At 47.5% G+C, this 143,373-nt stretch overlaps 5 protein-coding genes across 7 annotated transcripts; 1 reads left to right on the forward strand and 4 right to left on the reverse strand.

Moving 5' to 3' along the window:
• Window positions 1–19,495: 19,495 nt before the first annotated feature.
• On the reverse strand, window positions 19,496–36,047 carry LOC149352337 (uncharacterized). Of its 2 annotated transcripts, XM_089581503.1 has the most exons (5): window positions 35,899–36,047; window positions 27,484–27,545; window positions 27,243–27,320; window positions 23,939–23,971; window positions 19,496–19,650 (listed from the first exon to the last, which is right to left on the reverse strand). In XM_089581503.1, the coding sequence occupies exons 1-5, from the start codon at window positions 35,984–35,986 to the stop codon at window positions 19,552–19,554; spliced, it is 360 nt and encodes a 119-aa protein (XP_089437629.1). In that variant the 5' UTR covers window positions 35,987–36,047; the 3' UTR covers window positions 19,496–19,551. The 2 variants fall into 2 exon arrangements, with proteins under 2 accessions (XP_089437629.1, XP_089437630.1); XM_089581504.1 differs by lacking the exon at window positions 23,939–23,971.
• Window positions 32,910–95,172, forward strand: LOC149352338 (scoloptoxin SSD976-like). 2 transcript variants are annotated; one of them, XM_089581499.1, is made up of 8 exons: window positions 32,910–33,036; window positions 72,990–73,158; window positions 77,646–77,841; window positions 80,633–80,948; window positions 90,012–90,102; window positions 92,735–92,913; window positions 93,537–93,649; window positions 94,892–95,172. In XM_089581499.1, the coding sequence occupies exons 4-8, from the start codon at window positions 80,673–80,675 to the stop codon at window positions 95,136–95,138; spliced, it is 906 nt and encodes a 301-aa protein (XP_089437625.1). In that variant the 5' UTR covers window positions 32,910–33,036; window positions 72,990–73,158; window positions 77,646–77,841; window positions 80,633–80,672; the 3' UTR covers window positions 95,139–95,172. The 2 variants fall into 2 exon arrangements, with proteins under 2 accessions (XP_089437625.1, XP_089437626.1); XM_089581500.1 differs by lacking the exon at window positions 77,646–77,841.
• LOC149352339 (uncharacterized) lies at window positions 51,233–69,644 on the reverse strand. Its single transcript, XM_089577141.1, has 5 exons — window positions 69,405–69,644; window positions 66,067–66,128; window positions 63,488–63,565; window positions 53,128–53,160; window positions 51,233–51,455 (listed from the first exon to the last, which is right to left on the reverse strand). The coding sequence occupies exons 1-5, from the start codon at window positions 69,493–69,495 to the stop codon at window positions 51,354–51,356; spliced, it is 366 nt and encodes a 121-aa protein (XP_089433267.1). The 5' UTR covers window positions 69,496–69,644; the 3' UTR covers window positions 51,233–51,353.
• Window positions 95,173–96,797: 1,625 nt separating the features above from the next.
• Window positions 96,798–106,800, reverse strand: LOC149352340 (uncharacterized). Its single transcript, XM_089577142.1, has 5 exons — window positions 106,709–106,800; window positions 104,570–104,667; window positions 100,512–100,564; window positions 98,606–98,742; window positions 96,798–97,437 (listed from the first exon to the last, which is right to left on the reverse strand). The coding sequence occupies exons 4-5, from the start codon at window positions 98,740–98,742 to the stop codon at window positions 97,176–97,178; spliced, it is 399 nt and encodes a 132-aa protein (XP_089433268.1). The 5' UTR covers window positions 100,512–100,564; window positions 104,570–104,667; window positions 106,709–106,800; the 3' UTR covers window positions 96,798–97,175.
• An 8,685-nt stretch (window positions 106,801–115,485) lies between these two features.
• LOC149352341 (uncharacterized) lies at window positions 115,486–119,171 on the reverse strand. Its single transcript, XM_089577143.1, has 3 exons — window positions 119,067–119,171; window positions 118,083–118,396; window positions 115,486–115,893 (listed from the first exon to the last, which is right to left on the reverse strand). The coding sequence occupies exons 2-3, from the start codon at window positions 118,367–118,369 to the stop codon at window positions 115,512–115,514; spliced, it is 669 nt and encodes a 222-aa protein (XP_089433269.1). The 5' UTR covers window positions 118,370–118,396; window positions 119,067–119,171; the 3' UTR covers window positions 115,486–115,511.
• Between the last annotated feature and the right edge of the window lie 24,202 nt (window positions 119,172–143,373).

Genomic DNA, 143,373 nt, shown 5'->3' on the forward strand with positions numbered 1-143,373 from the left:
TAATCACTAGTGACGAGTCTTGGGTGTACAGGTGCGACCCGGAAACCAGATCCCAGTCGTCAGAGTGGAATCATTCCACGTCACCAAGACTTAAGAAGGCCCGCCAATTGCGCAGCAATGTGAAAGTGATGCTGACTGCTTTCTTTGACACCCTCTGTGTGGCAGACCACGAGTACGCACTCTACAGGGTCAAACAATGACCAAAGAGTACTACAGGGATGTCCTCCGTTGCCTACGTGATGCTGTGCGGCGCAAGAACCCGGAGCTGAGGTCAACAGGAAATTGGCGTACCCATCGCGCCAATGCTCCTGCACATTCCTCGCACTCGAATCAGATTTTTTGCTGAAAAACCAGACTCCTGTAGTTCAACAGACTCCTTACTGTCCTGATATGGCCCCTGCGATTTCTGGCTGGTTCCCAAAATCAAAAGGCCATTGAAAGGAGCGCGATTTCAGACAAGGAAGAACATTATGGCTGCAACGACAGCTGAGCTAAACTCCATTCCGAAAAAGGCCTTTTCGGAATACTTCCCACAATGGCAGCACCGCTGGGAGAAGTGTGTGGAGTCCCAAGTAGACTACTTTAAAGATGACTAGGTTTGCAACGCTCCAGTTATGCAAGTTTTTTTTGAACGGCCATAGGTCGGATACTTTTCTAACAGACCTCGTACTTCACTTGCTAAAGCCGTTATAGGCGTGCTCTGCTTCGTTTACAACGTGAAACGCAGCGAGTGCAATTTAAACTTAGCAAAAAAAAATAATGGAAGAGTGTTCACCTTCTACCTACTGATGCTTGCGATTTTTACGGGTGAGCAGCGTTGCTCCATAAATATGCAACGCTCCTCACCGTGCGCTACATAGAACAGCAGGCTTTGCTGTTTGCTAGTTGTTAATTGGGGTATGCCTATGTGATTTATACCACGTGTTTGGTTCTGCATGTCATGCACTGTGTGGCGGCATGTTGTACTTTGATGTCGTTTCTCATTGCTATCTTAAATAGCGTCCATTTTTGCAAAGTATATGGGTATGATTTTGATTTCAGGGATTTTAGATTTCACTATACGACGCCTGCGTGTGATCCTGCCAATGCTGCTTGACGCTGAGCTATGACTTAGAAAGTCAGTACCATTGCACCAAAAAAATTCAATTGTTAGCAATACCTTTGATGACAGAGGCCTCTTTCCGCTCTACAAAGTTCAGTTTCCTCGCTTCTTTTCGTTTTTTTGTTTAAATTAATTTTCTCGTCTGATCGCGCTCTCAGAAAAAAAGGGCGCCCCCGGGGGTCTGTGAACAACAGTGAAGCCTGCAGCCAGCGTTTTGTTGATTGGAAGAAGTTCAACCTCGAGAGCCAATCGGATTTTCCGAGCAAACTTCCAACCGCGCACAAGTGACTGGTGGCTGGTGTCAAACGGATAGCAAGCATTCTGTAGCTTGGCCGTTTTGTTTTCATCCGAGGATGGAAACTGAGCGAAAATTGAACGATGGTAGGCAAGCGCATTATTACGTGAATAGTAGTTTGGAATGTTGCATTCTTAAACCGCAGATTCTTAATGCTTAGTTGTTTGCTTGCACTTTCTCTTGTGAAATATTTTGTCCTATAGTGTGGCACTGAAGTGAAAAGAAACGTCTGCTTCTTACGAAGTGCTGCGCGGTGATGCAGCGAGTACCTGAGGCTTAGCTCGGCACCATACACAGCGCTTTTGAAACTAACGGCTTTGGGGCTTCCACTGCTGGACGTCAAAAGGCTGCTCTGATGAAGGTTATTTCCCGTACCTTTGTTCTTCTGCTACTGAAGCGCCTGTGACACACCATGTAAAAGAGACACTGCCACAAAATATTTTGTCGTGCAGCCGATAATTTTCGTAACACTTTTGAAGGACTGTGGCGCTCCATAGTACGATTTCAACGCTTTCGCTGCCGTTTAATTTTCGCTTGGTATCAGTTGGACGACATTCGTGTATGCTTAGGCAGTGCACTGCGAGTTATGGCTGCTGGGTGTAGGCGACGGTCGGGCATAACACTTCGGCACTGCTTTAGCACGTCGAGGCTTCACAACAGATGCAGTGCACGGGCGCTGCAGGCGAATTCGAAATCGGGCAATTAAAACCAGCCGTCCTTCAACGCGGGCTTCGTTGAGTTTGTCTGCCTCACTCAGTTAGCCCGTGCGCGCACTGGGACTGCATGGGTTGCCCCACACTGCAGTGACATCGAAGATTCACCCACTCCCGTCAAGCGATAGTCAATCCCGGACACTGCAGCTGCAGAAATATTCGTAGCCGACACCTACAAGAGCAAACTGCAGCCGCGAACTTAAGCCGCCCTCATGGCGACTAGGGGCTAACGAGAATTTCAACAACGCTGAGCGTCGGGCAGCGTTGACAGGTGAATTTCGATGTTTTTTTTTTTAACCTACCGCAAGAGGGCTGTCAGGTCCACCCCTGCAGAGAGGCATGCTGATGCTTTCATGCATATGCATAAGGCCGATGCTTCGTGAAAAAGTTGCTTACGTGTTAGCGTATGCAAGAAACTGCTGCTATGTCTGTAGTTCCAAGCAGTAGCAACTGTTTCATGATTCGCTGCATGACCGCCTCAAGAAACTGCTCAATTGTACCACAGCACTGGAGCAGCGAATGTCAGCGGAGTATGTAACAGCATTAGTTACCAGCTGACGCCAGTCACAGACTCTTTTCTTTTCCTTTATCTGAGCTACTGTACTTAAAAATTGGAGGACGCTGAAGCTTCGCCTATAAGAGTGGAACGCGACAGCGTGTTGCAGGTGGGGATGTAAATGAACGCATTTTTATTTTTTTAATTGTTTAAATTAATTAATTGATCAATTACACATTTAAATTTTCTTAATTAGTATCACGAAGCACTGGCTTTTCGTTCTGAGCATTTTGACACGTTTGAACCCCCTTTTTACGATTTTTTTCATATTTTCATTTCGTTAATTAATCAGTTAATCAATTATTACAATTATTTCATTAACTAGTCATCGCCTATCACACATCAAGCAATCATATCAATCACCAGGACCACAAATTACCATGATACGATTGTTTTACGCAGCCTCCGATTATTTCCGACACGCGGTACCGGCTACTACTGCGCCGGCGGCTTTTCGACCGAACGAGCTGTACACGCTGTCGCGTAATACTACTGCTGCCACGTTCACCGATTTTCGGAAGAAAAGGAGGTACGAAGAAACGGAAGACGGGTGGACACCTGGAACTTCAAGCCATTTAGAATGTCATTGCTTCCCTTCCGCTCGTTCCCACATTCAATGCAGTTCATCTTTATACTGACTCCCTCGCTGCCCTTAAAGAGCTTAAGGCTGTTCGACGCACATTTCAGATTGCACAATCAATTCATCTACTCTGCGCGAAGTACGCATGTCCTGTACGCATACACTGGATTCGCGGCCATGCTCACGATCCACATAACATTCAAGCTGATGCTATGGCACACTTTAGAATGACGGACTGTTGGGCGAGTTGGTGCATGACTGAAAAAACTGCGGCGCAACGACAACACAAGAAAAAAAAAAGAACAACACATGCGCACGCTACCAAATATTTATTGGAAGAAAAGGGGCGTATTTATAACCCTCACTCACCATGTAGCAACGGCCTATCGTTCTCAACCCAGGCAGTAACATAAATTTGCAAATGACAAGACTAAACACAAATCGCAAAACGCTTCTTCTACCCTGCGCTTAAAGCACTAGCTTATAACGAAGATTAGGAAAATAAACCAAGCAATTGTTAGCATTAGCAGTGTCAGTCAAGCGAAGGAAAAACAGTGTCATGCATTCGAAGCAAAAACAGTCAATACCTTAAATGTAAAAGCTAAACGAAGACAAAGAAGAGTAACAAAAAAAAACAACAAAGGAAAATAACAATAAGAGCACCACAACAACACTACCCAGGTTCGAGCGTCGGACGTCAGAAAAAGAGAATACTTGGCTGTGCAGACCTTCATAAAAACGTTTCCAGACAGCAAAGTTCATTTCTTCGAAAAGCTACACAGCTATATCACTAATACAGTGCTCATATTCTTTTCAATCATAAAGGCTTCAAGAATTTCAGGAGCCATCTGATCGCAGCTTCTGTCTAGAATCTATATAACACTGCTGAGCACTGGCTCACCCTCGCATTCTTTACAGTGAGGAGGCAAATTCGACCCCCCTTCGTTCTCTAGCGATTTTTCATGCTCCCGCGCCCTGTCATTGATGTAACGTCCCGTCCGGCCTATGCAGACTCTTCCACATGTCAATGAGATTTCATGCACCACGCCGACGGCGCAGGATACAAAAGGCTTGCCATGCCTTTTATCGCACTGGGGTTTCTTCTTTTGCCCTCTCTGTGAGCACAACCCGCTCAGCTTTCTGGGTGCGTAAAATACGCGGAGGACTTCTACGGGACTGCAGCTCAGATGCCAGTGTTTATAGATTGTGCGGCAAGATCGACTTCATGGTGGGGTATGGTATGGTATGGTATGGTGTGGTATGGTATGGTATAGTATTTGGAGCTTAACTTCACGCAGCATCACATCGGCTATGAGAGACGCCGTGGTGGAGGGTTCCTATGTAATGTCGACTAACTAGGCATTTTATCAGTGTGCTTGCATCGAAATGCAGCCACAATGGCTGGGATTCGATTCTGCGGACCTTGGGCTCAGCAGCCGAACGCCATAGACTATAAGCCACCGCGGCGGATCAAGATCAACTCCAGTAACTATGCCTTACCTAGCGCCCCGACACAAGCAGTACCAGCAAAAATGGTCATGCTGAGGCAGAAGCGGATGAGGCTACCGCAACTCTTAGAGCGGCTGCGTGCCTTATGGTACGCAACTGTTGCATAATGCATACTGTTCCAAGAGAGGCATAGTATAATGCCTTGACATGATACCCATGAATGTTGTGCTAGGACAACGCAGAGCGCAGCATGAAGGGAGTAGTTGGCGTGAAGACCTGCGATGCATGATCGTATTAGTCCATGGCAATCAATAGACACGCCGCCGGGCCACTTGAGGCTTGGCGTCAGAGCTTGTGAACTGGTTAACACTATCTTGAAGCAGCAAAGGAAACTGAGAAGAAGAAAACGGCTGTTAGAGCTAGTCGCACAATAGCCGAGATCCGTCTGGCCTACGCAGAGAACGCGCGTACACGCAGCACAACGAAGCGCCGAAGAATTGTTTGTGTTTTCAAGTTAGATTTTAAACGGCGGGCATGCTTCAGGTTTTTGAACGCGACCCGCACCTGCGCACTTCTGTTGATCTAGTGAGAAAAAAACATCAAAAGTGAGCGAAACTATAGCGCTAAACGCGCTGCGAATGTTTAGTTCCAACCTTCGAAGGAGGATGGTGAAGAAGAGGTTATGAAGACAGAAAATGCGTGGGAACGCTATACTCCACTTGGAAACCTGAACCGCCGCGTGAAGGAAGGGATTAAAAAGGGGGGGGGGGAGACAACATTGTGCGGCGTGACGTTAAAGCACACCAGGTGGTCGAAATTAGCCCGGATGCCTCTACTACAGCTCCTGTTTCTCTCTTCCGTCTTTCATTCCCTCAAGCGCGGTTGAGGTGCCCAGCCAGGGTGAGACAGCTCCCGAGCCTTTCCAACCAATTTTCTTCGGCATGTTTGGGAGTGTCCAACCCGTTTGTGCTCGGTGCCGTGGTTTAGCAACCGATACGGCAGCAACATGGAAAGCTGAGCGATTTGGTATAAAGCAGCGCCAAACACTGCGGACCAGAAAGAAGACAGCGCTCGTCCCGTCTTCTTTCTTTTCCGCTTTGTTTCGAGCTGTTTCCACATAATGATACGGCAGCACACTGCAGGAGCCCCTACTGGTACGCGTCAGTCGACGATCGGACTCCCGATTGCTGGGCTTAGGCCAATACGCGCCTCGTTCAGCGCAAAGTGTGGTGAATGATCTTTACTATGAAAGTCTACAGTTTTGGATTTTAGCGTTGGGCAGGTCGATGGATGGGTTCAGAAGCATCTCTTTAAGACGGGATCGCGACGGTTGCATCCCGGCGCGCTATTTTTTATAATTTTTGTTTCAGCATATTTTTTTCCAAAAATTAAGAAATGCTTTCTTGGAATTCATTTTTTCTCAGATACACATTCGAATAAACTTTATGCTATATTGCGCTTGACTCAAGAAATCTTATCTTTAGGGTTAGTTTCCCGCTTTTGGGCCACCAACCTACCACATTTTGCTGACCATTACCGCGGACACATTCACGTTACTTTCATTATCCCTGAGCCCTAGCACTTCATGTGCGCTGATCATGCCGGTATACAGGGTCTGTTCTGAAAGTAGTAGGACTGGATTTTTCCTGGGCGAACGGGCGGACGAGAGGCGGTCTGCGCGTGCAGGATCGGTGAAGGGGGATATTGGGAATGCTGGGGAAAATCGCCAGTCGGCTCTCGGCCGTTAAAGAGAGCAGGTCGCTTGTACTCTGAACCCCTGTCGAAACGTCTCGTCACGCAGAACCATGAAGCGTTTACCGGATCAGTGATACGCGATCAAATTTGGTGTAAATCTTGGTAAAACGGGCAAAGAGGCTCACGACATGATTTAGGAGGCCTACGGTGACGCTGTCATGGGTAGACCAGGTGTTTTTTGAGTGGCGCAAGCTGCTCCGAGAAGGTAAGGAAAGAGTGGAAGACGACGACCGCTCCGGACGCCTTTAAACCAGCAGGACGAACGAAAATGTGTAACAAGTGAAACATTTACTGAACAGTGATTCCAGGATGAGTATCAGAATGATTGCTGACGACTTGAGCATTCCTGAAGCCCAAGTTCTTGAGATCGTGACAGAAAACTTAGCCATGAGGAAAGTGTGCGCGAAGTTGGTGCCGGGAGTGTTGTCAGAGGAGCAAAAGGGCAACCGGAAAGAGATCTGCCAGGATCTTCTTCATCATGAGAATGAGGGCCCCGATTTTTGGCCCAGTACAAGTCGGCAACGCTGTCTCAGGCCCCCTGCAGCCCATACTTGGCCCCGCCAGACTTTTTTCTGTTCCCGAGAATAAAATCGACGCTCAAGGGGAAACATCACGGATCGGTAGAGGCGGTTCAACAGGCCGTGACGAGGGAGCTAAACAGCATTCCAGTCCAGGCGTTCCTGGAGGCGCACGAAAACTGGAAAACTCATTAGCAGCAGCGTGTAGGTGCGGAAGGGTGCTACTTTGAAAAATTCTAATCGTTTTTACTTCTCTCATGAATAAATTTTATTAAAAAAATCAGTCCTACTACTTTCAGAACAGACCCTGTATATCGAGAGCTAGATGTATACGGCAGGATTTTAAAATACATGTAGATCCCCTAGGCTTATCAAAGGATAGATATGAGCCAGCATCTTGCGTGTATTTCCTGTTAAATCCGCGTTCTATAAGGCACCATGAACTTGCTTCACACAATAATGCACTAACTCTTGAATTATGATGACATCATTTTTGTCTTATTTCGCCCTTTCCTCTTCTGTGCTGGCTGACAGTCGGCCTTCCAATCTAATTTATTCAAGCCACACCCTCTACCTTTATTATGATTTCCTGCATCCAGTGGCGTAGCCAGAAATTTTGTTCGGGGGGGGGGGGGGGGGGGGCTCATGTTGCAGCGCGGCCTCCTCATAGAATTTGTGGAGAGATCAAACGCAACAATAATAACTGCATTGCCATTGACAATGCCATTGTGTATTAGTTAACGCTACACACTGTCTAGACAAGTGAAATATGTATTTTTTTAAATAAAAGAATGTATTCGTATATTTAAAAATCGTGGCAGACATAACTGATACCTATGCTTCCATGTTTTTGCGTATTTAATAAGTAGAGCAAATATCACACGAAGTCTAGAGCTATATCCGTCCGAAATGAGCAAAACAGTGCATGCCGCTGATATGAAAAATGTAAAGGCCATGAAATGAGCAAGTAGAGGACAAATATTTTAATGAATCTTTGTTGTTCAAGAACCGTTACATTTTTGCACATATGCAACGGCCAGGGAAAAATCTCAATGACGCTGTCCTTCGTTCCAGTGTACTGCGTAGCAGCAGCTGTCACCGGTCATGTATAGCGAGTAATTGCACCGAAATTTTAGTCGCAACAGCAAGCACATGTATAAACGAGGAGTTCTGCAAAATATGCAAAAATATGTAAAATATAAGAATAATAAACTAATTGAAGTTCCCGATTTGAAAATCTCAGTGCAGCTTTCGCGTCAAAAGTTTAGGGATGCGTGGCTCCGTAGACTCCGCGGCCGCCGCCGGATGCCGGGGCGAGCCCGCTTGTCATCGATAGGCTCTTGAAAGCTTGTGCTAGGATGCGGCTCCTTGCGTTGCGTGACTCCAGGTGCATGGGCGTTGCCACGAAATCCAACCCGAGTTAGCAAGGTTTGCGCCGAAATGTCTTTTCTAGTCTGAAAGAGACATTGTAGGTGACAAAGTCCAGAATGACTTCCGGCGCCGGTGGTTGTTTTGGTCAGCGGTGCGTGACAGTTCGAAAAAATTTCGGGTGGGTGGGTGGCGGGGGCTGAAGCTTCCTAAGCACCCCCCCCCCCCCCCCCCCCCCCTCCCTGGCTACGCCCCTGCCTGCATCCTTACTGGTCAGTTGTAGTTGTGTTCCTCCACGTTGAGTCAAGGATCTATCTGTACGAATATTTAAACATCTTATGTGCCCATCGGTTTTCGTCCCTCTTGCTTCGAGATTTTACTCTGCGCTTTAAACAATTCCCAGCCAATGTCACCCTGAACAACCCCTTGACAACGGACGACCGAACACGCGGGCGCGGGGGGTGTTCGCATGCCATCTGCTTCGCGCGCGGACTATTCTAAAATCGGGCCGGCTTGGGAAGTGGGCGGATGAATCGTTGTCTGCCTGCTGTGGGCCGCGCACTTGTGTTTACATAAACCCTTTCTTTGCTGTTGTGGCATGTTAAAATTGGTTGCGCTGTTGGTCATCAATGATAACCGCAGCGCTGGGCATATATGTAGGGAGAACAGAGAACATATTTTGCATGTTTTTATTGACGCACCTTTCGCGTTACTTTCTAGTTTGGTTTGATTTATGGGGGTTTAACGTCCCAAAGCGACTCAGGCTATGAGGGACGCCGTAGTGAAGGGCTCCGGAAATTTAGACCAGCCGGGGTTCTTTAACGTGCACTGACTGACATCGCACAGTAGACGGGCCTCTAGAATTTGGTGGTGGTGGTAGTGGTTTACTTTTAAAAATAAAAATAAAAAAAGTGAAGCAAAAGAGTCTCCATCGAAATTCAGCCGCCGCGGCCGGGATCGAACCCGCGTCTTTCGGGCCAGCAGCCGAGCGCCCGTTACTTTCTAAAAGAAATATTAGTTCTCAAAATACACAGTATACCTGTTACAGCATTCCGTACAATACAGAAAGTTAGTGTTGACGCACCTTAGGTGTTCAGTTTATCTCAAACGGCGAAGCTGACATTTTCGGTACATAATTCCGTGCGTAATTCACGCAAAACATGTACGATCATTCTGTACATACTGATTTCACGCAGTAAAGAAGGATCATTCCGTGCACAGTGAGGACACGCAATTTATAGCGTGCACGGTGTGGCTGACATTCATAAATATCTGCAAAAAAAAGAAACGTATATTGTTTATGAAAACGCATGAAAACAAAGCATTACACGCAATGGCCTTCACTATAAACGCGACACCAGCAGAACTCAGTTAACGTACAGTTGCATAACCGGCTCCTATGTGCGCCGATTCTTCTGCGACCAAACACGATGACTCCTTCGTCAACAGCGGTGATTAAATCATAGTTCATGATCCACGACGCCGAAATGAGCGATGGCTCCAGAGAAAGCGTACGCACGCCATGTCGTATTCGCGTGTGTCTCGCTGCAGTCATTACAGTTTCGAAGGTCACGAGCACAAAACCAAGCATCGCCGTAGTTGTCGCTGCACCGACATCGCTAACACGTGAAGGAACACGACGCCAAAGTGACTGTGACCGGCGCCGCAAAGTAGGTGAAATCGCCCAAGATAACGCGACTGACGCAATTCAAGAAACACGCAAAGGATGCGCGGCGGTTGCAACGGTCGCGCGAGTCATAAATTCAAAAGGTAGAGACAGAGAGAGAGAGAGAGCTAGAGAGATAGAGAACTTTTCTTCTTTCAGAACCTTCTCATGCTTATACCGGTTCTTTATTACAGACGCTAGCGCCAATTTCTCCTTCAGTTACGTTCCTATCAGGCAGAGGCGGAATAACGGCGTCAGTGGAGGTATTTCATTTTAGCGAGGACGAAAGTGGCTCGCGCTTTCCTCCCCGAGGTCTCGCTGTATTCGTGGAAATCAGAGAAACAGCCGCTGTTACGTCGGTGCAGGAGTCGAAAGGTGAGAACACGCTACTATTTTTACGTCGACAGCCGTTTTACAACTATTTTTACGACGAGAGCCATTTTTACCGCCGAGTTCAGTTCTTTCAGAGTTCGTTTCAGTGACACCTCAGTCTGCTTGTCTGTTCTGACCAGCGCTGGCATCACCACAGTGCATCTGGTGGAGGTGTCTGTTTCGCACCCAACCCTTGCTTCAACAGCCGCAACAGAAGACATCGAGACCGCCTAGATCAGTGACGAAACTCGAAGCAGCTGCAGTCTCTAAGGGCTGCCACCTGAGCTAGGAACCCTACCGGAACGCACGCGACAGCGGAAGGGAGCTTCGGCGTCCACCATGGGTTCACCATCAGCGTCGACCCCTGCCCTTCTACAGCAGTCACGGGTACCTCCAGCCTTCAACGGCTCCCCTCGTGAAGACTTGGAGGAATGGCTCGAACAATTCAAGCGGGCAACATTCAACAGGTGGCAGGATGATATGAAGCTTCGATATGTTTTCTTGCCCCTCGACGACCCTGTTAAAACATGGTACAAAAACCACGAGATCGCCTTGACAACTCAGTATCTTTTCAAGAGTGAGGCCCTGAAGAGCTTTACCAGCATTCCTCGTAAAGAAAGGGCTGAGATGCTACTGCAGTTAAGGGTACAACAGCCAAGCGATACTGTGGTCATGTCTGTAGAACAAATGCAGCTTATTTTCCGGCGAGCCTATCCGAACATGACCGAAGAAAAGAAAATCCGATTCCTGATGCCGGGCGTGAAGGAGTCACTTTTCTCGGCGTCGTAAGAAACCCGCCCAAAACCGTCGCCGAATTCGCCCAAGAAGCGCCCACCATTGAAAGGACCCTCGACACCCGGACTCGGCAGTACAACCGTCCGGTACAAGTCTGCGCAAGTTACCCAGACACGACGATCACCACCAACGACTCGCAAGAAGTTATCCGTGAAGTAGTCCGGGAGAAACTGCGTCGACTGCTGCCGTATTCTTCACAGGCTCAAACAGCGTCGCTCCTGAATGTCGTACGCGGAGAAGTGCAGCAGGAGCTGTACACCCAGACCCCCAAGTCAATAGGACAAGAACCACAGGCCAAGAGCTATTCTGCCACGTTACGCACCTTGGCTTCTCGACAAGACGCACCAAGGCCTCTTCGATATCAGCCTGCTGTGCCAGAGCGCCGCCCGTTTGCACCCGCCCGCCTTTGATATTGGCTACCCGAGGGAGGTCCCCCAGCCCCCGCAATCTCCCCAGTCGCCGCAAGAGAGCAATCTTTGGAGGTGAGGTTGCTTCGCGACGAAACGACGATTCTCCAACGACGAAGACGCGCGACCACGCCGCATCCACTACGATGATCTTAAGGACGCCGCGACGTAACTTCGAGATCATCACGCCTGCAAGCGAAATGAAAGCGATGAGCTGCAGCCGCAGTCACATTACCAGACGGATCCGGGGCCTTGAGGTGACTATCGATGGCCGCGCGGTTACTGCCTTAGTGGACACATGTGCAGATTACTCTGTCATCAGTGGACAGCTCGCCGCTCAGCTGAAGAAAGTGACGACCACTGGGACGGACCACACATCCGCACCGCGGGAGGTCACCTTATTCACTGGCCGAAACATGGTAACTAGCACTAAAAAAGACAAGGAACAGCGAACAGATACCGGCGGGCCACACGTTTTCGCTGTCCCTTGTATGTTTTAGAGCTAGTTACCATGTTTCAGCCAATGAATCAAAAGTACCAACCAGCCCGTCTTTCTTCTTGAAAAGGCAAATGCACCACTGTTCGAGAATTGCGCGATATTGTAGGATTCAAATCTATAGATGCCGTGCAAAGCATGCAAAACATGCAAAGTGTTTTTGCGCTCGCGTTTAAAATAATGACGTAATCGACGATTGAATTTTAGGCTTCTTCTCAACGCATCAGAGAAATGCGGGGCAGCTCGGTGGGACGTTACGGAAGGTGAGATATCAAATTACAGCTGCCGTCAACCATACTCTGCATGCTTCGTTTCGTTGGATGCTGCCAAACAACGCTCGGTGGGCTTTGCTTTCGGTGACGTTGTTTTTTTGTCCTTCAAAGCAAGAGTTTATGCGTTGGGAATGTAGAGGTGCCTGCGATGACGTCATCACGCCCCTCACTCCCTCACTTGGCTCTGTGCACTGCGGAGAAGCTTGAAAAGAACTTCGCATGCTTTATCTGCAAGTTTCACACATTCGACCCCTTTAAGCTCGTCGATTTCTAAAACCTATGCAGTTTTCCTTTAATCATGCCACCTTATTACGCCATGAGGATGATACACCGCAACAGTTGCGGTCAACGGATATACTTATCCTGCCAGTTTCGTAGTTCTCTCGTAATGTTCCTGCGGCGTAATCTTGGGCGTGGACTTCCTGACCGAGCATCAAGCGATCATCAACCTTCGATCTAAGCTCATCACGCTTTCGTCGGATGAAGTCATACCGCCCAAGACAACTCTGGAAGGTCACGCAGTCCTGAGTGTCCTCGATGACGAAGTGAGCGTTCCACCAAGGTCAAGCGTCATTGTCCCCGTGGCTAAACAGAAGGCTAGGCTCATGTGCCACGGTTGCTATGTGTTTCAGAGGACATTCTCCACATGCACTCGCTGCTCTGACAGCGAAGAAAATTCATACGCCTCTAATTTTTCTTTTCTAGCCGAACTGCGTCTCAAACCGTGTGATAATTTCTCATTGTTGACCGTGTACACTGCAGCACGTTTCGTTCTTGGTGTAAGTGGGCGGTCTTTGCATTTGCCGTCTTGCCTAGGCGTAACGGTGGGAGAATGGGAGTTCTAGTCGGACTGTTTATTGGGGGACGTTAGTCTACTCCCACTAGCATGTTCTTAGGGTCATCTTTAATATACCACTCTATGATGATTGGCTTAAGACGCGAACAAAATTATAGAGCGAGTTTCTCAACCGCAACGAGAAAAACTGCCTACAGCTAGCAACAACACGTCGGAACGCGTTTTCCCAGCACAATGCCGCTTAAAGGGGTGGAGACACCAAATTTGTGGTTGGTGCGTTATTTGTTTCAAACGTTTCTTCTTGCTCTGGGAAGCATGATACACACTCGAAGATTCATATATTCACAGTGCATAATTTAATATTGCATTTTTAGGTGAACGATTTTCGGTTTCGGAACGCCGAGTTGGACAGTGACGTCACTTTTTAGGATGCTGAACTACTTTGCCTGGTCACGTGGGCCCACAAAGTTGTGGGCCTCGCGTGGGTTCGCGTGAGGATGCGAAACACTCTGCATAATTCTAGTAAGCATGGCTAGTTCGGCAATACGTCCACAAAAACTAACCGAGCGAGTGGTGGTTCGCAGCAAATGAAGCTCGCTGGTGCGTCAACTGCGCTCACGTGGCTCGCCACTCGTGCCTCATGGCCGTGGCTGTGCCTCGCTCATCATACGTCACTGTATTTTGGTATGGCGTCACTAAAACTTTGGTTACTCTACCGTTGTAGTGACGTCAGCGCTGAGTGCGCTAGCGATGGGTCTAGATCGTGAGAGTGAGCATTTAGGTAATCTTTGGAACCAAATTAAAATATTTTTTAAACGTTTGTTGTGTCCAACACCTGGCTGTGAGTGCCCTTGCGTACAGAGGAATCCCATAGCAGGCTTTTTATAGCCTCAAAATTTGGTGTCTCCACCCCTTTAAGGAAAGGCGTGGTCTTCGCTGACATTGCACTGAAAACGTTTCTTGCATAGCGTGTCTCTTTCGCATCACTGCTTTGTGCGCTTGCTCCGCCAGAGAAATGCATACGTCGCGCTGAGCAACGGAAGCTTGCAGTTGGGACACTCGACGATTTGAGTCGTATTGCTGAAAACTGAGTCAAGGCGGGGCTTGCTGAAGGGCAGTAACGCGTTCTGCTGGGCGAGTTGGTTCATCTTAGTAATGCAAAAGCTTTTAGCGCAAAACGACTAAGAAAGGACGGGGATAGAACACAGACACAAAGGAGCGCTACTCTCAACTAAATTTATTGCCAGATGAAACAGTCATTTTATGACTGGCGCTCGTGTTGCTGAAGGGCACGCAACACGAGCGCTTGCTTTGCGTCCTCTCTTCTCATGCCCTGACTTGGCGCTCTGGGCAGAATGTCGCACCGGAGGACCGCTAAAGTCTTGCAAAAAGATAACCTCAAAATCTTGGTAAACGGTCATCCACTATATCGCTTTCACATATTACAGGCCACATATATGGCCCCACGTATAAGGGTGCTTCGCATGCAGCATGAAGCGTGACAGGCATGCAGACTGAGGAAACAAGCACAGCACGAAACGACAAAAAAACCCCCCCAAAAAACCTGAGCACACACCGTATGAACCGCTTTTTACAAACATCAGCATATATTGGGCAACCTCTGGGGTTTGGAGGGGATGTTCTACGTTAAGAGAACTCCTTGGGCGAATTGGTAGCGTTTGCTTGTGTCTTTCGTACTTGTTTAGTGCATTTCTGTCCGTAGACGGGGCAGCATCACGCATGGAGAACGTTTCGTTGGGGAAAAAAACTGGATGTCTGTCTATCCGTTTTGCGAGATAAGCTATACTCGCATGGAGGCCATAGCCTCCATCCCTACTGAAGTCATCGACCTTACAATACCTAACTGAATAACTCAAAAAGAAGACAGCTTCATTTCCCTCCTGCAGCTGCTCCTTCCATACTGTGTAGGAGCAAAAACATTTAGATTACATTCTTCTAGTCTCATCATGTTGCAGCAAAGGCGAAATTATAGGAAAACTGCGGTTCTACTGCTTTAAGTATAGCAGAGATGCGTTCTGCATTACTGTAAGCCAGCGAAAATAAATGGTAGTGTGCCCTGATTTCGCTCGGAAGTATGCCTGGAGCTTCTGTAAAATGTTCAAGTGAAGAAATGTGTGTTTCAATGATTACTTTAGCTACTTCGGAGCATGTTCAGGCGTGGTCGGGCTCGAAGGGCGAGCGCGCGGTTCCTCCTGCCGCTGCTTCTAGACCAGCCATGCTTCAGGTCTTATCAATTAGCGGCCCTAAGTTGTATTTAAACTATGCAAAGGCATAGGCAATGCTTGGCAAGAGTAGGCAAACAAAGTAAACGGCAAAAGGCTAGCTAAATGCTCTCTTGAACAAGGCGAGGGACGTATATTATTTTCAGTTTTCTTTTTTTTTTGAAGATTTTGCAAACCTTTCTAATAATCGATTATCAACGGTGGGGTTCGATTACGCAGTGAAACTATGAACAGGTTATGCTCTGTGTCCTGAGTTGAAATAATGCATGGAGACTGTTAAGGTAGAAGCCTACGGCGCCAGTGGCTCCTTTCTCCCTCTCGCCGGTAACTGCCGTGTCCGTCGGAAAGTCTGGAGGGGTTAGGAATGGTGACAGCGGGTCGCGCGCTTCGGACGCTGTCCAAGGCCGCGGGGATTGGGGAGCAAGACTGCGAACAGCCTTTTAAGGGTCGCAAGTGGCCGACGACCGCTTCCCATTGAAAAGAGATTAGCTCTCAAGTGGGTGGGGGTCAGTAAGGTCGCGACTTCTTAAACCCCCGGCTGTCTAGCTAAGCAGTGGACTTTACTGGCGCCTCTAGAGTCGGGTTCTGGCGAGCACTGGGCTCCGCCTACTTGTATCTACAGTGCCATTGCAGCGGTATTGGTCGAAATTGGGCGAGAGCAGATTTACTAGAGCTCCGCCCAATTATCGAAGGGATTAAAAGCCCGCAGCAAACAAAGAGCAGAGGAGCGCGCCGAGACTCCGTCTCGGCCGCTTTTCTACAGCCCTTCTTTTAACCGCCTTTTCCTCCTGTTGCTTTTATTTTTGGTCTCGTCTTCAATAAACTAGTTTTGTTGCCAAGAAGTTGGAACTGCTGCCCCAACCGGCAACGTGTCGCCGGACGAGTGGACCAAGGCGAGAAATTCCCAGCATTCGATCAGACCAACCGGCCATTCCGACACTTTACGAAGGAAAAACTTAACTGAGACTGTTACAGCTTCTTCGACCAAATAAAGCACATATATTAAGCGTTTCTGCCGGGAATACTCGGGACACATCGGTGAGATTTTTGCTCGAGTTATACTGAGAGCTGCCTTCTAAGGTTTTTACGACAGACTGTGCCTTCGTTCTCAGACGCATGCAAAACCAATATCCTCTTGCTCTTCAAGGTATACTGGAAGAATACACGACCTTTGCATATACGCACGGGTCTTTCTTGGAGTGAGTCAACAACTGCAACAAACGTTATTTTTTATAGACCTCTCGCTTCAGACGCCCATGTACGAACAATACAAAAGGGAACACTTCGTTCGCTCTAAAGAAACGAACGTATTTTCACTTCTTTACTTAACTATAAGAGGCATGAAATTTACGATGCATCGAGAGGTTAATTATCCAGTAAAAAAAAACAAAAACAAAGTATGCGGGTCACTCACTCTTGGGAAGACATTGTTGTCGCCATGCTAATAAAGCTTTTCTTTTCCTACTGCATGCTTCGACCTTCACATGGCTGCCGACTTGCGGGCAGTGCATATTCGGCCTTTTCCCCTCTTAACTCACCGCCACTTACTTAGTTGTTGGTGCGAAAGCCAAATGCCGCTTTTACAAAAATTGCATCTGTCCGGCAATTCCCTATTTTAAACAGATAACCGTTGGCGGCTAGGTTACCTTGGTGTACGTGTCTGTGCCATCTTAATGTTCGGCTGTCCATACCGGGATAGTGGAAAACTGAAATCGCATTTGCGTTCAGCCAGAAGACACCATGATCTGAACACAAGGAGTAGGTATGTCGAATTTACGTATACACGAACCACACTCGGACCTGCGCTCGAGCTCCTTAGGCGCCGCAGCCATCCAGGAAAGACTATAGCTGTGGTCAAACCGGCAGTTCTTCACGTAACGACTTTGAAGTAATCTGAACTTGCCGTTCTTCGTACGGCCGTTGATTATGCTAGTTAGCAATCACATCACATCAAACATCCAGACTGCCTTTCTGTGCCTGCAAACAGACTGACGCCCCGTGGGTGTCAAAAAGGTCTGACACCGGAAGTTAGAAAAATTTACAATCTCACATCTTGTATCCTTGAAACAGTCTGCTTGCTGCCTGTGTGAGGAGACTGAAAACGCAGTGTATAAAATAATTTCATGCTAGCAGTGGCATGACATCAAAAATGTTGCAATATCACTTTTAAGTGGTTGCTGGCTCATAGCGGCACGTTTAGCTGCGACTTCACCGACACTTTCACCGCAGACTTTCACCGCAGACTTTCTGCGTTTCATTGCCAAGAGGTGACGCTGCTAGGGAGTTCGCGGTACAGTCAATGGAAAATTTTCAGAGTACCGGTTTCCTTTTCCCGACACCGCTGGGCTTGGAAGTATCATGGCCGCCATGGCGCAATGTTGCCAGAGGAGAGAGCACACAAATTTGCAGGGAACTGCATAGAGCGATGGCCTTTCGTAGTCTTTGGGCACTTCTCTACGAGGTGTATACGTGCTCAAGGTGCTGCTTTAATGAGTTACAGAAATAATTGTTTCCAATTTCCTCTGAGTGCAAGTTCACAATATTACTGAAGCTGGCTCCGCCAACTACGCAGAAGTTTATTTTGTCGTCTATAATAACAATGTTGCCGAGGCAGATGCACAGGACACCACATACATGATTGCTATTCTCGGAGCTGCACGCAACGGCAGCCATACACCTTCCCAATCCGTTGGCGCGGGGAGGGAGATTGCGGTACTTTGAAAACTTGACCAGTGACTCTAGTTCGCGGTAGGAAGCGTGGCGGGAAGCTCGGCCGTCGCCTTGATGCTTCCCCTTGCCGGTGATTGTGGCTACTTACCACATTTTCCCGCTTCGATCCAAAATTGTTGTTTTGCTTAAAGTTGAGAAGCCCCCCCCCCCCCCCCCCCTCACCCTCTTCCCGGGGACCGTGTCGATGTGTATTTTTTTCCTGATTTGAATATGGCTGACTTCTCAACGTGCAATCACCGCTGATGCAAAAAAAAGGCACCGAGCACCTCCTTTGCTACTGTCCTCGCTTCCACACCCAGCGGGTGTCCTCCAAGGCGGCTGGACCTTCATGGAGTCAGTAGCTTAGGACAGCGGCCGCACCTCTGCCCGGCTGAGAATGTCGTCGAAGCAAATCAATATTTGAAAGCTACAGACTTGAATGGCCGCTTGTAGACGCACTCTGGATTAGTTCTTTTTTTCGAGTCGCAGGGGTGGTCGTGCGGTTTGAGCATCCACCTGCTATGCTGTAGGTGCGGGAATGGATCCCCAGTGCCGCCGGCTACTCGCCATGGTTTTGCAGTGGGCACCAGCTTTTTCCTAGCCTGTTGCGCGTCTTCCTCTTGAGCGAAATGCTCGGAATAATAGGTCTTTGACCCCACCTTGCGAAGACTGAACAAGTCAATCATGGGTCTTTCTAACCAAGCTGTCCTATTGTGCAAATCGTCACCAACATCATCGTCATTTTTCACAACCCTCCAATCGGCGCGATACGCTTCATTTTTCGACTCTTGCCATTTTTCTTCCCTTTATCCTCCCCCGGAAGTTAAGGGTAATTAGGCTAATGTTCGTCATCACCATCATCACCACCAGCCAAGAAACGGTCTGTGCAGGTGGCGACGAAAGGATGTGCTGAGATGCGGGCTATGTTTTGTCCAATGTGTAATGGTTTCGCCTGCAGCAGGCTTGTGGAAGTCAGCCAAGCTCGTGACTTGAAAACCCGCGAAAACTGAATGGCATTTTCTCGCTAGTTCGCGTTGAGGAAGTTTCTGGGACTTTATTCCCCAAAATTCTTTTACATAAGAACGCTGAGCGACTGGCCGGCATGCGAAAGCTGAACAATCGCTATTTGCAACGAGTCGATTGGCCAGTCATGTGAGCCAACGAGAAAGGCACCAGTCAGTAACAAGCACTCTTGCGTAATAGGAGTTTTTGAAGCGTAGCACGCACTTCTTTCTCTCAACGCGACACATGGTTCGTACACCATTCATTTGTTTTCGCCATCTCTCTTTAACCGTTATTACGCAACTTCTGTTCACTTGTACTATCCCATACTGTATAGCAAAGGAAGTCAGTATGTGTGTTGCTGCACTGGTTTTTATTCATGGCTGCGTCCTCGTTGCAGTAAAAGCCGTTTCACTGGGCCTTCATATTTCAGAGCCGTAAGAGCAGAGCGAGTATATTAGGCACGCCTTTCTCTGCCACGTCCATTCCGTGTTCTGGTCCTCAGTCTGTGTATACAGACGGCTGCTTTTCTGATGGCATATGCGAGTTCATTTGGCTGAAAAAGAAGAAAAAAAAGATGTCTTGAGGTAAAAATGGCCACAATCGTCAAGGCGCTGATTGCCACCATCTATTTTAGCAGTTCTTCTACAGTATATTTTAGTGATGTCGGTATTTCACATAATAGCTGCTGCGGACGGTGACAGGTATACGCGCTGGCTTCGAAGGACCCGTCCCAATTTATACTCGGCAGTCAGGCGTACAAAACGACGAAGGGGTCCCAGAAAGTAATGCCCCTTTTTTTCCACGAGCAGTATTAATTTAATTTCTATAAAATTAGCGTTAAGTGCTCTCGCATATACCCCTGTCGTATACACTTCCAATGTAATCTCCGCCCGCTCCTGCAGCTTTACGCCAGCGCGAAACAACGGCATGCAGTAGTAGTAGTAGCAGTAGTAGTAGTAAGATACCTTTATTCGACCATAATTTACAGGCCGAGCATGTCCACCGCCTGGACGACCAGAAGTCGCGGTTCTTCCTCCCCTTCAGCGCCAAGCAAGTCGAGCCAGGTGGTGATGGATAGAGAACGTGGGGGATAGGAACCCGACTGCTGAGCAGCCGGGCAATAGAAGAGGCAATGGGCCAGGTCCGCATAGTTACAGGGGCAGTTGGGACAAGAAGGGTCCGGTCGATAGCGATAGAGAAAGAGGCGGGACGGGGTGATGACTGCATTCATCTGGATGTGCCGAAGAAGGCGAGCCTCCGGAACCGTGAGTGATGGATGAAGGCGAGGGTAAAGGCGTTTGTGGAGGCGGAGCTCAAGGTAGACCTTTTTTTTGTGGTGCGGCGAAGGGCACGGTGCGAAGGGTGAGTCTCCCACGGTCCTCCGAGGGCTAGGGCCAGAGGATCAACGGTGCCCAGAAAAGTGTGTCGCGGGCGAGCTGATGGGCCAGCTCATTGCCGTCAGTCCCTGAATGCCCAGGGACCCACCGGAGGAAAACGATGGAAGGCTGCAATGCGGAAACCGCTCGTTCGACCTCCTGTTGGAGAGAAGGGGTTAAGGTGCGTTTCTGTATGTGGTCTATAGCTGCTTGTGAGTCTGAATAGAGTGTGTACTCTTCGAGAGAGGGAAGGAGGGCAAATGGCTGGAGGGCATGCGCAATGGCGAGGACCTCGAGGGACAATGCGCCCGGAGGGCGTAGATACGGCCCGATGGTGTGGGTTTCAGGAGCGGGGAGGTGGGAACGGTACAGGGCGTAGCCGCAGGAACCTCGAGGAGTCACAAAGGAGGCATCCGTGTAGGGTGAAGTCTGAGTGAAGGAAGCGTAGGGTGCAAAGTACAGGACTTTGTTGAGAGCCAGCGCATGGGCAACTCGGCACGCATGAGCCTCGTGGAGGCCTGAGCGTCGAGTGATCACGCGCCGCAGGAGGTGAGTTACCGAGTGGCAGCTGGTGACAGCGTGGTGGAGGGCTTGCACATTCTTGGCCGCATGCAAAGGGAAGCCAAGAACTTTGCACTGCGTGACGACAGGAATGGGAAAGACAGAAAGGTGGAGAGAGAATAAGTGGTTGTGTGAGCGCTGGTAGGAGGAATGGCTGAGAAGGAGAAGCTCGGATTTCTCAGGAGCAGGAGAGAGGCCAGCAGTGGTGAGAAAGGAGTCGATGAGATCTAGGCCACGTTGCAGGGTGTCCTGTACGTGACCGGGAGAGCCAGACGAACACCTGAGAGTGATGTCATCGGCGTAAATATATGATGCAGGTCGGAAATTTCAGCTAGCTGTGAGGCGAAAGGGGCCATAGCGAGATTGAAAGGAGAGGAGAGAGAACAGCACCTTGAGGAGTGCCACGGGTGCGGTGGTGTGGGTTGGACAGATGGGTGTCTACTCGAAAGCGGGCCACACATCGAGAAAGGAATGAACGGATATAAGAGTACATGCGGGAGCCACAGTCCAAGGAGGCAAGTTGAGAAAGGATGTGGTCATGACAAACACCTTCGAAGGCCTTGCGAACATCGGCGGTCACAAGTGCGTGAACTTGAGTGAGAGTAGGTGACAGGAAGGTGTGCTGGAGAATCAGAAACATGTCCTGTGCACAGACGTGGCGTCGGAAGCCAATGAGAGAATGGGGGAAGAATTCCCTGGCCTCAAGAAAATTAGAGAGGCGAGTCAGAGCCATTTGCTCAAGGGTCTTACCAACGCATGACGTCAGGGACATTAGGCGGAGGTTAGAGAGAGAGGGAGATTTGCCCGGCTTTAGAAATAGAAATGAAGGAGGAGGTCCAGGAGCTCGGCAGGCAACGGCATGCATGCCTTCCTTGAAGTAGACTGTTTTCTGACGTAACCATGCTTTTCCAGAACGAATGACACTGATCTCATTCTAAAATCTCGATACGTGGAGAGCATACTTGAATGAAGATATTTAGCGTAGCGTGATCCGTTTCGGCGAGGAGCCACGGGGCATGCGCAGATCACCTTGTGGGCGGCAGGCAGGTGCTGCGCGCACGCCTGCCGCGTCGGTACCAACCAGCGCGTGCGCGCTGGCGGGCGCGGCGGAAACGGATCGCGCCGTTCTATATCTTTCTGACGGCCTGAAAAGATGAGAATGTGACGGTGCCAAGTAAGGACTGCAAGGAGCATGAGGAAGTAAAATCCAGCCGAATTTGGCGATTACCCCCTTTATTTTCAGGCTGGGATGCGGGCGGGCGTTGCCATGGTGGAGAGAAATGAATTGCGAATCTGTTTATCTCTTTACAGGGACTTTTATTCGCTTATTGCTGCTTTTAACGGCATTCTTGTCTTTCACAGAACGCCATTTTTGTGGACTGGCATGAAAGAGCCACCTGTGCGACGGCGACAAAAAGGCGCCCACATACCTTCTGTACTTCGTCAGCCTGAGAGATTTTATCACAATGCTTTTCTGAGAACCAGAAAACACTAAGAAGCATTACATTCTGGGCGCCCCTCATAAAAATGCACCAGAAATTAAGAACAGATTGCTGCTTATAAAGAACAACGTACTTTAAACAGACAGCCCGCTCAATAAAACGAGGACCCTGGGCACGTTGCAAATACAGCCGTTGACGTCGACACAGAGGACATTTATTTGGCTGCGCTTGGACTTTGCAGCGACTTCTGCCTTAATCTCACCAGTGCTCTTGTGTCACGTGCAAGTGCCGCCTTCGCGTGGCGTGCGGCGAAAGAGTTTCTGGTGTTTCCACTTGAGATAGTCCTCATCAGTGTGCTGTTAATTTCTTCGGGTGTTTGTGGCTGTTTTGTGCGAACGCTTTGCCTATGCTTCACGTCATGCTTCGTCGCAGTAATCCAAAGTAGCTTTCTAGGCTCATCACTAGGCAAACATTTCCACCGTACATTAAGAAGTCTCTCTCGCCTTCATTAAAATAAATGAGTCGGTAAGGCTTTGCTTATCATGGCCCAGCAAGTAACATGCGATACAGATGCCGTGTTTTGCTGTTACGACTGGCGGGATTGCTTTCAGTTTAATTAACACAAAAAGAGATTCACGATCACACTACACCTGAGCGGAGTACCGCGGCCGGTTGTTATTATTTTTTTCTGAGTGACAGCGATTAGCCAGAAGTCCTCTAAAGGATGAATATTATTTCTTTTGTAAAGTGACAAACGAAGCTATTTACGTTCATATGCACATGGGAGCTAGGGACTACAAAAATGTCAATTTAATAAAACGATATAAGAGAAGTAATACCTACCGTAATTTTCTTGAAACCTTGTCTCATTTAACACCCAGAGAACACACTCATGCCATAAGAAACCGCGATGAATGGTTCATTCCCCAAACGCGAACTAATTATCAAATGCTCAAATGCTCAGCTATCACGTGCCATCATTGCTAAATGCCTTGTGTTAGTCTTTCAAACCTTTATTTTACATCTTATTGCTTTTACCGTTTTATGTGTTTTTTATTTGTTTGTTCCTATCAGTTGTGTCTCGCTTATTTTTTCCTCAAACGCAATTGTTTTGTTAGTTGTTGCCAAAATATGCAATTGAACAATTCTTGAAACCTTGTACGGGGGCGCAGGCGCACAATCAAACTCTAGTGAGAGCTTTTTGCCTGCGCCCCTAATATCTGGATGATGTAAATAAAGATTTGATTTTATTTTGTTTGAAGTTAGAGTTTACTTGGTCCAGGCTTCAAAGTTAATGGGCATTAAGAAGTTGACTCACGCGGCCATAATTGTTGCAATTTGGAGCTAGAATTTAATTTGCTGGGCAGTGCAATATGCGGTTGCACGGTATTTCCTGCAGAAAGTCTCTAATTTTTATGTATGCTGACACTTAGGCTAGTGATGCAAATGTGCTTTTACTTACTTTGAAGACTTTCTTTAAGCGAAATCGTGCTTCCTGGAAAACAAAGCAAAATGAAAAAAGGAGCGCGAAAGAAAAATGAGAGCTTAATGATGGCAGAAGAAAAAGCAGCGTTTTAGTTTGTTAAGGTTATTGAAGCGAAATAATCACGAGAAATCACCGCGTCATTGCTTAGCTTCGTTTCTTAATCCAGTTCCAGCAATGAAGCAGGTGTTTTCAAATCAGGATCAGCTGCTGGTGAGAAGCGTTGTTTGAGCACAGATTAGGGCTTTTGGATAGGACCTTTTCCCCCGCGTGACTAGTAAAACCCATGGTTCTACCACGTACTTTTTAGCTTAACAAGTAGAAGCAAGGCGCTAAAACTTCCACAATCCTATAGCCGCCTTTGGAGAGAGCCGCAGAAACTGCCGTAATTCAAAGCAATAACAGCTTCACTAAAATAACTTCATTTGGTCCTGTAACTTTAAATATTACTCGCAATGTCAAAGTTTTGTCTTCAACTTTGGCTCAAGAATGATAGATTAATTTGTAAAACTTCCTGCTTGATCTGTCCATCTGAAGGTCGAGAAATGCACGCGGTAACCGTGCCTGCACCGATTGCGGTTGCCGCAGTGTACCCTCTGCTCCGCCCACGTTCAGGTATCTAATCGGGGATGGTTGCAGACGTACGATACAGGGGTACACATACAGCGGCCTTGGGATCAGTAGCCGAGCGCCAAAACCACTGAGCCACCGCGACGGGTAACAGCGCTGAGCGATTACTCGCGTGCAGCCGGTTTTTCCCATCGTTGTTCGCCGCGTGCGCTTAAAACTTCGCAGCCGTGGCGCCCAAGAACGAGTGATGTATGTATGTATGTATGTATGTATGTATGTATGTATGTATGTATGTATGTATGTATGTATGTATGTATGTATGTATGTATGTATGTATGTATGTATGTATGTATGTATGTATGTATGTATGTATGTATGTATGTATGTATGTATGTATGTATGTATGTATGTATGTATGTATGTATGTATGTATGTATGTATGTATGTATGTATGTATGTATGTATGTATGTATGTATGTATGTATGTATGTATGTATGTATGTATGCATGCATGCATGCATGCATATGTGTGTGTGTGTGTATGCATGCGTGCGTGCGCGCGCGTGCGTGCGTGCGTGTCTGTATGTATGTATGTATGTATGTATGTATGTATGTATGTATGTATGTATGTATGCGTGCATGTGTGTACGCATGTATGTATGTATGTATGTATGTATGTATGTATGTATGTATGTATGCATGCATGTATGCATGTATGTATGTATGGATGTATGTATGTATGTACGCATGTATGTACGCATGCATGTACACATGTATGCATATATGTATGTATGTATGTACGCATGTATGTATGTATGTATGTATGTATGTATGTATGTATGTATGTATGTATGTATGTATGTATGTATGTATGTATGTATGTATGTATGTATGTATGTATGTATGTATGTACGCATGTATGCATGTATGTATGTATGTATGTATGTATGTATGTATGTATGTATGTATGTATGTATGTATGTATGTATGTATGTATGTATGTATTTATGGTTTGGTTTATTGTGGTTTAACGTCCCAAAGCAACTCAGGCTATGAGGGACGCCGTAGTGAAGGGCTCCGGAAATTTCGACCACCTGGGGTTCTTTAACGTGCACTGACATCGCATAGTACACGGGCCTCTAGAATATCGCCTCCATCGAAATTCAGCCGCCGCGGCCGGAATCGAACCCGCGTCTTTCGGGCCAGCAGCCGAGTGCCGTAACCACTGAGCCACCGCGGCGGGGTGTATGTATGTATGTATGTTAGCCTGCCCTTTGTGTCCGCGATATTCTAGTATTCAAATCTATAGAGGCTGTAAGTAAAACATACCAAGTATTTTTGCGCTGACATTTAATAATGACGTAATCGACGATTGAATTTTAGGCTTCTCATCAAAGCATCGAAAAAGTGCGGAGGAGCTCAATGGGACGTCACGGAAGGTCAGATTTCAAATTACCGTTGCCGTCAACCACACCCTGCCATGCCTCGTTGGATGCTGCCAAACAACTCTCGGCGCGCTTTGGCTTCGATGTGGCGTTGGTTTCTTTCTTTCAAAGCAAGCGTTTATGCATTGGAAATGTACCGGTATCTTCGATGACGTCATCATGTGCTGTGCTGTGCGCTGCGGAGAAACTTGAAAACCGTCGTGATTTTATTCGGCGATTGCGTCACCAACTCAAATGCTAGCCCAAAAGGAATTCGCATGCTTTAGCGGCAAGTTTCAAACATTCTACCCCTTTAAGCTCGTCGATTTCTAAAACCTATGCAATTTGGTTTGGTTTGGTTTATGGTGTTTAACGTCCCAAAGCGACTAAGGCTATGAGAGACGCCGTAGTGGAGGGCTCCGGAAATTTCGACCACCTGGGGTTATTTAACGTGCACTGACATCGCACAGTACACGGGCCTCTAGAATTTCTCCTCCAAAGAAATTCTAGCCGCCGCGGCCGGGATCGAACCCGCGTCTTTTGGGTCAGCAGCCGAGCACCATAACCGCTGAGCCACCGCGGCGGCCTATGCAATTTGCCTTTGATTCCTAGCGTGCTGAATATCTTCGGATTAATTGCTAATTTTCTTCTCATTACTAAACTAAGCTGAAGCTGTAGCGCAGCGCCACCTCATCATGGTGGACCGCGCAAAGAAGACGAAGATACAGGAGCCGCGTGGCAGAAAAGCGCGGGCTCCGGGTCAGCACGTGGAGATTAGAATAAACCTGCTCTCGAGTCCAGCGGACGGCTGGGTGCGGCTCATATCTCGCCTGCGCTCTACAAGGCCCTCAGCTTGGTGTACCCGGGGAGAGGTCTATCTCAGGCTGAGTAACATTCTTGCGCTGCTGAGTGGATACGAAGCCGTAGAATTTTGTATGAAGCCCTTTTCTCTTCTTGCGTATGTGGCATTCTCTTTTTTTATTCTTTTTCAAACTGCCGCGGTGGCCCACTGGTTATGGCGCTCGGCTGCTGACCCGAAAGACGCGGTTTCGATCCCGGCCGCGGCGGTCGAATTTCGATGGAGGCGAAATTCTGGAGGCCCGTGTCCTCTGTGATGTCAGTGGACGTTAAAGAACCCCAGGTGGTCGAAATTATCCGGAGCCCTTCACTGCGGAAGCCGTCCTAGCCTGGGTCGCTTTGGGGAGTTAAACCCCCATAAACCCAGCTGGCTGCCCGAGTATTTCAACGCCTTCATGAACTACTGTAAAGTAGTAGACTCTGTAACTCACCGGTGAGCAGGCGTATCGTGCTAGTCCCCGCAGATTCAATCCGTTGTATTCCATCACCTTTTTGATGCGATTCCGAACCTGAAACGTTGAAGGTACGTTTACTTTCATCTGGTTGGTAACGCCAACAACACAGATTCTGACAGGGGTCATACGAGGAGATTTTATTGACGAATTGATCCGCTCAGTGGCTTGGGGTTCAAAACAGATAAATCTATGGTAAGATTAAAAGCATTGTACTTACATATTCACTCACGGTTTGCAGCATGCATCTGAGTACTTTCATCCTCTGCCTGAGTGTCAGTGCTGGAAGGGAACGAGAGATAAACGAGGCTTCGGCAAAAATTTTCCTTGAAAGTTAATCAACCGTAAGTGTTCCTTTGTTATTATCATAACCAGTAAAAACTCGACGAGTTTCTATGTGACCTTGCAAACTTCGAGGACAGGGTTTTAGCACGGTGGCAGAATGGCGTTTAACTTCGTGTAGGGTCGTATGGTGAGCAGCTATGACGTGACTAACTTTTTGCTTTTATTTCGCTCTCTTTGTCACATCTCCTCCCTGTGTGTACGGCAGCGAACCAGACACTGCGCCCAGTGATTTCCTTGCCTTTCCGGTTTTATTTTATTTATTTTTTTGTATCAAGGAAACGACAAGAGCGCAGGTGAACTGGTGTGTCATATATACTAACGAGGCTGTGAACAGGTTTTGCCGATTGATACGAAATGTTCAAGCGGTGCTGCATTTCACGGATCGGCCACGTAAAGAGGGTTAAACATAAGGTGGCCCCACTGTCCGTACTATCGTAACTTCGTGAACAAATGCATGAAGTCAGCATGCATGTTGCCCGACATGAGCTCACCTTTTGGGGTTCGGTGCGAAAGTTGCGTGAAATGCTTCTGTTACGCAGGCACGCATGGAGTTTTTATGTCGCCTGATACTGCACATTCTGGCTTCTCATATGCGGAGGTAAGCTGCGTGTTTCTCGAGCCGGTGAGAAGCCAAACACAGTACGTGAGGGATCACCTTTGTAAGTTCGCGCGTTTCCGAAGAGACCTTTCAGAGCTCTTTTAACACGTGCATCGTCACACACGCTGGCTGCGCATTGTTGGTGGGGAATACTTTTTACTGCATCCCGTGCATACTAGCGGCCATAACTCCGCAGTTCTCGTACATAAAAAGACCGGATCATCTCGTGTCGAACGTATCATTTTACAGATCGAGCAATTATGCATATCGATATGCACTATTTACTACTTGAGCATTATAAACATGTGGTTTATGGGATTTAACGTTCCTATGCGACACACGGGCTATAAAGGACGTCGTAATTGGGGGCTGCGGAATAATTTAGACCACAGAGGGGTTCTTTAACACGCTCTGACGTCAAACAGCATACGGGCGTTTTTGCATCAGCCTCCATCGAAATGCGGCCTCAGCGTCCGGGATTCGGTCCCACGATCATAGAATCAGCAGCCGGACACCTAAGCCACTGAGCCACTACGGCTTGTCAGTATAAGGAACACTTCAAGTATATGAGGCAGAAGTGAGCTTATCGTTATCACGTAACGCTGCAAAAAAATTGACTTGAGGTTATATCACTCCGTCCACTGGCAGCTGTGTGCAGAAAAGCCGATGACTCTACGCACTGCCAACATTTTCACCTTAAGTGGGTCGATATTCAGATTGTTCGAGCTGACGCCAAGGATAACAATTAACAGACGGCTTCACACGAGTATAGCACTAACTGTATCGGGACGAAATTTGTTTGTGTGTTTCATGAACATATCTTTAACTGTGATTTACAATTAAGAATGACACACCTTTTCGACTTGAGAAAGCGTCAAAAAACATCTGAGAAACGCTTCTTCCGGCCTCCAATAGAAGCCTTTGCCTATAATAAGCAAATGAGTGCTTACACCAGTAAGGGCCCATTATCGGAAGTTTGCGAAAATTGCTGTACAATCCTGGCGCAGAAATTTGTCGTCATATTTTTTCTGTTTCGAAGGCCTTCTTTTTCTTTGTTGTCCGAAAAAGAAGTACGCAGAATATAGTTTGCTTTCTTTTTATTCGATTTTTCTCCGCGATTTCGAGAACCTTCTAACTGAAGCGTTTGCGAATTACTCAATTCATAAAAGCTTGGGCAATTCTTGCTACTTTTGAAATTAGGCGCAAGGAAAAGAAATATGATTAGCAAAAACAACACGAATCACATACTTTTAGAGCTATCTGCGCAAAGCCCAATTAATATCATTCGAGGTATTTTTTATTTTCGTCAACCTGGATATACCTAGGATACCCTACCTTAAAAAGGCGGAACATTTAAAAAAATAAAACTGGTGCGTCTGGCAAATGTGAATCTAGAACACCGTTCTAAACCGATTTGTGCAAGTAGTAGCATGCTTAGTAATTGTTAAGAGATTAATAAATATTTTTAATCAGAGCAGAAGAAAAACGAAGCATTTCCATTAGAATGTTGCGAAGTGTGATGTAAATCACCTGACTGCGAAATATCAGAACAATGCCCTCATACCGGAAGCATTGCGTTCATTTTCTTGTTCGGTAGCAAGCACACGAAACATCGCAGGATGGAAAAGTTGCTCCTTTTTGAGTGCGCCTCCCAGACTCAAGTGCGCCATGATGACTGACATAAGAAAGCATCCGGCAAATACTGCGCGTTAAGATAAAACGCTTGGACCGGCAAATACTTAATTCCGCACCGGTACCGCTCGTGCTACCAGAACAAAAAAGCTTTTAAATCAGAGTGGAAAATGTCGCATTATTTATTTATTCTGTGCTGGGCGGTTTTTCGCCTTTAGCGCTTCAAGTCGTCTAGAGAACAAAGTGCTCATTAAGTAATCTTACAGATCAGTTGAGATTTTGACGCCTCGTTGGTATCTCTATTGGGAGAAGGGGTAAGAGTGGTGAAAGGTGGGCCTTTGATGGTACGACGCGCCGCCTCAGCTTACAGTAAATCCCGCGTTGAGATTGTGCTTCGCTTCAGATGGAAGCTGTGATGACATTCGGACTAATTTTGCAGCCGAAAAAATATACGAAGATCCGAGAGCTTTGTTTTTGACCGCCGTTGCCTCTAGTTCTATGTATTCCAGAGAATTCCTCAGTGCGGAGTGGTTCCCGCCTCGCATTGTTGATAAATTCGACTTCGCCTTGCCGTTCATTTCTCCCACCCCCGGTTAGCTTTGTAAGTACAGCGACTGCCCCGAATAGGCGGTGATCTTGGGTTTGAAGCCCGTGCTAGGAAGAATTTTTCTCGTCTGTGAGAATCTTGCCCATTGACATCCCACAGGAAAGAACATAAAAAGGAGACATGCGTTCACATGCAGGTCCGGTTAGCTCAGTTGGAAGATCGCCGGCCGCCGCGGTGGCTCAGTGGCTATGGTGCTCGGCTGCTGACCCAAATGACGCGGGTTCGATCCCGGCCGCGGCGGCTGGAATTTCTTTGGAGGAGAAATTCTAGAGGCCCGTGTATTGTGCGATGTCAGTGCACGTTAAAGAACCCCAGGTGGTCGAAATTTCCGGAGCCCTCCACTACGGCGTCTCTCATGGCCTTAGTCGCTTTGGGACGTTAAACCCCATAAACCAAACCAAACCAAGATCGCCGGACCAGGGCGACTTTTTCTCCAAAAGGAAATTTTTCACACAGCTGTGTAACTTTAATTGTATTGCTTTTGGCGAAGTCGGTGAGCAGAAGGTTGCGTGGAATCAATGACATCCATCGCAGGTCAAAAATATTTTCTTATGTTTGCGGCCTACTACATTCTGCGATTTTTAGTTGTTTAAACATCGTACTCCACGAATTATCTAATCTTACAAGGAACACACATTCTTACGTCACAAGGTGCATGGAACAGTGGAACGTTGTCACACCTCGAGCCATTTATTTTGCACAGAAACTATCATACACTCTGCCAACATTTTTAAATTGGTTTCCTAAATCAGGTCTTGATTTCTATACTCTTCATGTACGAGCCTTACGTGAATGTTTTGTTACTCAGTCTTTCTTAAAGAATCGCAGAGCCTTTTTCATTCTGATTTGCGTGTCTTTTTTCCCATATGTTGTGCACATATTTCATCTGAAGTCAATTGTTATTTATGTCTGTTTTTCTTTTGTATCGTTTCTTGTCTTGTAAAGGAGGCTGCGGACTTCAGTCAAGTCGCTCTCTTTATGGAGCGACTTTTACCCGCAGTCTCCTCTATCATGCATGAAAATTCAGAACTATTATTATTATTATTATTATTATTATTATTATTATTATTATTATTATTATTACCTGAAAGCGATCAGTAACGCCACCTAATACATTGAAATACTACTTGGAAGAACTTTAGGATACGTTAAGGAAATGTTTGCCGAAGTGAATGCAGGCTGCACTGAAATAAACACGTGGAGGCTTATTTTCATGAAATTAAGTTATTATCAAGCATTCAAAAGGTTCTTAAAGCTGTCTATTTCAAATCTTGGAAACACTTTGCATTTTTGGCAAAATGCAGTAATTTCCTTCCTGAAATAGCCACCTGTGCTTGCCTTAAACATCTGCTGCGCAGCCTCTTTCGCTTAGGGCTGAGATAAGCAGTTACGGATGCTTTCTGGATTACCTCTCTCGATGGTAGATTAAGACAAAACAGTAATGGCGCAGTCTTTCACAGTCTGGTCATTGCTGCCCCTATTCCACTCTTTGTATAACTTTCTTCCATCTTATAAAGTAAGACTTTCTCTTTTCGCATTCATGTTGCACACGAAAAGAAAAAAGTCGCGGCGCCGCTGCACAAGACGTGATGGGCATCTGGTTCGAGCTATGGCCGCTATATATGACTGCGACTAAGTCAAGTGCGCTAGCCAGTGCATACAGCTCCCACTCAGACTGCGAGCCAGCTACGTATCCACATCAACCTGAAGCACGTATGGTATCCCGTATAGTTTCGCAAGCGAAAACATGATGCTACAAAGTCTCGTAAGATGCACGCTGACCTGGAAGCAGTACTTTAGGGGTTTCTGAAATGTTCACGGAACTGAAAGCTGCGTTGGGCCGAAATTACGACTACTGAAAGACGTTTGTGTCAGGTGCAATGGTGTTTAGGTGGGGCATTTTGGGAAAGTTCTTTCGTCTGGAACGGTCGTTCAAGTGACACTCGTTCAAGTGGTATTTACCTTTCTTACACCCCTCCTACAAAAAGTTTATCGAATATCAAAACAGTTACACGAAAAAAAGCCTGCAGTCGGTCTCAGAGTAATAAAAAAAAACATTGCCGTACATTTGCGTCTTGATGCAAGGCGTATATGACGGCTGAAAATAATTGACGTTTGTCATCAACTCGCTACCGAAAAAAAAAAAACTAAGAATAATCAACGCCGTACTTGCTCGCGAGTTCGTCTAATCGAAAAAGGGCCTTGAAGCTGGCTCTGAACGTATGCACGTACACCGCGGGGCCAAGCACAAAAGGGCTTGTGTGAGCCCTCCGATTTCCGCCTAAGCTTAGACCAGGCTGTTGGTAGGTTATTATTTTTCTATTTTCGTGAAAGTTACATTTATTTATCGTACACGCTGGAAACAACAGCAATAAAATTTCTCACTTCAGGGGTAAAATTAGAATTTCCTTCCAAATGGTATTCCCTGCTCTTCCCTCTCGCTTCTTTTGCAGGCTTATCTCGATACTGTTAACAGCAATCCACATTATACCGCAAAAGAAAAGTGAAGATGAGGCAACAAGATGCGCCTGTAATGAACGGCAGTCCTCATTCAGGATCCTGACTCAGCATAACGGGGTCGTACCTCTCAAGTGAGCCTTTTTTTGCCACCTCTGCGTGAAAGTGCTCAAAGCAGGCGCGGCTGCTACTGCGAACGATGTGTATTGTGCATATGTCTCGCGTGATTTGCGACTCCGGCACCCCTGTGCAGCCTTTCCGACCGGCTATGCTCATGTCTCGCTTCACGACGCTCACTTTCACAAAGGACTCCTTGAACGAGGGTGCTCTCCAAAGCGTTGCTCGCCGGTTGCTAGAGAAGAGAACTGCCGTACAGACTCTTCTCAGCAGCAGGAAGACTACTATACAGCGGCACACGCGGCTCTTGCCAGCCGCTCTGCCATGCAAGTGCTACTCTGAATGGCGTCGGCTCTTCAGACATAACGGGAATTTTGTTTTATTAGCACTTAAAGAACAGGTTGCGTACAGCGTGCCTTTTCGAAAGTTCTCAGTTCGTAAATTATGAGGAAACGTGCTGAAAAAAAAAAAAAAACAGCCCGTGCAGGGGGCAGTCAGTAACACGGGATGTATTGGTTTGGCCTCCACCTGGATGGGCCGGCCACTCGAGGGCCGACCCAGCTGTGGATCGTGGAGGGAACGCAACAGATCGCGGACACGAAAGAAGCGCGCAGCGTCCAGCTGTCTTGCTACTTCAGCGCAGGAGCAAAGCTTGTGGATTATGTTTGGAGAAGAATCTAAACCAAACAAAAAGTTCTTCAGTGGAACAAATTTTCACAGCACAGCACAAAGCGCCTCTGGCAACAGTACTGAGAGAGAAGTGTTGGCCGACATTACATTACTCCCTAATGCGAAATTTTAGCTCATGGGGATGTTGCAGTTTATTGAGGCAGAAAACTTGGATGACGCTTAAGCTACCCTTAAGAGTGCAATGCGAAGGATTGCCGCTTTGTCACGCAAGTACTATCGCACTGAACAACGCTCCCCAGGGTTGTAGAGCGGAGCGGTGTAACCCTTGCCAAGTTGCGGCGTCATGTCCCATGTTTGCTGCTCTCTGCGAGAACGCGTTGCAACGTGCTTGTCTAATTACTTAAAAGAGGAAAGCTGAAGCCACAAAGGAGGAGTTTTTGTTTGGAACGGGACACGAGGCACGCGGTCCGCACATTCGGAGTCGCGTTTGCCCGTTCCCATGCATAGTAAACGGCGTGGACTCCACAAACAGCTCCAATAGATGCCCATGTATGTGCTCGTTGACTGTTGGACTGCCGATTCATGGCTGTATCAGGTTGCTACAACAGTTTTGTGGTAGATCTTGCGCTTATTCAAGCATTATCGCCCACGCACCTGTGCGACAATGAAGGGGCCCGCAACCTTTGCGCATGGAAAGGCAGTGCGTCGTTTTTCACAAATCCTCCAATGTGTGTCGCCTGAAACGGAGGTGTTGCGGGGGTATCTGTTTGCTACCGCACCACCTCAGTCGCTTATGCGCAGGTGGTTGCGGTGCACGCTCTAATTAAGCATGAAGGCTATCTGTAAACGCGTTTAGAAAGTCATTACGCAACAACCGGCGCAAACTGAGCGTGACCCCTCTCGCCCGCCCTCGCCGTACGTTCCTCCGCCACTTTCCACCTTATGGTTCTGCCTTTCTCTCTTCCCCGCTATGTTCTCCTACGCCTTTTTATTTATTTGATTATTCACGTAACTACAGTGCCCTTACGAGCGTTGGTGTAGGGGGGGAGGGAAAGAAAAATATGAGAGCACAGATGACAACATGAAATCCGTTGCGAAAGACGACGAGAGAAAAACAAAACAATAAGAACAGACATATAGATGATGTTTGGATCTTTCAATTGAACTGTATGACGGAAACTGGCTCTGCCGGTTCGCCCTGCTCTTCGCTTTTCTATAGCTCTGCCGGTCATGCCGACAGCGATGACGACGCGCAAGCCAGGAACGGGCGCCTAAGAGCTGCACCCTAAAAGCGGTAGGAGAGAAGGATCATGAAGATGTGTCTGTACGCGTGTGCATACATTTCTTGCTTTTCGGGAGCGCCTTGAATGAAGTGTCTCACTACGATGCCGTGCCTAATAACAAAGTGCCTGCAAAGTTGGCTTGACTAGCGCCGATATGTCGTCCTCTAAAGGAAGGGGTGCAACGCAGGAAGCAGTCGCAGCCGGCAATCGTGCTCTCTCTCCTGGCATGTTGGACACGAACCACAGCGCTACAGGGCCGACCCCCTAGCGCTTTGAGCATGGTCGTACAAGCAGTGAGGCTCTTGGAAGACTTTCGTCAATCGCCGCTAAGGGTCACTTTAGGCTTAACCTATAAGCCTAACCGCTTCTAGTCGAAGGCATATGCGTGCTCCCGAAGCTGGTTAGGCATAACGGTAGGTCTCAGCGGTCAACGGCTCAGTCCCTCATGGAAGTTTGTTAAATAAAACTTAACGCATCCACCCTCGCGTAAAGCACATTTTTAACGTTTCCTACACTTTACCCGCTAAAACCAAATAGCATCTGCAAACTATGGCTCGACCGCTGTACAAAGGCCGAAGTCGCGAAGCTGTTCGCGCGTACGAACGATTCGTGGTCTGTTCGCGCCCGGTAGTGATCAGTGCTACAATGAAGAATACGTCAGACAGCAAAGGCACTGACCAGTCACGGACCGTTCGTATGTGTGCGCAGCGCACGTGATTCCGCTCCCTTCCATATACATTAACATTCACCTCTCTGCTCACTGTGGAGGGCAAATGGCCATAAAAACGCTTCCTTATTTACACATCCTGTGCAAACTGCGTGCGTGCGTAGCGAGGTGAAATGAATATAGCAGTATTTAAAAGACGACGTAGAATGCACACTCAAACGAAGCCAAGAAAGAAAAGAAACGGATGATATGGTTTCGCCGCCAAATTTCTTTCACCCTGCACGCAGCGCTAAACTTACGGCAGAAGGCAGGAAGCTTCGTTTTCCTGGCATGTACCACGCAGATGGCGCTCAGCACCAAGAATACGACCAGCACGGGGGCTCTCATGGTCGGCGCTGTTCCACCGTTCGGCGCGCACAGCCGGAGAGGCCACTCCGAATGGTAGCGAGTCCACTCGGCGCTCCCGAAGAAGCGCCTTGTGCAGCTGCCAACCCTGTCGTCGGCATTGTGCAGTGCACCTGTCAATCGCGGATTCTCCTCATTGTTGGGATTTCATGTACCTACTTTCTTCAGACAACTTCAAATTCTGCCGCTTCTCGGAACCCTATAGCGAACGGAATGAGCACAAGTATATAGGCGTCTTACGAAGCAACTGGCCGCCCCGAGTAGCTTCATTTTTTTTTATCAGCAAATCGTAAATGCCGTTGAAGACGGAGCAGGAATTTCAGTTTAATTCCCCATGAATAAGGCTGCACTTAATGCAGGCTAAAAAAAAAAGGCGGGTGGGGGGGTCTTTTGTGCAGGCAACATCAAAATATGTTTGTGGTGACATATTTATTTTGGCATGCCTGCAGCAGACGAGGCTCAAATATTCGGTGCGAAGACAAGACAGCGCAGACAAGCACAACACGTAATGCGCAGCCCCCAGTTCGCGATGCTTCAAGGCTAACGCGCTTTCAAGGGATGGGTATTTGTGGCGAGCGTATACAGGTAGGGTCAGTATGAAAATGAAGAGTTTATAATTATCCAACGAATTGCTCAATGCGTGTAAGTGACAAGAGCATATTTTCCGTCGTTATAAATAGTTTTCGCTTGGACAAGTAATTCCCTTAAGATGGTATCAACTTCACTTCAGAAATGACAACAAAATTCATTCATTTGTGCGCAAACTGGGTGTTCTTTTTCATAGCGCTTCAACCTGCAGATCATATATAGACCAGTTTCGTTGCATGCTTGACTGGCAACTTATTGTGACCTCTGCTTTAAATAAAGTGATCTATGTTTAACAGCCAAACATGCGCAGAGCTATACTGGCGATTTTCACGAAAGTTACTTCACGCTGCGGCGGGGTCTCGAACTACTATATGAAGAATCCAACGCCCGCGGAACCACACTGTTTGCTCCGTTGCGTCACATTCAGACGTTGTTGTCAGAGTTCTGCTGTAAAAATATATCTTCAGAGCGCTTTTATATGGTTGTTTCCTCGATAAAGGAATGGAAGAGCCACTGAGTGCCACTACGTGAGTTTTGTGTTACCAATACACAGAGAGCATGGGGATAGGAAGTTTCGACTTTGAAGTGAAACGCTTGCAGGACCACGGCTGCGCATCTGTTATCGCGCACCAAGCCTATATTTCTGAAAAGATGATTTACCCGGACTAGAAGGGCCTGCGTAAATATAAAGCTCAATTTCTTAGCAAACATCGATGAGAACACATGATTAAGGGGCGCATTTCAAGCGCGAACAGTCTCGTGCACTACCGTGTCTGTAATGGCACGCCTTAATTATTACGGCATGCGTGTATAGGGATGCACGGTACGTTGTTATTCACGGAGAGCGAGGGGTGATATAAATATTTCATTCCAATTCCAGTTTATTCTCATTCTTTCAGCGCCTCGTTATTGCTCCATGCCCTTGCTGCCACTGGGGTCCGTCAGACGGGCGAACGTTCAGAATCGAATAGAAACGGACAAAAATAATTGTGTCATAGCGGCCTTACATTCGTTACGTGCATTCCACTGCTTAACAACAAACAGAGAGCACAAGGTCCGGCTATTTGCTCCGTGAAAACAGCGCGCCGAAAAAAATACCTACTACCTGATTTTTCTCGCTTTCCACCTGTACCCACGATTAGAAAAATATAATCACACTAAAAGTAGCACGTGGTGAATAAAATTTGGCAACGAAAAGGCAAAAGGGAGCAGCAGCTCTATCGGATAAAGCTCAAGCGATAGTCACTGGCAAACTTTTCCAGCTTGTTTTCTGCACAAGCAGCATGACATTCGCTAGGTCTTGTTTACCTGTAAGGCTCAATGCGTAAAATTTTGGTTCTAGTTATGTCATCTTCCCGTTGTACGAGAGGTTCATCGTCGATGTCGTTCACTTTAAATTCTGTCCAAAGCAAGCGTCGACCGTCAGCTCTCCGCTTTCATGCCTGACGATTTCAAACGCCAGAAGGGGGTTTCTTCCTTGTCTCTCGTTTATTCCTTTACACCGTCGAGAAACGAGACTGTTTGGCTCATACAAGGCTGTCACTATTGACGAACGAGGACGAGCTCGTCGTCAAGTAAAAAAAAAAGCGCTATTCTAACAGCGTTCACCCCTAAAGTTTGGTTTGGTTGGTTTATTGGGGTTTAACGTCCCAAAGCTACTAAGGCTATGACGGACGCCGTAGTGAAGGGCTCCGGATAATTTCGACCACCTGGGGTTCTTTAACGTGCACTGACATCGCACAGTACACCGACCTCTAGAATTTCGCCTCCATCGAAATTCAGCCGCCGCGGCCGGGATCGAACCCGCGTCTTTCGGGTCAGCAGCCGAGCGCCGTAACCACTGAGCCACCGCGGCGGGCCACCCCTAAAGCAGTAGTCCGTGAAGCCACCATGTTGTATCTATTCAGGCGCCCCACCTGGGTCGTGAAAAGTTGCCACTACTTCCCACACTTGCTCGCACGAGAACTTCAAGACGATTCATGCTGAAGACGCATATAATTTAGTGGAAGGTTTATGCGGACGCCGAAATGCATCCTGTCGTGTCCCATTTAACCGCGCGAGAATGAAGTGTAGCCGACACTTAATTATATTTTGTATTGAGATCCGATGGCATTAACGTTTGAACTCCGCTCAGCCTGCTACTCTTCCTCCGTCATTGCTGCTCGTCGCATACGCTGAGCCTGTGCAGCCGCCGGCACTCCGTCTTCAGGGACCTTCTTCCGTGGTCTCCCTCTCCGCTTGGGGAGATTTTCCACTACGGTAGACACACGTGGCGTTGATTATGGCTCCATTTCGACCAGATACGCGGAGCTGCTGAGACACGTCTGCGCACTACCAAGCGCACCTGCCAACTGAGCCCACCACCGCGCTCGGCCATGTCACTTGACCAGCGCATTTTCCTACTGCCAACTGCCACCTGCCAACTCGGCCATGCCACGTGATTTCAGGACGTCACACGCCCCGCTGACCAATCAGCGCTCGGTCATGTTAGGTAGTCCCACGACTTCACACACCCCATCGACTAATAGGCGAACGTTATGACGGACGATCGGGCCACCGTGGTGGCTCAGTGGTTACAGCGCTCGGCTGCTGACCCGAAAGACGCGGGTTCGATCCCGGCCGCTGCGGTCGAATTTCGATGGAGACGAAATTGTACATACATGTTTACTGTGCGATGTCAGCGCACGTTAAAGAACACCAGGTGGTCGAAATTTCCGGAGCCCTCCACTACGGCATCGCTCATAGCCTGAGTCGCTTTGCAACGTTAAAACACCATAAACCAAACCTATGACAGACGACGCCGGACGCCATCAGTTTGTTTCCCGATGAAGTGAAAAGCGACTGGTAGCAGCTTTAAATGTCGCACAATGACTCATCACATTCCATGCGAAAGAAGTTTTGTAAGACCCGCGCATATTGACAGAATGTTACGTAACCCAACGGTCGGAGCTAGTGGCAATGTGCTCGTGTCGTGCTGTGTTTTGTGCGTAGGGTTTTGTTGTAACAAATTACGCCTCTTTTTACTGGCCGTGCTGCGGCGTTTGCCCTTGGCGATCGTCTAGAGTGGGCGCTCTACGACACAAGGATTCGTCGTGTTGCATTCTGCTGCCACAGCCGCTAAGTGCGCTTTTCTTGGGGTGCCACGAGAGCTGAATTACTGCCAGTGAACAGCATGTTTTTGTTGTCTGCTTGATGGGAGCACTGTTATTGCTTCACTTGTGGGCAACGCGCTGTCGAATGTCAAACAACGCGCACGTATCCCATAACATTTTGTTTTATTAGAGAACTTGCCATATGGCGTAAGTTTGGGCGGGTGATATACTATCGAGATAGTCGTGGAGGCTATTATCAGGCATGAGGCTGAGCAGGGTCCGGGTCTTGCTGTTGTCTGTCGGTCACCTATCGAAGTCTTCCTCTCTTGCGGCCGTAGGTCGAACCTCTTCGAAGCCTCAAAAGATTTCAGTGGTAGTGCCTGGCAGCAGGTAACACAGCAGGCATATATCGTCTTAAAAGCAGACACCGCAACAGAAACGGTCAAAAAAGGACCTTAAGACCTTAAAAAGATCTTAAAAAAAAGTTCTTTAAACAAAAAAAGTGGGAAAAATACAACCTATCAAGAAGAATACTAAAATTAACAGCATAGCTTAACAAGGAACGATTTCATTTTATTTCTAGTGTGAAGGCAAAATACTTGTTTAAGTACTTGGTTAAGAACTAGTGGCACATAATACGTGCGAAGGCACTTGACACATCTAGTACGCACACTAGGCAATATAAAGTGATCGCAAATGAGAAGAACACGAACGGGAGCACATGGTGCACAAAAATCTTTTGTCCAGATATATTTACATGCAACAGTTTCGTTAACAGTACCTTTTGCTGGGCTAGTTGGTGTGACATTGTGTTCAGGAAAGTAAAAACAGCGCTAAATTCTGCACAAAAATTACGAGGAACTTTAGCGGCTAAAGTGGTGAAAGGCGAAAGCCTGAGTGCTGCATTCTTCTACGCGATTGTTCACTGCACATTTTGTTAGTGCATTAATTAACTGCCAATTAATGACGCTTAAGCTTCGCCTTTAGGAGTGGAACGCGATAGCGTGTTGTAGCGCTGCCACGGAGTCCAAGGAACGCCACCACCCGTTCGACGCGATGCGTTGCCCTTTTCAACGCAACGCTTTTTGAGGAAAGAAAATGCGGCTGTAATTCTCTGTCATCTCGGTAGACACCTGAGCCGCACCGTACAGGAAGGGAGGAAATGTGAGTGAAAGAAGAAAGCGGGGCCGTAATGAAGAAAATGAAAATTGTATTTGAGGAAAGGAAATTACGCATTAACTGTCTCACATATCTCAGTAGACACTAGTCGAAAATTGTATTTGAGGAAAGGAAGTTCCGCAGTAACTGTCTCACATATTTCGGTAGACACCCGTCAAAATTCGCGCGCGGTGACTTCACGACAATTTGGACCAATCTGAAAGGCGGACAAATACGCCTTGCTCGTCGGTAAATTGGTTTTTGAGGAAAGGAAATGTATCTGTCTCTCATATCTCGGTGGACACCTCGCCGTAACGGGAAGGGAGGAAGATGGGAGTGAACGAAGACACCGTATTCACTAGAGGCACCTTTGTTCATTCCAAACCATCGTGCTGGCATGGCGGAGTGGTAGCGTGCTAGACTCCCACTCCGGAGACCGGGGTTGGATTCCCAAGCTCGGCCAATTTCTTACTCGGTTTTATTTATCTGGTCTGACTAGAAATGTTAATTAGACTAATTAGTTAAGTAAACAATTAACTAAATTCAGTCAAACTTACTTGGAGCATCACTATACGATCCCTTTAATTGGTTGCATGGTTAGTAGCTGAAGTACTAAAGTACAATTGGCCCCTTTGAAATTCGCGCACTGTGATCTCACGACCGTTTCGACCAATTGAAAAGCGTGACATTTCTGTCGACAGCTCTTGCTTACAACGATGGGGCATTAAAGGCTTTCGCCTTAAAACACACAGAAAGACGGACAGGACGGGCGCTGTTTTTACTTTCCTGAACACAACAGTTTCGTTGGAGATGCGAAAAGTCAGGCATAAGGTAAAATTGAAAAACACTGCATTCTTGATCCCATGATAAACTATGCATTATCGATTTAAGGGCAGATTTCAGTATACAGTTTACCTTCTTTTTCTAAAAGGATGAGCAAAAGTGAAAGCAAAAATTACGAGGAACTTTAGCGGCTAAAGTGGTGAAAGGCGAAAGCCTGAGTGCTGCATTCTGCTACGCGATTGTTCACTTCACATTTTGTTGATGCATTGGCGGTTGAATTTCTTTGGAGGAGAAATTCTAGAGGCCCGTGTGCTGTGCGATGTCAGTGCACGTTAAAGAACCCCAGGTGGTCGAAATTTCCGGAGCCCTCCACTACGGCGTCTCCATAGCCTTAGTCGCTTTGGGACGTTAAACCCCATAAACCAACCAACCAACCAACCAACCGACCGACCGACCGACCGACCGACCGACCGACCGACCGACCGACCGACCGACCGACCGACCGACCGACCGACCGACCGACCGACCGACCGCATTAATTAACTGCCAATTAATGACGCTTAAGCTTCGCCTTTAGGAGTGGAACGCGACAGCGTGTTGTAGCGCTGCCAGGGAGCCCACGGAACGCCACCACCCGTTCGGCGCGATGCGTTGCCCTTTGAACGCAACGATTTTTAAGGAAAGGAAATGGGGCTGTAATTCTCTGTCCTCTCGGTGGACACCTGAGCCGCACGGTACAGGAAGGGAGGAAGTGTGAGTGAAAGAAGAAAGAGGGGCTGTAGTGAAGAAAATGAAAGTTGTATTTGAGGAAAGGAAATTACCCATTAACTGTCTCACATATCTCAGTAGACACTAGTCGAAAATTGTATTTGAGGGAAGGAAGTTGCGCAGTAACTGTCTCACATATTTCGGTGGACACCCGTCAAAATTCGCGCGTGGTGACGTCACGACAATTTGGACCAATCTGAAACGCGGACAAATACGCCTTGCTCGTCGGTAAATTGGTTTTTGAAGAAAGGAAATGTATCTGTCTCTCATATCTCGGTGGACACCTAAACCTCGCCGTAACGGGAAGGGAGGAAGATGGGAGTGAACGAAGACATCGTATTCACTAGAGGCACCTTTGTTCATTCCAAACCATCAAGCTGGCATGGCGGAGTCGTAGCGTGCTCGACTCGCACTCCGGAGACCGGGGTTCGATTCCCAAGCTCGGCCAATTTCTTACTCGGTTTTATTTATTTATCTGGTCTGACTAGAAAGGTTAATTGGACTAATTCGTTAAGTGAGCAATTAACTAAACTCAGTCAAACTTACTTGGAGCATCACTATACGATCCCTTTAATTGGTTGCATTGTTAGTAGCCAAAGTACAATTGGCCCCGTATGAAATTCGCGCACTGTGACGTCACGACCGTTTCGACCAACTGAAAAGCGTGACATTTCTGTCGACAGCTCCTGCTTACAACGATGAGACATTAAAGGCTTCCGCCTTAATATGTACCATAGCTTAACACTCTGTAGGCTAAGACATACACAATTTGCTTACGAACACACATTCTTAATAAATGAATAGAATGGAGCAAACATGCGACTTTCCGGAGCACACAAGAAAGACAAATGGCTATCCCAGACATGTCTTAGTCAAATAGGTTTGGTTTGGTTTATGGGGTTTAACGTCCCAAAGCGACTAAGGCTATGAGAGACGCCGTAGTGGAGGGCTCCGGAAATTTCGACCACCTGGGGTTCTTTAACGTGCACTGACATCGCACAGTACACGGGCCTCGAATTTCTCCTCCAAAGAAATTCAGCCGCCGCGGCCGGGATCGAACCCGCGTTTCGGGCCAGCAGCCGAGCACCATAGCCACTGAGCCACCGCGGCGGCTGTCTTAGTCAAATAATAGAGCCAAGTATTTTGCATAAGCTTCTGGGGGCTGCATACCAGTTGAAGGTTCAATCTTTTCTTTCGCATCCTTTTCTTTCAACTCCCTTCTGTCCGCAGTGATAGCAGGGCATTTGGAGATGGTAATTTGTTCCCTGTGCGGGTGGACGGACAAACATGGACGGACAAAGAGAGGTGAAAATGGAACCGTTAAATGCATTCCTGCATTAAAACAATAGCATGGCTCCAGAACTGCAGCTCTCTATCAAATCATCGCAAATACAGAAAAATGGGCCTGCACTAACGTTCCTCTGCATTCGTGAACTGCAGCTCCGCGCTTTACAGTGTCGTCCCGTTGGTGGCCACTCACATTTGCTATAGTATTTTTTTTCCCCGCTGACTTACGCTTCGTGAACAAAAAGTCTCAGGGTTTTAATTTCATTAAACCGATTATAGTGCGGAAGCACGGGCAGTATTAGTAGACGAAGACTACGGCCCGCAATGCACAGCGCGAGAGTAGGTTTTAAGGTTACCTTGCTAATATTTTTTTCCTCATCATTGCAATTTCTTTCTGTTACTATTATTATTATTTCTATTTATTCATTTATTTTTCAACTCCGTTTGCTACAGATCTTGCAGAGTCCATCTCCTGCGTGCGTTATGCATTTCCCGTTTCTTTTTGGTCTTTCTGCCTTCTGTTAACTTTTCTCTTCCCCAGCATTCTGTTATTTCTATCTATTACTTTATGTATTTATTTTCCCAAGAAAACAAAACAACACAAAAAAAAACATTTCATAAACCCTCTATGCACCCCTCTTCTTGGCCGATCCCCCTGTGTGGGTATGCGGCATTCTGGAAGGTGAACAACAACGGCAACAACACGAGGCATGTTCGGCTGCTGCGATAGCCTAGTGCTCACGCTTAGTGGCCTGCAACGCTGATCTGTTTGCGCCGCAGCGGGTTCGACTTGCAGTCGTGGGTATTGATTTGATTTCTTTTTTAACTTAACGTGGCGTCGCTATTGCTAGGCAACGGCACAAGATCGAAAGATGAGAAGATTCTTGGTCGGTGTTGGCGAGCGTATGCGTGCTTTCGAACTGAAAATTCACATCACTGCATCCTCGTTGTGCTATTTGAAGCAGCTTTACTGGCGTAGCGAGCGTCCCAGGGCTAGGGACTCCCAACATGTTGAAAGGTTTTTTGATCGGGGTTACATACAGCTCAAAAATCACAAGGTCCAAAGCATTCACCGGTTCCAGGGCAGAAGCTGTCAAGACGTGGTGGATGGCCGTGGCAATCGTCTCCATCTCAGAGGACGAAGAAAGGAATGTTGCGCTCTATTCGCGCGAGCAGCCAGATCTTTGCGCGAGGAAACTTTTTTCGTAAAATTCATGATTAAAAGATGAAAATTATCTAGTAGCTAATATCTACTTTCTTTGTTTATTCTGAACCTGAACACTTTGCCGATCGCTCGTTACAAAGGGCTGGCCACTAACATCTCATCATCATCACATGCGTTATAAGCTACCTTATATGTAGGGTTTCCTCCCTGTAACATTTAGTCTAGCGTTGCCGCAGTGTTTGGAATGCTCTCGATTGTTTAACCCTTTCAGATGCTACTCATCATTTCGCTTCAATGTTTACTTTTCTGCAATAGATAGCCAATGCTGGCCTCAAAGAAGGCAATTTGCTTTGGAAAACACGAAGGGTTGTTGCTTTTTTGGGCATGTAAAAAATTTTGTATGAAGTGTCAGAATTTTTGAAAGATACCTGACGCTAAAAACGCAAAAAAAAATATTACTGGTGGTGAAATCCGTCTGCATGAAAATGGCGGAGGACGCGCCACAGCGAGTGCGATAGCTCTGCCGCGTTTAGCGCTTGGGGTCGCCGTTCACTCAATTTTCTCCATAGGCCACGCAAGGTTCCTTCGCGGTCAAAGGGTCGACGATTGCGAACGATACTCGGTGAGCAGAACAGCTGAATTTACCCAGCGACACGTGAATGAAGACGAATAGTACAAAAGAGTGCGTGAACGAGTTCTCAGTGAAGCACTTTGTGCGACTGCATCCCTCGCAGCCACGACGTCAAGTCTAGGGGGTGTTGCTCTGTACCGTGCCTCAAGTCCTCCTCGAGGAACCACCTCTTAAACGCACATTTCAGCCGCTTCTTTAAAAGGGTGCACGCGCAGAGTTTTTGGGTGTCGTTTTTTTTTTTGCTTTGAAAGAAGACCATGACCCTAGAAATCATGAAAATGAGCTCGAAGCACCAGTGTTCAGCGTTAATAATTAATTACAAACGATTACAAACGGATGGACAGGGCGGGAGGGAGGACGGACGGATGAATTGATGTAGCGCAATGGCGACACGAAGAGCAGTAAGTTCTGCACTCGTCGATGAAGTCTGGTGACATGTTTTAACTCTGATTACTGTGGCTGGCACGGGGTGACCACGGAGCCCGAAAAACTGATAGGGTTCACTGAGCCGTCTGTGTAGGCGAAATGCAAAACTCCCCATGTGCTGTGCGATGCCAGCGCTCGTTAAGAACCCCAGGTGGTCGAAGTTAATCCGGAGCCTTCCTCTGTTTCTTTCTTTCATTCTCACCTTCATTCCCTGCCTCACGGTGTAGTTCAGGAGTCCGTCGAGAGTGAGGCAGTAACTGCGCCTTTCATTTCCTCATAAAAAAAAATGGTGCCTGAATGCGACTGAGAAGTCCCTACAAAATCTGTCGCTTCGATAAGGTGACAAGCGCTGGTATATAAGTGTAAAACACAAGCTGATGTGAGTTCGTCTTGCATTTTGACTGAACAGCGCCGAAGTAGGCCACGAAGGCAGAAATGCCCGACAGAGCTCTGAATAACCAACCACTATTGTCTACATAAAGCGCATTCTGTTCGAATTAGATACCAGTTTTAATTCAGTACTTGGTCGTGTCTTTCTGCCTTCATCCGTGCCCCGCTTTCGCGCTGTTGCGTCAGAGCAGTGCAATATGCGCTCTTCTGTGGGTCAAGAGGCACCTATAGTTTTGATCAGTCCGGCCGGTAATGCCTGCTCACTGCTTTCTTATTTTTCGGGGTAGAAAATTCCGACAAACTAGATATATCCTTTACTCCCATTCGGGGGCCATTTGGCCATTGCTGGTGCATTTTTGACCACCTGTGTGGTTCGTCAGGCACATGCGACAAATGAGTGTTGAGATTCCAAGCTTAAGAGCAACCGATATAGACCAACACCCTATTTGCACACACTAGCGGCGCTCGTGGACGCCGCAGGTGGTCCTGGTTATCGTCTTCGCCGTCGTCTACTACGTTACGTGGTTCGCTTTCGTCCGCTTATTATGCCGTTTGAAAACTCCTTTTCATGTAGATCTGTCTGCTGTATAGCTGTCGGACTCCACGAGAAACTTGCCCGATTCGAGGAAACACCAGGCGGATAACAGCGCATTTTGGGGTCACGTCCGGCTTCACAACTCGCATTTATCGCCACGTTTTATAAAGATAGCTCCGAAAGGACGTTTCAAACTTCGTCACACTCTTCATCATACCATTCGCCAACTGCTAACGAAGGGCCACCTCCATGGGTACTCAGTGAAACGAGAAAACATACCGGAAAGTTTTGTTTAGGTGTGTTTCTATGGGTGGCGCTCCCATCCGGCAGCGCCAGCCGGGGCTTACTACCACGCGCACTTATCGCGGTGTTTAAAAAATACATCCCCTTGGAAATGACATTTCATACTTTCACAACCTGTTCTAGGACGTACTCGGCTTTTCTTCGCGAAGGGACGCTGTAGGTGCACTTTGAAATCAGGAAACTGCTCTGAAAACTTTTATTGACGTGTATTCCGATCTATCTAACCCCAGCTCTTGCCTCTAGGCTCTTGCTTACGTCTGAGATCAGTGTTCGTCTATAGAATCTGTGTAAAACAACCATCATGGAGAAAAAATGGTGTCCACAAGTTCGTTCTCCGAAATAATTTCCAGGGTTTATTAGAGAGTTATAACAGAGCGTTACCGTATTGCGGTTAACGTTACCTTTACCGGTAAAAATGTGCCACCACGCACCTTAAATTTAAGTATTTGTTTTAAGAGTAAGTTTCATCATACTTTGTATGGTACAGCAGTACAATACGGCATACGGATGGAAGCACGCCCTGATGACAGACAGGTGTTGGAAGGAATAAACTATATAAAAGACAGAACCCAATCATATGAACGATGTAGCAGCTAATCAGTATTTTTTTTTCATGCCTGGAAGTTTAACAGCAAATTTCCTGCGCCAGAAATGTAGCGCTGCACATCCCGGCAGTTCACTCCATGCGGTGAACAACGACCAAACCAAGGACGCTGTGGCCGCCGCACACCACTGCCCAAACAAAGTGATCCGGATGCAGTGACGCAGGCAGTATGCGCGTAATTAGACAATGTCTGCTGGGAGCCCAAAGGTGGTTTTCTATTTCGTTGTAAAATGTACAAAAAACGACGCTAAATACTAAAATAAAAAGAAGCAAATCTTGGACTTCCGATTTACAGTCGACGACCCCGCCTCTCAACTAAAAACCGAGTGACTACACGGACTCAAATATTCATCCCTGTAGTGACTGCAGGGTGTAATATGATGGAAGTTTCCTTTTATTTCAGCTGTTGAAAGTGCCTTTCGCTTCCCGTTTCGCATACGCTCTACAGTATAGCTTGTTTCCTGACCTAGCTTGAAGCACACTCGTTTGGTTACAAATGTATCTTTCGGAGAAACAAGTTTATTTATTTATTTATTTATTTATTTATTTATCATCATACCCACAGCGCCATTGGCTGGCATTACAGTGGGGGGGGGGGGGGGGGGGGGGGGTAGAAGAAAAAGTACACAAATGCCACCGCGTGCAGGTGGTTACAAAAAAAAAGATAACAATGAGATAGAAAGAACACGGAATTATTATACACAAAAAAATGTCACAGCATGGAAGAAAATGAATCATTTGATAATATGGACACTACTCCCTCAGGCAGCTTGTTCCATTCCGAAACCATTTTGGGGAAAAAAGACATTTTAGAAGGTCAGTCCGGCACCTGTATTCTTTAACTTTAAGTGAATTATCTCTACGTAAAGACACGTAATCAGGGTTGGCTATATATTTGGTTCTGTCTATTCCAGTTCTAGAATGAAATATATTATGAAATAATTTTAAACGCAGTACTTTCCTACATTTTTGAAGTGAGTCCCAACCCAAAGATTTTTTCGCGCTCGTTACACTAAAATATCGCCCATAGTTATTGAAAACAAAACGAACGGCCAAATTCTGAACTCTTTCTAGCTTTTGAACGTCAAGCAAGGTTTTCGGATCCCAGACAGTGCAAGCATACTCAAGTATGCTTCTAACGTTTGTATTATACAGCAGTTCTTTAGTCTTTAAAGGGAAAAGTTTAGCGTTACGTCGCAGGAAACCTGAAACACGACAGGCTTTGGCAGTAACGAAATGCACGTGACGATGCCAAGACATTGAACTTGTTAAATATACACCAAGATATTTAAATTCCAACACTGAAAGCAGTCTGCTATTATTTATGTTATAAGTGAAAATATGGGGAACCTTCTTTTTAGTGAAACACATATGTACAGATTTTTGTAAGTTAATATGCATTCTCCAGTTCTCACACCACTGGGCCACTTTACACAAATCCTGTTGTAATGCATCGCAGTCACTTTGATCGTTAATAATTCTATACAATACACAATCGTCCGCAAAAAGACGCATGTATGAAGAAATACCTGAAAAGATGTCATTCATGTAAATTATGAACAGTAATGGGCCCAAGACGGATCCCTGAGGCACCCCTGATGTTACAGCCACCTCATGCGATTGTTTCCCGTTGACAACAACACATTGACGCCTAACGCTCAAATATTCTTTTATCCACCTAATAACGTTCTCATTTATGTTGTACCAGTATAATTTTTGTATTAATAAGGAATGTGATACAACGTCAAAGGCCTTCTTAAAATCTAGAAAAATACAGTCAACAGAATATCCCTTATCTAAAGCACTTGACAGGTCATGTACAAATTCGGTAAGCTGGGTGACACACGAGTAACCACTGCGAAAGCCATGTTGATTAGTATTTAATAATGAATGTATACTAAGATGATTCATAATACTAGTATAAAACACATGCTCTAAAACTTTGCATAATACACTGGTCAAGGACACTGGTCGATAATTTGAAACAACATTCCTAGGTCCCGATTTATGTATAGGTACAACATTAGCAAGCCTCCATTCATCAGGCAAGGAGCCTTCCTGTAATGACTTTGTGAAAAGAATTTGAAGATACCTTGACAACGCAAAAGCGCAAGAAGAGAGCAGGATCGTGGGTAAGCCGTCCGGACCGGTGGCACTGTTATCTTTTAAGCGTTCTAAGAGCGACACAATTCCTCGCTGATCAAATTCAATGTTCTCCATGGGTTCCGTACAGTTCAAGGCAAGGCGAAAATCGGCAGCTTATCAGCTGCTTATCAGCTTTGGCAGTGCCGACTCTCGGAGTGCTCATTTACTAGCTCTTTAATTTCGAAACGGTTGCGCATCATGCACTCTTAGACGTACTATCGCGCTCAATATGAGTTGCAACGCGTGGTCATCGACCGGGGCTCGTTCCGTGGTGTGCCCCCTCCAAACAGTCGCTCGGAATTCTGGGAGAAACTTTTTCCTGAGCGGGGATGCTGTTGTTTCCTGGAACAGCAGTTTCTCCGAGAATTCCGAGCGTCTGTTTGGAGGGGGCACACCACGGAACGAGCCCCGGTCGATGACCGCGCGTTGCAACTCATATTGAGCGCGATAGTACGCCGTAGTGAGCGGGCAAAACACTGGTCAAGCTATCATTCTAAGTATCTGTGGAAGAGGAAAAGCTTTGTTCAAACCGTTTGTCAAGTTGCCGGGCTACGCTTGGAACCGGACTCTTTTGAAATCTAATACATATCTAACAATCCACGGAAATGTAGCAGCAACGATTTCAGGTCCGGTTACAATATATCGGGAACACGAAAATCTGTGCCTAATAAAGCGCGGTATTGGAAGCCGCCCAGTTTGCGGGCCGACGCTAGAGTAGCTAGAATACCCGCTCTACGCTAACGCTCCATAACGGCAATAGATTCCGGCAATGGGAGCGCAATCACAGTCGTCGCCAGTCTAGCATGGTCAACGCAAGCATAAACACGAAAAAAATATGCTATAACTCTCTAGTAACTTGCCGGTACCGGTTCTCGAGGCCTTAAGAACCTCAGAAATCGAGTAGATAAGGCTTTGTGCGCTTTAAACGATTTATCACAGCACTGTTTCCCGCCTAGAGTTTCGGGCCGCACGGGTTGTGCTGTAGAAAAACCAGCACACAGAACCGTCACAAGTCACATGTGCCCTCAGATTAGTTAACACGATCGCTGCTCCGTTAGAAAACAGTGCTGTCATATTGCACATTACTTAACGCATACAGGGGCATACCTTCTTCATTTCTGTCATTCCCAAGACCTGCGCACCGTTACTAAGAAAAAAAGAAAGAAAAAGAACCACAACCTGAACATTTCGTGCCCCTACTTCTTTACCCATTAGATTGCTGAAGAATAAGGAAACAAAAACCGGTCACGATTAATTTCTCTCGGGGCTCTTGAAAACCTTTATGGCTTTAGTAATTACTATGCTGTTGCATACATAAGTCGGTATGACAACAACAATAATAACAACAGCAGATTTCAAGAAATGGGTTTAATAAAAACTGATCTTGTTGAAGGTGCGACACCACCACCACCACCAACAACAAGAACAGCAGGCTTCAAGAAATGTATTTAATAATAATTGATCCTGTTGATTACTATTGCGCTGCTGCTCTGTTAATGTAGTTTTTTACGATGTAGACAATGCACGCTTCAGCTTGTGCAATAGCCTCTCGCAGTAGCTTTCGCTCTCTTTTGCCCTGTAACGAAGGAAACAGTCAGTTAATTATTCTACTTTAATAACGGCTCAAAAACATGATCTCATTGCGGTAGTTTAATTACATATGAAAGTTCATTTCCGGTCGCACGTGATGCAGGGCTCCTTTAAAAAGTTTCGTGAACGGAAATGCAGCAACAATAAAGAGAAAGAGGGCGAGAAAATAATTTATGGTATCTTTATTTCTGTGCTGCATGAAGCTCTATACCTTCCAATTTTAACAGAGTTATTGTTTGTTTCAAGTGTGAGTAGAGCAGCTGTCCGTTTCGGTAGTACTGGAGCTGGCTCGCTCCACCACAGGGACCGAATCACCCCTACTGACACTCCTGGACAAGTACGTCCACAATCTGCTGGGCGAAAAAATGGTTATCTCTTTCCCATTGAAGACCTCAGTCGGCCATGTGCTAATAAAATTTCATTCTTTTTACACTCATTCGAAAACAAACCCAGAACGGAGCTTCTTTCGTAAACTAGTGTTTTCTACCAAGCTCTATGAGAGACGAAAGCAGGGATTTATTAACGAAGCATCCTTATATAAAAACTGAAGACAATGCTTGCTTCGAGCATTTAAATTAATGTCTTAGAATCATTATGATATGACACAGAAGAAAAGGAAGCTCTTTTAAAAGCATGTACTCGGTGCAACAACAATGAACACCGAACATTGTAATTTAGTGACAATAGCCAATGAAACCTAAAAGGCACACGCTTTTAACTATAGCTCTAGACTCTAGAGGAAGGTGCATTCACGGTTCTCGAACGTGAATCTGTCGCTCTAAACTTTCCATAATGCTCGATGTCATGTTATGTTTAGCGCCGGAAAGTAACTTATTTTTATGGTATTCAAGCACGCTCCACCAATTTCAGCTCGAATCGAGCCAAATGTATCCGTGCGCCCTGTGGACGGGGATGTTTCCCAGGCTCGGCCTAACGGGGGGAAGGGACTTGACATCCTGAAAACCTGCACTCAAGACTACATGCATAGGAGATACGGACCTGAGGTGCGTTCTCAAAAAGGATTTTCTAGTCCCTAGCAGCAGGGAAAGAACCCTCCGCTGTATCGCCGGGGAAAATCGCGGGAACTTTTCCTTAGAAGCGTGAATCACGCTAGTTGGTCATTGTAAGCGCACTTAAACAAAATAGATAGCGGTTCGAGCCATATCCCGCGTCTGTGTTTGATTCTGCACTGACAGAACACACATAAAGTGATGAACAACCGCCGTCAAGTTTTCCAACACGATGCTAGCCAAAATAATTCACTTCATTGCCGCCTTCACACGTAGCTTGGGAGAGATATATGCAGCTTATTTGTGCGAGCGAATTACACAATGTACCATTTAATCTCAAGCAAAGAGCCCTGAATGAGTGCTAAATTTATTAGCCAAAGTTGTGTCACATACACTTATGACTGTGTGGGTACATTGTTGGACAAACTGCTGCACACTTGGGAATGTAAAAAGTGAGCACGAAAACTGTAAAGGAGCAATGAAAACCGCAAGACTGACGGTCGACAATGTGGTCTCCTTTGCCGTCGTTCTTGTGTCGCGCTCCAACTGGCGCCCTGTTGCCCTGTTACCTTCATGCTCGTAACTGACATGCAACCTTGCCTGCCGCGGATGTCAGTTATGCACTTCTTATTGCATGCGTACACTCACCTTGAAGAATTTCTTGAGCGTGAACATTTCATACTAGAGAAATATGAAAAGAAAACAAGCAAAGTTAGCGATACACTGCCTGCAGGAGACATCCTGCTTAAGTTGAAAGCGAAACTTTGAAACCTATTATAACTATGACGCGGAGTAACGTTAGCTGCGTAGCTAGCCCGCGTGGGATAGACCCCCCTCCTTGCTACATGCTGTCGCAAAACATTGGAAGGTCTTTTAAAGAGTACCTACATAGCCTAAAGAACCTCCATAGCTTTATGCGTATGCGTACGCATGCAACACATCTACTGGCGAATGTCATTCAGAACCATGGCCTGATTTGATTTGATTTCAAATAGTTGCATCGAGCTTGGATCGCACATCTTGAGGCACAACATTTAATGAGACGCAGAAACTTGGCGTTATGTCCAGTCTTCCAGAACATGCAACCGGGTGTGTTGTCCTCGCTCTCATTAAAGAAAAGCCCTTCTAGTGAGTACGCTGCTTTGTACCTTTTTCGTCATCGGGTTCTCCGACTACTAGATCGCTGCGAGGGCGCGTCGCTCAGGAATAACAGCTCGCCAGTACACTGGACGCACCTATAGCATGAGCTTGGCGCATGATAACCTTGAATGCTTATGCGCCACTAAGCCCAACACAACAAAACACGCACCTATAGCAGTCCCGCGTTACTGCTGATGACACCGACGATCTGCTCAAAGTTGCGTCAGCCTGGAGGCCGGCGAGGCTCAGTAACGTGTATTCTTTCCTTATGGGGAGCCTGCGCTGCCCAGGTGGCACTACAGTTATTCCACTATTCGACTAAAAACTGCTGTCGTCAGTCGCTTGGGCCGCTACAAACGCGAGGGCACATTCTGAACGATTAGAAGCCCGCGTGTGGTTGATAGCACTATTTGCCTCGCTACTGTAGACATAACCCAGATAACTGACGCGCACCACGTGTGGCTTCGACAGAGCGCAGAAGCTCACGCCAATAAGCTGAGGAAGGTGGCGTGGAATAGCGCTACGAGTGCCCCAAAAACTGCTTGCTCCTCACGCTATGCTGTGTGTTACGGCGCTGCAATCGACACGGCAAACTTCAGCGCTGGTTCCCCATGCGAATGAGTGAGCGAATCTTCCGCGTGTGACCAGTGCAAACGTGGTAAACGAACTGAGAACCTACTCCGGCGCTATTCCCGTTCTGGAACTTATTAGGCGTATCTATGGGAAGCCCCGTCCCGATTGTATTTTCCTCTTTTTCCGGATGTTCATGGTTTTAGACCATGACCTCAAATTTCATCGCCGGAGAGAGTAATAGTGAAGCAATACTGCCATATTTAAAAAGCATAAGCATAAGCGGACGCCTGCAGACGCGCGCAAGATTTTATTTATTTATTTACAATACCCCTAAGGGCCCTCGCGCGAGGGTATTACATAGGGGGGGGGGCAATACAAGCATAAAAATATGGCACAGGCATTTGAACAAAATACACGTAATAATGAATTAAAACTAGTAATGCACACAAATAACACAACAAACAACGCAGAATAAAATACTCAGTAAATGCATATAATGCAACAAAAATACCAAATCTGTTAGTACATGGTTTGCTTTAACGATTGCTGAAATGACTTTAGGTTAACCTCAGTAGCTATGTGTGATGGCAAGTTATTCCAATCTATTATAGTGCGAGGAATGAATGATTTCGCGTAGAGCGATGAACGGCATGTGATGCGTTTTATTTTGTTATCGTGGTCGCGGCGGGGAAAGACTGCAGGGTGTGGCAAAAAGAAGTCGTCGTGGAGGGTGGGATGGTGATACAGTTTGTGAAGTAAGGTTAGGCGAGCGAAATGGCGTCGACATGATAGCGGTTCCAACTCGGCACGTTGTTTTAATGCTGTGACACTGGTGAAGCGTGAATAATCTGAAAAGATGAAGCGAACAGCACGGTTTTGCAGGGATTCAAGGTTGTTAATGATGTAAGCTTGTTGAGGGTCCCATATGGCAGAAACGTACTCAACTTTCGGGCGGATTATCGTGATGTAAGCAAGTTTTTTTAAGTGTGAAGGCGCGTGTTTGAGATTACGCCTAAGAAGGCCGAGTGCGCAATTTGCTGATGCTAAGATTGTGTTAATATGGTAATGCCAAGTTAGGTCAGACTGAAAGTGAACTCCTAGGTACTTGTAAGTTGTTGTAAGTTCAACTCTATCGTTATTGAGGAAGTAGGCTGTAGCAATTCGAGTGGAACGGTTAGTAAAGGACATTAACTTTGTTTTAGATGCATTTAGAGACATTAGCCAGGAAGAACACTACTTCCTTTGCTACTACTTTTTCTACTACTACTTTTTCTACTACTACTACTACTTTTTCTCACTATAGACGGATACAACTCATGAATGAAGCGGCAGGTGCCCCTCAAAGAAAGCCCTCTAACCAATGGCGTCGACCGATTCTCATGACGTCGTGGTCTATCCCATTGGAGTTGCTAGCGTGACATCTCAGGAGGTGGCAGATGAAAGAGGATTTATCACGGTTTAATCCGATTAACCGCAGTGTCATGAAGATCGGTCGACGCCATTGGTTGGGGGGCTTTGTTTGAGGGGCACCTGCCGCTTCGTTCTTCAGTTGTATCCGACTACAGTTTCATCTTCAACGCTGGTGGATGGACTACAAACACTCTTTGAGGAGAAGAGAAAACTGGATTTCGTACATCTTGTCACAGCGATTCCGACAATGCGTGCACACAAATCGGGGAAAACAATTAGCATACAGCTACTACGACTGGTAGAGCTCATGGTTCGCTTATTACGGCTTCATGCATATAGCAAAGAAAAGCTATGGTCTGGCTAGCTCACCTGCACAAACCCTGTCCAAAGAGAAAATCAGAAAAGCGTGGTGCTTACTTCTGAGCCTGTGGGGTATTTGCTAGCCGCGCTGCACAAGTTTTTGCATTACATGTGTCACGCCCACTCTTTGTCTAAAGAGTCTGAGGACACGGAAAGCACGGTTTCGCACACCTGTACACATGCCTTCGAGTAAGGGGATCACTCCAATGCGAGCGAAATGCGCGGATATGTGCCACATGCATATCGAATAAAACCCCACCGTGGTGACCAAGTTGCTTTGGCGTTCTGCTGCTCAACACAAAGCCCCCCCCCCCCCCCCCCCAGGGAGGGGGGGGGGAGATCCTGGTAGCAGCATTTCGATGGAACCGAATACAAAATCGCTGGTGTGCTGTGTGATGTCACTTCACGTTAAAGAAACCTCGGCAGTCGAAGGTACTCGGAGCTCCGTGAAATCAGAAGAGCAGCTTTGATTCATTAAACCCTACATGCCATACCACACCATACCATACCATACCATACCATACCATACCATACCATACCATACCATACCATACCATACCATACCATACCATACCATACCATACCATACCATACCATTGTTGCATACAATAGAACAATGGACACAGTGCGCACGCCCGTCTCCCGCACCGGACCTCTCAACGGGAGCGTGCTTACCACCTCTCCGCCCCGCTGGGAGCATCTTCTTTCTTTCCCCCTTTCCTTTCTCCGGCCGACTTCCGGCAGCCAAAGTTGTACCCCTCGAGTCGAGTTTAATTAAATAGATTTCTTGAGTCTCAAGCCAACGGCGGACATAAAAGTGGCCACTAGGAAGCAGATTCGAGCCCAGCGTTAAACTACCGTGTAACACTATAGCTACGCTCGCGCTTCCCGGACGGATACTGGAATACTTCGGTTCCTCCTGGGCACCGTGGTTTGGGAGCCTCCAGTTCTACTCTGAAGCTAATAACATGCGAAGAGCGCCTAGACGCGCGCCCACCAGCCCACGATCACACGGGCGCCGTTTGCGTTCCGCCTCTATCGAAACACGGCCGCCGCGGCCGGGTTTGAACCCGGGTACTGTGGCTCAGTAGACGAGCGCCTTAACCACTGAGATACCGCGGCGGGAAAAGATCCTCAGCTGATGGAAATTATTCCGTAGACCTCCACTACGGGTCCTCTCTCTCTCTTTCTTCTCTCCTTCCCACCATCCTCCCTTTCCTTACGGTGCGGTTCAGGTGTCCACTGAGATATGTGCGACAGATACTGCGCCATTTCTTTTCCTCAAGAGAGAGATAAATGCAGGGAATGCAGGGAGGTTAACCAGGCGATGCCCAGTAGGCTACCCTACACTTGGGGAGGGAAACGCGCGCGCGCACACACGCGCACGCACACACACACACACACACACACACACACACACACACACACACACACACACACACACACACACACACACACACACACACACACACACACACACACACACACACACACACACTCTGACTGACTGACTGACTGACTGACTGACTTACTGACTGACTGACTGACTGACTGACTGACTGACTGACTCACTGACTGACTGACTCACTCACTCACTCACTCACTCACTCACTCACTCACTCACTCACTCACTCACTCACTCACTCACTCACTCACTCACTCACTCACTCACTCACTCACTCACTCACTCACTCACTCACTCACTCACTGACTCACTGACTCACTGACTCACTCACTCACTCACTCACTCACTCACTCACTCACTCACTCACTCACTCACTCACTCACTCACTCACTCACTCACTCACTCACTCACTCACTAGCCGCCGCGGTGGCTTAGCGGTTATGGTGCTCGGCTGCTGACCCGAAAGACGCGGGTTCGATCCCGGCCGCGGCGGCTGGAATTTCTTTGGAGGAGAAATTCTAGAGGCCCGTGTACTGTGCGATGTCAGTGCACGTTAAAGAACCCCAGGTGGTCGAAATTTCCAGAGCCCTCCACTACGGCGTCTCATAGCCTCAGTCGCTTTGGGACGTTAAACCCCATAACCCCATAAACCAAACCAAACCATCACTCACTCACTCACTCACTCACTCACTCACTCACTCACTCACTCACTCACTCACTCACTCACTCACTCACTCACTCACTCACTCACTCACTCACTCACTCACTCACTCACTCACTCACTCACTCACTCACTCACTCACTCACTCACTCACTCACTCACTCACTCACTCACTCACTCACTCACTCACTCACTCACTCACTCACTCACTCACTCACTCACTCTAAACAGTGAGAGGACTTCACTGACAGCTGGCTCTTTTCAAAGAAGCCTGTCCTCATTTGTATCATGGAATGCTGATGATTTTATTAATGCGAAAGCATTAAATTGACCAATCGGCAACAAAACCCAGCGTTGTTGTCCAGCAGCAGTGGTATGGAAACCCAATGACGTCCCCATGGTCTCGCATGACGTCAGTATTAGACGATAGATAGGACGGGGGATCGTAGGCAATGAGGCAAAGACATTAGACGAGACAACAATGGTTGGTGATAGAGTGATAGTGACATTGGTAGTTTTGCAATGATAAAAGACGTTACTAAATAAGGATGAAGGGCATTAATGACCGTGGAAGTAATAAAGGCCTTTAGATCAAAGGCCTTTATGGTGAAGGGCTTTAGGGTGAATGCCTTTAGGTCAAACGCCTTTGTGATAATTGCCTTTGGGCCAAAGGATGCTTTCGCATTCACAGCACGTAAGGACCTTAAGTTCCCACCTAACTTTTCTCCTTTATAACAGTGTAACATTCTTAGAATTTTTTCTGTGCATCTGAACCATCCTTTTCGTGTTTAAGACTGCTATATCCTGCTATATCCATTACTGCTATATCCATTACCACTGTTTACTGTTCACTTATTAGTTTCGTTTTCGCTTTTCAGTGACATCGTACTGCTCATCTTTTTAAAATATTCAACACGTTTTAATCATTTCGAGGTGCACACACCGTATATATTGCACCCACTGGGGAATTTTGTGGAGTTTTACTCGTATTTTTTTTCTGTGTCCTTGTGTGGGAGAGGGTCCACTGCGGTCCTAGTGCTTTTTGTTTGTAAGGTTTACAAAGTAGGGAATGACCAAGACAGAAGGGAGGGACACGGGACGAGTACCCTCCTTCACACAAAGCCGCCCGCAGACCCGGGCCCTGAGCGGCGCGCCCTGAGGAGACAAAGAACCACCTCTACGTGAGGATCACTGCAGGCGCAGAGAACGAAAACAAAACCTACAGAGAATGGCGGCTAGCGAACGCGAGCAAAGCTTTGAAACAATTAGATGCGGGAAGAAACTTTTTTGTGGAAAAAAGATCGAAACCCTGTTTCTTTTTTTTGTTGACGCAGAGAGTCACTGAAATGTATTGCGCAAATAGGATAGCCGTCTTCCTCTTCCGCAACGCCCTCCAGGAGTCACAGATAAATGCTTTCCTGTCACGCTGCCGCAGTATATTGTGTACTGAGGCAATCGTGCGGGGGCTTTCGAATCCGGGGATCTTGAAAATGGGGCAAACACGGCAGGCAAAACGCATCGGGGCATTTGGTGCGGGGCAATTAGTGCGGGACATTTGAAACGGGGCAACGGGTCAGGGGCTGAACTCAGGGCTTTCGGAAACGGGGCTAACACAGCAGAGTATTCCGTGCGGAAGATCTCACATGGGGCTTCTGACATCGGGTGCTTTCGTGCACCACCAGCGTAGGCACTTCACGAGATGCTGGGCAAGATGGGACATAACGTGGTCAACCAGCTTATTTAGCGCTGTACGAACTAAACACCGTTTCCAACCTCTGCACGCGACAGAAAATAACGGGGCTCGCTTGATCATCAGCCACCAGCTGAACCAGTTAGAGGGAGACCGCGGAACTGCGTGCACACTCATAATCAAGGACACCTTTCGCAGAACTTGGCCGGAGCATGCACCTAGGCTAGCCCGACGACAAGCACCTCAGGACGCGGTCAGGTCAGAGCCTGTCGCTACTGGGTAGCACCAACGTCGGCGTTATTTATAACGGAAAGAAATGGAAGTTGTCACTTTTAATTGTGAAAGGCACTGTATCCAGCCTCTCGGGAAGGAACTGGTTTGACGCACTCGGGATCATGATTTTCGGCGCCCATCAGACCAGAACCAAGACGACGGTGGAATACCTTCAAGAAAAGTGCGGGATAGTCTTCTCGGGTGACACTCCTGGACGCAAAGGACCACCGTCGACCTTGAGCTACTCTGCGATATCAGCCCGAAGTACTTTAAAGCAAGGCCAGTACCCTTTGCCCTGAGGACTGTATTAAACTGCATTAGAAGCGGAACTTGCAAATTAAAAGAGCTAGGTATCATTGAGCCAACGCATTACTCGGAATGGTCGACACCACTCGTCGTAGTTCGAAAGAATAATGGCACCCTACGTCTCTGCGGGGAATACAAGAGCTCCATGAACTTGTTCATCAAACCGTTTTCCTACTCGCTGCCAACGTCAGAGGATGTCTTCAGCCCGCTTCGCGCAGGAAACTTTTCACCACCTTGGATCTAACGCAAGGTCAGCGAAGCAACATCTCAAGGCCTCTACAAGTTAAACTGCCATTTGGCATAGCGGCAGCCCCAGCAATGTTCTAGAAGATTATTCAGGCAGTACCTCGCAAAACACTGGGAACATGTGCATATCTGGATGATGTAATCATCACCGGAGCATTATACGAGGAGCATGCCACGTGCTTGGAACAAGTATTCGAAAGTCTATCCAACGCATTTTTGCGGATAGGGAAGAAAAAAAAAGTTATTTTTTTTTGCTGTGCCAAGCGTAAATTTTCTTGGTCACCTAACTGACGCTCAAGGCATTCATCCTACTGATGAGAAGGTACAAGCCTTAACAGAGGCACGAGCAGCAGCTAACCAGCAAGACCTGCTAACCTTTCGCGGACTGCTTACGTTCTCTGGACTGTCTCTAGAAAAGCGAACAAGTTGGTCACAGTTGTTCGCTTTTGCAACCTGTTGGGAAAAGATGACCCAGGGCCCTGGTTTTGACGCCATCAGAAGCCATTCCAGTGTCTGAAATAGCTTCTTCTGCAATGCACAGCCCTCAAACAAAACGATGAGAGCAAGGCCTTGATCATAGCCTACGTTGCTTCGCCCTTTCGGTGTAGGTGCTGTTCTTTCACAAGCCGACAGTTAAGGAAGCCAGGCACCGATTGCTTTTGCGTCTCGCACTCTGTCAGCAGCAGAGCGCAACTGCTCTCAGCTCGATCTCGAGGGGCTTGCCGTGTTCTACGCAGCCAAGAAGTTTCGCCAGTACACTGCAGTCGAAAAGTAACGTTAACAGACCACAGGCCGCAAGGCAATTTTGGACACCAGAAGCCAAAACCGCAAATGCTGTCACCGCACATGACACGCCAGTGCATCGAAATGTCATATGACTACGATCTTGTGAAGAAGTCAGCGCGAAAGCTGCACGAGGGACAGTAGAGAAGACACATAAGGCATTGTGTCATGCTTATTCTTTTCTGTCCCTCATCTAGTTTTCGCCCCGCCTTCTTCACATCGAGTAGCACCAACTAGAAGGACAGCACACTCTCCTGGACTACAATCTTGTGCACCCCCGGGGACGGAGCACCAGAACTCTGACGCACGGAGCCGCCTGCCGCTGAGTTCTGCACATGGACGGCCTAACTAGGGAGACGTTTCGATGTTCGATGCCCTGCCAAGGCCACACCTAACAGCAAAGACGGTCGCTGCATCGACGTAAGAAGACCCAGTTCTATCGGAGCTCCACAACGCCGTTCAAGAAGGCAACGTAAGCCGATTGAAGGGAGACTTCTACAGCGCCTACAGCAGGAGAGCTACGGAGTTGAGAACGAACCGCGGTTGCATCTCCTGTGGGTCATGAATTGTCATTCCACCAGCACTACGCGCACAAGCCACGTGGCTGCTGCATGCAGACCACCGAGTCGTTGACGCTATGAAGCAGTCCGCCAGAAGCTTTATATTGACCTTGCATATTGACCTTGCAGGCCCAGTCGAGGGATGCACGTTTCCTGTTGCCGACGCCTGCACTAAATGGCTCGAGATCCGGCAGATGGGCAAGACAACGTCCTCTGATGTCTCTGATGCACGGAGAGCGTTGCTTGACGTTTAAACTGCCACGAAGGACCATCTGCGATAATCGCAGCGCCTTCTTGTCGGCAGAGATCAGATAATATTTCAACAGAACGGCTCGCCGCGTTGGCTCAGTGGTTATGGTGCTCGGCTGCTGACCAGAAAGACGCGGATTCGATCCCGGCCGCGGCGGTCGAATTTCGAGGGAGGCGAAATTCTAGAGGCCCGTATATTGTGGTCGAAAGCAGGGAAAGCAGGTGGTCGAAATTTCCGGAGCCCTTCACTACGACGTCCCCCATAGCCTTAGTCGCTTTGGGACGTTAAACCGCATAAACCACATAATAAGAGGGGGTTTCAACAGAATGGCCATATCAAGCCGTGGCTGCATGGCTGTGACAGAAGCGCATCTGAGCGAGCTGGCGCAGCGGCCGTTGCGGTGAGCCCCTGTTAACGTGACTTCGCCAGGCGGCGCATCGAAGCTTTCGCGGTGGCGGCGCCGCCCTGTGCCGCAGCTACAAGTTGAGGCGATGCGGCCAGATGCAGCTTGGCCTCTTTCGCTTCAGGCTACAGTGATTTCCGGTCACCTGCTCACGATTTAGAAAACTTCCCCGCCGTCCCGCCCACACATCGGATTTTTTTTTACCGCTCCTGACTCCTCACTCGCTTCGCTGCGACGCGCTTTCGGGTTTACATGCTTTCTCGAAGGTCGCTTCTCAATCTACCCCTTGCTGGCGCAGACGTTGTACATTGATCCAAGCGGCCTTACACAACCAGAGGACACGACGTGCTCGACACTCCTTATCTCTTCTCTTCCACAGCCTTTACCACCACCCCCATATGTAGGGAGGCCCGGCTGCCTCTTCTCGCACTGTTTATTTCTGGCCCAGTCATGTGCTGTGTGAAAATCTAGGGCAAACGTCTCTTCTCTTGATCGAGAAAACTTGATGGTATCACCACTGTGAGGACCAGGCCAAACCAAGGGCACTGGACTATATGTTCCGCGCTCAGTGTCGCTATAAGACGATTTTGTCCCATCTTCACGCCACAACCCCGCTGTCGCTGAGCATGAATCAATACGAAGATCGAACGCGGGGCATGACGTCACTTGAGCCAATGACGCAGGGCGAGAAGTTAGAAAATAGAATGGAATCGGTTGCAGAATAGTTGCATTAAAACGAACCAGTATTCTAGCGTGCCTGGTAACATTACATCGCCTCCGTCAGTTGTTCGAGCTTAAGTTTCCTGGAACAGGAGAGGGGACCTTTATGCTAGGTCGTTGACAATTAACGTGCGCATATTGTGTAGTTGTATTTTGTAGCATAATCCAGCATACTGAATACTTGATGGCAGTACGCAAGTGATATATATCGTAAGATAATATACAAACCGGACTGCACAGTCCATGAGCAAGATGCTTTACTCCCCATTGTCGTTTCACCAGGATGTTACTTATCATGGCTTGAACCTGCAAGCCGACAAAAAAAATTGAAAGGGTAGTTTCAACGGAAAATATTAGCTAATATTGGTTATATGCAGCATGATTATCAAACTACCTCTTGAAATTAATTTTCTATGCTGAAACCAACCCAAACATGCAAAAAGTGATTAGACGCAAGAAACTATTAATCCACAGCATGGCACTACTGAGGGAAAGACGACTAGTATAATAAAAAAAGAGAGAAATGAGGGATCAAGGAACGACAAAAAAAAAAAAAAACTTCGAGGGGATCGCTTAAGACGCTGCGATTTTCAGCGCTCATTGGTCGCTTGAACCTGCCTGAGTGACGTTACAGACGAATGAGGTGGTTAAACGTTCAGATATACTACTGAAATTGACAGCGCCTTTCAGAGCCTCTCGCAGAGCGAATACTCAAAATGGACCGTTTGACCTTTGATTGTTAAAACAGATGCTTGGGCAAGTTGGTAACTCATTTTCACCGGAACAGCGCGCACTAAGACAGCGCTCGTGTGTGTCGTGTCTCCCTTCTTGTCCGTGTCTTAGTGCGCGCTGTTCCGGTGAAAACCTTTGATTGACCTTGCAGTCGCCTTAAAGGCATCCCAGAAGCCCAGTGTATGCACTGCGCTTCCGGTATGGCTCTTGGCTGTAAAAATATTCACGGAATATGTAGACACCTTCTCAAGAATAGACCACTGAATTGCTACAACTGGAACTCTGGCGCACAGTTTGTTCAGCTAAAGTGTTCAAGCCAACCCTTTCGATTAGTGCTGTTTTAGTTAATCACGTATTTTACGGAAGCCTATAAACAAAAACATTCCCCGCATCCACAGTTATGGGGTGCAAGAAAAAAAAAATCTTCTTAGTCGCATTTCGATTCGAACTCGCCTACCGCGGATTTTGAAAACAGAGCTGTAGCGGACTTGACAAGTATAAAGCAACTTTTTTTTACAGCGAAAGCTATTACAGCTTTGGTTTAGCCATGTGGTCTTGCATTCTACCCTAGAATCGACAGCGTCAGCCGTAACGTATTAATAACTTAGTAGTTAATTTAATTGGGCTTAATTAATAACATTTAATTTCAAGGTGCACTAAAGAGGAATCTGAACTCGTCTTTTTACCACGGGAACTCGATCTGCACGTTCCGAGCATTCTTAGAAACATCGAATTATTGCCTTGTGCGGCCGATTTCCCTAATTTAAATCGGGTAAACGTCCCGGCTCCCGCCTTTTTTTGAACTCACCGCTGAGGTGGGCGGAGTCAACCAACGCGTGGGGTGCCTTTTAGCCAGTCCCGTGTCGGCTTTCCGCTCTGCCATCGGTGGAGTAATACGTAGTGATCGGCGAAAGCAAAGAGCCCCCGCGTATTTTTATTTCCGTGGGCCTAATTTGCGGCTATGTAGCCTCTGACTGGGTCTTTTTATTCACGGAAACCTAAAAAACAAAAATAAAAGCGCAAGCGAAGCCGCCACAGGGCTGCCTGAAAGGCACTCCACGCGTTAGTTGACTGCTCCTGCCTTCAGCGGCGAGTGCACAAAAAAGGCGCTAGCCGGGACGTTTAATCCGATTTAAATTAGGGAAATCGGCCGTGCAAGACAATAATGCGAAGCTTCTAAGGATGCTCGGAACGTGTAGATCGAGTCACCGCGGTAAAAAGACGAGTTCATATTCCGCTTTAGTGCACCTTCAAGCGAATTACACTCTACAGCGTCGGTCGTAAGACCTTTAATTAATTTGTGAAATAATGTAATTAACCATAAGTAATTTATTTAAACTTAAATAATTTAATTAAATGGTCGCCGCCAGATGGCGGCAACCTGCCACGATTGGTTGCGAACTGATTGGTTGCCAATCGGTTGGAGTTGGTTGTCACGGGAAAAACCCAGGGGGTGGCCACCGTGGAAGGAGGTTAGGGCGAGGGTGGAGGAATGCACAACCTTAGGGTGGTTGTACGGCAGTATTGCAGGGCTGTATAGCTAAACCAAACCTATAGCAGCTTTCGCTAATCCGCGCGCTAAGACGGTAAGAAGAGCTCTGCAATGTTTTTTTTTTGTTTCAAAGGGCACACAGGCAAAACGGACTAGATAAGAATAAATCAGCGGAAAAACATCCCCATGCACACTCCCTGAACACACAGGCAGCCTTAGGCATGCCCTCAAGAGCAGGCCTCGATGCATGCTCCTGAGCCTTGGCTTTAAAAAGAGGGCTGCGCTAATTTGTACTAGAGCATAATGCATATTTACAATCTGTACTGCGGGTAAATTTGCCATTAAACTAAAGTATTGCGAAATGTCTCTTACGAAGACGCAAGGAGTTGTGACTGCGGTTTTAGTAAATTGCAGCAGACACCACTTTGAGTCTCCGTTCAGAAAGCAGTGCCAATTACATATTGAAATTGGGGTTTCGTAGCCCTTTACGTGCTCTTGAAAGTGTAACTCTGCATGTACGCGTTCGCGCTTTAGTCGGCTCTGGGCAATGCTGCGTGGGTATGTTTAGCTCGAGCCTACTTACTTCGCGGTAAGTCTGCCTCCACATGCATTCCAGTGCCAAGACCCGGTACTGATCTGGCAGAACTGCAATACAAAATTCGCTCATGTGAACAACCGTAATCCCACCTCGTTCCGTTTGTTTTTTTTTTTCGGGGGGTTAGGGGAGCTTATTAATTGGAAGCAAACTTAGGACTAGGCTTTAAAGGATCGATTGGGATGCAAACCAACAAGAACATAAAAGAATAATGCACAATAATACAGTTATGGGAAACACTGCTGGACATTTGCGATACGAGATGCCACAATAAAAAAATGAGTAACTGATTATGAATATATCATTAGAAAATATAAAGAAAGATAGCAACACACTCTCATGGTTACGAAAAGCTGTAACAAATTCTTAGAGTTCACTTTCTGCAATGCTGCGCTAGCTACTGTGAAGATGAAATGTAATTAGCTTACACGGTTTTCAATAGTTGACTTTCTAGTATACAGACAACCACTTCATGAAGGTAGTTCAAATCTGAAAGCCCGTCCGGCACAAATACATTTTTAAACGTATTGGTCCTATGTGTTATTTTTGTATTCTAATTGCGCTAGAAAGTTAGTTCTTTTCGCCCCTTGGAAGGAAGCGTGGAAGCAATAGGAAACGATCATAATCGTACGGCGGAATGGCGCATCATAATCGTACGGTGGAATTTCGGCGATGTACTTAGTGTTTCTTGCGCTTATAAAGCCCTTGTCTTTATAAAACAAAAGTTTCAAGCCAGAAAGCGAAGTACACGCAGCAAAGAATAAATGTGAAGTTGAGAATCGTATGGCCGCTGTATCGACAGTTGCGGCTTTAGTACGGTGCGGCGGAAAAAGCGCAGGTATTAGCGAAGTAAGTCGGTCTTGTGCGCCAAAAGGAGAGCACTCAGTCGTTTTAAGGGCACAGAGTAAGGTAAAATTAGAAAAAAAAAGTTTTTTTTCTTTTGCAATTTGAGAAGTTCAATTCTTTCTACACATTTTCCATGATCGCGCTTTCCTCAGAAAGCCATATTTCGGGGTGAAAAACGCTTTTTCCGAAACCAAGTAGTCAGCTGCCACGCCCCCTTTCCGGATACCCTCCGCGTTTATCGCCACTTTTTTCAACCAAAAAGTCCACCACCTGATTTGAAAGCTTGTCTGAAATCAGCTACATATAAATAATTGTTTGCCAACTATTGTTCAGCTGTCTTTTTTAGCCAAGATAATCTTGAGACGCTGCGCACGTTTTTTCCACGTTTTTGCAACTTTCATGCAGCTGCGTACGAGCATAAAGTAATATAGAAGTAAAGAGCGGACACTCCCGTAGGCCCCAGCGGCCGACTTTTGTGCACAGCGCACCTAGCGGACCCGGGGAAACGCACTGGCCTCAGAGATGATAGGCGATAACAGGAATCTTGGAGGCTCTACTTTCATTGCGTCTTGTGCGTTCTCCACTCTCGCGGAGGAGGCGGTGTCACATTGCCCAGCTGAGCAGCCGGCCACCAGCGTGACGATTACGGAGCACGCAACGATTATCCAGGTTTCGACGCGCAACGCTCGTCAAAAGCGTTTGGCTTTGATCGCTTGCCTGGACGCCGCGGCGAACACGTCACCCACAAGCCGCAAAGGCGTTATGCCACGCATCGCGTGTGCTTGGCCAGCGGCAGTGAACCTACTACGTGCATTCTGTCAGGGTGACAATGAGCGCATCAGTCACTCCGCAGAAGGAAGCCAAGACCATACTCTTTTTCTTTTTTTTGTATTTGCACGTTCAGTGCCATCTGGCGGAAACGGGGAAGCGCCGAACTCGGCCGCGAAAGGGCCCGAGTGTCCGCTCTTTACTTTTATGTTACTCTATGGTACGAGTGCTTCCCCTTCCAATGAGTATTGTACTTTGTGCCGGTGTTAGTTGTTGTTGATAAGATGAGATGCCTAGAGCAAAGTATGCCTTCAACAGGCGTGTATTTCACGGCAACCATTACACTCATTCGGAAAAATCAAAAGGATGTCCATGACCTAATTTGACGCCGAACGCCAAACGCGCCAGCTCCTCGACATCGAAGCTTTCAAGATTTTCTGTGTGCTTCCAGGAAGAGGATGTGCTACAGAGCAGAAGCGGATATGCCTTAATGGACACGGATGGCATTTGTGCCGCAATTACACAGAGTTGTGTGCGTAGACAGTGCGGTGGAAGGGTTGAGCTCAACAAAAATCTGACAAAGCGCACGTTTGTTAGGCTTCAGACCCTAAGGATGGCAGCACTGGACGCTGTTATTTCATTTAATGATGGTAGCATCGAACGGGCCAACGTTTTGAAGGCGTGTGGATTGAACCCAGGGCGCAACACCATCGAGTGGCTGAGGGAAGCTGACCACAAGAGTATGTACTTTGAGGACCGAGATACACGACAGCTGACAAAAGAGGCCAGACAAGCAAAATGACAAGCCCAAACGCACAACATTGACTGCGACAGTGACTACGAAGTAGGGGGCTATTAAACCAGTGGCTATGAATGTGTTTGTGCGATTAAAAAATTGTTTTTCACATCATTTTTCACTTTAGGTTCAATTATCTCAAAACAGTGTTTTTTCTTACAAAGGTACCATTATTTCCTTTGTCTTTCAAGACAGACAGCTGATTTTCTTTTGCAGCCATCTACATAAGTGTTGACAACTACTGAACTAGAATTAGCGATTTCACTCAGTAGTTTTTCGTTAAAAGTTTTCAAATGTGAAAAGAAAGCCGAAACTTATATACTACAGGTAAAAATTTCATTAAAAATACAATTTTCAACATACTTAAAATATTCTAGTTCATTAAAAAGAGCTCAAAATTTGGAACAAAATGATATATATATTATCAAGCTACACCTATTAGTTGGCGAGAAACATGTACCTCAACATGGCCTAAAATGCATGGGAAGTATAGGGCTTACCCTGTGCCCTGAAGACATCGCAGAGCGTCGAGAAAGAGCCTCGCAACCTCTTTTATTTTCGTTTATGTGCGCCATTCGATAATGCCGCAGACACAATAGAGAGGGTAATGAGGCGCTTATCTGTAGCGATATTTGGTAAATAGGTTACTGGTAGCGTTTAAATTCAGGAAATCATGACATAACCATAAAACACATTTCCCTTAATTAGTGACAAGAAATGCCGTTACGAAAAGGCATTTTTGCATGCAGATCTAACAGTCCTCAGAACGAACGACTCATTCGTGATATGCACATCGAAACTAACGTCACGAAGCTTATTGTGCTTTAATAATGAGAAAAAAAAAAGCCAGTCATGCTAGCATCTCCTACGAATGCGCATACTGTGGTATAAATCCTTAACAGTGTTGTTCACTCACCGCAGAACAGAACCTTTTTCTTTTTAGCGGCTTCTTGCGCAGTCGTACCGCATATTACAACTGCTAGAAGGAAGAGCGCTAGCACTCTCATCTTGCTGGGGTAAGGAGTCTTGGTTAGAAGAGCTGCAGTCGAGGAAACGACGACGTTTCGCCTTGTGCCCTCGCCCTTCACGCAGACCTTCGGCTTTCGGTGCCTTGTGCACCTTGTCGGTGGTCTCGCAACAATAAGCGAACCTGAAAGTTACAGTTGCTGGGCAAAGCACTCGGGAAAAATACAATCGAGGCATCGATCATAAGTGGTGGCTCCATTTTGTGTTTTCAGGCAGTGCACTGCACGGCCAAGCAGACTGTGACGCAGAATAAGACAATGAAGCTAGAACCGCTGCGTGTGCATTGGTGGCTCCAAGAAGGGGTTCGCATCTTTCTGTGAGGGAGTTATGGTTCGGGAACAACGCTATCACTTTGTTGTTTCTATCTGTGAACGATCCTGCGCAGGTGATGGGGAAATTGGTAACCACAGTTTTATAAGGAGATGAACAAAGCGGACTGCTTTCGGTCTCCGGAGCTACAGGACACCCGAAGTAAACAAAATCTTCTTTCATGCAGTGACAGCAATGTGACACTGATGCGAACATGCCCGGTTTGAAAAAACTCAGCCAACTGTCCTGTGAGCTCACCTCTGTGGCTTTAGAAGGCAAAACCTCCTCGAGTTCTACGGCGCACTTGGAATTACCTTCCAAATACAAGTGCCCCGTGTGTTTATATGCATGAAGAATCTTTTTCTAATCTTCATAAATGACTTACCCGCCTGCGTATCATCCAAAATCAGATTATTCGCTGATGATTGTGTTATATACCGTAGCATTTCTAACGACTCTGACCGCCAATCTTTGCAAAATGATTTAGATTCCATTAGTAAGTGGTGTTCTTCTTGGTTAATGACCCTTAATTCCTCTAAAACTAAACTTGTCTCTTTCACTCGCAAGTCTTGTCGCATCCCAACATCTTACACTCTCCTTAATAACCCGGTTGAACTTTCTACTTCCTACAAGTATTTGGGACTACACCTTCAGTCTAATTTAACATGGAATTACCATCTTAGCCATATTCTTGCAGCTGCTAACCGCTCTCTGGGCCTTCTAAAACGTAACCTTAAACAAGCGCCTTTCCACCTGAAAAAACTAGCATATGTTACCTTAATACGGCCTAAAATCGAATATGCGTCGGCCATCTGGGACCCGGATCAAGCATACCTTATTGATGACTTGGAATCTTTGCAAAACCGTGCCGTTAGATTCATCTTTTCTGATTATTCTCGTCATACTAGCGTCACCGCACTAAAGGCTCGCGCCGAACTTGATACGTTATCACATCGCCGCAAACTATCACGCTTGACCCTTTTCCATAAACTTTACCATCTTGTTCTGCTCCATGACGATTTTTTTCAATCACCTGAATCTTTTTTTCCACGTCGCGACCACCCGCTGAAAGTTAAACGCACATCATGCCACACTTCTTCGTTTGCTAACTCTTTCATACCACGTACTATAGTCGACTGGAATAATCTTCCATCACACATCGCTTCGGAACGGGATCTTAATAAGTTTCAGGACCTTCTTACCCAAATATCTGTTTAGCTACACTAATTGATTGTACCACATGCTGCATTCAGATTTTTTGTTATTTTGTTTTGTTCCTGCGGTTGTTATGCCTCTAAAACACTATCTGTTCTTTTTTTTGTGTAAATTACAATGTATACTACAGGTTTTTGTTTATTTCTTTTGTTTTCTACATGTGCTTTCTGTTCTTATGTATAGCACATTGGCGCTTGCTCAATATTATTTTGTGTTCTGTGTCTTTGTTCCCCCCTATGTAATACCCTCGATTGAGGGCCTTTAGGGGTTTATTGAATAAATAAATAAATAAATAAATAAATAAATAAATAAATAAATAAATAAATAAATAAATAAATAAAGAATTATATTTTCTTCATGCATCTTGTGGCCGCTAGTGTGCCTCACAATTTTAGAAAGTCGTTTTCCTATATTTATAACAGTGAATATTGCCTCTGGCCTAAAAAGAAAAAAATAAAGGAGAGGGTGAAAGGTTTGCTAAGAGGATGAAAGGTTTGCTTCGAGAATGCGTTGGGGCCACGAACGAGGATGTGACCCTTGTGTCAGGCGAGAAGATCGTCGCTGCATGGTGCCGGATTCTGGTAGGCTACAAAACCAGATGGACACACAGCAAGCTGTAGATACTGGTAATGTAATGTGTAATGTAATGGCAAACAGGAAGTCCTAGGAGGGTAGGTAGTCCTAAAAAGTGAGGTTGGTGGTGAGTAACGGCAGAATGCCCGGCCAACATTGGGCGTATTTTTTCAAGCGCTGGCTGATTTGTGCGAGAGTCCCGGTCTTTAGTGGCAGCACATGTAGGGGAAAGTGCACGCAGGCGGCACCGCATGAGCGCTTGTATTGCCAAAAAGAGAGCGGCATCATCCAGGTTTCTGAGTGAGGGAGAAGGGGGCAAGTAGGCGGCTGAGAGGGCCGGTGCATCTGTCTGGTTATTTGGGTCGAGCATACATTAAAGTGGACCAGGACGCGAAAGCCGCACCGAATCAGAACAGGCTGTCTTTAGCCTGCGAGTTTCGCATCACTGCTCAACTAATTCGTCCGATGTGTCAGGATTTGCATGATTGGTAAATTGTAAACTGTTTTTTGAGGAAAGGAAATGGCGCAGTATCTGTCTAACATATCTCGGTGGACAGCTGAACCGCGCCGCAAGGGAAGGGAGGAAGGTGGGAGTGAAAGAAGAAAGAGAGATAGAGGTGCCGTCGTGGAGGTCTTCGTAATAATTTTGACCACCTGGGGATCTTTAACTTGCACTGACATCGCACAGCACACGGGCACCTTTTGCGTTTCGCCTCCATCGAAACGAGACCGCCGCGGTCGGGTTCGAACCCGGGTACTCCGGCTCGGTAGACGAGCGCTGCATGATCTTGCAGATACACTATAGATACACCATTGGGGTAAAGAAAATAAGATCAATGATGGCCCCCAGGCTTTCTTGATTGACGACTTCAATTTGTGGAACTTGAGCCCTTGCTAAATGAAGGGACCACTCATATACAGGGCGTATTTGGAAAGCCTTCCTCAGCGGGCGTTGCGAGACATTCAGGCGGGTTCTGCTAGCCTTGGCAGCAATACAGCGGATTGGAGCCAGTGTCTGAGTGGCAGGATTAGCTTGGAGGGACCAGGAAATCTCCGTCCCGACCTTGTGGATCGTTAAAGACATGATCCTAACTACGTTTCAAAGGTAGCTGCGAAATCCAGAACCAGTAGGAGGACAGCAGATTCAGTTTTCACTCTGAGATCAGTGCTTCATACTGTGATATCGGCGTACACCAAAAACCTATGAGGTGTACGTGGCATGCGAGCTCTACCCGAGACTGATAAAAGCCCTATTGAACATGTCGTTGCCACTGCCAGTCCTTCGCAAATAGTGACAAATGACGCCGTGACACCTCAGCTGATCCGTATCGCGAATGTGTTGTCTTTAACAACGAGTTTACAAACTTCCTCACTACAGGCACAACGCGTCGATTGAGTCCTTGATGGCTGCGTGACTGATGCTCCGGCAACTGTGGACGACTGCGAGGATGTGATCAGGACGCCCAATCCGTATGCAGCACCCAGAAAAGATGAAAGCTACTTAGGACGCAGTGGTTTAAGCAGTGCTGTTAAAACCACAATGGCAGGTAAGAGGTTGATAGCGTACAAAGTATCGATGTACATAAGTGAACTAAGACAAATCCCGTTAGATTGTCGCTGGCTTGCCTGGTTTTCGATTAGGTTTCACAGGAACTATCTTTAGAGTGTCCGGAGTGGGCTTTTGTAGCTTTAAATTAGATGAAGCAAACCAACCAAACTCGATATCATCACCAACGCCACGAGTTCAGATGGGAGCGGCGGGAAAATATACAGGGTGTTTGGTTGGTTTATGGGGTTTAACGTCCCAAAGCGACTCAGGCTATGAGAGACGCCGTAGTGAGGGGCTCCGGAAATTTCGACCACCTGGAGTTCTTCAACGTGCACTGATATCGCACAGTACACCGGCCTCTAGAATTTCGCCTCCATCGAAATACGACCGCCGCGGCCGGGATCGAACCCATCTCTTTCGGGTCAGTAGTCGAGCACCATAACCACTGAGCCACCACAGCGGCTATACATATGCAGTGCGTTTCACCTAAGAATTTACACAATTTTTAAAAACAGGATTTTTGAGTTAGAAGAGGGCTTTTTTTCGGCATAGCATTGTCAGCAGTGTAGTACATCAGAATAATGCTAATACGTGCTAACTAGCAGGCTGGTTAACTAAAGTTAAATAGTTAATTTTTAACGATCACCGTTAGGCTCCTTAATTATTGAGAGGTGCGTAGCCAAAGGTAAGTAATATTCGTATCAGTTTTTAGAATTTGAAAAACGTAGTTACCCTCGGCGCTGTGGCCCAACAAATTTTGCCTACATCGCGTCAAAATGAGTGCGCTTTCGAGAAGCCTGCAGGCAAAGCAACTTCTCCAGTGCACGTACGTAACTTGTCGAAATAGTCAAAATTTGTTGGCCCACAGAGCCGAGAGTGTCCGCGTATTCGATATTCCACAAAGAGATATGAATATTAATTGCGGTGGGCTACACGCCTTTCAGTAATAGTAATAGTAATAGTTTCGAAGTTAACTTTAATAGTTAACTGTAATAGTTTCGAAGTTAACTATTCAGTATCAGCTAACCAGCCTACTGGTTAGCACGCCTTAGCTGTATTGTGATGTACTACAGCACTAACAATGCTATGTCGAAAAAAGCGCTCTTGCAACTCAAAAAACCTATTTTTAAAAATTATGTAAAGTCTTAGGTGAAACACCCTGTATACTAGCTGTAATTCTAAATTTCGCAGCATTGAAAGCTTGTTTTGCTACCTAAGGAACGTACACACAGTCACGAAGGATGTTGTTGAGCACAAAAACTTAATGCCGCAATGTACTTTCAGTGACCGAGCTCATGCGGTAAGCGTCCATATTAAAGGAAAAAGCCATGACTCATAAAACCGGTTGCTTTTTAGTGTAGCCAAGTAAGAAGTGCGGAAATTGGGCCTTCGCGGAAAAAGAATGTGCATCATGGTCGTGCAAAGTGCAGTCTTAGGCCTTAGATCGCCTGTAGGGCTTGTACGAAAGCTGGGCACGAACACTTCAGAAGCGATGTACAATGCTCTGGTCTCCCATTGGCGCACAAAACTCAGTATACTCTTCGATGCATTTTTGAACTATGTAAACAACGGACAGGAGGTGCGCCCTTGTGCGTGTGTGTATTTTTTACCGCCGCGACGTTGGAAACGATAGGAGGCTGTGCTCTATCGCTATCCCACAATGACGACTGACACTCTGGCCAAGGCGGTCGTGGTAGCTCCGTAGATGCGTACTGTCCTACCATAAAATCATTCTCACTAAGGGCACATTTGGCTCAGCTAATACATGCTGGACCACATTACAAAAAGGAAAGCCCTTTGACAACATATCCTAAAGGACTGCTGCCCTAAAGTTTTTTTTTTGTTTTATTGCGAAAGCAATACTGCTTGCACTTTTCTGCCATCGATGGAGGTTCATCCTTCGCTCCGGCGCGCTACCACGTGACCGCGTGACGTCATGACAAGAAGAGAGCTGGGGGCCCAACTCGTCTCATCGATGGAGGCTCATCCTTCGCTCCGGCGCAGCTGCCGAGTGAGGGCGCTCGCTAGACTGGGATAAAACGGGGCTGCGCCTGTGCTCCTCGCAGTGCTGTGCTATGTCGGAGGATGCGTACAAGGCGAGGCTGGAACGGTGTGCCACGGCAAAGCGACGGCGCCGTGCCGAAGAAACAGACGAAGAAAGGAAACAACGGTTGGCGAAGCAACGTGCGTATGCTGCAGAATGGCTAGCACGCCGGCATGCTGCGGGTGCATCTACAAGTTCAGAGTCAAAAGCCATTTCTTAACGGATCACCAAAGCGTGTTCATCGGAATAAATGAAGCACATTTACAGTAGACCCATGTTATGTCCAGAGTGAATCCATACGGGTAACCATATTAGCAGAGCCAAGTCGTGACCAGAGTTGCACTATACGGGAAACCATGTCCAACTACCGGCAGAACCAAGCGCAGCCAGGTGTTATTGCTTTCGCAATCAGCCAGGCTTAACCACGCTAAGCCTTCAGCCAATTTTTTTTGCTGACTCGCCCAACAACTTACCTTCGCGAAACAAAACGATAGATTGAAATTTCAGAGGCGTAAGTTATTTCTTGCAGTGAATCATTTTCTTTTGTTTTGTGACTGTGCTGCTGTCCTAGCGCTGTTTGTGGAAAATAAAGAAACAACTTGGGCTCCCCAACAAAGCCAACGTCTCCATTCGCACGTTTAAGAACCAACAACGAGTATTACCGCTATAGGCACTGCAGGCACCAAAAGTGGCGTACACCATGCACTCGAGCGCAGGTTACAAAATTTCCATGCCACTCTCCGGGAGCGCCTGCTGTCGAGAAAGGCGAGGTGGTGACCGTATTTATCCAGCCGCGTGTCAGCTTATTTCGATCGATCGCGCTCCTGCTTGGCGAAAACACCCAAAAGAGTCGCAAAAGCAGCTAGCCACGCCATACAGTGTGGTTTTTACCACTTTTTCTCCCGATAGTACGTCTTGCAGCGGATGCACGAGCACCGATGTAAAAGTTGCACGACATGTATGAGGAGCTTGGTTACAGGATATTACTTCACTGGCGTCCAGGTTGTTGAAAATTCGAAGGTGTAGTACGTTGCCACAGATACATGGCGTTGCAATGCTCACATGGGAGCACAATCATCATCACCGCAATCGCCAGTCAGTAAAACTCCACTTCAGGACGAAGACTTCTCCCATTGCTCTCTAATTAACGTTGCACTGCGCCAGTCGCGGTAATCTTACGTGAGCCAACTTCCGTCACGCAGGGCTCCATCCGAACTTCTGCCACAATGGACAGCGTTTCCCTCATCTTGTTGCCCACTACGTTATATTTACAGACTATCATGATCTGCTGCCTGCATTACATATATTTCCGCAGTCCATGTCCTCATCCTAATTTCAGCTATGATATCACTGTCTAGCATTTGTTCTCTAATCCACACTCCCTCTCCCCCAGATGGAGTTTTCCTAAGTGTCCACTTAAACGGCTGTGTAGCACGGATATTATTCTTCTAGTGATTTACTTCTCATGGTCTTAATATGTTGTCACTGCTTGTCTCAGATGAATGCGCTCCTTCTGTAAACACTTCGCATCTTATTGCCCTATCGTAAACTAATGCTCTTTTTCCTAGACAGCTAAACATTCCTTCATTTTCATTTATGTTATATGAAATCTCTATTGTTGTACTTTGCATGTTTACGGTCCTCAATAACGCGTTTCAATTCATTCCGTAAGTCGCCTAGCAAGAAAATGGCATCGCAAAATCGGAGGCTACTGAGGTGTTGCAGTTTTGTAGACGTACGCCTTCCAAACCGGACCCTCTGAACTACTTCTGGCGGACTTACAGTGCAAAACAAAGAAAGCATTGCGTGTTCCGGCCTGGCACCCTCACTGACTGGTGTTTCTGACTTTTCCTATGGAGGACTATGGGGATATGGAGTCCTTGTCGGTATCTTCTAGGAAATTTACATATGTTTTCACAGAGCAGTGTGCCTGTTAAAGTCCATAAGGCGCTCATAATTGCATTTTGACCTCAGAGCCAAGCTCTCTTTACCTCACAGGCCACGTGCACTTCAGTAGTGTAAGTGCGAGCAAGACCTTCAGACGCGAGAAAAGATGCCGTAAGGAATGCATGCAATCTTGCAAATATATCCAGAAATTACTGCGAGAAATATTGCTTCATAATTTTGATTCTTTCTTTCGTGGTGTGCCTTCTTTCACAGTAATGACTTCTGTGTTACAAACGTGCGCGAGTAATAAAGGGACGCGCCGATCTCAGCATGTTTTGTCCTACGCAAATCGTGCCAAGTTCCCCGAGTGCTGCTCCCTACCGGCAGACATAAATGTGACCCTCGGACGGCGTCCTCGCTTCAGCACCCAAGTACCTCGTAGGAGCGCACTGCACTGAAAGGGAACGTGCGATATGCGTCAGGCGTGGGACTTTTCATCAACTCGAGCGCCTTCTTCCCTTCGTTCTCCGGTCACTTGCTCTCTTCACGCGCAGGCCAGTGAAGGCATGCACGACGCTGGGTCGTCGTGACGCAGCTGCCTCCGTGAATAGGCGCGGCGGCCGCATGCCACCGCGGCCTCAAAGGGGGCAGCCACGGCTCTGGCAGCTGTGCACCGAGCCGAGAGAGACGGACCACCTCAGCCCCCAGTGTTTTCAGTGCGGGCGCTGGCACCGTGGCGCAACACTACTGGTGAGTGGGTTTGAGCCACCTCGGTTCGCGGCCGGGCACAGTAACGCAAGTACAGCCCCCGGCGAAGTTATGATGCTAACCTAGCGGGATGCGTCAGTGAACTTGTAGAGTTCACCACGGGGTGCAAAAACGCGCTTGCGTTCACCAGTTCCGAATCGCGTTACACCGGCGTCGCCTCATGGCCGCGGTGACAGCATTGCACGCGTCGCAGCGCTCCTGTTGGACATCCGATAGTGCGGCGAACCGGTACTTTAGTGGCGTCGATTCGCTTGCTGCAGTGGCGACACGCCGACGCCGCATTGCAAACAATGATCCGAACAAGCTAAAAAAACAACGACATGTGGTGTCCAGATTACTGGTTGTTTTGTCTCCGCTTCAAGTTCGAGCGCAAGCCTAAACCATTGCCAAACTGCTGCGTTTGCCTCGCGCCCTGACACTGCATGCCTATTTGACAAACAAGGACTGCAGTTGCACCTGGACATGCGCAGTCGGAGTGCGTTCCATCTTCGTCGATGTAATACCTAGCTTTAACCCTCCGTCCCGAGATATAGTTGTACTGCGAGTTCGTCTAACTGGGGTTCATATATAGATTGTGTTCTCAACACTCTTCTTTTTTCTTCGGCGTGCATTTTTTTCTCAACCGGCACAGACTGCTACGGTAAGCAAAAAAAATCTGCGCATCATTTAATTTCAGGCTTTCCAACTTTTGATAGCAGTGCAAAGAAGCGATACGTAGTCAATTTGGAAGAAAACTTAACATGAAAAAAGATTGATTCGCTTTAATTGTACAGAATTATCAACTCAGTTACTAAAGCATCGTGTTTAAGAAATGCTGTTCATGTTGAATTATAAAGTGTATCACGTACACACTCACTTATACACAACAGAAGTTCAGCAAATGCGATGTGCGCTAAGAAAACTACGCGCTTCCCCAAGCGTTCTCAGCTCCTGTTGTTACTGGTTAATACTCACTCCTACCATAGATGTAAGTATTTCCTTCTTCTTTTATGAGAGATATATTGCAATAGTGCTCGCCTGTGGTTCCTCCTCTACGTCTTCTCCTGTGTCGTACTGTAACAATGGTCACGGTCGTTGCCAGTAAGCGTCATTCCAGCTGTTTATTTTTCAGCGAATCTTCGTTGTTGCTACGGGTACTATGTGACGTATTACGCTGAGGTAGTAATTCATTACGTCAAAGTTGTATTACCTCGCCAACAGCATCCTCAGCGCAAGAGATTCCAAGCGCAAGGCGATTAGTTCTTATAAAAATAAGGACCGCAGTGATGGCATAGTAGCTTGAGCATCCGCCTCGTATGAGGGAGGGGCGAAGTTCGATCCTCAGTGCCGCCAGGTGCCCACTGGTGATGGAATGGGTACAAGCTTCCCCTCGCCTGATGCTCGGCTTACCTGGGGTGAAATGCTTGGAAAATGGGTCCTTGACCTCACCTTGAGAGAGCGAAACACTTTTTTGTGGCCAAACACGCTATTTGGCCAAACGTGGCCAAGCGCCATCAAAATTTTTTATTACATCATCGTTATAAAAATAAGCTTAATCAGCACGTTTGTCATCGTTCACGGAGCATTGCGGGCTGAGGTGTGAGTAAGGGTCATGATTTTGCGCCTTAATGTAGTCGGTCTCGTGCATAGGTTTAATCCTTAAGTTTTATCCGCCCCTGTTCTAAGATGCGATTGGAAGTTGTTCTTAGTGCCTGAGCTCGAGGGTTTGCCAGTGGCTTGTTGTTCGGTTTTATCGCGCAAGGACAGATTTTGGCACACAATTATTGCAGCGCCAGGTACGCGGACAGCTCCAGTGGCATGAAATAATTGCCGAAGTGGACAAGAAAAAAAAAATCTTCATTGACAACGCACACTCGTACCGAAGAGCACACTCTGCACTTTCCAAAAATTCTCCCCCTTAAATAAAGTAAATCCGACGCCGAACCGATATGACTTTACAAACCTTCGCTTTGTAACGAGGCTGTGACAAAAACGGTGGGACATTTCTCGTTTAGTGCTAAGTCAGAAAATTTAGTAGGCATATGTTATGCGTAGTCCATCGTCACTCAAATCACTCTGAGGAAAATGGTCAGCTCACAATGGTTCTCACCTCTCAGTGCTGTTCGATATCATGTTTAGGTGTTTGCTTATCCGTGAAGAAGGTAAGTGTATCCAAAAATGGAAGTCTTACTTCTTTTCCTGTAAGATGGATGCCGTAGTTAGTGTTAATGATACTGGCCACGTCATGTCATAAAGCCTTCTTTTCTTACTTTGTACAGAATGGTGACTTCTAAGCCTATATATACAACAGTAAACGATACCTTACTGGCTGTCCTCCAGCTCCCCAGCCTAATGTAATCACTTGAGTGGGACTGATATTATGAGGCTTTGTTCTTTGCTTGTGCAAGCCATGCCGAAAAGCCGCATTCTTATTTGTACCGGTACCGCTGTAATACGGGCGCATGACAATTTTCAAACCATGCTGTTGGGAAGAGGGCGTGGATGGGGCCTAGTTAGGGGTGCATGATGCTTATCATGCGCTGCACTTTACGGGACGAACACGGAAGAATGAAGGTTTTTTTTTTATACGTTCTTGGCTTCTAACCGCATGACATGTGTATTTCTGTATACAAAAATTGAAAACCTTCGTTACTGCGTGAACAATTATCAGTTCGCTCTCCGTCCTGTCAGTGCCCTTCATTCTTCTGAGTTCGTCCCGTAAAGTGTAGCGCGTAATAAGCATCATGCTGTTGTATTTAAGGTGCGCTCGTGGCAACCGCGCGTCTCTGCACAGGGGCTCGTGTGTGGCCGTCGCAGCGGCTCTTCTGGTCGAGATGTGGCCGTCAACCGCACTCTGGCTGGCGGCTTCGTTGCTCGCCGGCTCGCCCATCTTTGGCCAGGCACAACCCTGCAGGACCGCCTACTTGAAAACGAAAAGCGGCGTCGTTCATACGGCCTGCCAGCCGCGCAACCGCAACTGCACCATTCTCATGCGGGGCCTGTCGAGCGCCGACAAGAAAGCGTTCCTCAGGCGCCACAACAAGCTTCGCAGCCTGGTGGCCATGGGCCAGCTGAGCAGATACAAGCCCGCGGCTAACATGTACGAACTGGTGAGCTCATCGTAGTGTAGGCTCAGGGTCAGCGAATTGTATTTGAATCTGTGGCAGTATTCGTAAAACTTACGTGCGTGAATAGTGGGGCCCAGGCGTGGTAATCAATGAGAAAGATCCCAAAGCGCTATCACGGAGGGACAGTATCATGAACTTCGGCCGCGGTAGTTTAGACACAAACAAATTAGTACCAATTGTAGAGGAGACGGCAGACACTCAAAAGAAGACTATTCCTTAAGTTAATACTCGGTTAAGAACCAGGCATGTTGTGGAAATTTTGCTGGTCTTCGAGGGAACAAATGGTAAACGTATATAGGCGACTTGCAAAGGTGGGGTTCCAAGTGTAACGAAGACATAACGAAGAAACACGGCTACGTCGCTAGGTGCACACAACTTCGTTTCTCTAAGATGCTTTTAAATTCAATACTGAAATAAGCTACCAAGAGTGCCGGTAGTCGTGTAAAAGAGGAATATCATTCGCAAGAGTAAGCTTTCTCTGTGGTTGCATTTTCGTATTCCAAAATGATCCACATGGTGAAGCAGACTCCATTTTGAAGAGTTACGAGACCTACTCCTCGTGGAAGCTGGGTCAAGTGATTCTTTCGCACCGAAACGCACCGCGCGCGGATCGTTCGCAGCAATGAACACCGGGCGAGATTATCGCCGATTCGCATCTGCGGCCCGTCGACTAAAAGAGCGACCAACCAGACCATATAAAGCTTGTTGTAATTAGACTGTGGAATTATACCCGTTGATAGAAAACAAACGCTTACGTGTAATCTTCAGCATCAAAATTCGTAGGAAACTTAAAATTCTGAAAGCCCACCTCCTACAACGCTGCAACGCATCGGGGCGTTGTATGTTTTTGAAGATTTTTTGAAGTCGAGCATATTTTGCGCACAATATTCACGGTTATCAATGATATCGCATTTGCATTTGTGCGTTAATTACGCCAATTCACTCAGAAGACAACGGAGTTAACTAGGAAAACATTCATGATGCTACTAAGATCGGTACGAATGCTAAAACCTCGGCGCCCTAAGATGAAATGTTTACGCTGGCCTTCGATCACACTGTGTGGCTCTGGCCAGCTCGGTCGGCGTGTTTCCTGAATAATTTTCGCATATACAGAGTAGCATCTCGAATGTTATAAAATCATCCCTGCGCCCGCTCTCGTCCTGAATGTTCGTTTTCGGAGAGTGCCATTGACTACATTACATCCATGCAACACTAAAATTGATCAAAGAGCACACTAGTGGCACTTTTTCACGGCATGGAAGACGCATGGGATAGCGCACTGCAAGAAACCACCCTGAGGGGTTGAGAGGATATTAGGTTAGCCTGAAGTTCCAACTGAAGTACAGCTACTGGAACGGGAAGACCCTCATCGTGTCAGTTGAAAATGACCATCAGTTTTACGTTGCGCTCTCCATGGCGTCTCAAAGGACGGCACATGAAACCCTGCTTTGTCAACGTTTGCCTCGCTGGACACTGGGTTACTTACACTTCCCTTCTCACATATGGCTATGGCATAAATGGCGGAATCTGGCGTTTTCTCCGACGCATCACATACGCAATTGTATGATGGACTCCAGCGGTCATTAAGTCAGGTCAGTTCTTACCCGCGTGTAGAAAGCGTCAGTGTTTGACAGCAGCAGTGCATCTTACTGACGGTCATCTTCAAGAGCGTAGGATAGTACGTTGAGTATGCCACTGAAAAAATGATTTTTTCTTTTTTTTGTGGTAAGGCGTACTATACCGTTCGCTGTGTACAACAATCAGTTTTTCAGGGAATATTTATTGCGTTTATTCACAGAAAATGCTAAAGCGTGAAAACGGGGCTTATATTCGCACAATATATGCTTGAATTTTATCAAACACTTTTCCTCAGCTTCCTAAGATGCAACGTCTCTTCGCAGCCAGGCTCGTGTAAAATTTCCGCGCTCTTCACTGTGTATTACAATGTCAGGCTTTACACCTGCGTGGGACATCCTCTATGTGCTCCAAGCGCGGCTACAGTTGCCGTTTCCGGGAATAATTCTGTTCAACATACATCACTCTACACTCAATGAAACACAATATCGGCTTAGTTCGCGGATCTGTGACAATGAGCTAGATATTATTTCTGGGCTTAAACAGACCACAGGCCATATTTCCTTAACTTATTGTCTCTTACCGTTTCTGGTGGGATATACTCCAGCGGCGAGGCCATCTTGTCTCCTTTGTGCCTCCGACGGTCTTTTATTCACGTCATTGTTCCGGAAATTTCGGAGAAGTGAGGTCTGTTAACAATCCCAGTGTCGATCTTGGGAAACGCACCCGAAGACCATGTGCATCTACATGGCTTTCTTCGTTTTATCACCATCTCCTCAAGTTTGTAGCATATGTGTGCTCGGCATGAGTACTTACGGAAAAGCTGCACGAGGAGTCAAACTTTACATATAAGCAGTGTCCCTCAAGTAGCAGTCTTGTGCATATACAGCTCAATTGCTGCACTTCCTTGTAGCATTCAAAACGCATCACGTTTTTATGTAAGACTTACAAAAAGCAATGCTATCTGCACTCATTGAGTCTTGTGCAGCACTACAATTAGAGTCTCAAGCCCATGTGACCAGAGCAAGCACGTGGTGCGGGGGTCAAGCTTTTGACCCCAGAACAGAAGCGAACACTGACAAGTTAATGGATAACGACAACACTGTGTGGAAAACCTGCACAATAATATTCATTTGAAAAACAAATATGGAAAACAATACAGGTACTGTGATTTAAGTGCGGTAGGCAGACTCTGTAGCATCACCCATTGCGTCGTTGCGCAGTCGCCTCTGCGTAAGTTTGGTTGAAAAGGGGAAGACATAATTCTGATGAACAGTTTTTGCTAAGGTCTGCCATACTGCTACAAAACAGACCAGGGGCCGTGTATTCTAATGATTAATTCCATTTTCCATTCATCTCGCTCGCTACCATTAGTCACTTCTTTAAGTGACGTAGGCCTTGGGCGAAGACGTTCCGTTCCTCGTGGCTGTATAACGCACCAACGTCGCCATTGACTTGCATAAAGCAGTCCCGCGCCCAAGGTGCACGGGCAGACCGGTGGCTTCGCCGATGAATGACGAGCCCAACGACAATTTTTACATACGTTACGAGGTTTATGGGTGCTAGTCCCACCTCAGAAAGTAGATTGGGCGTTGGTTGTACGAAGAAATGGCGCCGCGTACTCCCTGGTACTTAACCGAGCTGGATGCGGAGGCAAGGGAGTGGCTAGCGGCGTCTCTGTGACCATACTGGCCGTGTCTGTGACTGGCCATTTGCTTCCTCACATGATGTTGCTTTGGTCGCTATTGACGTAACTCACAAATCTGGTCGTACGTCTTGGCACGCTGCAATACCTGCAGGGGCCAAAGGTACAATCGTGAAGTGCTTCCGCAACTTGCTTGCTGCTCTTGGGTAGTTCTCCTCTTGAACTCGAAGATGTCAGAGCCTTCAAGGAAGGACTCTCTAGAGCACTGGGCTGGCTTCTTCGCACTCGGCTGTGTGAGTGGCGCGAGATTTGAACGAAGTGGATAACACGCTACTCAGCAGTTACACTTGGACGCTTAGAAGTAGCTAGTTTTGGCGTATAATAGGTGGTGTACTGTTCTTGCATTCCGGGTCTGGTGGAAAAAAGTTAGAAGATTTGTGGACGTTGCTAGAGTATTGGGCATAAGTCCACAGCATAAGTCCACAACCTATGCCCATTGAAGTTTATATTCTACTTGTTATTCCACTCCTTCATGCGTTTCAGAGTCAGTCATGTTGAAAATGAGATAGGGTACCTAAACAGGCCTGTGATGTTGGTTGTGCTCTCCAGGGTTCAGTGTGTAATAAATGGACCCACTCGAACGAATGTTTGCCTCCTGGTGAATAAAAAAGAAACGCAAGCTAAAGAATCTCGCAAGACTAACCCACGACCTTGCAAGAGGCATGCGACCTAGAAACGTTATTGCATTTAGTTACAGATAACGTTGTTTGACGAATCAGTATGCAGTTGCGAAAAAAACAACAACCTTAAGCTAGTTCATACCCTCATGCCTAATGAATACTGTCGCTAGGAATGAGATACTAGGACACTTTGTTATATTACATTGGAGAAGATACAAAAAAGGGCTTTTCGTAATTTTCTAGATGGTTCTTGTGACAACTAAGCGAACTTCTTTTCAAACAATTTGATTTACTTCATCTTTGGGACATCTACGCATCAACGGTGTAGAAACAGTACAAAATGAGTCTGAAAAAAAAAATGGCCCGTTGTGTTTTATTTCGAACCCCTGAAGCGTAGCAGCCCCCATTACCAGCACGTGGAATTGAGGGCGATTCCTAGACCTAGAACCACGTTTTGTAGCCATCCGTTTCGCATGGCAGCGATGCAAATTGTGACGAAACAACCCATACAAAAATGGCCTATGGGCGTCTAAGAAAAAAATTTATGCTAGGCTATGTCCATCTATGGTCTTTTATGATCGTCTATAGCCCTCCTGTTTGCGAAGAAACCAGGTGGCGCTGCAGTCGCCAGCGGCTCGCGGTAGGCAAAAGGCCAGGGAGTGGCACGGCGGAGAGGCCCTGAGTGCGGGTTTGGGTAGCTTGCGAGCAGGTTTTTAGTTTCTTCGAATCACAAGAGTGTCTATTGCCTTGAACTTGGTAATTTCACTCGAAGCGCACGGGCCCGCGTTCGTTGACAACGTGCGATGTATTTCGGGAATACTACCGCACCGTGTGTTGCATATGTGGTTGGTGGTAAATAAGAAAGCATTGCAGCCGTTAATTTCTACGCTAGCTGTTGAAAACGTTAACCAGTCTGCGACACTCTGCACTAGCCGGCGTGATCTTACTTCTACAAAATTGTTAGGAGAAACACTGCCATCGTGTTGGCTGAGCAAATGCGCCCTCGCCGTCTGCTGACACACCTGACATTCACTACTTTGCCAGCTAAGGCTGCACGTAATAATCGTTAATCTCTAATATTTCGCTAGAGTGTTTCACCAGAAAATTTCTGTTCGTTTACTTCCTTAATGAATTAAGCGGCTCTGGTTAAAAAAATACCACTCGCCCGCAATCTACGTGGGGTGGACGCAGCTAGACGAGCTCGCAGTTGTTTTCGCGACCTTTGCGATATCCTTTGCCCGCCGCTGTCACGTGATGGCGAAAACAAAGACAAAAAAGCTCGCTGAAATTCGGACAACGCTTACCCGCAGCGGTTTCTTTGCAAACAAGCTCGCGATCATCGCGCCGCTTCATGAAAAAACGTATGATACATCATGCAATGAAAACAGCTATACGTGCTCAAGTTCCGTTTCGCACACAATATAGTACACTATTTCAACCATACCAACGTGACGATGAAAGAATGACGCAATTTAGCAAACTTCTCTTTACACGAATCAGCTATGTCTTTCATACAAAGAAATATACTGTAAGGCAAATAAGTGACGTGAACGTCGCCCTATACAATCGTAAAACTTCCATGCACTTCAAAATATGCTATTCTACCAACAACAACAACAAAACAAATCATTCCCTGGTCACGAACAAGACGGTCGGCGCCCAGTGCGTACCAAGATTTCGGGCGATAATTACTTCTGGAGGACAGAAAGCTGGGCGAGTTGGTTTGAGTTTGCCCTTCTACAATAGCGCGAAAGACGGAGAACAAGAACGAGGCAAACCCCGGGTTTGTCTTGCCTCGTTCTTGGTCTCCGTCTTTCGCTCTGTGGCAGGATGGCGATAATTTCGAGTGGCGGTAACCTGATTTTTTTTTTTACAGTTTTGGACACACTGTGCTGATGTATCGGCGAATGACAGTAACGGTTTCCGTGCTATGAAATCTCAGCCGCATAACCGCCAGAGAGAGCTTCGAGACTCAGACTTTGCAATTTTCTACCGCGGCCCCTGCTACTGTGGTATTTATCTACGAGCAACCTATCGAGGCTCATTTAATTTTTCTTTTCAGCTACTACGTGCATCCCACAGTGACGCAGCTGCTTAATACACGCGGCCTGTGCAGCACGCGGGCACGTTGCTGCCGTAGCTGCGGTAGGTGCGGTCAGGCGTTGCCTGCTTTGTCTACCGTACGAAAGTCGCTACTGACATCAGCGCCACCGCTTCTTCGTGGCGTCGCGGCGTGAAGGAGATGTATGCATGCCCAAAGCGGCGGTTATTGACACCTATAGAAAAATGTGTCACTAGAGCTATAGCTTCGGAACCATACAAATGTTTTTAACTATCTGTAGAGAAGTATATCCGCCTGAAACTACAGCTATAAACGGCCATAGGGAAGGTTTATAGCTATTTGAGCCAGCTAACTGTAGCTGGCCATAGGATATTTTTGTATAGGGATAGCAGGTGGGGAAGCGAACGGCCAGTCACAGACGCAGCCGCTATGGTTGAGGCACCGCCGTTAGCCACTTTGCCACCGGCGCATCCATCCGGCTTAGTCATAGGCACCACGCTGCGTCAATTAAACTTAGAGCCGGTGGCCAATTTCTTTGCCGAGACTGGATTACCGCCGGAAAAGAAAACCTCGTCAGGTGTGTCAAACGCGTCATCATACTTCGTGATTTTTCGGCATCGGTCCGTCAGTACGCCATGAGCGCGGGACGCGTTCATGCAAGAAAGTGCCATCATGGACGTGTTTTTTACATGACCAGCGTGACGACTTCTCGCATGTTCTACGTCACTAGGAGCAGCTACCAACAGAAGAGGACTAAATGAATGTAAAATGAAATTATTCGTTGGAAAATACGGCCCCTAGAACAATGGCAGCTACCCAATGTTACGACATGACCTTCCGCCATAAAAAAAAAAAAACACGCACTCCGTAACTGTTGATTGGTTTCACGGGGTTTACCGTCCCAAAGCTACTCAGGCTATGAGGAAAGCCGTAGTGGAGTGCTCCGGAAATTTCGACCTCCTGGGGTTCTTTACCCTGCACTGACATCGCACAGCACACGGGCCTCTAGCATTTCGCCTCCATCGAAACGCGATCGCCGCGACCGAGATCGAACTCGCGTCTTTCGGGTCAGCAGCCGAGCACCATAAGCACTGAGCCACCGCGGCGACCCGTAATTGCTGAGTAACTGCGCTACGTCGTCTACAAGATAAATATATTGAAACGCATGAATTTGCTAAAGTATTGTTCTCACTCTTTTTGAAATGGGGCAAACCATTTCTATTGCATGTTTATTGTTGTGTCTTTTCTTTCAGCCCTCCAGCTTTGTCCCTTTCTATAACTTGGATGCTGCTGTTGATTACTATATCGTGTACTTCGTTTCGTGGAAAGATATTATTTGGTCAAGTTTCATTTCTGCATGCTGTTTGCAGGTGGTGTAGAATGAAGGCTGTGGCCCCTGTCAAGCCTTTTAAAGGGTTCTTGTTCAGTCGTGTTCGATTAGAGTGAATAAAATTTATTTGCGACAACCTCTCCAATTTACTTATGCACAATTACAATGTAATTTTTTACAATACGGAATTCGAGAACAATTTTGAAGAGTTCTCCCACAATTCACGAACCACATTTTACATAGGGCTTCTTACACATTAATTAGCACTTTTGTTTCTTGTCCGAGATCAAATTGATGCATTTTTTTTTTATTTTAACAAAGATTCCACAAAGTTCCTCATGATGAACTAATTCTAAATATGAAAGAAGTTGGCATTCCGGATATTTGCGTAACATGGATAACCGCATACTTAATTGACCGTAGTAATTTTGTTGAAGCGGGTGATCAACTTTCGGGCTCTCTTCCAGTTTTATCCGGTCTTCCGTAGGCAGGTGTATTGGGCCATCTGATTTTTGTTTGGTATATAAATGATACTGTGCGAGTGGTTAGCCCACCCTTGCATGTCCTACTTTTCTTCGATGATTGTGTTTTGTTCAGAGAAGCTACGAATAAGGATAACCAGAATCACCTGAACAATGCTGCGAATAATGCTTTGAAACAGTGCATCCAGTGTGGCATGCTTCTGAATGCTAACGAAACTGTGTATCTTCCGATAACCCAGAACAAAATACCACACAGTTACACATTTAAGTTACGCTCATTCCCTCTTGATCAGTTATTCAACTACGAATATTTAGGTGTAACTATAATGAGCAATCTATCGTGGAACTTACTAAAATCTGGAAGAATGCAGAGAAGAGCGGTTAGGTTTACCTTTGATGCGTATGCAAAGGTTGACTCTCCCACGACTTTACTAGAAATTAATAAAAGTGAAAAACTAGAACCTTGAAGAAAAATTAAGGTTACAATTTCTCTTTTTGTATTATTGACCATGAACTCGGTCTGGACTCCTTACTGTACATAAAGCCGTTATCTGCTACGTAAACGCGGCATCACCACCCTGGTTCCCTAAACCTTATAATCGTTAAAACAAACAAGTTTTTACTACGCCAAATAACAGTTTGAAATCAGATACCTAAACCATTTTCCCGTGCGGTGCAACCAACTAGTGCTATTTGTACCCTTTTTTTGTCATGTTGCTTCTTGTGATTTCGCTAACTCGTAAGCCAACCTTGCCTCGACTTATTGTGTGGAGTATTTTATACATAAAAAAAATGTCGTGTTTCAGGAAAAAATCACTACCCTCTTGCGCTTTTGCTTAGTCCCAAGCCCCGAACACCTGTGTTTGTGCTCGCTGCTCTGGAGTCAGGACAAACGACGCCGCTTCTTTAGAAATACGCCATATGACTAGCTAATATACCGGTAGGTGCATGAAAACGGCCTCAAAGGTTGAGGTTTCTGCAGTGCGGCCAAAGTCATGAAAAAATAAATAAAAGAGAAAGTATGCAGCCTTAAAGGGCAAGTCATATCCGGAACAAAGCTTAACAAGAGTTGACCGTTCATTGTGATTTTTGCTCAAGACGCAACCAAAATCTCCATATTTTTGCTATCGTCGAAAGAAATTAGGCGCTAGTTTACGTATAACGCTGATTTTTGTTTTTAAAGTTGATTCACACAGTTCATCCCACCCACTCCCACGTCACTGTCAAATCAACAAGACCCGTTCTTTCTTTATTTGCGGCTATGGCTACAGATCTGGGACGACGGTCTAGCCGAAGTGGCGCAGGCCTTAGCCGACCAGTGCGGCGACATCGCCCATGACACGGCGGATGCCAGGTTTACCCGTAAGTGAGCCCCGTTTGTGTCCTCTTCCCAACGTTCTCTTGTGCTAGGTTCGTGCCTCTACCGCATCTGCACGAAAACTGCATCTTTACCGGAAAGGCTCACGTTGTGCGCAGAATTCCACCTTATTGTTCCCCATAATTTTAGCCAAGCTTGTCGTTCGCTCTTCGTCGGTGCAGTCGGTTCTCATCACAGAAAACGGCGGAGAAAAAATTGCGGGGTAAGAAAAAACTTTAGGACATGTTTCAACATTGTTTCCGTCTTTCTATTGTGTATGAAAAAAATCCAAGAGAAGCTTTTTTGGGCCAATCACAAAGACGTGGAGAAGGCTAGGAATAGCTCCACGCTTGTCAGGTGGAGTCCGCAGCTGTCCAGCGTTCGTTCGATATGGTGACGCACAGCGAACGCGTCTCGAAGAAATGCGTGTGCAGTCGTTGTAGTGTGAGGGGAGGTGTGCTTCTAGCGTATGCCCTCCTTGCGCTAGAGGATGTCGCCTTTTCTCTCAGCGTCCAAAGCTCACGTGCTCGGCAGCGCAATTTTTCTTCTCTTCATTTAATTTGTTTCCTGTGCGCAGATGCAAGTTCCCTTCTTCCGTCTGAAATCCTTCCCTCCATCTAAAGTGGAACGGTGACGCACAGCTGCGGCGAAATGACTCCAGGAGACAAGAAGTGTATTTGATTCTACGAAAATATTGTTACGGACTTGCGGAAGTCCCGCGACGGGCAAGAAATCGGAAGTAAGGACGAGGTGGTTTAAGCGTTTTGGCCCGTCGTGGTACTTCTGCAAGTCCGCAACAATATTGTACTGTAATGAGTTCTTATACAAAGTGCACTTCAATAAAGTGTAAAAAACAATGCAACAACGCCTTCGAATGCAATCACGCCCTCACAGAACGATTCCAAAATGCAAGGCCATCAATATTGTCGGGACTTAAGCTGAAGGGAAAAATTGATCTCCGTACGCAGATTTGTAACAGCGAGAAGGAGGATGCTCTGAGGCCGGACTTTCAGAAGCTTAGTTTATTCAGTCTGCTGCTTTATTGCAGGCAGAAGATTGCGTACCGTCGAAGCTGTTTTTGGGTTTCCAGACACTGGACTGCATGCAAGTGTGGCTCTGTTAAGGCTCTTCGTGCTGACAACAAGGGTAGTGGAAGCAGTCGGGTAGTGCTTTTTATCTGGGCCGAGTAATCGCAGTAGACCAAGACAGTGGAAATTAAATCACCATAATATTAACAAGCGGCTCGCGCATTTAGCCGGCACTTCCAAGTTATCAACAGCAGTTTAGCAATATCCCGCAAAAGAAAAGCATGCCACAAATGTGCTCTGTAAGTACTCATCTATGGGCCCTAAACTTGGAGGCAGGATTTAAAAAAAAAGCCTAATAGGAGTCGTAGAACAGCGCGGCGAAGGAGCAGGACAAGAGGATTGGTTATCAGGAAATTAAAGACTCACTGTCGTACTTCTCGGTGGGCACCTCAACCACGCTGTGAGGGAAAGAAGGAAAGAGACAGAGGTGCCGTAGTGGAGGGCTCCGATGTATTTTCGACCACCTGGGGATCTTTAATGTGCGCTGTCATAGCACAACACACGGGCGCTTTTGCGTTTCGCTCCTTTGAAACGCGGCCGCCGCGATAGCAGAACAAGAAAAAGCGCACTTATGCAGCGCTGCTCTGTCTTGTCGTGCTTTGGCCTCGCACTGCAGTGAACTTAGTTTGGCTGATGATAATGATGAGCAAAGTGAAAAGTACGTATTACCACACAATGCTGCTTCCTGTGTGTTACTCCAATAAAAGATAAAAACAACTTTTTCCTTATTAATCTAGCAATTTTGGCTGGCATATGGTACTACATAACATTGGTCACATGTACCTGATGACCGCTGGTTTTATTTAGTTGTCTAAAAGCAAGCGGCACAACAATGACACATTTCCTTTGTGTTTACGCAAATTTCTTTCATTTTATCATGCACGCTGCACTGAGTTTACTATTTCATGGCTATCGGCGATGTGGCATCAGTGGCGAGGCGTGGCACGTTTGGCCACACATTCAATTTTATGAAGTCCGTGCGTGGTCAAACGTGCGGGTAAAAAAAAATGCTTAAAATCTTATTGGTTGGTTTGGTTGGTTTATTGGGGTTTAACGTCCCAAAGCGACTAAGGCTATGAGAGACGCCGTAGTGGAGGGCTCCGGAAATTTCGACCACCTGGGGTTCTTTAACGTGCACTGACATCGCACAGTACACGGGCCTCTAGAATTTCTCCTCCAAAGAAATTCCAGCCGCCGCGGCCGGGATCGAACCCGCGTCATTCGGGTCAGCAGCCGAGCACCATAACCGCTTAGCCACCGCGGCGGCTCTTAAAATCTTATTAATGGGAGGTATTCTTATATGGCACAAAGACGGAAGGCTGCATCTTCGCAGTATATGAGCACCGCAACTGGCATTATATATTTTGATTCGAAAGGGAATTTGTTTAGAAGCGACAGCTCACGGGAGCAGCCTGCCTTGGAAGCGAGCGCAGTGTAAGCACATGTAGACGATAAAAAGTAATTAGCATAAAGCTTTTGCATTCTTTATCGAAATATTTATCTGAAGCAAGGAAGCTTCGCTTTAATTTTTTAAAAATATTTTTTGCAGGTCGCTTTAGGTTAACTGGCCAGAACTTGGCATCGGAACGGCGCTCGAACAAAGTGATGAAAATGGATGGAGTTCGTTTCATCGACAAATGGTTCGAAGAGTATCAGAACTACCCACCGTACCAAGTTAGAAATTTTGAACCGAGCTTCAGCGACCGCCCTACGGGACATTTCACTCAGGTACTAGTATTTCTTGAAATTTTCTGCTGTCTGTCTATTGTAAAATCGCAATTTCCCCTCACGGTGGAGTGCGCCGCTCGTTGTGCATAGATCTTAAATGCCATATGCAATTTTTTTCGCCTTCGATTTCAGCGTCATGGCACTCTTAATAGGCCCAGCTATTGTTGCACGCTGCTGAAATGCACTACTGTGGCGCTAGCCAGCTGCGGCGCAGTTGCATTTTGCGCTCCTGTGCTCAGCTTTTGCTTCTTATACGTCCAGTTGAGTGTTTCTGTGAGTAGTTTTTTTTAAAGAAAGGCTTCGCAATAGCCAAGTGAAACATTGTTCAGCCAGTGGTTTGAGTATTTGTATTGATGGAACAACGGCTGTTGGACCTGGGAGATAGACAAATTTATTTGCGGAGAGTCAGATATTACGGTATATTTTTGAGTAGTTCTCGTGCTAAAAAAATAACTTGTGATGATTAACCTGTGAATGCCCACGTACATCGTCATTTAAACGTTCGTGGTCATTGCTACGTAATAATGAAATGAAGGGTGCAATAAACTTTCCTTGATAGACATTATTAACACAATATATTCTAGATGGCCATTTCCTGCCGTTGTGCATTTGTTCCAATGCAGGTAATATGGGCGAACACCCAGTATCTGGGATGCGGGTTCACCATGTTCCGTATGAAAGGCGACTTTGGCGTAATGCCGTACCAAAAGCATTACGTTTGCAACTATGCTCATAGGTGAGTATGTTATTACGCTTGCAATGTCCAATGTGTGGGCTGTCACAGCTGAATACAGCGTGTTGTTAGATTTCCTACGCTAGCTGGAAGCCAACGCTAGCACTCGAAAAATTGGTTTTTGAGAAAAGGAAACGGCGTAGTAATTGTCTCAGCTACATCGGTGGACACCTGAACCGCACCGTAAGGGAAGAGAGGAAGGTGGGACTGAAAGAAGAAATAGGGAAAAAGGTGTCGTAGTGGAGGGCTCCGGAATAAGTTCGACCACCTGGAGATCTTCGAGATCTCCGGGAGTGACGTCACTCAGCACGCGGGCGCCTTTGCGTTTCGCCTCCATCGAAATGCGGTCGCCACGGCCGGGAACTCTCGGCTCAGTAGCCGAGCCCCCGCGCCTTAAAAGTTTTGAGGACGCCAAAATTTCCGACAAACAAGCCCAGCTGTCACCTTGGGTACGTGTGCTCAATACGTCAGGTGCGCACACTTACCAAAGGTTACACTGGCCTTGTTTTGTAGGAAATTCTGTTTTTTCGGTACATCTTCCATGACTTCAACGGGCAAAGAGCACTGTATTAATTTTACGAAGGTCGAAATCTTTATTTTGTGGAGGCCAAAAGTAATGTTCATTATGCCCGTTACTTTGAGAACGATAACCCTGTGCAGGAAGTCAATGTGCTACCACGCAGTAATTGTATATAATCTATTATTGTTCGCAACTGAAATATTCTCAGGAGCGTTTGTTGCGACTGGTATCAGCCGTCACGAGGCCATTGCTATAAAGCATTAAGTTTAGTTCAGACCAAGCCTAGCTTAAAGATGCGTTTGAAAAACCTAAGCGTATCTGCAAACACCCTTTGAGCGAATAAGGCGCAGACCATAACCCGTGAACTGTCGGCGCTATTTCGCAATGTCTTTCATATACTTCTTAGAGCTCAGTTCAAAGGATCTTCACGCCGTGTTGGGTAGATTTCAAAGGGGGGCAGATTGTAACACAGTGTACACGCTTTTTGTGGAAAGCCGACGGGACGGCTCGCCTCAGGCTAATTCTACATATAAGATGATAAAGGTGCCAGTTATTTACACGTTGCTTTCTTCCAGCGAGTCACAACCGGGGCTTTCAATGCGCACATGTCTGGTGAACACTGGAAGTAGCCGCAGAGGGGGTTTGGACGGCGTCCTTTTGGTTCTCGCAGATGACCCTAGCTCATAACCTCGCGCTGCAGTCAAAGCCGCTCGATTTGCTTGCAGCGGCAACATCAAAGGCAGGCCCGTGTACATGGAGGGCCCCACGTGCAGTCGCTGCCCGGCGGGTTCGCGATGCGTGAGGCGTACTGGGCTCTGCAGGGCGCGTAAGAAGAGCGGACGCGTCCACAATCCCCAGAAGAGGCCGGCGGGGCGTCTCAGCTATTGGATCGTGACCCGTGGCACCGGGGGCGGCGCTCGCACGTGGCAACAGCGTCGTGTAAGGTGCACGGACGGTGGTCACAAGTGCTGAGTAGTTTGTGCTTAGCAATGAAAAACTGCGTCAACAGGCAAGAATAAAAGCTGGAAAAGGATTCACTGTAGCGTTTTCCTTCTTCCTCCCTTTTTACCTTTTTTTTTTCCAGCGACAAAGCCGGTTTTCTAACTGGGGTGGTACCTCAGGAAAAAAGTGGTAGGTTTTTACTGTAGTTAAGCGACGAAGACGTGCGAAAGAATCTGTTTAGAGTGGTTGGCTCATGGTTTTGCTTTGCTGGGTCGTCGGCACGTCTGGGGGCGATATTAGTTCGGTAGCAGTATTATAGTTGATGAAGACGACGACGTGCAGTGCACACCGCCAGAGTGTTTTGCAGTTTAACGCGAGGCGTGATCCGCTGCGGCGATAGCATAGTGCTCTCGTGCACAGTAGAACGAACCTGATCTGTTCGCTCCGCCGCGGGTTCGTATCCCAGTCGCGGCAATGTTGATTTTGTTTACTTTACTGGTAAATTCAAGGTCAGGCTTCAGCCGTGAAACAGATTTTGCAGCTTTGGTCGTGAAGTAAACTCTCGCTATAAAAAATTTCTTACTGATAGCGCTACAAGAGTCCGAGGACATCTGTTGGTAAGCTGCAGAAGCTTGACCTGAACTAGCACGCTGCAAAGCGTTGAGCGTGTGTGTACCTGTGCGTGTGTGTGCGTATGCGTTTCTAGGTAATTTATGTTGTTCGAGGTTGTATTGCCTTGTTTTTACATGTTTATAGGGTATTATGTCTCTCTCGGTCTTTCATTTTTCGCGACCAAGTTTTAAGGGCTAATGGTAACCATCATACGGGAACTTAATATATTCCAGAAGAGGGCATATACGGGCTGGTTGGTACATGTTTTACGAATTGGAAAAACAGCGCAATCAAAGACGAGACACAAGAGAAGGACGAAACACCAGCGCTGTTTAGAGCTGGTGTTTCGTCCTTCTCTTGTGTCTCGTCTTTGATAGCGCTGTTTTTCCAATTCGTAAAACTTAATATATATTCCTTCTGTTTAGTTTTCAGTTCAGTGCTGGTAATCGCTCATAGGTAAAGTCGATTCTTTATTCTTAGATCCTAAAACGACCTTGGCCGAATTAGAAAGGAACGTATGTGGCGCTTTCATCACTGGCCCATTTGCTTTTGCACAGGTTCCATAGGTGAAAGTGTGCTAAAAGTATTGTATTTGCATTATTTTTAGGAATGCGTAGAGCTCGGAAGTAATTACGGTCCTCCTGCTTAAATCTGAGCTTTGAGAATCCGGGCCCTTTTATCTCCCTTTCATTCAAGCCATGTGGTGTCAAACCTGTAGATGTGCTGAAAAGATGTGCTGATGCATTGAATGTTTGTTCCATTTCCTAAAACGCCACTTACAGCTTCCTTGGGAGCTCGACTGGTAACGTCAGTCAAATTTTACAAGCGGGAGGCGTAAAAGTTCTCATAAACAAGGATGTCTTTGTTTTCGAAATTAACGTTTTAGAAAACAAATTCAGTGCACAATAATATTCAGGACACATTTCTTCAGGTGGTATTTTTAATGGTTCACCTTATTTCAGCCCGTTTATCAGGCTGGGGTTATAGCTGCCCGCATTTTCTCACGAGCGTTACACGTGTCCCCTTTGTCTGCAGCGTAAGCATGAATTATTAGTTTCTCTAACCGATAATGGGAGCCATATGTACAGGCGGCTGCTAATGCTGTCACCGAAAGGGCCCTACGTGCCGCGGTTCTGCTGCGTTCCTGTAGAGCTGTTTCTTGACACTGCCTAAGCTGCTTCAAGGGCATGAAGTTATTTTCTTTTAATGTAACACTCTGACATGACCTTCGTCTTTTGAGTGGTGCTCATGGCCACATCCGCCACCGTGCTAGGCTAGCTTCCTGACGCTGTTCTTGGCTCACTGAGCAAGCGGCAGCATCAGCGTCCATCTTCCCTCTTATTTTGCCTCTGCGGAAGCACGGAGCGAGGCTCGTCCTTCTGATGGGGCCGAGGCGGCGGCCTGTGGCAAGCGTGACTCGTTACGTCGCGTGCGCCCTCGTGCGGCAGGCTTTCTTCAGAAGGGCTGCTTGGGTAGCGCGTTGACTGCCTGCAGCAGCCTGTTGTTATGGATGAACTGGTCTGCATTGCTGACGTCATCGTCGTATAGGAAAGGTGAGTCCTGGTAGCCGATGTTGTCGTTGACGTAGTAGAAGACGGGAGCGTTTCGGCAGGGCACCGAGTCCTCGGGCCGCGCGCACGTAAGCGTCAGCTGGTTGAACATTGTCAGGTTGCCGCACAGGAAGCTGAACCTCTGCAGCTGGCGCGTTTCAGCCGACCTGCGGGGCATAGGAGGCACACAGAGTTCTTTTACTTTTGTATCCGGATATCAGTTGTGCAGCGCATCAACTGGGGTCTAAAATGTATCGTGCGCACTTCCACCGGAATGACTGACCACAGTAACGCATTGGTTATACACTTTGGCTTGAAATTGCAGAGCCCTCAAACGTCTCCAGGCGGTACTGCCAAACTAGGACCGCACTTAAGTTACACGAGGTATACTGTACAACAGCTCTGCTTTGCGTACTAATTCGATCGCCTAACATAGCCAAGCGACTTTTGCCACGACCAACAAACTATACTTACGTATGAGAGTCACAAGTTTATTTAGGACTAGGACTTGAATTTTGGTGCTTTCCTGACGCCTAAAGTCACTTTTCTCAATACAGCAGAGTGCAGCTGTAAGAGCAAGTTTTCTGGTCGTTTGTTAGTTAATGGGGCTAAGCTTATTTTGAACTGTAAGCAATCTGAGCTGCCTCTGCCCACGAGGCGTCCTGAAGATTAAGCGCGACAGCTGTGAAATCTTGTATCCTTTCCTCTTTCTTTGGCGGGTGGTCTAATGAGCTAAAGGATTATTCCGCAATACCAATCCCCGGGGCCAGCTATGTCGGTGGTTTATTAACGCAAACTGTCATGTCAAACTGCCTGTTCTAGACGAATGAGATTTAACACCACATGCTCCGGAAGCAACATGGCGACAGTGAGTACAACGCTGAATGTCGTTAACAGCCGAAGCCTGCACATTGGACGTGTTTGGAAAATACGAGTGCTCCTCGTCTTTTTCGTGCTGAATTTTCCAAACATGCATCCACTCCAACTCGACCAATTCAGCATCCTCGTGCAGTTCCTTTTTGTGTTGCTGTGAGCTACAGCTTACGTTCTATTTGCCTGCATCTCCTTCCCTGAGTACTCATCGCACTTTTCCGAGGCAGGTGAGCATGGTGCCCCTTCAGGTTATAAGTGCCGAGCTATCTCCTCTCTTGTTCCATGACCACAACGACATCAATGGTGATGTGATTATGAGTATTACAATAATTATTAATGATATTAGCCCACAAAAGAGCCACGTACTTCTCACTGACATTCGAACTTCATATTTAAATTATTGGTTGCAGAAGTTGTGCTGCAGTTCTGTGTAATTTTTCATGTGAGTTCGCGTTCGCATACCGAGTGCAGATGTGGTAGACCCTGCAGTTGTTGTCCACATCTGCGAAGTATCCGTCGTGTCGGCATATAAACCTGGTCCTCAGGGGCTCCAGAAGTAGCTCGGAACCGTGTGGGAGGGCGTACGTCTGGCGTTTCATCTGCACACCACATGGACTACGATCACAAGACGGGCACAAACAGTGTTACAAGGTTGGCCAGGGTAAATGGGATAAAGCCAAGCTGAACGGCGTAGTTGACGCTCACTTAACGGTGTTCACGGACGCGGGCATGGCACGTAGTTGGACGGAAGCAGAGCTGGTTACTCTCCCTTCTCATACCATGTCCGCGCCCATTTTGTGGTTTAGCGATGTACCCAGTTTCGGACAACAAGCTCCTCTCTTGCAAAGAGAAAACTATCCACTTTGTGAAACCAACTTTTCCCTCGCGAAAACGTTGCGCTTGCTCGAAGGCTTATATTAGGGCGCACCGTGCATCTGAGTCAACTTTCCGTGATGACAACCGCCGTCAAGTTCGCATTAGGCGCATGCACAGCGTTCGCTTAAAATCAATGAGCACCCTCATTGAACAAAACCTGATGAGCCTCACAGTGTCCCGTTGAAAGGACACTTAATTTTATGCGCTGCAACGTCAGATCCGCATACTGCAAAACATTGCAAAATGCGCCTGCGCTTGCCGCCATCGCTTCTGTTTCGAGACGGGCAACAAGGGAACCTTTATCAAGGTAAAAGATATGCCGAACGCTCGGCATCTTCACTCTGCTTACAGTGTTTCGACTAGCTTGCAACGTCGAAGCTGCACCGCAGTTTTTTTTTGCTTACAATGAAAGCTAAAAACCTGTCAGGTTCCATCCATGCGCAGCACCGAGGGCAGTAAGAACGTCGAAGTCATGAAAGCATGACACTTTACTTCTTACGTTTTAACCTACAACAAAGTGGTCTTTAAAAATGTCTGAATTCGCCTAATAGTGGTTGGGCCGTGCAGCTGTTGCACTGTGGCTAAAGCTTGCTGCTGCTGGGCAACAGCCAAGCTTCATCCACAGGTAGCGCAGGTGAGATCCCTAACCACGACGACCGCATCTCCAATGCGGCGACCAACTGGTTATGGCCTTCGGGTGCCGAAACGAAGTAGATGGCTCGATCCCGGCCGCAGCGACCGTATTTCGATCGAGGTTAAATGTAAAAGCGCCCATGGGGTAAGATTCTAGCGCGCGTGAATGACCAGGTAGTCTATATTAACCGCCAGCTCTCTACGGCGGCATGCCTGATGGCTCAGAGCGTTGCTTTCGTACGTAAAAATCTATAAACAGATAAAGCCGGGACGGAGTGAGTAAAAGCGGGACTAGTGGCACTCGGGGGCACGTTGATATACCGAATGGGGTTAAGAATATTTCGAAGCCACACACAACGCTTTGCTCATAGCCCGTTTTGTGGGTACTGAACGCAATAAGGGCATTATTACCACTAAATATTAAAATTTCGGTTTGGCACCAATTGTTTTTTTTTTTTACGTCGAACCACACTATTACTTCGGCATATACAGGGTGGCGGAAACATGCCTGTAGATATCAAGTGGCGTATCCTTGTTCTCTGTGCTCGATCATACGGCAAGTGTTCGGAGCCAAGACATTTTTCACATGGTCTTTCTGTACCCGCTGTTTCACGCGGCTGCTTATAGGTGAATGAATAAATCAGGTTTCATAACTGCTCAGGAGGATACAGTAATAAACAGGTCTCGCTGAACTCCTGAAGGACACCCTGCATCATGATTCCGGCAGCTTTCGATACATCAGTGTGTTTCAGGTTGGAACGCAGTCACGAAACACTTGAAAACCGAAGCTTAACTGCGGCGGCTGCCGCTTCTAGCTCATCGCCATGCCTCAAGCACCGATTAGTCATGGTGAACTTACCCTGAGCTCCTCAGCAACGTCATGGGCAGAGACGAAAGAAAGGATCAGGAGACCTGGAAATGGAGATATATTTCCGTCAACAAGCGTGAACAGCTAAACGGTATTTAGATAGGCGGCACTTGCGGAAAGCGTATGGCATGCGGACAAGATGCGAGAGAGAAAACCGACCGGTAGTTATTTGGCCTCAGACAGATGAAGTTTCTTCAGTAATGCTCATGCGAAAGTTTTATTTGCCGGCATTGTATTTAGTTCTTTGTCGAGTGTCATCAGCAACGTTCTGCGGACAATCACTTGCCTGATTCTCAGAGCACGCAACGATGGATTGCAAGAATATTATTAGCAGCATGAGGCCCAAGAAGTGACAAGGAGTAATGAGATATTTATTTTTTTTAAGAGAAAGAGAAACGAAACTCCTTGCTTAACAACCGCTTTTTGCCATTGTTTCCATTATTGTTGGGTGACTGCTTCCTATACAAACCACCGGCATGACTATAGTATAGGTTTAAACACTCGTGAAAGACATAGTTTGCCAGGTGAAGGCATATACTTCTCGTGAGAGAAGCAGTGCGCACGTAAGAGCGAAAAAAACTCTACAGAACGACTCCTCCTCACTTCGTGCAGTGTTATGTATAAGGAAGAGTGCTGAGGGAGAGACAAAAAAAAATAAAAGGGGTATATAGGCAATCAAGAACAACATATTCCGACAAGCAATTTAAAGTAGCAGTAATCGAAACGTGGCTTAGTTATACAAATGCAACAATCTTTGAAGAGATGTATATAATGCCCTTTAAGACAGGAATAATAAGCATGACCTTAGTATTCCTGACTTGAAGGCCAAGGAACAAAAAGCATGTGAAATTCAGTATCAAAGCTTCATGGAATGAATCATATGTGGCTGATGTTCGGGGTTTGGTTTTATGGTGTTTAACATCCCAAAGCGACTCAGGGTATGAAGGACGCCGTAGGGAAGGGCTCCGCATAGCTTAGACCGCCTGGGGTTCTCCAACGTGCACTGACATCGCACAGTACACGGGCCTCTAGCATTCCGTCTCCATCGAAATTCGCCCTCCGCGGCCAGGATCTAACCTGCATCTTTCGGGACAGCATCCGTGCATTATAACATGTTAGCCACTGCGGCGGCTGGCTGATATTTGTGGCTAGGCGGACGTTGTTTCTGCCTGTAATGACTACGTAGAACCTCATACCGCGCATTGAACAGCTCGGAACCAGTAACATACCGTCAATGCTCCAGAGTTGCATTTCACACTGATCTGGTGTCGATGACTGACAGTGCGGTTACTTAGCAAGTTTCTTACACAGATTTTGAGCACCGGATCGCACACGACAGCGCCGAGCGTAGACGACCTTACCGGCAACGAAGACGCTCGTGCTAGCTGCTTGGCACATCTTGCTGTAGTCGTCGAGTCCGAGGAGCCAGAGAAACTTGTGTATATCCACAGCACACTGGGCCAGAGGAGGTACACTGAGCGGACGACAAGTACGAGGGAGACCTTATATAGTGCGCCGTGTTTTACCGCAAGAACGTGTGCTGGGCCCGTGGCGAATCGTGTCGGAACACTCGACTTTCCTTGTACGCATAGCGTGCGCTGCGTTGCCGGTCTTCACTCGTTGCTGAAAGCGCCTTCCTGTAGCGACATTCTTCAAGACCCAATTTTGCTTCTGACCCAGGCAGAGAGGAGGACGTGGGCGCTTGGACCGTCTGTCTTTGTGACACTATACGGCGGCTCAACTTGCAGCGCTTGCGAGACAACTCGAGAACCAACGCACGAGTACAGCGACTTGTGCCGTACTATGAAGACAAGTGGTATTCGGGCGGTCCTTGTCACTAGCAACTCTTCATTCCTTCCCCGGCGCCCGATATAGCGGTCTCACGATATTTTGAGCACGAAATATTTTCTTTCTATTTGTATTGGTTCCAACCATGGAAGTGCAGCTTTTATGAGAATCTTCATGCACTTGCATGTTTGTCAGAAGTTTGACAGCAACTGCGTTCCTGGTCAGAGCTGTCGCCGAGGTGTGTGGCGGGTTCCCTGCGGCGCCTTTGGTGTTCTGATGCTCTTCGCAGCAAGGGCGATTGTTGCCCCTGCTAGCCAGTGTCGCTGAACTATTACTGCATACCTTATAGCTATTCATGGACAGTGCGGTAATATGGCCTGGCGACCGCTGAGGCCGCGCGAGTATACAGGGTGTTTCACTCAAGTGTTTACACAAGTTTCAAAAATAGGCTTTTTTGAGCTTGGAGAACGCTTTTTAGGCATAGCATTTTCAGCGGTGTAGCATTATAATACAGCTAAGGCATGCTAACTAGCAGGCTGGTTAACTAATATTGAATTGTTAACTAACTCTTTAACCATTACCCTTAGGCTTCTTAATTATTGAGAGGCGCGCAGCCCACTGCAATTGGTATCCATATCAATTTTTATGATTTAGAAAACGCGGTTACCCTCGGCGTTGTGGCCCAACAAATTTTGGCTACTTCGACGAGTTACGTGCACTGGAGAGGTTGCTTTGCCTGCAAGCTTCTCGAAAGCGCATGTGCTTTGGCGCGATGAAGCCAGAATTTGTTGGGCCACAGTGCCGAGGGTAACCGCATTTTCGAAACACTAAAAACTGAATGGAAAGTTGGGCGAGTTGGAAGCTGTTCATAAATGAAAAAGGAGGCGCAAACAAAACGGAGACAAGGAAAGAAGACAGCAGAAAGAAGATAAGGCGCTCGTCCTGTTGTATTCTTTCCTTTTCTCCGTTTTGTTTGCGCCCCCTTTTTCATCATGAACTAAAACTGATATGGATATTAATTACGATGGGCTACGCGCCTCTGAATAATTTAGGAGCCTAACAGTAATAGTTAAAAATTTAACTATTCATTATTAATTAACCAACCTGCTAGTTAGCACGTCTTAGCTGTATTCTGATGTAATACACTGATGACCGGAAAAAAACACTCTTATAACTCAAAAAGACCATTTTTTATTAAAAATTGTGTAAAGTCTTCGGTGAAACACCCTGCATAGTGGCCACAGAGCATTTGAAAACATCGCAAGAAGTGTGCCGCAATATTGTTGAAAACCTGATAACAGCAAGCTGACCATTAGCACAATACGTGTAATATATATGTACAGGTAGAAACAATATGAGAGGGAACACGGGAGCGCATGGTCGCTGCCGCACTTCGTTGACCGCTGTCGCCGAGAGGCGGCGAGAATTGGCGGCAAAGGCGCATGCCCACTAAGCACGGTCGGCTGCTCTTTCCGCGCATGCCCCTGTTACTGTCCATTTTCGTCGGCTGTCGGCGGCAACGCTTTGCGAAGCTCGGAGGCCATGCATTCCCGTGTTCACTCTCATATTGCTTCTACTTGTCCAGCATTTTAGTATACAGCGAAATCTTAAGTCATGTCAAGAGGCCAGAAACAAATGTTTCCAGGTCCGCGCACTTGAAAGCAGTCTCGTGATATCAAGAGCAACGGACTGCGATAGATTGCATATTGCAAGGAGCGACGAATTCGCTATGCAGCACCTTTCACTCGGAGGAATATTTCAGCGAACGAGCGTCTTGGAACTTTGGCGCTGTGGTATACGCTCAGCTGCAGCGTCCAAAGAGACGGGCAGTAAACTCGTGTACATGCTCACTGCTGTAAATTTCAGACAGTAGAATGGCCCTGAGTCAGCACTATATGAAACCTTTATACTGCGGTTGTTTCGAAAGCAGTTTCTCCACCGCTTTGTTCCGAACACAAGGGCAGTCAGCAAGCAAGCGCGCAGGGTTAAAGGAGCTAGTCTTGCTGAATGCGCGGCACCAAACTCACCCGAAACGAGAAAAATAGAGGATAGAGCCTTCCTCCTGGAAGGAAATTTTTCTTTTGTATTGGTTGTATTATCTTCAATGTGACGATGATCATTGTCTTCCTCAGGAGTGCGAAAGGTATTAGCAAAGAAAGAAGCGAGAAAGCGAACTTTCTATTGAATCGTATTTGTGCGAGCACGCATTAAAGTAGCATATTACTGGGAGCTTTATAATCGCACATGCAAGATTCGTTCACCATTTTGTGGCTTGATTAATAACTTCACTGTTTGAAGACCGGGCCATCCCTGCTTGAAGCGAAAGCAGAAATAATATAGTTCCAGTCAGGAGCCCCATCTGGGTAAGAAAGAACAAAGCAATTCAGCGAAGCAACCTCGCCGCATCTTTGTCGGCAGACTAGGAAACAGCTGTGGGTCCTATTTTAAAACAGTGGGTAACAGCTGCGCATCGGCGAAACATTTGAATCTTGAAGGCGGCCCTCTTGGGACTATAAATTTGTTCAGGCGGCTTTCCAACTCTCATAATTTGTGTGCGCTCCTTTTGAGTGAGCACATCGCAAATTTTGCCCTTCTTTTAAGTGCCGCCCAAACCGCTGCGGCTTTCGCACGCAACAAAGAATGGTACCAGAACGGAAGAGCTACCATTATTATAAAGGTGACCTGATGGCACGAATTTCTGTGCCCGATCTGCGTGGTGATCTCTTAGAATGCTCATTCATAGCCTGGAATCTTCGTCGGTATTGGAAGGCATGTGGTATGCCTTTTTTCCAACGGTCGTAATGTGCGGCGCCTTCATCACAGGCATGCGCAAAACATTATTCCGTGCTAGTCATTAGTGCAGAAATGGTACGCTGTAAACAGCGCCTTAGAACGTAGCGGGGCTGTGCTACAGAGTGGTTCCTCTGGTGCTTAATATAGGATTCAGTTAACATTCCTGGGGGAAAAAAAATGGTCACATTGCCTTCTGCCCACATTGCTTTATGCATCACAAATAGCGCGCCAGCAACAGCGTTCCCGCAGAATTTCTGCGCGTTCCTAACTTCCACCACGACGACATTGCTTTATGCATCACAAATAGCGCGCCAGCAACAGCGTTCCCGCAGAATTTCTGCGCGTTCCTAACTTCCACCACGACGGATGGGAAATGGAAAAAATTGGCAGTGCTTGGCTCTGGTTAAGCCTGGATATACAAGAGCTGCAGTTATGCTTTGTTTGACGTCATGGCTGTCGCAGCTCGCGTGCAATGCACTGGGAGCACCACGATAACGGTGTAGACAAGCGCGTTATATAGCCCTCCTTCCGCATGCGTAGTAACTGTGGTAAACACGCGGCTGCAAGTAGCGTCATACGAGGAAGCCGATGACGATGTAAGTGCATTTTGAACAACTCCGAGAGGTTGAAATAAATCCGGAGCCCCCCACTACGGGTGTCCTCGTGGTCCACGTGCAGCGACAGGACGTTAACGCCCGCGTAACCAACGTGAGTTTTCCATAGAACAGGACATAAGAAAGGATCACTCGCTCCCGTATAGGCACAAACTAACAATATTTTATTTTTAGCACTGCCTGCTTCGGTGTGCAAACTGAGAGCGAGAAATAATGCTAAAACGTGACGTAAATTTGTAAGTGTGCAACTATGTTTGTGAAGTGCTGGAATATTTTTTTCTTAGTGACGCGCGTTACAGCGCTGCTGTTCATTTGGTAATAAATATAAAACCCAAGAATTTCAAGGGAATTCCAAATCAACCAATAATAACTCAAGCCCTATAGTGACCAATGAGGGTTCAAAGTGACAACCCTTCGGGAAACAGCAAAGAAGCGATAATTTAGATTGATGACCACTTTATTTCGTCACGGTAAAAGGATGCTCCCGACTCATGGCTGCAACAAATTCTGCTCGTCGTCGTTTCTACTGGATACAGCGCAGTCGTGGCTATGCGGTGTCATAAAGGATGCGCTAAAATAAGATCTAAAATAAGATCTGAAATCGTCGGAAGAAAGCTGCAAGTGCTTAAATAAGAAGACACGAAAAATTCCACGTCCGGTAAGCCCAACCGAAGAGACTTCTGACATGTAAGGAATTGAGAACATCTCCTAGTATACATATGCGCGCATTCGCTTTCCGGTGCCTTTAACTGGGAGCGACAAAGTACGCGCGAAAAAGGAACAGCGGTTTACGCCGTTACTGGGTAGCGGACGAAAGAGCCCGAGGCTGTCCACGGCGGCAGCAGCTGCAAATCACGCTGCACGAATGTGACTGCGCAGTTCGCAGCTGCCGGCTTGGTGCTCGGGCGTAACACGCAGCTGCAAAATCGACGCCGGCCAAGGGCTCGGCTTTCGCACACGCTTGTACAGGAACACACAGGCTCAATACTTTACCTACTGGCAGGTCAAAAGCGCATGAGTTGAAAGCTCAGCGCTGCCTCTGGAAAGACAGCTGCACGCACTTCCCGCACGCTACACAAACGACGTCGCGCTAAAGGCGCCGCGCCGAGAGCTTCCCTGAATAATTGTTCCGCGAGAGGCTGGGGTGCGCGAAGAGAACTGCGCGGCCTCGGTGCTTCCACACAAGAACAGCGGCGGTTCTTGTTTCTTTTTTTTTTCTCTGTCTCTCTCTCGCCCGCAACTAAACAGTATGCGAGGCGCGAAGTAACCCACGATTCTCTGAAAAAAAAAAGGAGAAAAAATCTCACGATGTCCCCTCTTTCATCGCTTTTTTTTTTTGTTTGCGCAGGCCGAAGACATGCGCGTGGGGAGTTTGTTTGAGGCTTTGCCGCACGACGGCGACCCGCGACCAGCCACCTCGGAGGTGGGTCACCTTGCGAGGCGCTCGCCTCGGGCGCGTCGCCCCTGGCTGTCTCCGAGACAGCGTACGCTCTCCGCGCGCGCATCAGCGACGGGTTGAGCACATTTTGGCTTTACAGTCTAACGTTGGAAGGGGGGGGGGGGGGGGGGAGGAGAGAAGAAAAAAAGGGAGGAAGAAGACGTCACTAAGGGGAAAAGAAGACGAACGAAAGGAAGGGAGAAATAAAAGAGGCAATTTCTGAAAGGAAGGAAGAAGCACACAAAGAACGAAAGAACGAGATTTGATCCGCGCAGGCATGGGCCTGCAGAGAGTGAATCTTCGCGAAGGCGAAGCGAGTTTCGTTTTGGTTAACTTTCTTTGCCCTCGCGGCGGTGGGGCCGCGATTCCTAGAAGCGTACTTGATCCAATTTCACCAGTTTTTTCGGAGAAACGAATAAACCAGGAAGGAGTTAACAAATAAAGCAGGGAAGCAGCCAAACGCTAGAATACCTGATTTCATTTCACCAGTTTCTTCAGGGATAAACGAAGACGCACGAGTCGATGCGACCACGAAGGGGCAAGTATAGAAACGAGAAGAATCCCGGTGAAAACTGTCGATATTGCGCAGTTTGCAAAGGCTGGCTGTAGCCTATGCATTTTTTCACGCACAGTTCGAGCATCTTAAACACAAACGTTGATTTCATTAATTTCGCTGCGTTAGCCGTATGTTATTTTTACATTAAAGAAGGTTCAGCACACTCCACAATAAATTTCTATATTTCTGTGCACGCAGCTGAAAGAAAAGCCCTCTAGTTTCTGATGGCAAGTTACACAAAAATAATCGCTTTGTGAACCTGGTATGAATTATGGAAACCTTGCCAGAAACGACGTTTGTTCACGCAATTATGAGCAGGGTGATTGGTCTCAGTGCAGTTGCATACGGCGTTCAACGGCTCGTGCACATTCTTGGATTTTATAAAGCGGGGCGCTTCAGACGGGGACCAAGATAGAGAAGACAACACGCGCCCTAATTTCTTGGTCCCCACCAGAAGCGCTGTTATTTTTATAGTATGATGAAAAACCAACTAGGTCAGCTTTCCTCCCTTACTGGCACTTTAATTCCCTACATAATTTCGTTATATTTAGCGTGAAGCATTTGGAGTAAACAAAAAATAGGAGCTACACAGCTACAATAGGGGATACACAGCGGTATCCCCCTGTCTAATGACAGAAAAAACAGACAACAACATATCGTTGTTCTGTGCAATAAATCGAAAAAAAAACGAAAGCTAATTCCACTGTTTGACACAAGACGATAACATAGAGCACGATCTATGCATTTAATCAACATGCGCGCACACGCACACCCGCATACGCGCACACACAAGCAAATACGCACGCACTCGTGCATATGTATTATATGTTAGAGCGCGCTCGCTTTGTACATCCGTCAGCGGACCGATAGTATCTCCTCAAGCATGTATAGCATTAGAATTATTAATGTGCGTCACACATACACATGCCACATGTGCTCCACACTCATGCTGATCAGCATGCAACCACTATGGAAGCTCGTTAACTGCCTTAACTACCCCAAGCTACAGAGACACGCGGTGCAGTTTTGCTTAGAAATTTGTCTCAAGCTGCCTTCTATTTGCTGTACTGAGTTTTTTACCGGTAGGTGAGTTCTGGCGGCGGAATTCCGCAGAGGAGGAGGATGCACAAATCCCAAGGTAAGGCCGACGCGATGCCAAATCCACGGATGCGTATGTGTGGAGAGGAGCCAGCTTCCATGCTGCTGGCGCACGCAATTTGTACAGCTTATGAGCGGGTTCGCGAGTGGCTTGTTACAACGACCACTTCCGTGCCCCGCAGTATTGGTAACGGCTTAAAGTTGTAGACCATGCAGCCAAAGCTTGGCTCGCGCCTCGACAATGACTTCACCCGCCAAGAAGCGTTGAACCCGGGCGTAGAGGGCGCGTGAAAAGAAGGAAGCAGACAGAAAGCAAGGGTGACAAACGGGCCTGAGACTCCCAGCAGCCACCAAGGTGCACACACACACACACATAAGCAAGGGCTCACGCGCGGAGGCAATTAAAAGAGGCAGGCGCGAGGAGCGGCAGCAGAGCAAATCCTCGGCGCGCCACAAGGGGTGTAAAGAACATTCCCGGCCTGACACTTTTGCGCGCGTTTTAATGCGCAGTCTGCGGAAACTTTCTTCTAGCTAGGAGCCGCTGGCGGCTGGGCTCTTGCGGCCACCAACCTCATTTGAGCCGAAATGGGGTGCGGCCGGACGAGAGAAGCGTTAGTTTCGTCTTTCTCGTTGGGCGAAAGTTTCAGCTCCTCGGCTTATTCGCTAGTCCCCTCGAGTTGCCACCGTCGTATAATTAGCGCCTGCCCTGGTAGTACGCAGAAACTACTTCCAAGTACACATCCGTAAAGGGCTGCAGCCATTAGGAGCAGCGCTCTGTGGTGTGAGCAAAGTAGACTTATAGAATATGGTGCAAGATATGAACGCAAGAAGGCGCAAGAATAGGATTGTTAGGCCTGGGTGGCAGAGCCCTTGGCAGCGCAAGGGTCAATGACTTTGGCTGTTGCGCCCATCGACTCACGCTGGCGCGCTACGTTCGATACCGGCCCTAATGATCGGCATGAGTAAACAACGCTAACGACGGCCCCAAAGGAGCCACAAGGGAAAACGCACCGCTTATTGGGGTAGCGAATGAAAGTTCCGCCAAACAGGAGTAACGAAGTTACACAGTGAGCGGTAAGAAGGCAGCCGACATGCGTACGTTTTATGGCGGACTCCGCCCAAGCAGTGCCGGCATGCTAACCACGGTTTTACGTTACGAAGGACAGTAAGCTGCTTAGAGGCGGTCCACCAAGTATGAATGGATTATTTTGTATGGCGCTGTGGCGCGGATTTTGTAGATCGTGCGGCCTTATTATTGCCCCGGCATGGTGCAGGCTGGGCTATAATACGCGCGCGAGCAAGATTTCGCGCCCTATATGTGCTCGTTATTCTTCAGCGGGACGCTTCTCACCTGTGAGAGATATCGACTCTGCGTTTCCAAAGGGCTACTTCGGCTAGCTGATTCGGTTGGATAATACAGTAGCACGAGAACAAGAAGGCAAAGTTCCTTCCCTTGCGGCGTCACTATTTCGTTCCGAAAGAATTAAAGAACTAAACATACAGGGGTTGTTTGGTTCGTTTTGGACGCTTTGCCATACCTCATAGCACTGTGCGATTAATCTATGTGATGCTGTGATGCTAAAGGAGAGGGAGCTGCTTATGGCGTCAGCGCAGTCGAGGGAAAATGAGAAACCTTTAAGCAAGCGCGCAGTTTTGCATGGACCACACAAAACTTAGGTCCCTACAGTGCTGTGACGCATGGCTGCTGCTTATGATTAAGGCAAACGAGAGAGAGAAAAAACAAACAAACAAATTGTTTATCTTTTATTAACTACGAACAGTAGCCATGCGTCACAGTGAGCGTGTGGATGTCGCTCTTCACCTGACAGCCACTTCGCACCATGGCGATGAATGCAGCTTTCGGAGGAACTAACAGAAAGCGAGAATTCAAAAGCGCTCTGAGCATCCTGTATAACCTGCAGAGTGCGATAAGTTAATGGACACGCAAACGTTTATTATATTTGCGGGTGTGGCAACCAGACTCTTTGACAATGGGTTCAATCAGGTGCACAGCGCCAAGCGTAGGAGTTAATATTGCGCAATAGTTTAATTAGCTCCTTTTTTTATTTGCCCAACGCGCGATCGTCTTCGCCGTCATTTGGCATCCCACTGCGGTCTAACGTAAGGTTGCCCATCATTCATGTGTTGCCCCCTTCTGCACGGTGAGTTGGGCACAGAGGAAGACGGAAAACCAGACTGGGAAATTTACAGTCATTCCTCACTCTGCACTCTGCACTCGGCAAGAAAGAAAAACAGAAGAAAGGAAGAAGACAAGAAAGACAAAGTAAGAAAAGACGACTCGAAAAGAAGAAAGGAGCAAAGAGAAAGAGCAAAATGTAATGGAGAGGGAAATGAAGAATGAGTAAAGAAAGAAAATGGTTAAACAAAAACGGCCCTCTTGCTGGGGAGTTAAAAAAACAGAGACATGCAAAAAAAAAAATCAGGTATTGCTGTCTCACCGAGAGGCAAAATTATTGGGCTTATATTATAAATGAACGGAGAACGTTCCATATACCGGTTGTCTTCCTCACTGTAGGTATATGCTTTGTTAACACCAGCACTCTCTTTTTTTTTGTCCCATTAATACGTCCCCAGAGATTTCGCGCTATGGAAACGTAGCCAGAACATCCAGCGTTTTCTCATCTCCGGAATATTCGTCCGTTCTCGAACTCCGCAAGCCTTCTCATGCGACAGAGAGGTATTTAGAGCAGAGGTAAACTAGAGAACAAAAAGGAAGAATTACCAAGCGAATTACAGGCGAATTACCAAGCGAATTAATTACCCGATGACCGGGTATGGGGGAGGCGTAGGTTAGCACCAAAAAGGAACTATTTGAGGTCTAAACTGCGCACATGAAACAGAAATTAGAAACAGCAAATTAGTGCTAGGATTGGAGAACAAACATTGAAATTTATTAATGAACAAAGAATTGAACTCAGTAAGCAAAATCTGATAAGTTAATATCACCTAAGCATGCTGATCAAGCTGTGCAGTTGTTTTCTACTAGTGCATAAATAATATCCGTAATTCCAGTGGGAGGGGGGGGGGGGGCAACCGGCCCCCCTTTCTCCCCCTTCCGGACGCCCATGTGTTTGCTGTGGTCTCAGCTTGTCCGCTGGGCATGCAGTGGTGACCAGTGATAAGTGAACGCGCCAAAAGTGGCTGTACCGAAAGTGTTCTGTAATATGGTACTGCGCTCTGTGTTGAAGTTTTTGAAACGCAGAAGCTGTTTGTATACGGCCATGCTAAAGCGGCTGTGACCACGGACAAAGCACGAGGCACGTCTGAAAGTTAAAAAATTAAGCGACCATGAAACCCACGTTTCCTGCTCAGCCGACGCGGACTAAGATAAAAGATACCCGCACCGGTGGCTAACGACGCCGTTTGGCTACATAGGGCGAGGTTAAACAGCCGATCCTAGATGCTGCGGCGGCCCATCTATGTGGAGACGGCAATTGACCTTGGAGACGGGATGGAAAACGCCCGTCTACTGAGAGTTAATAGACACCTTTAGCATACCGTGTACCGTGTTACCGTGACCGTTATCGGAGTACTGTGAGCCCGCCCACCACCGGTGAGCACGTTCTGATTGGTCCAGATGCTACAGGCGTGCGAGCAGCTGCCTAGGGTGCCTCGAAAGCGGCGCTGGGCATCGAGGCACCCTACAGCTGCCGGATAGCTGGTGCCATCTGGCGCCGTCAAGGCGATTTGCGCATGCGCACTGACTGCGCGCAGGCTGCTGGTACTGCGGTGCCGGTAACGGTAACACGTGCGGTACACGGTATGTTAAAGGTGCCTAATAGATACTAGACCCTTTAGCATACTGTGTACCGTGTTACCGGTACCGGAGCACCGGGAGCCCGCTTGCAGCAGTGCGCATGCGCAAATCTCTGACGGCGTCAGATGGCGCCAGGTACCTGGCAGTTGTGCGCGTGCCTGCAGCATCGGGACCAATCAGTGCGTGCTCACTGGCGGTGGGAGGGCTACCGGCACTCCGGTAACGATAACGCGGTGCACGGTATGCTAAAGGTGTCCACTTTTGTAATGGTGATTCAATAACACAAACATACACAGACCAAGAAAGAAGACACACACACCCTGTTGAACCACCATTACGAATCTACACCAACTAGCCATATCTGCAGTTCTTCTACAGTCCACTTTTATCATAGCGCGTACCAGTACCGCCATTGCTTACCGCTCACCGTGTCCCGCCACTGCGCACGTCCCGACACGACAGGCGGGGCGCGCTGTTGACGGGAACGTGGCGCCACCTGCCGCCCTCAGCGCAATCTGCGCATGCGCATTGGAATGGCGCGGTACGCGGTCGTGGAACGGGCTATGCTAAAGGTATCTATTAATGCATAACTAATAATCTAACAAGCAGCGCAATGTAGTGGGCACGTGCCGTGATGAAAACCTTTTCTCCAAATGAAGAAAAACATTTTCGGTGCATATTAAATGAAGAACTTGGCCGCAGCGGTGGAAAGTGCGGTAGTGTGCATGGTACTATACTATGCAATCTGACAAATATGCCTTTGTACTTTTGCTAAGCTCATGCTTAAGTACGGAAGGATACAAGTGATGCTGACGCCTGATGACGTCACCACCACAATCCATGGAAAGGAGGCGCGCGTATTTATGGGACGCCTGCGTTGATAATGACATGCGAATTTGGCCTAAAGTACTCGTCCGATGCTACGGAACTCGGTAATCGGCGTAAAAAAATGAAAGAGGAGCTGTCAAGCAGCTACCGGTCATCTTACGGTGCGCACATTTTGCTTCGTAGAGAATGCCGTTCATAGGGCTCAGAAGGACTTCTTTTTTAGTCTGCTTTGTGTCAATAACTTTTCTTAGGCGTCAGCACACGTCAGTTGGCATACAGAAAAGGCCAACAGCGAGGGGCTTCCTCTGAAGCGCGGGCTGTTGGACAGTTATTAAACGCGTGAAATCCTGACAAGCAAAATCAGCTTATCTGCCTTTGGATTTGCTGTCGTCTCCATGAGCTAATCGTATTTGGTAGGCGCTCACTTTCTTTAGCCTTTAAAAATTGAGTGCCGAATTAAGTTCTTTCAAATCGGCACTACGATTTCGGCGTTTCTAATGTGACTCACTAAGGAAGCCGCTAGGAATCCCCGATTTCTTACTTTTCGTTCTGCTACGTCCAGGACCGGTTACGGCTAGTGCAGTAAGTGAGACCTCTAGCGCACCTCTATGGAGGGGCCATCGTCGAAGCAGAAGAACTGGCGACGCTTTACGGGATGAGTATGATCTGCAGGCGTCAGAAGTCCTTTGAAAACCCGCTCTTCGCAAACGGTTCGTCGCACATTAGACGCTGAAAGCCGCGCTCTTACAAATCCTTACCAAGTTTTGAGGGCGCGCTATCCCACTTCTCTTCAGCCCCAGAGACGGATTCGGCACCCGGATTTGAGCTGACGAGCTCTACTCTGCTCCAAAATCTAACCCGCGTTTCATTCAAGATTTTGAAGACGCTCGCTGGCTCTCGAATCGCCCACCCGCTTCAACAAATTTCGGCACCACTGCCGACGAACGAATCGCAGTTCACGAAGGTATACAAACACTGGTTAGACGCACCTTTCGCAGCCACGCGGCAGTGGCGGTTTTCGTATGCAACACTGCCGAACCTTCACCTTGCGTTCACTATACCCCGCCCACAACCGGGGTGGCTTGTGGCTACCCTCGGCACAACTGGATAATCAACTAGACCTGGCCGAACTGGCAACCGATTTTCTCTGGTCATAGTCTGACTCCAAACTAAAGTTATTCTGAACGATTGACCGAAGGCGCCAACGCACAGACCGCTTCCTCTGGTATACAGAAGCACGCCGCCTGCTTTCACGTTTTTCGAAGGCACGTGGCCGCACTGCAACAGCGTTGCCGGCTGCTGCATATTCTACGCTCTTCTTCCTCCACGTTATCGTTTTCTTTCGCGCCGCAACCGGCGATACGTTTCAGTTTTGCGTTCAGACGGACGACACGCACACCCATGAGTGGAGGCCGCACAGCTATCGCTCTGAAGAAAATACCAGACCCGGGAAGATGCGCTCACCGCTTCGCGACGCAAATGAACTGGCGGAATCTGTTACATGTAACCTCTGCGTCTACGTGGAGAGCTATGGAATTAGTTCCTGTCGCTTGAGCGTCTGCAAAACGCAGTGATATGCAACAAAAAGCAGGCATTTAGTGCGAAAGCGCTATTCCGATGGGCAAACACTGACCAAGATCTTGCGATGTTTGCAATGTTTGTGGGTTTGTGCCATCACTGCTGGCAGTGCCGCCATCCCACAACATCGTTCACACTCCTAGCGTCCTCGCTTGGCCAATACTCCTGCTCACACCGCGTCGCCGGAGCACTCCGCCATCCCCACTCCCGACGCTCGAGAGCCATCGGCGTCGCATCGGAATCACGCAAGCAACCGCGCGCTGCTCGTACCGTGCCTTTTCAGGCGGTCGCCTTTGAGGCGGTGTTCATGCAATTCTGCTTTCGCACGTTTATAGAATTTAGACAAAAATTATATAACTTTTTCCATTTCGATGCCGAGGGCAGGATCGATCCCGCGATCTGGCGCTCAGCAGCCGAAGGCCACAACCACTGAGCCACCACGGCGCAGGAGCAGAGCGTGACGATGGATTTATTTACAAGTGGGTTACAAGTTTAGATGCGAACGCACAGCTACACACCCTCAGCGCTTGAGAGGATTGCGCACCACGTAGAAGCTCTGCCACTCGGAGGGCCGAGGCGTGGCGCATCCTCGCAGGGCGTAGAAATCGCCGTCGCCGCCACCGTCGACGAGCGTCAGGCAGCGTTCGGGGGAGAAGAAGCTCGCGATGGCGAACAGCGGCTCGCCATATTCGGTGGTCCAGTTGGCAGCGAACTTGAGCCGCCATTGCTGGTCGAGCCGACCGGTGCACCGTGACACCATGGCTACGCATCCCGGCTCGGCGTTATCACACTGCAGGCAGCCTCTCAACAGCGGCCGCTGGCTCATGATCAGTGGCCCGTCGGAGCACCATTTTAGCCAGCCCCATGTGGGACAGTTGGCGTTCAGTTGCAGCCGCTGCGTCCTGCAGAATTCATCATTATGCAATCCCCGATTAGAGCCTACCGAGGCGTTTCGTGCGTGAAATTGATGACTGCGAATCCTGACACCCGCTAATATAAAGTTTGTGTGAAAATAATTCGAACCTTAGCTTTCCCCGTCTCGTGTAGGCAATGCAGCATCCGCTGTACAGGTGCCCCGAAAGTAATACGGAGCACGCGAGCGGTGGCCGAAATGGAAAAAACTGCATGCCAGCGCGCTCTATCAGCAGATGCGCGGCAAAGAGCGAAGGGGCGTCGGCACATCCGGCTGGCCCACCTCGATAACTTGATGCTCGCGTTATCGCCTCAACGAGCGAAGCTGCGCTGCTACCATCCCTGCCCGCCAGGGGCGCTTTCAATACCTCATGGTTTGTTGTTCGTCCGGGCCGTGCAGAAATGTTTGCCATCGGCACCGTGCGCTTTATGCTTCGTCAGGATCTGCATTATCTTTGTCTGTGGAGCAGCCGAAGTTTGTGCTACACATGGCTGCGAGTTTGTGCGCTCACGAGTATAAGCACTCGAGCAACGTTTTGGAAAATGCGGTGACAACTTTGCTTCGCTCTAGGGAACGCATGACGAACAAAAAAAAATACAATAGCATGCATGTGCTGTCTGATAAATTCAAGACCATTTTCTTCCACACTAATTCACTTTCTTACACTGGACAACCTTCGAGAGCAACCCGGATACGTCGACTCAATATTCGAGTCTCTTCCTCGACGCATGGTCGATGTCATTAATGTGAGCGGGAGCTTCGCCCGTCATTAAACTTTGAGTTTGCATGAAAAGTGCCTTTGGATGTAGTTTTTTTAATCGCTTCCACCCTGATGCCGTTTTCTCCTTTGCATGTCTGCAAAATATAGCCGATAGGGGACGACTAAAGCAGAGACAAGCTCGCTTTTTGTTTGTCTTGTTTTCCTCCATTCTAAGAAAGCAAATTTGTGCCAAGGGAAGTGATCCTTAATTAGTTCAGTTGCTATACTGTTGAGCCCCTATCTTTATAATGAAAACAACGAAGGCAACACATGAATGTTATTATTTCTTTCATGCGCTTCCTTGAACCAAGAAAAAGTTGATCACACTTGCCAAACCGACGGCCGAAGTATTCTATAGCTCGCGCACAAACTCGACGAACACATGATGAGCTTGTTCATCACTATAAAAGCAGCGCGAACTTCATGACGAACACAGAAAGGGAAGACGATCAGGGTAAGACGTTCCATAGTTATATCAGCGTATGTGTCTCGTCTTCCCTTTTTGTGTCCTTCGTGAAGTTTGCTCAGTTTTAACTGTCACAAACTCGCCGCGAAGCGAAGAGCGGACCACGGCGGTCTCGCAGGCTGAAAATGGTGGCATTCCTGAAAAAGCAAAAAGTTCAACCTGTCGAACGCCACTTTCTACACGGCGCGGAAAAACAACAAACGCTTGCATGATGTATTGAAAGCGCCCCTGGCGGGCAGGGATGGTAGCAGCGCAACTTCGCTCGTTGAGGCGATAACGCGAGCATCAAGTTATCGAGGTGGGCCAGCCGGATGTGCCGACGCCCCTTCGCTCTTTGCCGCGCATCTGCTGATAGAGCGCGCTGGCATGCAGTTTTTTCCATTTCGGCCACCGCTCGCGTGCTCCGTATTACTTTTGGGGCACCTGTACTTTTTACCTTAGATATTATCAACGAAACATTAACGTCTTGCTCCCAGCATGGCACAAACAACAGCTAAACCTTTGTCTTAATGCCAATGTGTCCTGCTGCAATGGCTTTGTGGTTAAGGCACTCGACAGCTGAGCCCGAGGACGCGGGTTTGACCCCGTGCGCGGCGGCCGCGTTTCGAGGGAGGCGAAACGCAAGGCATCAGTGCACTGCGCCGTGTCATGAGGCGTTAAAGATCCCCAAATGTTCGAAACTATTCGGTAGCCCTCGACTACGGCGTCCCTCAGAGCGCTTTGGGACGTTAAACCCCATATACCATACGATTGATGCCAGAGTGGAATTGATCACGGGTAAAATGCTGCATCCATAAAAACACTCGTCAAGCCCGTAAAATGTATACCTCTGAGTCCGCACTTAATTCGTGTTAACGAGTGCTATGGAAGGTGCGAATGTAACATGCTTTCTCCAGAGGAATGGGTTGTCTACCCGAGGTTTCCTGCCTTCCGCGCGCGCATCAACACTCACCAGTCGATTGTGCAGCAGCCAGAATCGAGACACCCACGTCCGTGCAGGGACTTAATGAAAACACCCTGTCCATCTACTCCGCCGAGGGTGTCGGACGCCGACTTGATGGCGCTCGCGATGGAAGCCGCGTATTCCACCTGTTGCATGCCCATGAAGGTCGCAGACGCCCGAGTCCCGAGATGACACGCAAGCACAAGAGCCAAGAACAGGGAAGGCCAGAGCACTGGCCTCGGCACGCGATACGAAGCCGGAACGCCGTTACGCGACTCTGCAGGAATACCAGCCATGCCTCAGAAGAATTCGTTGCGCCGAGCCTGCGTGGAAAACGCGAAGAGCATGTAGTTTTGACAAAACCTTGACATGTAACATAAGCATGCTGCACACACAGCCGGCTTAATATACAATGGAAACCAACACCTTTCGGCCAAAATAGGATCTGAACCTGTAGGCAAAAGTGAAGCTGTTATCGTGGAACACACCGAGCAGCTGAAATACAGGCACCGTACGAGAGGGTGCAGACAAGTAAATGATTTGGTTTTATGGGGTTTAACGTACCAAAGCGACTCAGGCTATGAGAGACGCTGTAGTGAAGGGCTCCGGAAATTTCGAGCACCTGGGGTTCTTTAACGTGCGCTAACATCGCACATTACACGGGCCTCTAGAATTTCGCCACCATCGAAATTCAACCGCCGCGGCCGGGATCGAACCCGCGTCTTTCGGGTCAGTAGCCGAGCACCATAACTGAACCACCGCAGCGGCTTATGCACACATGTAAAGCTCGTCCAGGGTAACCCACATAGCCGAATTCGCTGCCCAAATGCAGACCACGGTGGCCATTTTCCCGTTAGGTACACTGTTAATTCTAGACCATGCAGTTTAAAGAGTTGCACTAAAGAAGTACTTGCTCTACTCCGCGTTTCTGGCAGTTGCACACGCAGGGAAAAATAAATGTTACCATGACAAATAAGCACGACAGCTGCTTACCGGGAGCGAAGCACACAGAGGGGGACTCGGGTCCTTGGGCCGGTTACAATAAGGCGGAATAAATTGTCCTGCTAAGGTAACTGCGTCGGTCTTATCGCCCGTCAGCCGTTAGAAACGGCACCGCTGTGAGTTAATCGCTCAAACGAGTCATGTTTGATGGCAGACAGCAGAAAATAGGATTCTTTCGGTCGATAAGGCGGAGGAAGTAACAAAAGAGCGATTATATTCAGGGAACACAAGTCGCTTCTTAGGCTAAAGCCGATATCTTTCGCCGACCTCCTAGAACAAGCTCTGACATAAGCTTCAGATCCGGTAAAGAACTGCGAAACCAGTTTTATCGACGGCGTTATCTCCGACCGCGTTCAGTGTCGGCCGTTACTCTCGCAGGCACAGAGACAGCTTGGTCGTGTGTGTACGCGTTAACCACTCAAAAAATCAGGCGTTCCGCTGGCTTCGCGCTTAAGGCCGCGTTTTTATCACATGAATTTTGGAACTAGCAACAGCCAGCGGTTTTATATCCTCTCACGCATTCTTCAGGACCCTGCAACAAGAAAGAATAAAAGAGAAAGAGAGAATAGCAAAGTAGCAGCTAGCTTCAGCTTTTTTACTCTGCCCTGCAATCACTGCGCTGTCGTTGCATGTTGTCCTTAGTTGTTCTTCCAAGCCATTCTTTACCCCACACAAGGCTCATGCCGTACGCTCCGCCGGAAGTAACGCCGCCAACACCACTTGCCGTCGAGTCGGCGCGCTGCTTTCTCTCGCCCTCCAGCAGCCATACTGCTTCTAGGCTATTTCGAGGCGAATCTTGCAGTCCTTACAGCCGGCTATATACACCGGCAGCAGCTAATCTCGAGATTGCTGTTAAATGAAGGACGTCGCACATTTTTCGCTGCCATTAGCCAAATTGAAGAGGAAGCCGCAGTGTTGTTGCGAAAAAATGAGATGTGATCATGAAGCACCAGTTAGCTAGACGCTGCTACCCGAAGCAAAACTCGCCAGGAAAAATTCCACGCATGACCAGGCTCCCCAGCCGCGAAAAAAGAAAAAGTGCAAAACAAAGGAAATATGACAAAGGGGGCGAGGCGAGCACCGTCTACTTTGATTGCCTGAAGTGCACTTCTAGCGTTGAGCCGCACAAGCCGAGAAAGAGAGAGGGCTAGAGAGAAGGGAGTATAGATCCTGTAAAAATCTTTCTGGCGTGAGGTCCCTTTCTTCTCGGGTTTCCTCATTAGTCAACGAGATCACAGGACATGTTCACTAAGTATTTTAAGAGAATATATCTCACCATCTGTATTCTAAATCACGCCTGAATGCGGTCCTACAGCCGAGAACCTTTCGGCGAAATTCTCCGCACGTTCACCATATATCCACTCGGAAATTAAAATATTGATTTTCGAAATGAAGTGGATATGAACGCCCGCTTCCGTCCGGACTGTACGTGATTAGAGAAGAACAGATACCCACTGCAGGCCTCGACGATTTGTGCGCACATAGCGCGGGCCCCTGTTTCCGAACTACTGAGTAGCTTGCAATTATTCCTCTGCGCCGGCAGTGTCTTTTACGAACAGACAGTGGACAAAAGACGAGCATGGATGTTCCGTTAAAGAAGAAAACGGGAATGAAAATAGAAGAGCGGAGCTTGCAGGTTCGCGTCTGGACACGGAGCATGTTTCGTAATGGTTTGCTCCGCGGTGATGCTGTCCCCTAATTGAATGGAATCTCTCCGCTTGCATTAATTATAACGACGGTGTCGTTTAGTGTATTGAGAGAAAGGTCAATAATGTTCGATAGCGGCGCCCGCATTGGTTCTAGACGGACTGATAAAATATGCGGTTGCCACGCGCAAAGCACGCCCTCTTTGACTGGCCGCAGTTTACTTCGTTCAATCGATGAGGTGCCTGTGATAAACAGGAGGCGCATTAGTGCGTTCAGCGTGTCCACAGCGCGCTGCGGGACGGGGCGGGTATGGCCTTAGTGGGAACTGCGCATTCTTATACTAAGCTCTTAGTCTCTCGGCTTTTAGAACGGGTGAGGGATGTATGCGGGAAATGCTGAAACCAGTTCTCGTTGAAAGCTTCTTCAAGGTGCTTTAATGCGTGACCACTCGCGGAAGCAACATGCTCGAAGCTTGAAGAGGGTGTAAAAGGGTCGCGTCTTGCATTGTTTATCCGGTCCGCCGAGCTATCGGGTAAAGGGAGCGCTCCGACGGAGGGGCATACGCTACAACTACTCTTCGCAGCGCCGTTCTGAAACGAAGAATTCAGTGCCGATGCGCACCGGCTTCAGGGGCGTGTACCTGTTAATAAAGAAACCGCCTGGTAGGAAATCGTACCCGAAATGCATAACTGTATCGCAGAGCATAGCAAGTGAACTCATATTCATGCTGGAGGGCCGCCGGAACTGGCCGATCTTGCAAGTCTTCGCAGCAAGGAGTGTCAGTAATGAAACTATGACAAATATATGCCGTATAACGGCACGTGTTAACTAGGGCGCACTGCAAAAATGCTCGCTTTTCTTGGATCCCTCTTAGATATCTCAGAGATCTATCCTTTAGATCTATATCGCTTTTCTTAGATATCTTAAGGTTCTGGAGTTTGGTCACAGCGATGTTCTCTTCTTTTCTCCTCGAAACCGAGAAGAATGTTTTGTTGCTTCGCTTGTACTCCTTACACCAGAAAGACTTGTGCCCCTTCCGGTCTTACCCCTCCTGTCCCAGCTGCCCTGACCTTGCGCAATGTCTATGTTACTCTACTGTCTTGTCTCTTTCAAGCCTCCCCCCCCCCCCCTCTCCCCTCCATTTCCCGTTCCTTTCCGAGTACACCTGGCTGACTTCTTTTTGAGAAGATTGGCTTGGCCTGGTATGCCATGCGAAGCGTATGTTGGCATTTGGTTTGCGTTAGGAAATAGTGTTTTACTGCTACTGCGCGCATCGTAGCGTCTAGCTCACGCGTTGACGGAAACAACGCTTGAAGCACGATTTGGAAGACGGCTAGGCAGCTTATCATTATGCTTTTCTTCCTTCTCTAAGGGAAAGTGGACCGCAGTAGGCCCAGCCTCACGTGGTTGCTTCAGTCAAGCACCGTGAGTGATTAGCGCAACAGCCGTAAAGAGCGTCATCGTCCCAGAGGAATATTAGTTCGCCTGCTGCCATACCTGAAATCGGCCGGGAAGGAGTAATAGTACATTTTTTTTTCGTTTGATGGCTTACAGCAAGCGATATCTTTGTCAGTTTGTAGTAAAGCACATACAACTGTGTGACTGCGCAGCAGAACCACACCACTGCGCGCCGGCCCGAAAGAGTGCTATGCCCTTGTCGCAACACGTTTTTACTGTCTACTTTATGTTATGGACGCTTCGTGATCTAAATAGCTCCTCAAAATGAGCCACTCCGGGAAATCCGCAAGTATACGAGCGTTATGTGTAGTATTTCGAGGTCATTTTTAACGTTAGCTCCGTCTCGAGGGCATTACAACTTCTCAGGCGAGCATCGCTCGTTTCAACAATGGTTCGAGTCGTCGATTTCGTTGCCGTAAACTGGAAGCGGTGCGGAGCATTCCTGCGGCTATCTGCTGTATTATAACGGCGTTCCATCAACGGTCTGGTCGACATGTTTTCAAGCGAAGAAGTCGATATCTTGGTCAGGACAGCATCCAGCCGCCGTCTTTATTGGAGCCACCGCATCTTCCACCGATGGCCGGCCAGGTTTTATCAAAATCTTGATTTATATCGTCATTTGGTCCCTCGTGTGCTCCTGTGAGTGCGCCGGTGTCTGGCTCCACAGCATCAACGGATATGGAGCGAGTGTGCCAATATCCACAGACTCTGTTGATATATTAGCCGTCTTCAAAGCCTCTAGCGATGGCACCGCATTCGATGGTCTGAGCGTATGGATGAGGAAACTGTAAGAAAATTCGGATATTGACCTGTTGCGCTCCGTCAGAAAGGCCGTATCATGCTTCATAGTAACAACTAAAAGCGAATGACACTTCGTCGTAATATTGTCACACAAAAGCACACGCTGATAAAGAGCCTGCAGTTTGTGGTTGAGTGTTTCATAGGCATTTTGATGTGTTTCAGCAGAGCGATACTGAAACCTTTGCCCAACATATAACTACCTCGCTGCCCTCTTTGAACGTGTTCCCAGATGTATCCTCGAAGCGCACTACGGATGTTAGAATTCGTTGCCTGAGGAAAGCAGTTGAATTTGGACCTTTTTGCACCTTTAATGAGATGTTGAAGCACTTAACTTTGCTCGCACAGCCTTGTAGGATCCGAATAAATGGATATCGACTCTCTACAATTGTCGAGTGTAAGAAGCAGACTTTTGATAGAAGGCTTTCCGAGTCCTGTTTCGAGCTTTCAAAGCGATACCCGTTCCACTGCAATTGTTACCCATTGGCTATTCGGCCATTATCGGTAAACAACAGGCGGCACCTCTCTAGCCACAATGGCATAGCTGGTAAAGAATATTGATCACAGACTGCGGCTCTGGCTTTGTGTTTGTGTGGGCTCCACTTATCGCGCACGTAACGGTGACCCATCCATGCTCTTGAGTTTCCAGCCGTTTTGTGGATTTCTTGAACAACATTATCGAAAAAAAAAGGAGTTAGAAAAGCGTCTTTCTTTTGCCGCCCCCCTCCCCCTTTTTTTTTTTTCTGGTTGCTTCCATAGCCTGTTGCAGATTTAGGTCAGGCTCAGTTCTCTGTTGCTGTTGTATTTTATTCCAATTTGGGTCGTTGTCTATGCTCGCACTCGGATTCTGCGAGTAATTTTGTTCGCAGGAGCAGGGATGGGGCCAAGGTGAGGCGAGGGGTGTAGGCCACCGCCCCGAAAATTTGGCGGGTGCTTCTTTGTGCACAGGAGCAGTTGGTTTTGTTCGCTCACAGATACCTTAAAAGCGCCTGTTTTTCGTTCAGTTATGACCGCAGACCCGGACCACGAGAGTGAAATGACTAGAATAATAAGGATGGGGTGGAGCGCCTTGGCAGGTTTTCTCAGATCATGAGTGGCAGTTTACCAATATCCCTCAAGAGAAAAGTATATAACAGCTGTATCTTACCGGTGTTCACCTACGGGGCAGAAACGTGAAGGATAACGAAAACGGTTAAACTTTTAAATTGAGGACAACGCAGTCACCAATGGAAAGAAAATTGATAGATGTAACGTTAAGAGACCGGAAGAGGGCGGAGTGGACCAGGTAACAAACGCGGGTCAACGACATCCTAGTCAAAATCAAGAAGAGGAAATGGGCTTGGGCAGGGCATGTAATGCGAAGGCAGGATAACCGATGGGCGTTAAGGGCAACGGAATGGATAGCAAGAGATGGCAAGCGACGCAGGGAGCGGCCGACGGTTAGGTGAGCGGATGAGATTAAGAAGTTTGCGGGAGTGAGCTGGCCGCAGCTGGCACAGGACAGGGTTAATTGGAGGGATATGTGAGAGGCCTTTCTCCTGCAGTGGGTGTAGTTAGGCTGCTGCTGTTGCTGTTGCTGCTGCTGATGATTATTAGAAAGCGAATGTACCACACCCTCGTTTCCCCCAGTATGCTCTCTTTATTGAATCTTGAAAAGGAATGATGTCTGCCGAAAATTTAGCTCCTCACTCCCCCCCCCCCCCCCCCCCCTCTTCCGCGACACCATCCTGGCGCCACACCCGCGCAGACGAAACGAAAGGAAGTGAAAAACAACTTCATGTGGAGGTTCGTGCCGGCTAAATAGGAAAGGAGGGCAAGCTCTTCATTTGTAGAGAAACGGCTTTTGATATCAAAGCTCGCATTAAAGATGATTTTTTGCTGCCAGTTTCCTTCCTTGCCACCCCAGCCATTCAGGTAAAGCAGGAGCAAGGAAATAAAAAAAAAGACGATAGCAGAACAGGGCAAAGAGGTGGACACGCACATGTAGCAAACGGACAGCATTCCTGCCCGATGCGGCCGCCATCTTCCACCTTCATACCGAAGCGTCGGTGGTCAAACTCCGGTTGTTGTCGTGTTACTCCTCGAGATGGCGGTGACGTTGTTTGCGGCGGGCCTGCATTGATGGCTAGGTTGGTTAGATGGCTGGAGAGGGTCGAAGGCACGAGCGCCTTCCGGTATTATATTAAGCTCAGTGATCGTGCAGGCGAAGCTAGCAAAAAGAAAAAGAAGTGTGCACGGCAGACTCGTTTTACAACATTAAGTGCTGGGGAGTTTCTCGGTTATCTCAGAGATCATTTTTTAATTTATGACGTCTATTCTTTACTTTAGTTATCCTCCTGGGGATGCGCGAACGGTTCTGCGTTTGTGGCATATACTGTTCGAAGAAAAGAAAGACAAGAAATACGAATTGAAACCCTCGAATGAAGACGCTCAGTTCAAAGCAGAAGCTGAGCGGCAGCGGTAGCACTTGCGAGTCTTCGAGTGCACTTCGACCGGGTCTTCAATCTACTCGAAGGCTTGGATATAGCTCTTTAATTGCAATGCCATTGTATTATTTGAAGCTGCGCGAAGATGAAAGTTCGGCTTTCGAGCAGTCGGTTGAACTTGGGGAACACGCCACGAAAAGAGAAGGACCCTATCGAAGCGCCGCTATGCACGTAACATAAAAATTAGTTATATGTGCGCCATGAGCCGTCATCTCTGTACATAGTCTACTCTCCTCAAACGGGAAAACCAAAGTTAAGTAGCGTAAAACAAAGGGAAGGTTGTGACGGCCATTCAAGAGGCCACATATGAGGCCATTTCTTTCAAGACAAAGTTCAATAAAGGCCCATTTGAAGGAAGTTAATTACTCCGTCCTATATGAAGTTTCGAAGAGCTCCAATAGCCCGCTGTTGTTTATTGGAGCGCGACCAGTGCCTGTGCAGATGTCAATTCTGCGCAAGACGGCTTGAGCTCTATAGTTATTGGAGCGCCGTCGTGCAGCGTCGTCTAAGTCAGCTGCGTCGTCCTTTGCAGCAGCGCCGAGACAGCAGCCAATACCCCATGTTGAGTTTCCTTCGGTTGATTCTTTGTGCGCGCGTTTCAAATGATGAAAGTTGAGCTGCGTGCTTTGCTTGTTTCGGCTTGCTCTTTTTCTCTCATCGAACGCGATGTTTTCTTTCAGATTCCTGATCGTTACGGATATCGGTTTGGTTTATTAGTTTATTGGTGTTTAACGTCCCAAAGCGACTCAGGCTATGAGGGACGCCGTAGTGAGGGGATCCGGAGATTTCGACCACCTAGGGTTATTTAACGTGCTCTGACATCGCACAGCAGACGGGTCTCTAGAATTTCGCCTCCATCGAAATTCAAAAGGTACACGCACGTACGTACAATCTGCTTTCCGTAGTCTTGTCAGCAAGTTGATGTTTCTCGTCAGCGCCTTGTTGAAGGTTTGGTAGTTGGCTAGGAAGATGCAGTAAATAATTTATTCCGGCTCATTTGCTTAGGCTGGAATAAGGGCTGCAGTTATATCTGCTACAAGTGCGGAAGCTCGGGCTAGTTGCTCAGTCATACTGGACAAGCTTGCAGCGCAAGAAAGCGGCGATAGTCTAATAAGTAAAATACCTGACAAATTGTCCTTTTCGGTAAAGGGCACTTGTTTCGTAGCAATATTGAAGCTTGCAGCACTGTGAAATGAAGGGAAAATTAAAAACGCCACTGAGTAAAACGCAGGAGCTATATTATAGATAAGGCCCCTAGTTTCCCGCAGTTCCAAGAAAAATCGCGGATTTTACCATTTTTCGCGGAGTGGTGTGTTAGCAGGAATTTTTTTTTTTCATAATATTGTGTTTGCTGACACCAGTATGTATGATAGAATGACGGGAATGAGTTTAATTAAACCGTCTGCCCTTTTTTTTTGAAATGTAAAAGCAGGCAAGAACAATGTACACCGGTGCCTTGATGGGCTTGCACCCCCATCCCCTCAAGCAAGCTAGAACGTCAAGCGTTGCGGCTATGCCAGCAACACGCTCACACGCTCGTATGGGAAGACTCACAATACTGGCGCCTGCCGAAAGAACTACTATTGTGTTTGGAGAAATATAACGCGTGTTTTTTTCCTTTGAATAAATCATGCATTGGTGTGAAAGAGTTACTACAAGCGCGGAAAGAAGGCGGCGGGGCCGTTGAGAAAGAAAAGCGAGTGAAAGAGCCGTGAGTAGTAGGGAAAGGGATCAAGGGGACTGAGCAGAGAACTGTGCAGCACGAAACATGAAGCTGCAAGGCAAATTAAGAAGCGGCGGCATGGCGGCAGCTGCTGCGCGAAAGGCCGCATGCACTAATATACGACAGGCGTCCCGCAGAACACAGCAACATCTTTGTCCTCTCTTCGCAGAGTTTAAAATTGCCCGTCACGGAAAGTTGTGCCTTAGTTTTGGTGGCACGTCTTCTTCTCTACAGTGATGCGGAATACACTACTATGTCCGAATCACCCTGTGGCATTTGCCTACGACCGCCAAATAATATCTAATAAATTTTTTTTGTCATGCTGTTTCGGTATCGGTTTCAACAGCTGAATGATGGATGTGAGCTCAGAGAGGTTATAGGTCACGTCAGATATTTTTGAAAAGTGCGATATGATCACTACTTCGTCATTTTACATCACTACAGTGCTGAAGCCAGTCTTCCTCAAGAGCCGGAATGACGACGAATGTAGCAGCACCGATTATATTGCAGTTTTTCATGCCTCACGTGACCTGTAACCCTTCTTTCACGTCACAGCCATCGTTCGGCTGTTGAAACCGAAACCGAAACAGCATGAGAAAGAAATTCGATTGCAATGATTTGTGGTTGTATGAGAATGCCACGTGGTAATCCGTGTATAATAATGCCATACGCCTCATTACAAAGAAGAAAACACGCACCCAAAATTTAGGTAGCTATACTCCTTTAATTATAATTATTACTCAGTCATATTATACTTTAATTCGTTTGAGTCGAGTTGAGTTAAAGCGCGCGCACACACACACACACACACACACACACACACACACACACACACACACACACACACACACACACACACACACACACACACACACACACACACACACACACACACACACACACACACACACACACGCACGCGCACGCACACACACACACACGCACGCACACACACACACGCACGCACATTTCAATTTGAGGGTCATATTTTAGCGTTTTTCAGTGATAAGCCAGGATACGGAAATATATGTGCAGAGTAACCGAAGACCAAAGCACTCGCTGATGGAAAAGTGCTGAACCTGCCTGACAGAAAACAGTGAGATTTCTTAAGCATTAGAAAGCTGCTAACTAATGAAGGCTTGATGCAGCAATAAAGCAATCAAATGAGTTCGCAACACGCACTGATCAGCTATAGCCGAGAAGTTCTCTGCTTATGGACACACTGCGCAATAATGTACAGTCTTGAGCGATTTGAAGGTTTTCAAGTTCATCACGGCCAAAAAGCTAATAAATTTTTCTCGTCGTGACGATCGATGAATCTGTCATAGATGCCCAGAAATTCTGTACAAAAGCATTTTTAAACGGGAAGGAGTTTATGAACCCCATTTCGTCATATATTTGAAGATTTTACTATAAAAAATCAATATATCCTCAGATCTCCTGTGGACAGGTTTGCGTTTTTCTGCTGTTAACGTTCTTGCTATCGTCAAAAGCATTCCCCATTGGTTTTATATGGCAGTCTTAACTGCTTGATGCAAATGATGGAAAAAAATTAAAAGAAAGACCTTGCTACACATCGTAAGAATCGACCATTACCTTCAATATTTGCATAACAATATCTTACAATTTTTCAATATTAAAAATTTTTATCCGAGAATTCTGGACATGAAAAGGACAATGCAGGATGAAGAAATCTTTGAGTTGGCTAAATTAATGCGCTCCTTTCAGCTCTTCTGCTGAAACAAACCGCCTTAGAGCACTTCAGTACGAGTAGGTTATGAGTGAAGTGACCACCTTCAAATCGCGTCAGACTGGACAGCTTGTTGCGTGGCAGGAATTATCTTGTGCGCCTGGTGATTCATAACAGGTTGCTAGCCGCAAGTGAAACCTTGACGCTATATTTGAATGAGGTCCTTATTGCTGATGGCGACCGAACTTCAAGTATGCTTAATAAATGCTCCCTTCAAGCTTGTACAACTGCCATCAAGCGCGACGTGGTCAATTGCGTATTATTGGGCCACTCTTGGAGAGGAAACTCGTCGAGGGCGATTTTATTTGCGCAGTGCATTTCCTGAACTTAAGAAATAATAAAAAAGAAGATGGGGGGGGGGGGGGCGCAACTTGTGGTTTTCTTACAAAAAAAAAATCGGCGACCTTTTCCGTGATACGTAGGATGCTGCCAAGACTCGCTGTCTGGGTAGTGTTCATCGTGCGTATACATTCTATGGGACCGGTCATAGGTGCTGCCAGCCGAAGTCTTTGAAGCGGTCTCGACCAGCTGTTCAGGGCGGCGTTCGCCAACTGGTCTTCTTCAGCCTTAGAGACGCTTTAGTAATTTCCGTTCACTGCCGAACATTGGACAGCCTGCCTGCTTCGGCGGGAAACCCAGGCCGCCATCCTGATTCCGAGTACATTTGCTGGCTGTCCAGTTACCCAACTCGACCCACTGGTTGCAGCACTACTGCCGCAGAGTACATGTACGCGGTTCCTGTATTTCCATATCGCCTGAAATCACCTTCCGCAGCCACAAAGTGATGGTCCGAGTGGTTTGAGGCGGGAGCAGAGCGCGCTGCTTGCTCCGAGCTGGCGTTGGTTCTGGCGACCTGCCTTCTGAGGTCTTAATCTGACTCAGCAGCAAAGTTGCTCTGACACACTGACCCAATGCGTCAGCCAAGAAGGGTCAATGTTCCACCACGGCGTGGCCTCGACTCCCGCTATGAATGGATAAAAAAGTTCTTTACAGGCATAAGAAATCACGTCGTTCGCGTTCATGTTTTTTGAAAGCGTGATGCTTCAACATTATAGCGCGGCCATTTGATCTGCATTCTCGGTATCCATATTGCAACTACGCACTCGGGAACTTCTTCCTCTTCGGTTCCCTAATTATTCTTTCCCGACGTGCGCGCCCAAGGTGGTAAGCAAGGTTTCTTCCAATGATGTTCAATATCGTAACCTGAAATTCCCTGAGTTAGACCCCAAACTCCCTATTTCAGACCCTTTCCCCTGCAGCAGCTTGAAAACCCCACGAATTTGGAAGAAATGAGACATTTTAGATTGCTGATATTCCCTGAACCACCGTGAAAATTTTGCTTTTCGCCGAAAATTACCGCTCACATTCCCTGAAAAAGAGGTAATTTCTCGGATAGATATATCACGGTTTTTTTTTCTAATCTCTGTTTCCCGTTGAGGTTTAGAGTTCAGACAAGCGACGCGCTTGACCAAGAATGCAGACCGAAGAGAGCCATGAAAAAAAAATTAGAAGGACATTAAAAGGACAGAGAAAAGAAGCAGCACATGTTACAACGTACGTCCTGTTTTTTTTTTCTCGTTCTTTGTGCCCACGTGCAGGGCTAGGGTTCTCTTCTAAGGATGGACCACCAACCTTCCAAGCTTTCCGCTTTGGTGAAAAAAGCTATTCTGAAAACACTTTCTGACTGTGACTCCGTAAGTTACAGCGCCGTACCGCACCGCCATCGCTAACGCTTCGCTGTTTCGTACAATTCATCTAGTACGAATATTTGAATTCGTCGAAAATATGCTTAAAAATGTTCGATTCGAATTGGTCCGATCACTATTAGAGTCGTATTCGATGCGATTTCTAGCTGCAATATTCGTATTCCTTTCCGTAGCCAAGCCGCACTATTCGTATTCGATTAGGTTACGGAAAAAGTACGACTCGCAACCCTGATAAGCAGATTTGTACGTTCCAAACTAACGCTGTGCATTATGAGCAGAGGTGGCTGTTATGTAATTACTTTTTCGCTAATTTTTAATGCAATGGATTACTTTCGTGTTCCAGTAAATTAGTAACGCAAATATTTACTTCCGGACAGCAGTATATTGGCGAAAGTAATTGATTACTTTACTAAGATAAGCAACTGCTTTTTTGAGCTGGAGAACTTTACGCTGCCGCATGCTGTGCAGGAAGCCTCGAACGCGGGAACGAAGCGGGGAAGTGCAAGCAGAAGTGTAACGGATCGGCAGGTGTAGACAGAACTCTGGAACCGTGCGTGCCAAACGGTTCTACGCATCCGAGACCCCCGACGTTCCCTGCTGACCGAGTCGTTGCCTGCGGGTAAACGAGGGGTATAGCCAGGAGTGCGCGTGTCGTGCGCATCTCCCCAGCAGCAAGATGTGGCACTGTGCTTGGGCCGCCGAAGGCGCAGACGGCGCATTTCGGAGTTGAAGACGAGTCAGGACTCCGGAGCGCGAGCAGTGGTGCTCCAAGGCCACAGCGGTGTCCGGTTGCTCTCGTCATTACGAGTCGCGGGAGCACAGGCTGATATGCGCATGGCGCGAACATTCCGGAACGGAAACTGATTTGTGAGGGGCGGGGGGGGGGGGGGGGGGGGGGGGGGGGGGGGGGAGAGGGGATAGCTTTGCCGAAGCAATAAATAGCCCGCTTCGGAGGCTTCAAACGGCGCAGACAACACCAGGCAGGCAGCAATGCGCTCGGTTCGCTGCTCGTTTCTCTCTTGAGCGCTGTGAAAGTGCGAGTGTTTGGCCGTACTTCCGCTTTCTTTGTTGTTTTTTTTTCGCATCGTCTTATCTTTGTAATGGCCCGTGTTATGGGGGAAAACATGGGCAGGGGAACCGTTGGCTGGGACGGAGCTTGGCAGAAAGGTCAAAGAAGGTGCGCGTCGCGTTCTGAGACGGCATTTGGTGCATTACTCTGTTTTCTTTGGGGGAGAGTTAACAAGGTGAACAGCGTGGCGCGCAACTCAACCGGGTGGCCTTGATTGCAGAGACGCAACTGTCGACAAAATATTGCTACAGCACCCACAAGTGACGCGATGGACGAACTCTTCAAAAGCAACAGGGCGCGACTATATATGACACATCGAACGACGAAATTGACACCCGGATGGAGGGCGACATGAGGGATGTTATGGTTTTGGAGTGGTACCCAAAGATTTTCGAAAGAGCTTTTTATGTTGAACACTGGGCCATTCTCACCTGCGTCAGCGGAGCGACTGTTCAGCAATACCAAGGACACCCTTTCTACAAAAGCTGCGAAAAATTTTCTACTTCTTCCTTTGAAGCTCAGTTGCTCCAGCGGTGCAGTAACTAAAGAAATCTTAAATGCCTAAAAGAGCCGTTACATATTTGCACTGTATGCTTTTATGCATTGTGTACATGCATTTTTATGCATGTATGCATGTGGTTGTTTTTCTGCTGCTTTGTAATGAATTATCTTGCAGCGATAAAAATCTTACACTATTAATTTCCCATTGATGGACACCATGAATTTAAAACAAAGAAACATTCCCTTCTGCTCCTTGGTTTCGGTCACTGTTGGCTTCCTTCGTATGTACGTCATATTAAGCCCCTCATTTAACTTTCCATGTCTCCTCAAAAATTTGAAGGTTATTTAAAAGTAACTGTGTTATTTTTGGCATCAATTGTGATATAACGCCATTACTTTCTGTGAACATTAATTGGTAATGTAAAATTAAATTTGCATGAATTGGAGAAAGTTTTCAGTAATGTAATTACTTACTCTTCCGAATGAATTTGCCATGTACTTTTGTGAAGCGCGCCATGGTGAAGGATCGCAGCACAGCCGCCACAACCAGGATCGAACCCGCGACATTGGTGTTCACCATACGAATGCCATAGTAGCTGAACCATAGCGGCGGGTGATGCAATAGTTCAGAAAGCAATGGAAATGGAAACGCTTTTGTGGGCAGGCCTACCGAATCTTCGTGCTCTCGCGCTCGGCGTGAGCAGTAGAGAACAGCCCTCGTCTGCCTCACCCCGTAGGCGGCATCTGTTAAAGTAGATGTTTACATCCCGCCGCGGTGGCTCAGTGGCCACGGCGCTCGGCTGCTGGCCCGAAAGACGCGGGTTCGATCCCGGCCGCGGCGGCTGAATTTCTTGAAGGCGAAATTCTAGAGGCCCGTGTGCTGTGCGATGTCAGTGCACGTTAAAGAACCCCAGGTGGTCGAAATTTCCGGAGCCCTTCACTACGGCGTCTCTCATAGCCTCAGCCGCTTTGGGACGTTAAACCCCAATAAACCAAACCAAACCAGATGTTTACATGTACTGTGCCGCTACACGGACCCCGAGCAACCGCGCTTAGCCGTGAGTGGTGTTTGGCTGTATCCGGGGCAAAGGGGATCCTGGTGGTTGAGCCGTTGCCGAGTGTTTGGACCTTGAAGGCCCCTCGGCGTAGGCAACGCACCACTTTGGCCCCAGCTTCCTCTACACGGCACCTCTGGCCTGATCCGACCGGGGGAAGTCGACAATCGCCTTTCCTTTCCTCCTCTTCATATTTCACTTTCCTGTCTTCTATCTCACAACTGTCCTGTCTCCTCCTTCCTTCTTGATTTTTCTCTTTTTTCCCCTGGAGGCTAGGGTTAACCTTGTCGGACTAACTATGTATGTGTGTCGCCATATTAGGCCATAGTGTGTACTTCTGGCGTAGGCAAAGTTCCTCTCCCGTCCCTTTGTTCGGCTACATGGTAGCTAGCTGGCACTGCGACCGAAAAATATGTGTATTTTATGGCTCCTTACCCTCCAGATGACCGATCGCCCCCTGAATAGAGGGCGGACCTAGATAACTGCCCACATGTTCAAAAAGACTAAAGAGGCTTTTTACAAATACCATGTGGTACATAGTGAAGTAGAACAAAAACCTGCCAGAATAATATCCCCCTTCGCTGCAGAAAGATGCCTCACAGACGCCTATGGCCTAGGCTACCCAGTGACAAAAATGGTCAGCGGAGACCTGTTGCTTGATCTGAAATACAACGTACAACACTCGAAACTCTCGCACACGGGATCACTCGAGGACATACTCGTTTCTATTACAGCCTACCGATCCCTAAACACCATCTGTAGAGTGATCTTAGAAGCAGACTTTATCCACCTCACAGAGGAAAAAATGCAGGAAGGTCTCAAGGACCAAAATTTGGTGAACGTTTCTCCCATTACGATAAGTAGAGACAACAAGGAAATAGCAGCAAAGCACGTAGTCCCAACTTTCCACTACAGCACACCCCCTAATCAGTACAAGTCGACTACATGAAAATTCAGGTCCGTACATACATACCCAACCCGCGTCAGTGCTTCAACTACCAAAGATACGGTCACCACTCACAGAGTTGCCGCGGTTGGCAGACCTGCGCGAAATGCGCTGCACAGGACTATACTTCCGACAACTGTGAAGGAGAACCGCACTGCATCAATTCTGAAGGTGACCGTCCCGCTTATTCCGCCTCCTGCCCATCCTAGAAGAAAGACAAAGAAATCGTAACCGTAGAGAACAAAGAAACTATGCCTTTCAAAGAAGCGCTATGCACCCTGGCCAATACACCGCCGTGGGTATGTGCCATTAAGCCTGAGGATATCATCGTCATGATCAAGCGCGAAACCGAGTCACAGGAGCATTTTCGTTCACTGCAAAAACTAATTTCGCAGAACGTGGTGCGTGAGGGCGGCACGCGTGTTTCCGAACCGTCAACGGTACAGAGCAGAAAGTCAACTGCGCCACCTAGCAGAATATAGAATATTTCTGAGGACGGATAAGGGCATAATTAAAACCACAAATTTACTTCTGCGGCGCGATGGATTAGAGCACTGCTTTAGAAAAATTAATAAAGCACTTCGAATCCCATTTTAACTTGAACACCTTTAATCGCTCCTTTTTTTTAGTACTTACACCACGCAAACCATTTGTCATTTTCCCCCTGGAGGTGTGTTGCCTTTTAAATGATTTTCTGAGATGCTTTTGATCGAAAATCGCGTTTAAGCCACTCAATACAAACCAATTTTACTCGTGTTTTTCTTTATTTGAACAAGCAATTGCCGCACCCCGCAAGTAATTTACTATTTTCTGTAGCGATGTGTTTTACTTTGTATACAGGTTGCATTATGACGTGTTTTGAAGCAAAAATCGCCTGAAAAAGTTTTCAGATCAGCCTGGAGACAACACCAGGAGTTGGTGGGCTGTATCATTGACGGAACGAGAAATACGCGGCCGGCACACCGGGCGCCTGCCATGCCCAGGAAAATCCCGAGGCAGGGCCATCATTTCCCCCGGCAGACGCAGCGAAGACTGCCTTGCAACCTCTGAAAAAGGCCCGCCGGCCCTCTAGCCGGCAGCCCGCAAGGCTTCCCCCATCGGGAGAGGTCTGCAAACCGTGCACCCACGGGTACTCCGCGGCCCTCGAGAGCCTCTAGTGCGGCGATGGACACAATCTCCGAACTCGCCTCCGCTGCAGCGGCGGCACAGCTCACTTGAGCGGGTCAGAAAGGAAAAAAAAAACTCGAATAACAGGCCCCAAAAAAACACTCCGCAGAGGCACTTTAGCCCGCTTACATGTGGGAATGCTAAAGTATTTCTGTCCCTGGGTGCATTGTTTACGCGTAATGTTTGTACATTCATTAAAGTTCATTTTTACGAGTTTATGTGTTCGCGTATTGGCTGCGTACGAGATCGTAAAGGTTCGGACCCGCTCGCTGCGCGGCGATGAAGTTGATCGAGTTTTCATGTCGTGGACCCTTGGTTGTTTGGCCGTCCCACACACACGCGCCCGCTTATGACACCCTCCGGAACGTTGTAAGACGAACGGTTGCATCACAGTTTTGATACGAAGGTCTGGGAAGGCATACAATAGAAGGTGCATATTTTGTAAGTTTGAATCCCTGTCGCAAGCTAGCCTCTAACTTGACTGGCACATGTAAGCAATATGTAATGAGAAATCTTATGACGCCACTCTGAACGCTGTACGACAAACTGTTGCGTTGCGTCACAATTTGGGTACAAATGTCAGGAGAACTGGCGCCACAATGAGGCGCCAGCAAGACCGTCGTACCTAAAAAAAAAATTGAATGGAATACATAAGACAGGCTTGCGCCTCTCGGGCGGCGCAAACCGAACATTTCCCATAGTCAGCCTTAATGTAAAAACAAATGAATCCCCGCTTGAAGTTAGAAGAACCGCTCCGACTTGTGCATATTATATCCTTAAAGTAAGATCTCTACCAAAAACATCTGCTATCCAGTTGTAACAAACTGTCCTTCTAGAACCATATTCAGCAGTAAACCTCAAGATACCGGGCCACGTACTGTTCTTGCAATTTGACGAAATGGGCCAGAATCTCGGCGTGCTGGACACATTACCTGGCATTGCGCAAAGATGATATTCACTATATCCATGGTACAATTTTTCTCCAATCTGCGATTTCACTCTTCTCAGTTCCGTAAAAAACTAACTCCACAACAACTTGTCATACAGTAATTTCTTGCACTCGAGCAAAAATACAGTAGCTTCACGGAACTTTATACTGAGGGTTTAAAAACGGGTGTTTACATTGGAAGCGCTGTAGTACGAGGGAATTGGGAGGCAACACTACAACTTCTACAGTGTTCATCCGTCTTCACTGCCGAATATAAAGCCATCTGTGCGGCCGTAGAAAAAATAGTGCACGAGAGCTTCGCAAACAGTACCATTTACGCAGGCTCACTAAGCGTGCTCACAGCTCTTCAGTCTAGAAATGCAATCACTCCGCTACTAGGTGACATCACACTCAGTATACAGCCACAGCTAACCGACAAAACATAAAACTCTGCTGGGTCCCGAGCCATGTTGGAATAAAATGCGACGAGAGAGCAGACTTGTGCGCTGCTCAAGCTCTCGGCAGACAAACAAAATAAACTATGCCCTTTAAAAATAGCAGGAACTTAGGACATTATGAAAAAAATTGCAGTCGGCTTGGAACAATGATGTGAATATCACGCTACACTTTTTAAAGCAAATTTCACGTAAAGAAGACATGCACACATCAGGAACTTTTCAAGGAAGTGCTCTTCTGCAGTTTCGTATGAGGCACACACACTTTACACATAACTTCATATTGACAAAACAAGACAAATCCATCTGTGTATTATGCGGAGATGAGGTAACAGTAAACCGTGTTTTATTTTTATGTAGAAAACTGGAAGCAGGGTTGTAAAAGCATTTTGCTGTGTTTTACAATTACATTCATTTACATCCAATTACATTTACATTCCATCCGACATTGCTTTTAGGTGAAAATGGGCTCGTTGATTTGTCATGCATTTTTAGGTTTTTAAAATAAGCGAGTATTTTAAATAAAATATAAATTGAAAAAAAAACTTTAGTAAAATGAATAAAGAAATCCTCGTGTTTGGACACGTTATCCTGAGTTGCTTATGCGCCATAGAACTTAACAAAAAAAAACCAACAACAATCGCCTGCCTTGCACAACCATTCAATCTTGCATCTCGCTTGGTATGTTTGCTCGCTTTGAGTTGTTGACTTCGTATTGCGCGAAATTTGTTTCGGGCTACACAGCAATGAGCGTGGTTCAAATGTGTGACGAATGCTATTTTTATGGCTACGGCTGTTCTTTAGTGGCATGTTTCAACCGGGAATGCGGGGCGAGGCTCCCGGAATGAATTTATTTATTTATTTATTTATTTATTTCAGTTACTCTCTTGACCCGGTGGGAATCATAGAGGGGAGTGGGACTTGACAAACACAAAAAGGGGGGGGGGAAGAACAGGGGTAATAACAATGTAAGCTACGAAGCCAAATGAGGTTGCACAATACAGAGATTACACAATAAAATAATAACAATAGCAACCGAAACAAAACATAAACGCGTACGTATAAAACTATTTGATGGCAGAAACGCCAGGCAGGGTGGAATCGGCAACCTAAAAAGCAATGACGCTCAAGATGCACATGCAGGAAGTAGTACTGTCGCGTACAGTGCTACAACGCGTACAACGCGCAACATGATGGCTAGTAGGCAAAAGTGCACAACTTGACCTGCAAGAAAATTTGGCTAAAAGAAATTTTTAAAGAGTTGTCCGGCTGACAGAAAGAGAAAAGAAAGAAGGAAAAAAGGAAAGAAAGAAAGTAAAAAAAGGAAGTTATAAAGGAAGCAAGAAAGAGAAAGAAGGTAAGAAAGAGAGAAGCGAGGAGAGACGTATAGACCATTTACTAACATGCCGTAAAGAGGCCATTAAAACCGCTTAACGTGCCCTTGAGAATAATGTAGCTTCCAGCCTGGTTCATTAATCTTCTCCCCCTCCTCCCACCCGACTGCGCTGCCACGAACCGACACAGATGTGAGTGCACTGAAGGGGGCCGTGAGAGGGTGCTGCCGCAGATTTTATTTTACCATTTGGCATAATTGCTCGTAACCGCACTGTGCGAATGCAGCCACCGGTGTAATTTTGCCGAATAAAGTTGGACTGAATGAGCTGGAGCACTTGTGATGCGCTCAACGAGAGCATGAGCTCTGCTTTTTTTTAATTGCCGCGTTTTAGTAGAAATGGAACACATTACGCCACCATTAATGAGATAAGTGTTTAACGACTACTGAAAAACATTGGTAAATGAACAGTTTTAAGGAGGCTATCGTCATCATCAGTACATTCAGGAACACTATCATAGCGATAGTATTCAATGGCTCCCAGGTCTGGAATGGTATTCTTGATGACTTCACTCCAATAAGAACTTTGTACTCTCGCTAAAAAAAAAAATATCTGCTTGACCACTAGAAAGCTTCTGTGAACCGTTGCATTATACTGCACTATTTGCCGCGCCATTAAAGCGGTCAAATATGACTCTTGGGAGCTGTGTTTGGACAATGTCGAAACAGCACAGGAATGCGGATTAAAGTAGAAGAACACAGGCAGGCCGCTGCCCTGCCTGTGTGCCATGCCATGGATTCGTGAATTCGTGTGCATTCTTGCACGAAACAACATGTTCATGGGATTTTATTTATCTTCCGAGTACAGTGGCACATCTTTTTTTGTTGTTGTCCGATGTGCGTGGTAATTTAATATTGTCACGTTGTAGTGACGGCAATCCAGCAGTCAGGAAAACAGCAACAAGCCTTGCAAACGAAGCTCTTTATTTGGGCTGACTTGCGCCCGCAAAAGAACTGAATCACTCGGCGGCGGCGTAAGCAACAAACGTGCTCGTCGGTCGTCGAACTACGAATGTCCGCTGCTCGCGGCATCGCTCAATTTAAAGCCGGCAAGGAAACTTCCAGATAGCAGGACAAGATCATCTACAGTAATCTGGAAAAACCTAGACGCAGCCTTTCATGGCTGCGATCAATCGAGATTAGACTGGTTGCTTCTCGCGTCACGAACAAAAATGATAACAGCCCTTTCCTGCAGCCTTGAGCGTGAACGAACAAACACTACAATGATACGTGGCATTACCCCCCTTCCAAAGAAGCATCGTCCCGATGCCCCAAAATGAAATTAAACACGGAGAATGCTTCGAGAACTTTAGCGTTCCTAATAAGGTGTAAGGGCAGCGGTAAAAGCTTCAAGTCTGGCCGTGTCGTCGTCGTCGTCGGTGTTGTCGTCGGTGTCGTCGTAGTAGTCGTCGTCGTCGTGGGGATCGTCGTCGTCGTGGGGATCGTCGTCGTCGTGGGGATCGTCGTCGTCGTGGGGATCGTCGTCGTCGTGGGGATCGTCGTCGTCGTGGGGATCGTCGTCGTCGTGGGGGTCGTCGTCGTCGTAGGGGTCGTCGTTGTCGTAGGGGTCGTCGTTGTCGTAGGGGTCGTCGTTGTCGTAGGGGTCGTCGTTGTCGTAGGGTTCGTAGTCCTCGTAGGGGGCATGGTCTTCTTTTTTCGTCGATGGAGGATCTTAGTTCTTGCGCTCAGAAGCAACCTCACCTCCAGAGGCTGCTTTATTCAGTTTAACCTTCGGGGGCTGGGGAAGCGTCCACGCACTGCATAGCCTCGGCTAGGAGATACTTAGCGCGGTGACGATGGCGACGGAGAACGCGATAGGCGGCTCGGCGATGAGTATCCTTCCCGACGCAAAAAATCCTCGATTTCAGCTGGTCGCTGGCCGGGTCGGGGTCGTGGGGCGTCGTAAGGAAACCCTCAGATGCCCATTCTCCTGTATGGGCAGTACCGGAGAATGTGACCGGCTTCTCCGCAGTGGAAGCATTGTGGGCGGCGCTGGTCGGGTGTTCTCCACTCGACGCATTTCCTCGGCCGTGTACGACGCTCGTAGGACGGGCGAGTTGGGGCGAGAGGGCGGCGCTCCAGCGCAGCAGGCTAAGGGCGATAGGGGCTTAGGTGCCGTCGTCGAGGTGCAGGACGGCGCACTGCTGCGGCGTAAGTCATGGCTGGAGGCTCCAAGAGGCTGCGTGGTAGACTGGAGTCAAGTTCTCCGTTGAATGACTCGAAGGGCTGGCGTCGCGACTTGCTGGGGGTGTCCGGTACATGGAAGGTACCCAGCACCTCCACCAGATGTCACGTTGTAGTGACGGCAATCCAGCAGTCAGGGAAACAGCAACAAGCCTTGCAAACGAAGCTCTTTATTTGGGCTGACTTGCGCCCGCAAAAGAACTGAATCACTCGGCGGCGGCGTAGAAAGAGAAGTTTATTTTATCTGTCATAGCATAGAAAATACAACAAAACAGATGAACTTAATTCTCTGATCATTCAAGCACATGCGCAGTGACGCAGCACTGAGCATGTCAGTAATGCAGTAAAAATGCCGATACTCGACCGCCGCGCAGGACGATAAAGTATGTCGACCATTTGCGCAAGAACTCAGCCTCGCTCATTGACAGAGCGTCCATGCATGCTTGTTCAAAGAGGCGCGTGCGCAGGCGCTGCAACATTGGGAACATTGTTCTTTGCGGACGCCCATTTAAGGATGCCACTCCACGCTGCCGCCACAAAACGAACATGCCGACACACAAGAGCATATTTTTTAACACTTCGGGAGAACTAGTGCGCGCTTCCAGGCGGGTTAAAAACATGCGTGACACTAATGTCCAAAAAGTGCGCGCAACTACACACTCAAACATTGCGTGCTGCAAAGTTTCAAGCAGACCGCACTGCGGGCATCGGGCGGAGGGCGCCACGCCCCACGCCGCAAGGCGGTCTCTTGTGGGCAGGACCCGCCAGCCTCGCAGCCAGCCGAAGTCCCTGACATCTGCAGGAAGCGTAGCTGAGGTCAGTTGGCGCCAGCGTGCCCGTCTCGTTTTCTGGAGTTGTTCGCGGGTCAGCGCAGCGACCGTTAGTGCTTCACATATTCTGGAGGGTGGGGTTTCATCAACATCCAGATCGGGCACGCTGGCAGTCAACGACGTCAGTGTGCGACGCACATTAACGAAAAATGCCGGCGGCTGCTCGGCTGTAGGGCCAACCACGTGTTGTGAAAAAAACACGTTACGCGCTGTACCCAGAAAATATGTGAGGAGTGTTCTCCCGGGATATTCTGGGTTGCGTACAAGATCTCGTACTCCTCGCAAGGCGAGCACATTGCACATGGTGCGGATACAAGGTATACCAAACCCACCCATGTACGATGGAAGGCGCATGAACATTCGTGACACAAGTTCGGTTTTGCCCGCCCAAACGAAAGAGCCACAGGCCGAGGTTAGCCTGCGCGCAAACGTGCGCGGTGGGTTTGCGACGCGGGCGACAAAAAAACATGCGGCTAGGATTGTGGACTTAACTATATAGCAGCGCTCTGCCATTGAAAGGCGGAAAGTTGACGCCACCGAGAGGCGTTTCTCAGCGTTCGTGCGGAGGTTAGTCCAGGTTTCGCGGGCTACTTCTCCGCTGGCGAGGAATACTACTCCCAGGACTTTCACTCCTTGCACCCACTCCACCTCGCCCGCAAGGTTCGGTGTGAAGGTGCCAAACCTTAGTGCCTTGCTTTTTCCCCTGTTCAATAGGGCCCCAGATATCTCGCTGTACTCGAGAAACAGCCGCGAAAAAGCGGCGTAGCTATCCTCGTCCTTGAGGAAAAGCGACACGTCATCGGCGTAGGCCGATACCTTGATTTGGCCCTGGCCAGGCAGAGGGAAGCCGCGTATGGATGGGCTGTCGTTAATGCGCCGGATGAGTGGATCCAGGCACAACACGAAGAATGTTGGGGAGAGAGGGCATCCTTGCCTTATGCCCCTGGTGACTGAGAAGGGAGCGCTCTGGTGGCCGTTTACGGAGAGACGAGCATTCAGGTCTGCGTAAAGTAAGCGCAGCCTGCTGACAATTTGCGGAGGGAATCCGAAGGCTTCAAGGACTCCGAACAGATACGAGTGTTCCACCCGATCGAATGCTTTCGCCTGGTCTAGTGAAACAAAGCACCCGCTGAAGCCCGTCCTGCTGGCAAATGTGAACAGGTCTCTAGTGAGTGCCAATGCATCAAACACAGAGCGGTCAGGCACGCTGCTGGTTTGAGCCCGGTGGATTAGGTGAGGTAGGATCGTCCGCATTCTTGTGTTCAGTAAAGATGCGATTATTTTGTAGTCTGCGTTTAAGAGGCTTATGGGCCGCCATGCTTGCGGGTCGGAGGGGTCACCGCCCGCTTTCGGAATGAGTATTATGCGACATTCGCGGAAAGAGTTTGGACGTAACCCATCCGCGAGGAAGCCATTGACCATCTTCAGGAGCGCTCCTTGGATCTCGTAAAAAAAGTTTGAATAAAAACTTTTTGGAATGCCGTCTGGACCGGGGGCAGAGGCTGCATTCATACTCTGCAGGATGGCGTGCAGCTCTTGGCTTGTGGCTGGTGCGCAAAGGTTTTCATGCAACTCTTCAGCTACTCGTGGCAAGTTTCCAAAAAAACTTTGTAGAAGCCCGTCATAACCATCTTGAAGATGTAGCCAACTGTCCGTAGAGAACAGGTTCGAAAAGTGGCTTGCGAAGATCGTGCAGATATCGGCCGTGGTTTTGCTTTGGGTGCCGTCTGGGAGTGTCACGAAAGGCACAGTAGCGGGAGCGAATTCCTCTGCCGTGCCTGCGCGTACGTGTCGTAGCACAGCCGGGTCTGATATCGGCCGCCCGAGCTGGTGTGCACGACTAGCTGCCCGTGATGACTGGCAGAGCAACACGTGGTAACGTGCTTTAAGTAGACTCAGGTAATCGCTCATGGCAAAGGTTAAGGGTGCTCCCCTTTGCACTATACGGATGCGCTTGAGGGTGTCATTCAGTGCATGAGTTACCCGGCGTCTGCGGTCTTGTCCGGCCGCCACCAGGGTTGCTTGCCAACGAGCCTTGAGTGTGTCCCATGAATCAGTCGCAACGAAGCTCCTGCACGATGCTGCCAACGTCGTACGCAGCGACGCCACGCTTTCCGGGTCCGCCAGTAGGCTCGTGTCCATGCGCCACGTAACAGTACGTGGGGTGTCCTCACCAAAGTCGAGCCTGACTGACAAGGGGTG

This window comes from Amblyomma mixtum, chromosome 3 (genome assembly GCF_055824585.1).
Source record: "Amblyomma mixtum isolate Tamu chromosome 3, ASM5582458v1, whole genome shotgun sequence".
NCBI classification, from domain to species: Eukaryota; Metazoa; Arthropoda; class Arachnida; order Ixodida; family Ixodidae; genus Amblyomma; species Amblyomma mixtum.

Bases quoted from the DNA above. Each gene is read 5' to 3' on its own strand.
- LOC149352337 (XM_089581503.1), bottom strand. From the start codon at position 35,986: ATGAGAGCCCCCGTGCTGGTCGTATTCTTGGTGCTGAGCGCCATCTGC. The intron at 27,321-27,483 runs GTAAGTACAATG...TCAACGTTTCAG, and splicing joins TGCAAACCGTGAGTGAATAT to GTTCGGAATCGCATCAAAAA. The intron at 23,972-27,242 runs GTGAGTTACAGA...TTTGTTTTCCAG, and splicing joins CACGATACGCCTGCTCACCG to GAAGCACGATTTCGCTTAAA.
- LOC149352339 (XM_089577141.1), bottom strand. From the start codon at position 69,495: ATGAGAGTGCTAGCGCTCTTCCTTCTAGCAGTTGTAATATGCGGTACG. The intron at 66,129-69,404 runs GTGAGTGAACAA...TTTGTATTGCAG, and splicing joins GAAAAAGGTTCTGTTCTGCG to TTCTGCCAGATCAGTACCGG. The intron at 53,161-63,487 runs GTTTGTATATTA...ATATTTCTCTAG, and splicing joins CTCATGGACTGTGCAGTCCG to TATGAAATGTTCACGCTCAA.
- LOC149352338 (XM_089581499.1), top strand. From the start codon at position 80,673: ATGTGGCCGTCAACCGCACTCTGGCTGGCGGCTTCGTTGCTCGCCGGC. The intron at 92,914-93,536 runs GTACTAGTATTT...GTTCCAATGCAG, and splicing joins CTACGGGACATTTCACTCAG to GTAATATGGGCGAACACCCA. The intron at 93,650-94,891 runs GTGAGTATGTTA...ATTTGCTTGCAG, and splicing joins GTTTGCAACTATGCTCATAG to CGGCAACATCAAAGGCAGGC.
- LOC149352340 (XM_089577142.1), bottom strand. From the start codon at position 98,742: ATGAAACGCCAGACGTACGCCCTCCCACACGGTTCCGAGCTACTTCTG. The intron at 97,438-98,605 runs GTATGCGAACGC...TATGCCCCGCAG, and splicing joins GTCTACCACATCTGCACTCG to GTCGGCTGAAACGCGCCAGC.
- LOC149352341 (XM_089577143.1), bottom strand. From the start codon at position 118,369: ATGGCTGGTATTCCTGCAGAGTCGCGTAACGGCGTTCCGGCTTCGTAT. The intron at 115,894-118,082 runs GTGAGTGTTGAT...TGAATTCTGCAG, and splicing joins GGCTGCTGCACAATCGACTG to GACGCAGCGGCTGCAACTGA.